The sequence below is a fragment of the Cygnus olor genome, chromosome 8 (assembly GCF_009769625.2).
Source record: "Cygnus olor isolate bCygOlo1 chromosome 8, bCygOlo1.pri.v2, whole genome shotgun sequence".
Taxonomy (NCBI): Eukaryota; Metazoa; Chordata; class Aves; order Anseriformes; family Anatidae; genus Cygnus; species Cygnus olor.
Window position 1 is genome coordinate 617,578 of NC_049176.1, and position 144,179 is coordinate 761,756.

At 39.2% G+C, this 144,179-nt stretch overlaps 1 protein-coding gene across 3 annotated transcripts; it reads right to left on the reverse strand.

Annotated features, from left to right (window-relative positions):
* Positions 1-1,277: 1,277 nt before the first annotated feature.
* TGFBR3 (transforming growth factor beta receptor 3) lies at positions 1,278-120,496 on the reverse strand. Of its 3 annotated transcripts, none has more exons than XM_040566226.1 (17): positions 120,292-120,496; positions 105,947-106,120; positions 71,594-71,778; positions 50,197-50,334; positions 38,059-38,242; positions 32,113-32,281; positions 29,469-29,616; positions 25,021-25,210; positions 23,494-23,801; positions 22,580-22,729; positions 20,710-20,841; positions 20,259-20,435; positions 17,091-17,390; positions 15,903-16,023; positions 11,493-11,528; positions 9,300-9,407; positions 1,278-2,794 (listed from the first exon to the last, which is right to left on the reverse strand). In XM_040566226.1, the coding sequence occupies exons 2-17, from the start codon at positions 106,005-106,007 to the stop codon at positions 2,676-2,678; spliced, it is 2,526 nt and encodes an 841-aa protein (XP_040422160.1). In that variant the 5' UTR covers positions 106,008-106,120; positions 120,292-120,496; the 3' UTR covers positions 1,278-2,675. The 3 variants fall into 3 exon arrangements, with proteins under 3 accessions (XP_040422160.1, XP_040422158.1, XP_040422159.1); XM_040566224.1 differs by having other exon boundaries at positions 23,494-23,804; positions 120,292-120,491; XM_040566225.1 differs by lacking the exon at positions 120,292-120,496 and adding an exon at positions 118,557-118,963 and having other exon boundaries at positions 23,494-23,804.
* Positions 120,497-144,179: the final 23,683 nt, after the last annotated feature.

Below are 144,179 nucleotides of genomic sequence, written 5' to 3' on the forward strand. Positions count from 1 at the left end.
ATGAATGACTGTTATAAAAGTAGAGCTTAAAGGTGTATCAGTACTCTGAATCACAGCAACTTAACAGCTGCTAGAAAGTACTATATGTTTTTGTAATAAAGCTATTAACTGGGAATGCCCTTTTTAGTTCTCTCTCTCACACACATCAGAAATACTCTTCCAACTGCTAAATAATCACGTGTATTTTTGGTAACCTCCAAATAATTCAGATTGATTACAATTTCTGAATTAAATAGCTGAGTACACCAAGTTCAGTTAGTTAAACTATTTGAAATAGAAGCCAATAAATTGAATCTTTGATCTTTATATATTTTTGGTTTATCCAACAGTAAATATAAATCTCTAAATTATTTTAAAATTAGAGTAAATTTTTGATAAAACCATTGATAATACAGCTTGTTTCTCTCAAAAATATAGTTATCTATTTTACATAAAAGTTTTCAACCTGTTCATCCCAACAACCACATCTAATAACTTCCTATGAGAAACTGCTTAATAAAATATCTGAGGAAGGAAAGGGTTAAAACAGGGAAAAGAATTTACAGAGTATGTAAATTTCACAGTAATTGAAATTAAACATTTCATATAGAGTAACTTACATTTATCTAAAACATTTAAATATATCTTTTATACACAAATTTAATGTAGTAAAATATAGCTATGATTGAACTTAAAGACTCTAGTCTTCTTTGAAGACATCTTTAAAGACTTTACACATAGAATATGCTTATACAATACATTCTGCTGAAGGTTAGGCAAAGCGCTTTCTTTTCAGCCACACAGGTAGCACATTCATCCTCCTGACACCTCATAACAGAGCCAATCCTGCATACTCTTACGCATGGGGATAACTACACTTACATGACAATTCCTGTCGATGCTAATCGGGACTAGTCATTGGCCTGGTAATATAAAACACTTTTCACATGTGTACTATGCACACTGTACATCTCCACTGATTCTGAGAATACCCATAACTGTAGAACTGAGCATGTACTTGTACTAGTAAGATGATGCATGTAGTTACTCATATGCATAAATGTTTGCAGGATTAGTAACAAATTTGATTCAAACTGAGTAATATTCTTCTACCTGATTCTGGGCACTTACATCCATTGCATATCTTGCACTTTGACCACCCTGGCATCAGCAAGGCACAAGTGTAGAAACAGCAAATCTGCAGCTCAGACTTCAGAGCAGGCTATCACTCTAGTGTAATGAATTCCCTTCTCCTCTTGTAGAACGCGGGTAACCTTTACTAAAATTAATTAATTAATTTTAAGAGGAAAACAATGCTCGTTTTTCCTTAAAGGAGAAGGATCAGTAGGACACATTACAAAGTGGCAACATAACAGTCAAGGAATCACACATTCGAAATTACACATTTTTTCTTTTCATTTGGCATCTAGTCAAAGGTCAAGATACGGCAATAACACTAAAAAAAAATACTGTGAAAACTAGTACCTTTTTGCCCTTTCCATATTCCAACACTACTTTGGAACTATCCAATTGCAATGTTCATACAACACTTTGGCACAAACAACTGCACAGCTATCTCAAGAGAATAGCTTTGTTTTATAGGTGGTATTTTACAAAAATGATAGGCTTTACTGTACATTCTTTGTGCCCTCAAAACCATCTCTTATTTCAAAGGGAGTTTGGGGGAACTAAAAGAGTAGAACTCTGTCACCTTTTTATTCTCTCTTCTATCTACCAATTATAAACCAAAGAGCCAGTTGTTTTATATATCTGCATTATACATTTTATGTATGGAAGGAACACTGAGCACATTTCCCAGTTGCTGAAGGAAAACGCTTGGCTCCATATACTTAGGTATACATCTATTTGCATAAGAGCGTTGCCATTAAATGTACACACACATTTATGCTAGTGCACAAGAACATTATTATTTATCTTAATGTTTGTGTGTGCCTTTATTTGTTATAGTAAATTAAAAAAAAATCTCTTATGAAAGAGCTTTGGCCTGGAAAACTGGAAAGGGAGTGTTAGAGTGTGCTCTTCTCCACTTACCAACTCAATGTGCATTAAAACAGAAATACCTGGAACAAACCTGAAGCTGCAAACACAACAGAAAAGCAAATGAGATGCTGTAGCTGTAAGCTTAACAAAATAAAGGTTACTCAAAAGTGGCTAACATAGCTGAAGTAATAAAATGTTATTAACCACAGAGATCTGACCTTGAGATTTTCTTGCTTAGACAAATAGAAATCCTTTGACCTAATATCATCTTTGTTCTGCTTATCTTGTTAAACTCCCTCAATGAATACCTTGTGTCAATGAGAAGGCTTAGGGAAAGAAAAAGTCATATAGACAAAGCAGCATTTTTCCAAACTGGCATAGATTTCACATTGAGGGCCCACAGACCCCTAAAACAGGTTGCAGTACTGTAAAATTAGTAGCTTTGTCACATGTAGCATAACACGCTATAGAAGATCCAAAAGACTGTGCTTACCCATGCACTGTGTGCACATACACACACACACACACACACACAGTGGCTTCCCCAGAAAAACAGTCTTTTCATAGAATAATCTCTCCTCAGTTTTTCAAAAGGAACTGAACTAATTCTTTTAGCTTTAAAAAGCTGATGTCAACACACAATCCTTTGAACCTCTGCACTCCTATGCTGCTCCTCAACTTTGCTCTCCCTGGAGTTAGGTCGCACTGCTGCTGGAACAGGGGGTACTCTGGGTGCTGCCAATGCTGTGTGCTGCACTGCTGTTTTCAGAGGCTGGTGGGGATGTAGGGACCTGCTGTCTTCCAGCTGTTTCGCCTGAGGAAAAGGGGAGAGTAAAAAGGGGTTGAGAGAAAAGAGAAGTAGAAAATGTTAGTTGTCATAGAAAATAAACTATTCATTCCCAGTCTTCCTCTTCTGGTGGGATTTATTTCCATATAATTAATTTCTTGGGTGATAGACCTCAAAGAGTACTGTTGAGAATGCTACTTTTCTTTGTCACCTTAGCATTGCTGTGCACATTGGAAAAGTAACATTACTGTTTTCTTAATCACTATAAAAACACCAAACAGAAACGGCCAAGATGGACACCATCCATCTTCTGTTGTCAGCTGTCACTCAAGCACGTCTTGCTACATGATTCAGACCACTTCATAGCTTTTCCTGTTTCATGGAGAAAGGCCAGAGAAATGCAGACTTTTGTTTCAATGCCAGTTTATAGAGCAACATATTTATCATAAGTGTGAAGCTGGATCTAAAGACATTCTTCAGTCAATTGGATACCACGTATCCTAAGACATGATCAGTTTTTTAGTGTAAGAAAGACAACAGGCTACCCTGCAAGCTTGACTTGATGTACTCTGAAGATAACGTGTAGGAAGCTTCCTTACAGCTGCCACAGAACGTGTAACACTTATAACCTGTAGTGAGAACAAATGTCGCCATTTCTTGTAAGTTGGTTATTGACAATAAATTAAAAGCCCTTTGTTATTTGGATTGCCAAATCAAGCAATTCAGGAGTTAAAGACTGATTTATGACTCCTGGTAAAATCTAGATTTTGTCGTCTTTCTCCACGTCCTGCACACACGGCAGGAATCTTATGGAAAAAATCCAGCTCTTACTAGAATGGAAGTAAAAATAGTGTCACAATGTGAATGTCCAAAAGATCACACTGAGGCCACATAGAAAATCATAACTGGGATTTTTTTTCCTTTTTTTTTTTTAATTAAAGTTTCAGTGCTCAAATCTGCAACCTTAGTATTATTACAAAATAGCCTCTTCAGGACAAATAAAAAAATGAAGTTTATATAATGTGCACTGCAGCTGCCCCCTGCCGTGAGATCACCAGGATGTGAACCTGCGATTTCAGCATGGTGACACAGAAACCACTGCTGCTTGAGGCCACAGAACTAACCATGGCAGCCAGCAGCATCACAGCTGCTCTCCCAGCAAAGCTGAAGAAGGAAATCTTTTCCCTGACCATGGGCAAGAATGACAAGGAAGAATCAGAAGCTGGTAGATCTCCTGCTTCATGAGTTTAGGAGGCCATGGATTTCCTGCTTCGTGTGTTGCCTGAATTGGTCTGACCCCATGGGCCACATCTACCAGTAACTCAAGAAAGGTAGAGTCCATTTTTTCTTCCCTGCTCAGAGAGATTGCTGCAGTGACAGGCTGATGGCTGGAAGCACAGGCTGCCTTCAGAGAGCTGCTGAGCAGGGACAAGCCTGTTTCCTCCCGCAGGAGCTCTCTGGCACATCCCCATGCACCGGTGCTGCAGCCCAGCTGCCAGCACCCTGTGCTCCTCAGCAACAGACCCACAGAGGAAGTGTGTGTTTAATGCTTTGTATCTCAGGTTAAAGCCAACAGACCCACCAGATGAAGAAAACTTACTTCTGCCAGCTGTGGAGTCTGCAAAGGTCTGCTCTAAACAAGGGAGGATTGAGGATTTCTCACAGCAGAGGCTGCAAGTGTTCTTTGTAGTGGGAACTGCCAGGGTCACTGTAAGCTTGCACTGTAGCCACAACTGTAAGCAGATGCATGGCCCCACAGCATTCAGCATCTGCCTTGCACCCCAGTGGTCTTGGGACAGGGAGGGAAGAAGGAATGGGACAAGACAGGGGGAAGAAAAAAAAAAAAAAGGCAACCAAACCACTAGAAATAGATTGCCCAGGAGGCCAATGAAATGTTGGAAAAGAGGGCCAGAATCTCATTCTTGCAGTCAGCACCAAGTCCAGCCTTTACTATTGTGCACAGATTTTTCTAAGTCTGCTTTTTACAGTGTAAGAAATAACCATGTAGCCATCAATAAGCTGCAGATTTCTGCTTACAAGAGACAGGTTAGAACTTAACCCCAGTCATACACACATAAACTGTGTCTCAGCTCTAACTTGCATTCAAATCAATGCTTTTTGTTATCATACTGTAAAGGCTTTCATAAACCTTGTTTGGATATTCTCCCCTCCTAACTTGCTCCCTTCTCCTCCAGTTGTTTGTGTACAAGCCTTCCTTCCTTCGTACAGAAGGATATATTTACAGAGGCCACGATAAACAAACTCCCTTTCGCTAAAACAAAACAAGAAAACCAAAAACATCAGAGGAGAGCGAAGTGGCTAGCCCCCGCCCGGCAGCATGGCAGCATCAGAAGGCACTGCTCCGGCCTGGGCGCAGGCTCCCCCCGCGGAGCCCCCACAGGCCTGCCAGCACGGCCCTGCAGGCCCCGCCAGCCTGCGCGCGCCTCCCTCTGCTCTCCTCTCTGTCACCCATTTTATGAACCTCACGGTTACACACAGCTCTGCGTCAACCACAGCATGTCACAGTGCCATCTGGGTGTATTTAACTAGAGATTCTTTTATAAGCAAATTAAAAGCTAAACATGTGGTGTTTTATTTACAGAAGAGCGACAGGCACAGTCACGGTCTCTCTGTGCAAGCCCAATGGTGCTGCCTGCTTCTCTCAGCTGTCTTGAAAGTGTCCTAGGAGGCATCTCCCCTTCAGTTTGGGATGACAGCCCCTTTCCCTCAGTAGCACCCCCCCCCCGCCCCGGAATTCAATTTCCTCTTCAGTATCTCATTTCTAAAGCATTATCAGCAGCTCTTATATACCCCAGTCAGCTGTGGAACAAAGACAAAATTTCAAAGTCCTCAATAAAAGACCCTAAATCACTGTGATGTTATGAACACAGTCAAGCAATTGTATTTAGACCGGCTAATTTTTTCCTACACCTTATTTCCTAAATGCCCAGAAAATCTGCAGCACATAATTTTTAAAGAATATTCATGAAAAGAACTTCAAGAAATGTAAATTATTGCTAACGAGGCAATCCCCATCTGTCTTCTTCATGTAAACAGCTTCATGTAACCAATGTTATTGAACCAGAACTACTCAAAATGGACATGTCTATTGACAGTAAACAAGCCTTTACCCATCTGAACATGACAACATGCACTTTATTATTCACACTCAGGAAAGCTGCCAGTTGTACTCCCTGTCCAGGAAGTCTGAATGTTTGCTTTTCTATCTCCATTTGCCAAATATAATTGGTTGCTATGTCAGTTTATTTTAAATCAGATCCCATAAAGAAAAGAGAAGTGGGGGAGGAGGGATGCTTTTAAATTCTCAGATTTTGGAACATTTTATCCTGCTAACTTGCAACACTGTCTGATAAGAAAAAAGCACACTTCCTAAGAGAATGAAGCAACTGATATTCCGGATAGCAGCTTTCAGTTTACATGGTCAGAGATAGGTTTAGCAGCCTCAGTAACTTATCAGACTTGTGCACGTCCTTTCCTAAATATAGCCAATTATTCCTGTTAAGACAGATATGAAAGTGACAGTTAATTCTGAAGGGTTTCTGCGTCCACGTACACTTCAAAATTTTTGCTCCTTCATAAGACACCCAGGTAAATTGGGTTAATTTTAGCAAATCTCTGCTACTTTCTGTTTGTTCTTGAGTCCTTTCCACTCAGAAATAACACTGCCATGGAAAGCTTTCAGCCACTTTTCAAGTCGTTTAACCAACTGGACAAAGGATCAAAAGTAGTGAGTCCCTTTGCAGAAAGGTAGGCTAAAATTCCTCCTCTAAAGTCATAATTATAGCTTCCCTTTTCTCCTTCCCTACTACCTGTGTATCTTAGGATGTCTGTACTCCATGTTGAATTGTTTCATTGAATCTAGAGTACTTTGAAGCACAATTTTGATGCTTTGGCAGAGATCCCTTATTTTTGCATCACTAAAAACAGCAAAAGCCCTACATGAAACAAAACCAAAACAACAACCTCTGCTTAATATTTTAAGATTAAATTCTACTTTTTTTTTTTTTAGTTCTTCTCTTCTATCAATTATTTGAGGTTTTAATGCTAACAGCCTATCAAACTAAACAAAGGAGCTCATTCACGTAAAGCTTTCTCTGTACTAGAATGAGTCTGCCAATAGAGCCAATACTGATAAAATTGCATCAGCAAACTTTCTAACTACTGGCAAAAAGGTGTCTTTTTGCTGTGTTGCATATAGCATCACATTAGAAAAATAGCTTACTTCACACACCCCAAGCTGACATTCTACACCAGCAGTAGCTTTTGTCCATGATCTGAGTATCCATCCCTAAAACACAATTTTAGAGTTAACTTGTATTTTCCAACTTTTGGGCTAAATCAATGGGCTATAAACTCAGTGTTACATAAAACAAAATATGAGATTTCAGAGCACAAGTCAACGATGGATGAATTCTCTAACGACAAAAGACAGCCACTCTGTAGATGATATTTAGATTACCTTTTTTCCTCCTTACTTTAATAAAGTCTGCAGCTGACTCTAAAATGTTTCCACTGCAGCTGGATTATCTTGTCTGTCACAGCAGTTGTCCTCTAAGAGGCCGTCCCTGCCAGAGCCTTCATTGCACTCTGCTGCAAGTTCTGCTTCGTAGATATAAGTTGTTATGCATGGAAAAATTATGGGCACAGAAACATAGGTCCACTTTCAAAATCTGACCCAGATAACTTCCTAGATATTTTTCTTATATCTTTTCTGTGATTCTCTGATCTGATGTGTTACAGTGTCCCCTTCCTTTCTTTTCTTCCAAGTTCTTTTTGTCTGGCCTTTGTCTTTAAGAGATGAAAATAAATGGAGAAAAAAGTCAGAGCAGCTGTCCTCTTCACTACTCATACATGGTAACTACGACTGATGTACTTTGTTAATGTAATTCTTTTAATGGGATTGGTCCAAGTCTTGCTGAGGCTGAAGGATTTATCATGTTGGCTTCCAAGTGTTCCTTTATTACTGACACACAACATGTGGCTATAGATGGTCATGTATATGAACTGAATTTCAACTTTCACAAATGCAGGACCAACAATATTAATTTAACAATTGTTTTAATGTTTCTGTTAATAAAGGCTGCTTATTTGGAAGTTACCTTCTATTTACCTATTGAAATTACACTTACATTACTTCCATAATGCTTTATTAGTAATATGAAGCAGAATTATGCTGCTTATGTATAGGACCCCTACATTTAAAGCTTCCATATTTGCTCTGAATTCTAAACAAGCTTCATACACAGCCTATGCATTAAGTATTAAAGTGCTTATACGAAGCTGCTGTACTGCCACTTGGGAAAAAAAGTATTTTTGTTCCATCTTAACATAAGCTCCTAGGTTATAATATCTAAAGTAGCTCTGACCTGACAGGGACAGATTGTCTCTCCTACATGGCTTCCATGAGGTTTTAGATGCTATAAAACAAAAACAAAAAACCCACCCTGTAATGCGCTATGGGAAAATTCAAGGGCTCCAGAGCTGCATAGGTTTGGAGTAATTAGCTTCACATTCTCCCCACCTCCCAGAGATCTTGGCAGGGTCTTGCAAGGTCAAAAGTAGAAGCAGCTGGAGTCCAGCATGCTGCAGGGATCCTGAAATACCCAGTAATCCACAAGCAGCCAAGGTCACATGCTCCAAATCAAGGCCTTATCAACGTCCACTCTTTGTCCATTCCAAACTGCAGACTACATGCAGCAGAAAGCTCCCTAAACAAACTCTGCTTCCTACAGTGTTATATGTCTGCTAACTTATTTTAGTATGGAAAAAAAGTGTGAGAAGGAGATACTGAAAAATTATCTATGCATTAAGACTGGACCAATTCACGCACATTCCTGGTTATTTGCATGGGCTCAATTAAACGAGATTACACATGAGTTCTACCATCTAGTCCAATAGTTGAAGAATGAAGAGATAAATAGTAGAGGCAAAATTTCAGTATGATCAACTTTTTCAAATTTAGTTATATTCAGAAAATGTCAGTGCAAGTAAGGCATTCTCTTAGCCATTTGGCCTGCTTGAACTGATCACATCATATCCCAAGTCGCATAAGCCTAATTTAGTAAGTTAAAAAAAAAAAGAAAAAGAAAAAAAAAGAAAAATTAAAGAAGAGTAGTATGTGAACCAAAATGGATCCATTAACTGACACGTTAACTGAATTTGAAACAGAGATGCTATTAATGATAATGCAACATGCCAGGAAAATTCAGTTTTACTCTCAGTTGAGTTTTGAAGAGTCGTGTTTAAAATTATTTTAGCAAATTTTAAATCACACACATAAGGCATAACACCTCCCTTTAGGGAAGGGCAGGTATCAATCTGCTCATGAATACCAACAGGCTCATGTGAGGAGTTGCTGGAAAACACTATTAAGAACAGAGAGCAAGAAACAAGGGCAGGATGGCTATTGATAGCTCCCCTTCCCTTTCCTCCCTCTGTGCAAGGACACAGACCACACTGCATTTCCTGCTGCACAATCTACACTGAGGTCTGTAAGAGCCCTTACACTTACCTGTGTGAGAGTAGATAAACCACAGTGCTCCTGTTAGCAGGGCTCCAATTACAAATGCTGCAAAGGCAATGCCCACAACAGTCAGAGTGTCCAGTCCATAGAACACAGCTAAAAGGTAAACATACACAATAAGAGCTCTTCATTGTCAGTGACAAAGTGTTCTACAACAATTACACTTTCATGGAAAAGTGTTGTGTGTTTTTTTTTTGTTGTTTTGTGTTAAGTTAATAGTTAATTAAGCACCACTTTAAGGAAAAGATTAGCAGACTTTCATCAAGGAAATAAAAATGCTTTCAGAGACTGGTTTCAGTCCAACCAACTGTTCCACATCACAAAGCAAAACCCGAGCTCTGCACACCCAAATCTGGAAAACATTGCAAAAATTAAGCATTTTCAGTTGGCCCTTAATAACTTGCATTCAGTTAAATATCCATTCATCTTAAAGATGTGTTTTTAAAAAGACGGAGATTTTTGTCAAGAGATGCTTTTCATTTAAATGCCTTAACATTCAAGCAAACTTTCCCCTACATCTCCTGCACGTTCAGTCTGAAATCTAGGTGGAGAACGGAACTGCTGTTAAGAGAAAAACGATGCCAGCAAACAGTCAGCGAAAACATAAATAGAAACAATTGTTTTCCACATTTGGCAATCTTTTCAATAACTGAAATTAATTCCAGAACACAAAAATAGAACCACACACACAAAATCACTTTCTAGGGGAGAGGCCCTTCTGCACTACCATTTCAAGGGTAACAGCATCTGGTTCCTGGATGCATTGCCCCAAAAGTTAACCATCCAAAGAGAGAAACTTCCAGCTTTTCTGTTTTCCTTTTTCATCATTAGAAGCATTTCAAAAATCACTCTTTCATCAATCATTTGGGGGAAAACTCTTCTTAGAAAATTGAATTCTAGTTTCAGTATTTTTAATATCTCCCAGTACACAAAATGGCTTAGGCCAGCAAATAACATTTTACTGACTAAACTGGCTGGGAAATGAGATGACTGGATCTTCTCAATAGTATCCTTCAGTAGAATTCCAGTTCTCAAAACACAATCAACATTCTCACTTTAGAAGTAATTACACATGTTCCTGCATTCAACAGATATCCCTGTAGACATCTCCCAGCCCACCAGCTCCTGAGATCCTCAGGGCCTTTCCCCTTTTAAAAATATCCTCTCCAGCAGTTCCTGTTGGCAAGGGCCTTCAGGACCCAGACTGGGTGCCTGTGACCAAGTCTGCGTGTGCAAAAACAGATGGACTGTGACTTGAGATTTTTCTCCCATTTCTTATGTGGGACTAATTCTTGTTCCTTTGGTCATGCTTGGTCATTCTAAATGCAAAGCAGAAAAGAATCTCCTAAACTCAGTTTTGTTTTGTTTTTTTTTCCACAACATACCAGCCTAATATCCTCTCCTCTGAGAAGGCTTACTGAAGAGGAGAAAGTCAACTGGAGGCTAAAGCATCAGAAGCATAATTTTTCATTCCCTTTGTTATTTTGAGCAAATTCAGTCCCAAAGTCATAAGGTCAGGAATAGAGGAAAAAACCTTCTTTGCACTTCCTCTTCTAATTTTCCTTTTTCTCCATTCATTCTTGGTTTTCGCTACAAATCACCATCACTCTCCTGTTTATTGTTGCCTTCTAGTGCTGCTTCTCTTCTTTTCTCCCCCTCCAGGGTCAGTCACTGATGACCCCGGTTAAAAATAAAATTAACTTTGTCAAGACAACAGAAGAAAAAACCCACCACTACCACCAAAAAAAAACACAAATTAATCCACATCAATTCAGTGCTCTCATCTGCAGCATGACCAGCGTGCTGGTGCCAGAGTAACTGAGGATGTGACTAGCTGCAGTGCAGGATATGTGTAAGGCTTAGAATAGGATACAGGAGCTCCTTAAGATGGCATTGCTGCTGCAAACCTTATACTGGGAAGTGGTGGCCTTGGCAGAGGAAGGGGAAATAACTTACATCCATTAGCACTCACACTGAGATTATCAGCGGTATTTTCCCAAGTTCAGTTTTCACATACACGTATGATCACAGCTCTTCTCTTTAAAGGTCAATGGGAACGTCTCTAGCAGCACTAATCAGAACTTTCAGAATTTAACACACACACTCACTATAATTCAGAAAGCTTGAAGATAATTTTCTTCACTTACTTAATACTAAAGTTAGGGTTTAAAAGTTACTTACGTGACTGTCTCACGTTTGACTTTGGAAGGGAAGGATCTGTTTTAAAACAAAAAAGAATTAATCAGAATTCCACAAAGAACCTACAAACTATGCAAGAAACCTTCAGGATCTGATCTGGCAGAAAGACATGAATTGTAATCCTTGAAAACCAGGAACTTCAGGAAAAACAGTTCATATTCAGTAATCTTGCTCAGCTTAGAAAAAGTCCATTCATATATTGATCATTCCTCAGAGGAACATATCTACAGTATAAGTTCATGCATCATGTATTTTGCTGGCAAGTGCATTGCAGCCTTCCACACCCAGATATCACCAGTTCTGACCTGCAATAGCTCTTGTAATCCATACAAGGAGCTCTTTAAGGGCACAGATAGCCAGAGTTATTTCAAGGTGACTACATTCATCTGACTACTCACCAATCACAAACATGATACCAGCATGCTAAAACACCAAACAAAAACACAAAGCAAAACAAAACCTCAAAAATATGGCTATCAACTCTAAAGAAAGGTCAGAATTATGGCACAATACATGCTGCTTTGTCCAAATTACATGAGTATATATTGATTCATGCATTTTCCTACATCCTAATTGGTATTCTGCTTTGGATGTTGGCTTTTTATTTTGTTCTGTTTTTAAAAATATATATATAGGAAATCAAAGATCATCTATTACACCAAGCTTATTTTTCTTGGCATTATCATCATCACTATCAGCATGTAGCAGAAAGTAAATACGTGTCAAGAATTGAAGAATTTTCCCTTCTTTTGCTTAACTGTTCCTCTTATCTTTCTCCAAGAATGCCACCTCAAGCAGAAAAGCTAGAGATTCTGGCTTCAGACCCAACGCCCTGTTTGGTTAGCTGGAGTTTACTTATGTGCTGCCCAGTAACCTAGGGATCTTGTTTAAATTCTGGCATATTTGAGTATGTTCACTACAATAGCTGTAAAAGACTTGATAAGACAGTATCCCAATACTTGTTTTTGTATCTTTAGGGACTGGAAAAAAAAAGTTTGGGAAAAAACAAGTTTGTTTGCAGTGCAAACACAGTGGTACTAAAGTACTGAAAACAAGTATGTTATTTAGAGTATTCTTAAACCAAGACTGTGCTTCTCACTTCTAAAACTCTTGTGGGAGCACTAAACTGCCATCTGTATCCTGTATGATCATTATACTCTCAGACAGGTGCCTACAATATCCAAAAAAGCACTTTATTCTTAAACTGCATTACTGTCAGTTACTCTAACACCTAATTATCTCCTCCAGATCACTCTTGGCAGGATAGTAGGAAACAGGTGGAACAGCACTAGGAAACAGGTGAGAACAGAGGGTTTTGCGTGTACTTGTGCGCATGTGCACACAATACACTGGAAAGGCATCAAGCACACATAACAGCAAGAGTATAACTGAAGGTAAGAGTTGTTAGGAAGGCTGGACTGAAACAAGGGAACATTAAACAGTACAAACATGGGTAAAGGCACCAACAGATTGTCCAAATGCTCTACTAGCATATCCCAAGTGCCAGCAACATCGCTTCTGAGATGAGGGGAGAGAGAATTTTCCGTGCTTATTCTGTCACTGGCCTCTGTACAGAGAATATAAGTCTGCTAATTAATGATAGGCTCTGTAGCCCGTTATAAATTCTCCCCACTGATTCAGTTCTTCTTTTAATGTGGGTGACTCTGAACAACACAGGAACAGTAGGAATCCTTGAAGTCCAGGGAAAGCATCTAACTTAAAAATGGCAGCAGCTGGCCTTTAAAAATTATCATGATGCTTTAAGCTTTTTCAGGACAGAGTAACCCATTAGCTGCTCAACTTGACCTCCTTTCTATGACTTGTCCCCTTTGCTGAAATAATGATGCTTGCCAAAAATTCAAAAACTGAAATTAGTAGACTATTTCAACAGAAGAGCAAATATTTCCTAGCATTTAAAAGGCTAGCTATATGCCTTTCACTGACTTGGAGCTGGGGCGTTAAAATGCCACAGTGCATAGGAAAAGTGCATGACATGAAGCTTTTATACACTTCCATTGGGATCTATTGCAATAATGTTAGTAACTGAGCTCATATAAAACTAACAAAATTAGTACGGAAGGAAGAATTAGTCTCATATAGATTCATATAATCACATGCAATTACATTATAATTCATGTAATACTTCATATAATCTCATATAATCACAGTTGGGATTTCTTCTAGAGTTGATGACAAGTCATAAGCTTATGTCAGAAGAAAAGATCACACCATTGCAATGATCATGTTAAGACTTTTTAAATTTCAAGCACATGACTTTGGCTTACAGAGCAGCTCCAATAGCAGTAACTCAAATAATATGACTTACAACAATGGAAGAAAATGATAAACACAACCTCTGAAATGTAAATTCTCCTGTTCAGTAATGCAATATGATTTCTTCTTCAAATCTTAGGTTCATGGACAACAATGGCATTTAGCTTTTAGAAAGGGGTCATTTGATTCACTGCTGAATAACTGCATACCAACAAAGCTACGTTGTTAATGTGCCACTTCATATTATGTCTGAAAGCTGTGATATGCTGGTGGAGATTTCCATCAAACATCCCACAATTAGACCAAATCACCCACAATGCAACAAAATACTCTATCACACTGTTGTCTTGTAACTGATCTTTATAAATTTAGCTCGTCTTTGCACACTAAGACCTTGTGCCTCTCACAAAGACAACATTCTGAGTGCAGTCCTAGATGGGAGCTGCACACAATGCTCTACACATCAGAAGGGCAAGAGAGCTCAGAGTATAAGTCTGTTTATTGAAAGATGAACTTCAGTTGCAGGATTTACTCATTCCCAATAGAATAGCAAATGAGAAAGTGGGAGTTCTATTAAAAAGAAAGCACAGAATCAGGCCCCAAATACAGTTTTAGTTGTATCAGACAGATCAAATACTTACTTTAATTCGTATTGGATTTGATCTGTATTAACAAGAAATTTGTAAAGCAAATAATACACACTTTTGCAGAATTAAACAGAAACAGTTGTTGCTTATGTCCCCTAGCAATGCTGTATGGTACTATAAATTGTTTGAAGACTAAAAAGCATGCACTGTACAACTGAGTTTAAAGGATTTCTCATGCCCATCCATTGATGTTCCCTGAAAAGCATTCCAAAATTTCAAGCAGCCTTTGTACACAAATTTAAGATTATGATGTGCATGTGAAACCACTGAAGCTTCTAATTAAACTGCCATGCTAATACAAAAGGAAAAGATAATGCACACACACTTTCTACTTTAACGGATGCATCAAAACATGACTGATGCTGTTATCAGAGGGATTCACCAAGAAGAACTTTCAAACTACATGAAACTGTGGAAATAGTTCTCAGTTCCCATCACTCAATAAACACACAGGGCATATCTTAAGTTGGAGCATATTCTCATCATGCCATTTTCTTCAATGTAGGACTAGGACAACTAGCAGGACTACCCCAGAGGTTCAAAATTGCCTTTAAATAGATTTAGCTACCACTAATGTGAATTAGAGAACTACTCTATTAGACATGGGTGCAGAAATGAGCATATTTCACTTACATTTGCTATCTTTCAAATGAAAGCAAATCTTAATAGTAAGGTACTAAAAACACACTCTTTGTTTTTAATGCCAAAAATATGTATCATACTAGAGACCCATGCTGCTTGGGGCTATGTAGGTTTAAGATGAGAAAATTATCTTTCACCATCTCCTTATACCTGTATGAGACATTAAAGATAAGCAATAGCACATTGTTACATTGACTGAACTAAAAACAGTAATAAAATTACTCTGCAAAAGATGTGAATAAGGTGTTTATTAAAAACCTCCACAGAAATAAATGTCCTACACTGTAGCAAACAGGAGTTGCATAAAAGCTCATCTTTTTTCTTAGTAGCCTAACAATCTAATGAGTTTCTTTCTGGTGGCCATTGCTTTGCTTTACAAACTTACTGGGCTTTAGCATTCTCAATACTTTGTAATTCTATTGCTGTCATTCCTAAATAAATATTTACAACCACAATATAGAAGTGATATAGCAGGGAACAGAGCACTGTCTTTGATCTCTGGGCAACAAGAAGCTGCTGGAAGTAGCAGTGCTATAATTATGCTTATGAAACCCGTATTTGTTGCACAGTACGGTATTCCTTTCTTAATGCCTTGCAAAACCACATTTCCAGGGATCAATAAAGCCCATTAAAAAATGGCAACAAACTACCATGATGACTGCTGCCAGGGACAAGCCTAAACAAATAACATCTTACAAACACAGTATTACCACGATTTTACACGATGACACATACTTGGAGTACACTTGTTTTACCCCATTTTAAGTCGCTATATGTACACAATATAATATATATAGCTTTATTAAACAAGTCAAGCCCATTTTCATACCTTCTGGTTTTCCTTCATGAGTTACTACAACAAGGGGCTTGGTGAAGGTTTTTTTGTTGTGCATCATGGCCAAGATCATATCCACATTCAGAGAGGTGCAAGCTTCATCAGGAGGAATACACTGCAGGTGGAAAGAACAGCAAGTGAGGTCGGAGTTACTCAAAATAAAACACCTGCAGTGTCTGCCAGCATAGCTCTGCCAGCTGCACAGTTGTCTCACTATCAGTTTTATCAAAATTGCTTACCACAAAAAAAAAAACAAAAACAAAAAAAAAAAAAACAGGAGTACCTCCAAACAACACACGTAATGTACTGGCAAAGGTAACTCTTAGCTGTGCTTCAGGATGCAACCTTTGCCTTCATTAAGGATCCTCTAACCTTTATGAGAGTGTTAGTATAGAGCTTAAATTGTAGTAATTACTTTACTGCAGAATAACAAAACAGTCGCTAGTTTTTAAAAACCCAGTGGCCAGTATTGTAGCCGCAAGTACATGCTGATCAGTATGACAAGTCGTCTTCAAAAAAAAAAAAAAAAAACACACTTTGAGGGCCACTTACAGAAGTCACCAAAAGTAATAATAAATTCAAAATTCTTACAATATATTCTCTGGCAATGAATTTAAGCCATTTTCATTAGTCATAAAGGAAAATTTGGTGATTGTCTTTTGTAACAATCAGATAGAAATTATGAATTTTATTTAGAAACATCAGAGCACTTCAGGACTGTTTGCTGTAAAAACACACGAGATGATATGGTACCAAAGTGTAGCAAACATGCCAGCATTTACTTATTTTCTACCCAAGTTCTAGTGAGACATGCTAATCTCAATTCCTAAAAGAAGGGTCAAACACACTTGCAATATTATCCAGTATTATGCATGTCTTTGGAAGTTAAAACTAACATTATTTGTAATACTGTTATGTGATATTGATAGCAAAGATATATCTGAACCATGTGCATAATGAAAAGCAATTTCTATTTATCCCATACAATAAGATTTAAATAGAAATAGTAAATGTTGCAGTCAAAATGCATAGCATCATGACTCTTATCCATTGAAATCTTGTGTCTAGATCTATCATATTCATTACATCAATCCAACAGCAAAACATTTAGTCATTTCAGATTTTAAAAATAAATCTTATTTTCTCTTAAATCAGAAATTTAGACTTTAAAAAATTACTGACCTTAGGCAGTCCTTCAGTATCTTTGTCTTTATTTGTACACAAAGTCAACTCACAATGAAGAAAGAGCAATGAGATGTTGAATATTGGTTTAAACACAAAGCTAAATCTTTTTTTGTCCTTCTGTGCATGTGCTATTGGGAAGTTCACCTTCTCAGTACTGTAGAATTTAACAGATTCATCCTTAGGACAAATATTTTCTATAATGGTGTAATCAGACATTCTATCTGGATTTGAAAATGGGGAAACAAAGCATGTTTGAATGGCAAAGCCCAAGGATCTGTCAGCTTTGGTCACAGACACCTGCATTAAAAAGAAAAAAAACATAGTAAGATCTCAGAAATGACATTTTTAGTTCAAGTTTCATTCACATTTTCAACATTTATTTAAAGCAGTGATCCATTGACACTTCCATGTTGAACTGTTTTGAAGGCTAAATGTTAAGGGCAGGCTGTCAGACAGAGAAAATCTATGGTTTCAGAAGTAGCAGCAGCTTAATGGCATAAACATGCAAAATACAGCAATCCCTTATCTTTTCAAAATCATATGAAAAATCCAGACTAGATATGTAATTAATGAAAGCAACTACTGAGATGGAGCTGCTTCCCTTACAGCCAAACAGCTCATGAGATTTCTATGAAAGGTGATTTCTAAATCCATGTCTATTTGAAACTTTAACAAAAAATAAAAAAAATTAAAAAGGAAATGAAAAAAAGCAATACACAACAGAGAAATCACCCCCAGCCAAGAGTGGAATGCAGAGGCAGAGTGGAGGTCATGGTCTGATGTGTGGGTGGCATTCCTGGACTGGGGGTGGGGGAGAAGTCTACTAAAAAGCCCTAATTTTTTATGAAATTTGAGTCTGAAATTCATATTCAAAAAATGAAAAATAACTAAGACTGCAAACTTGCAGGGCACTAATGTTGTTCACCTGAATTTGAAGACAGACAATAAATGCTACAGAATAATTATGAAAAAAATGGAATTTGTAACAAATGAAGCATGCTACTTCTAATAAATAACAGGAATGCTATGCCTAACCATTAACACTACGTGATGAAAACAGTTCCACAAGAAATAATTTTCTGCTTAGAAAGAAGAAACATGCCTTAAGTGTGTACCTAATCTTTACGTGCTGCATGTATATTTAAGTGAAAGCCTGCCTAATTTTCCTGTGGTCTATACAGAAAAATGTTTGGATGCTCTGAGTTCTGCAGTGAATAATGGCATTTCTCATTTTTCTCTATGTGAGCAGTAATCAAATTAAAGATGAAAGGATGGGCTGAAACATCTAAGCAAGAGATACCATCTTATAAAAAGAACAAACAGGGGCGAATAAAAATGAAGCCACTGATATTGATAGGTAAACAAGCTGACTGTGTAAACTAGTTTAAAACAGAGATTATGACAAGGACAAGTATACTACAGCATCATGAAACTATCATGTAAACAAAAGGATGAATGATATCTCGAGGAAACAAAAAGAACTATAGCGAAGGTGAGACCAGAATTATGGTAAGAATATGAAAGCCAGGAATGAGGAAAAAAAGAGCCAAAATATAAAATACTGAACACATTTTTTAGCAGAGAAGGAAAAGGCAGATAGAGTTCTTACAGATTATGACCTAAGTAATTTACTGATCAAAATTTATATTTATATATATATATATACACACACACACATGTATATATAATATATATATATTAGCCACAAAAGGAAAACAAACAAATGCAAAAAAAATCTGTCAGATAAAAATGAAATCACAGAAGTCCAAAACTGATATAGATTTTCCACTGTGCAAGAAAAAGAAACAGAAAAAAAAAAAAAGGCCTGTGCCAGGACAGGTGAAGAAATCAGAACACTTGTTTGAATTAGCAGCTCCAGAATCAGACCAATCCAGAGAGCTAGGAGCCAAAGGAATTATTCTGAGATTGCCTGAAGGAAGCAGCAGGTTTTATCCAAATGAAAAAAAAATGTGTCTTTTATAAACATTCTTGAATGATGGTGACATACTTTCTTTTTGCTTCAACTGTCTTAAGTACTTTTCACTATAGCATTGTTTAAAGTCTTTTAGGCAGAAAACAAACAAAAGTGTTAGAGATAAGTAGATCTGTTTAGATCTGTTCACTGATGTAATGGGTTTAATTTTAGCTCTGAGGATATGGCAAAGCTCCTGTGGTACTCTTATCATTGTTTAGTCAGTATTTTAGTCTCAAAAAAGCAAGAGAAAATGAACAAAAAACAAAACCAAGGACCTTCACAGATTATCTGCTATCTAACAGCCCTGAAATGAATGCAATAATTTTTAAAGTAAGGAAGTAGAAAAGGCTATAGTAGCAGATCCTATAGTGTAGCAGGAGCAGGGGAAAAACAAAAACCTGGAGCTCTGGCACCACTTTCGTGCTTCTGTTTCCATCACACAGTGTCTTCGTGCTGTATAATACTACAAAGACCAAGAGAAACTCCTTTAAAATTACTATACACAATAAATTTTCAAGATGAATCTTTAGTCTTTTATTCTCCAAAGAAGTGGAAACCTCTTCACTAGAGAGAGAATGAGAAAGTGTCACAACACACTGAAACAGCAATGAAAACTGTTCTAATGTCAAACAAGCCACTAAGCGCATGGCTGCTGACTTTGCTGGGCTTATTTACCTTCTACCCTTAGATCTCGCGTGATGAGCACAAGACCTGTAACTGGAGTTTGTAAGTGGATCAGAGAGAGAACAGAATCTGTATTAACTTTACAACCTAAGAACACTACCGTGTGAAAGACAGACACTTGTAACCATTTTTTCATGCCTACATTGTTCAGATGAGGTTCAGCTGTATTACCCAATAACATGAACCCTGACGTCTTCACCAGAAAATGACAGTTCAGAGCAAGAACTCAGAGACCACCGTAAGTTCTGCACAGTAAAGCAGATATAATAAGAATGACTTATCTACCTTGTACTGAAGTTCATCCATTCTGCAGGAATCCTTTGATTTTGACCAAAAGCATTGTCCCGCTTCTTAACCCACATTTTGTCTTCTCCATAGCCCCAAAACCTCATACCTGTCTGTTTAAAGCAACTGCATAAGGAGGCCTTTCTACCGACAAGCATAAATTTGGCTCAGTTGCATGACCTTGTTTTTTGGCTAGTTTGAAAGCCTTTATCATTTGTTACCTCTACGTATATTGGCCCATTCTCAGCAACAGAGAAGAGTCCTTGGGACGGAGCAAGGAACAGATCTGTTTTGTACAGCTCCATGTTGAAGGTCACATTGGTGACATGTGGTTCAGGAGGCCAGAACATGGCAGGATTAAAAAAATTCTTCTCTGGCTGGTGCAGTGTGCAATTAAACTGAAAAATAAATAAATAAATAAATACGCCAGTACAAATACATCCTGAGTCAGGGATGGTAGCTAGATAAGGACAAGTTTGGAGTGTATAATATTGGCCCACCCACATTCCTTCCATTTAGTGCCACTCTGCAGCAGGGTTACAAGAAACGGAAGTGGGAGGAAAAGTGGTAAAAGACAAATTAATTGCTGTTATTATTAATGCAATTTTTGTGAGCTGCCTATTACAACAGGTTTCTCCTCTATTGTCAGGTACAAAACCGAGAGTAACATACCGCTATTTCAGGCCAGCTTGAGAAAGTAACATCTCCCTCATCAGCATCCCCTGGAAATCCATTATCACCTGATTCCATGTCATCATCATCAAAGCCGCTGCTTTCAGCTGGTGATGACAGCTGAATGACAATCTGCACAGAAGGTATTGCAAATGCATAAAATTAGATGATAACTGAGCACTCTGTGGTTATTATTTTCTTCTCTCTTCAGAGCAATGTGAAGGCCAAAAGAAGCGCACCAGCTAATCAGATGGTGAAAGAACATCTTAAATGCTTGGCACAAAAGCTGTTTCAGATACGTAGGTTACGTTTTGTGAACACCCTTTAGTTTGTTTCCAGAATTCAGAAACAGAAAAAACAATAAAAATGCTAGTCTGGGTGTTGGTATCTAAATGAGCATTCCAGCATTTCCATTTTGTTTCTGGTATTTGTATAACCAACACTGATTTTAAAAATGGCTTTCTAAAGTGATTTTTCACGATTTACAGTTTTCCTTAATGCACTCACGGAATATCATTGAAAGTATTAGGGTCATTAAGGATTTTTTCTTCTGTCATTTCCATTTATATTTTTAGAGATGTAGACCCCAAAACATGTCTCTTTCTTCATTTTTCCCTTTTTTTCCTCGGAATTTCTACTTAACATCCCCTCGTTTTTCTTCCTCCTTTCCACACTTCTCCATTTCTTCACTTGACAGTTCCTTTTATCTCTTAGCTATCTATGTCCTGCAGTTCCTCAGCTAGACCCCTCCCTTGTAAGACTTTCATATTTGTTTTCTTGAACATAAAGCAAACAGTAAGAAGTGACATATACTCTCTTTGAGACTCCATTCATACTATCCATACATGATTCTCAGTTTAAGTGAGTAACCAGACTCGTAAAGACATGGTGGAGAAAGGAGAGAAGCAATAGCAAATACCCATTTTGGTTTCGACCATAATAGAACATAATACAGGGACAATGACAGTATTTAGCTCCAGACATGTGCTATTCTGTAGTTTGGAGATGTTTCTATCCACAGCCTGGGTTTGAGATTGTTTCTAAAGTTAGGTGCTACAGACTTGCCAATACAGAACAGTTTTAGCCAGGCAAGGTCAGATGAAATTGCCTTAGCTGTGTTTGGGTTGGACCACAGGCCTTCCATCATTTGCCAAGGTTATGTACTGGAAAGCTCAGCAAAAGAAACCTGTCATTACTTTCCAACCCAGATTAGTCACAATGTATTTAAGGTCATAAGCTGAGCCAGTGTGGAAGCAGTCTCTAGAACCTATGCAGGCTTCTTAACATCATCACTCACATAAAAGTACTCAGATTCCCTTCATCACATACATCCACTGATAGCAAATATGAATCAAAAATACAAGAGAAGCATGCACAGATAATCTCTTTTCCTCATTTTTTGAAAGACTTTCACCCACTAATCAGAAAGAAAAAAATCACCTTAAATAATTCAGCATGTGAATTAAATGGTATTCCTCTCTGCAATCACAGAACTTCATTCCTATCCCTCCTTATAGCTATGTAGTATTGCTTATGTGTGGGCACATTAAAGCTGCACAGGGAAAGCACGTGCAAACTCTCTGAGGCTGGTACAGATGGTCCCCAAACTTCAGCCCTGTAGTTTTGTAAAAGCACATAACTTCAACTCGTCGTTTTCCCTTTGGGATACTATCTGACCACAGCGGTACACTGAATGTATGGCCTTCATACATCCTTGAATACAGGGACTGTAGCTGCAACTAGGTTTGAGTTCTACAGGAAAAATATGAGGATTCCTCCTTTCTGCTAAGTCTAAAGCTAACTACAATGGCTTCCTTGTACCACTATGACGTGCAGCAGAGAAGACGGCTCCTCTTTCTAAAATACTCACAGAGTTAAAATAAACAATCTTGTCCAAGATATATGCTGTCCGTGTCCCGCATTTATTCGGTAAAGACTCCAAAATGAAATGGGTACCATTCATCCTGGCCTTGCAAGAATGATCCAGCAGTGAGAGCTCTGTCCTTGTGTAGCCGCTAGCCTAAAACAAAGATGCTTTGTAAATGGCTGAAACCTCTGCTGAAATACAATTGTGTTAGACTCTTGCTTAAAGTGCAGCTCAGAATACGGTTCATGACCACTGATAAGAGGAAGTGAAGTTCATTGTACTGACATCCAGGGAAGGTCAATCTCAAAATGCTGTTATACATGACAGACAGGGAATGAACGTAACATGGAACAAAGGAAACAACAGGTTCATTATTAATCTGCTGACACAAACTCTGTTTGGTCTAAAATGAGCTAAAAATGCTTTAGTCTGTATCAGGCTCTTTTCCACAATGCAAATGGGCACAAGCAACCTTTCAGCTGCTAAATGGTCAAGACAGAATAAAATACCACATAATGGGGAACAGTGGACTACACAGTTTCACCCTCTAACTTTCCATCCCCTTAGCTGCTGCTTCACAGACCTATTCAGGTCTTATACAGCTATCAAAAGCAGCTTCTTTGTATTTTGGAGATTAAAAATTCTGACTGATGGTTGAATACAGTAGTTTTTGACAGAATCAACTTGGCAAATCTTTAACCAGAAATCCCTCTACAAACTACTGTATTGCTGTGAAGAGGAAACAAGACCCAGCATTATGGCAAAGGATATCCACAGTATAGTTTCCTCAAACAATTTTTTTTCAGGAGGTGAGGGTGGTAATATTCCTAGAATATTTATTTTTAAAATCAAAATACAAACAAAATGGCCTGCCCAAAATAGTTTGCCCAAATTTGACACTATGAGATCACACATACCTGTAGAGAGTCTTTTTCTACAGCCACTGTCATGACTTTGTCATCACACTTTATTGACAGGGCTACATCAGCACTGCCCTGAACCTCTTCAGGTTCTTTGTGCTTTGGGAGGGAATGCTCGAAGTCATGGTTTATTAATGTGTCCACTGAATCCCTGGATGGGAAAATTCCTTCTCCCACTGTGTCATGCCTCCCTCTGTTAATGTGAAAAGGAAAAGTCAGGCCATCATTTAATGCAGGATTCTTTGGGGCAGGCAGCAGTTCTGTCAGCTCTGGAGGAAGAGAATGGTCTTCTTCATCATTCATCTCTTCTAAAAGAAAAAAAAAAAAAAGTAAATCAGGTTAGTAAATATTTTTTTCACAGAAGAATTCATAACTGAGTAATTTTCATGCCAAAAAAAATATTATCCAGAAAGGAAGCCCCTGAAAGACATCCGAAGTAGCATCTTTCTACTTTACAGGTAACCAGCCACAATTCCTCTGCTAAGGGTTTAGTTGCTACTGAGGCATTTAATCTTGGTATATTTAATCCCTTCTAGAAATACGCCTCACTAAGAGTTAACAACGGACTTTGAGGAGTGGGCGTCACTGTATACGAAAGGCAACCACAAACATAAAGGAAACACCATAGCCCAGAAATACACTATTTTAATGCTGTTGAAATATCATCTGTTCAAATCACTGACTGAAATTCTTCTATTACCTGATGGCACAACTTCCACTGTTGTGGAAGTACTTATATAACCAAAGTGAAGTTAAATGAGAGTTAACTTTATGATGAGTAAATGAGGACACTATGTATCTCCTGGCTTATAGGCAGTACTGCTCAGGACCAAAATCTCAACATCTGACCCAAGAAGATAATTATCTGGACACCATGAGAGTGCAGCTGATAAAATCTGTGTAAATATAAGTGTTTATCAAAACAACTAAACAAAATTTATAGGGACTTAAATTCAGAACTAGTGCAAAAGCAGATGCAAATCTACTACCTTCGATGGACCAGGATATATTTGCATCAGCAATGACTTTGGCCAAGTAAATTTTTTTAATGGTTGTATTTATTCCATTTGCTCATACTTTTCTGATAAGCCAGTTTTGTCTGTAAACAATTTAAAAGTTCATTTAACTGTCTCAAGGAAACATGTTCATATTTTTGATAAAAATCAAAACTGAATTTATTAACTAACAAAATATCCAGTCACTAAAGTCCTCTCATTCCAGCAAGCACTGATCATGGTCAAGCTTCTGAATTGAACAAACTATAAGCATTTAATTCCACCAACACTTCAGGACATAATACAATTTCCCTGGAATTTTCTGATCAAGAAGCCACAGATTTTTTGTTGTTGTTTTTAAACCAGCAGTTAGATGTATGCCCAGTACAATTAATAATGAGCGGTGAAGGGAGTACAACAGCCAACAACAAAGCTTTAAGACTGAGAAAGGAGATTTCAAAGCATCATACACCTGGCAATACAGCAAATGTTTTTTTTCTATATAATAAAAGTCCATCCTTAAGCTTACCTGTATCTTCAAGTTGCAGGTGAAATCTGTTAGCAACAGGGGCTTTTGTGTAGGAAGTAACTGGACTATATTTATGCTCGTAAGCCCACTTGATCAAACTCTCATGAGATGAAGGAATATCAGGTATTACTGATTTACTCATAATCATGGATCGTTCTGTTTCCTTTCCAAAACCAATACTGTTTGATGTCTGCAAACAAAGAAAAACATGGCTCATGATCTACCATTTAAGGATACTTGACATGAAATATCGACACTGATTTCACATTTTGGTGAGAAATTTTACTTTATCAATTAACAGAGCAGTTTGCAAATGGAGATCACCTGGGAAATAAAATAAATCGCCATCTTAAACACAGAACTGCTGTACACCCAGAGAAAAGCTCTGCCTTCCTCCCAGCCTCTGACTGGTTCAGGCTGTATTGGAGTAAAGCCAATCAAGTTGGTCAGATGTAGTTAATCCCTAAACAAGAGGGGTGTATTTATAGCCATTTGTTTAATGCTGCATTTTCTTCAAAACTGAGAAATGCTGAACAGTGAGGTGAGAATATGCACCTTTATGACAGACCAAACTAATTAAAAGACAACATATACTTTCTATACCCAAATAAAATTTAAAATTTAATGAGCTACAATATAAGTTTTACACAACTACATTGCTACAGCAAACCCACAGAAATACACTTGCCAGCCTCTTAGTTGTACTGGTAATTACAAATAATGGCCATGGAATACAGACGAGTGCCACAGTAATTTAGCTTTCATTTTACTGTAAAAGTGTGGCAAAATTTCAAATTTTCTTGTCCAAAGAGGCAAGTCAAGAGGATACAACAAGCATCTCTAGCTGTCAGGGGCAGATAGAAAATATTCACTGATATTACATTTTAACTTGTGTTAAGTGCTTAAATGTAAATATGTATTCCCACAATGTTAAGCCCTTATATATTTATGGTATTACTGTTATCACTATAACAATCACATTAAGAACTACAGAACAAGCTAAACACGCATAGCAGTAAAGGGCACAATGACCCACTTATCAATGATTCCTGCAATGTGACTGAACTGAACTTTCTATACGCAGATTACACCATTTAATGCTGTACAGCACACACTTTCATTTCCATTCCTGATTATATTCTCCATCATACAGGCTGCATTTTATTTATTTTAAATCCCCATTAGTTTCCTTCAACATGAAAACAGTGTTTTTTTTCTCTTGCTCTAGAACTTCAAAAGATTTACTGGGCTTCTGCCCAGCCTGTTTTTAGACAGTGGTCATATGGTCGTACTGCACAGGGTCACGGAGGTGGGTTATACTCCTCTACTTGACTTCAGAAACAGAGCCTTTGAACAAAGCAGTGATTAAAGCTCATGAGTTCTGACAGAATAATATAATTTAGCTTGATCTCTCTCTCATTTCTTCCTAATGCAATTTTGCATTCTTTAAGCACTCAAATGTTCACAACTGAAGTTAAAGGGAGTTTTAGGTGCCAAGTGTCTGGTTTGAAGATGCTGTTAGCAGTACAGTTATCAATGACCAGCAAAGGCCACTGAAGAACAGAAATATAAAGGAAGCAATGGGTATCCTAATTTTAGTGCTTTATTACTGTTTTGGATCAAATAATATTTTATTCTTCAACAGATACAAATCTGGATACAATTTATCACACGCAGCTTTGACTGGCTGGAATTATTATGCTATCCCAATTCCGCTGATCTCCCTCTCTGCTTTCCTTTTCTTTTTTGTCAAGATTAGACAGCTGAATAAATATTATCCCAGAACTTTATTGTCTTAGCTGGCATCTGACCATTTTCAGGGCTTGTTTATACCTCTCCATGCCACAGTGAGCCTGTAAATGTTCAGTCCTGCATTGCCTCAATGAAACAAAGCCAAGCACAAGGGCTTGCAGAAATAGGCACACCTTCCTTCACTTGCTTGTTCTGTCAACGCCCTCACACGTAGTGCGGGCAATCAACAGAGCCACCCAACAAACTATTCAGAATAAAGAGAGATGATTTCAGAAATTGGTAGGCACTTCTCCTCATTTAAAGATCAGTTCCTCCAAGCTTCTGAAATCTTCAGATTTCTTCTGTGCATTTCACCTCTTTCACTCTTTGCCCCTCAGCACACTCGTTTCTTTTAAATAAATGGAAGCTAATGCAATTTATCAAATCTTTTTGACATGTCACTTCTTTGTGCACTATACTATCTATAGTTTTGTAAAAAGACACCCACTCTGAAGGAAGCAATGTGAAGTGTAGATAATCCAATAAGCACAGAAACTGAAATTTATGTAAGGACATACGACTGCAAACACAGCCTGTGAGAAAAGCACTACACATATTTTGTGTAATTCTTTTACCTAAACTACTCACCTTTTACTCAATTTTGTGTCCATCAATGTTCAAGAAGCATACCAAGCTGGGAGATGAGCTATATGACCCAAAAAGTTTTTTTGTTTTGTTTTGTTTGTTTGTTGTTTCCACTTCTTGTCTAAGAACCTGGACCTTAACTCACAGTGCTGGGTTCGAGGCAGCGCAGCATTAACCTTTCACTCTCAATCTGACAATCCCCTCAAGACAATCCTGACTTGTGTTGAGGGCAAGAGGTTAGGAAAATTGAAGTGCATGGAATCAATTCAACTAATAAAAAAGAACATTGTGAAACATTACCTAATTGTTTAGTAATGTTTTTACGCATTGTCTAAATTTGGGCTTGGAAAGACCTTCAGCTTAATAGAGATATGAACAGATCCTAAATCCTGGATGTATATGCTTTTTTAACGGCAAGCGGGTGTTTAGTTCCCTCCCCTACTCCCCTATAAATAAAGTAGAACAAACATACATTCAGACAATGGGACATCTATATGAATGAAGCAGTAAACACCCACAAATCCTAACATAAATATACAGCCTAACATACTGACATTTCCATATATAGTATTACTTTCTTTTTGCTAAATAAAACGTTGCCTTTTGCCACCCATTACAGAAAGAATTTTTACTTATACTGGCAATAATTACTAAATAACATTTTAAAATCCCCTAGAAATCCTCGCTTGGAAAATTCATCATCTACAAAGAGGTAGCTTCATAGATATGCAATGCGTTACCTTTGGGTATCTGCAAGCATGAAGTGAACTAATGCACAATTGTCTGTCCTGTTAAAGCAGGCCCACACAGCACTGGCTAAGAGGTCTAAATATACAGGGGTGATTTTTGTGCAATAATCCAGAATGAAATTTTAAAGTCCAATGTTTTTAGGGCTGGTTAGTTAGGACCAGAATGTCCCTTCCTGTCCATAAGATAAAGATGCACCAGGGATCAGAAGGGAATTTCATCATCAACTCTAGAAAATATTTTCAGACAATTTTCTAAGCAACACCACCGTTTGTTTCCTTTTAAATCCCTCACTCTCAAAATCAAGTGTCAAATTATAAGAGAACAGAGTGGTATGCAAAAGATTTAGATCAAACAGCCTTTGGATCCTATCAGTATTGCCCTGCATGCATTGAATGGATAAAGCTACTAAGCAAAGTGAAATTCTTATAAATATAGGTATACTTTCAAACTCTGGCTATCTTAGTTATTAAAGAAACTGTTAATCAGTAGGACACTGGCTGGTCCTGAACCAACATTAAGATCAATTTTACAACGCAATCAATTGATCACTTAAGAGAGAAATAAGCCATGCATTTATAGGCCATGAGATCAATCTATTTTTTATTGTTTTCTTTCTTTTTTCTCTTTCAAAAAAGGGAAAATGCATTTTCTTAGTAGAAACAGTGTTGAGCCACAGAGTCTGTGCCAAAAATCATTCTGAATCTGAGCTTCCAATTATGCATAAGTATGGTTTCAAAGGCTTAGCTTTATGGACCCTGGTTTTATTTTTTTTTAAAAACTGTTATTTGTGGTCTGAGCAGAGGTGAGGTCAATTTGACCAAACACTTGCTGGGGACAGAAATATTGGTAGGGGAGAAGGCTGGAGACCACTAGAATCACAAGGAAGAAACAAAGCAGTTTCCACGTCTAAAGCAACATGGGTGTATGACTTGTATCTAGAATTATCCATTCTCAATTCACAGGCATCTTTCCAACTTCTGAGATAAACCTGTAGATCCTCTCACCAAAGTAACAGCAAGAAGGGAGATGAAGATCCAGCTCAATGTTTAGGGTACTTCAACAGAAGTCAGGAAGGCATAGACCCTAAATCCTTGCACTAATATCCTGACTTCTGTGATGTGTTGGTCAGTACGTAAAGGAGAAAAAAGTACATATAGTTTCTGAATTTACTCCTTGAAATGTAGTAATAATCCAAAAAAAAAAAAAAGACAACTAAGAACACATTCAAAAATCAATATAGGACAGTACTACATCATGTTCAAATAGATTCTATACTGCTGCAGCACGGTATATCTCAAAAAATAAAAGGTGCCTTAACTTACAATCACTTCCAGCTTTCCCTGGATGTCGTGTGACTTGATAACCCAATTGACAGATTTTTTACACTTGAGGATAAGTACGACGTCTCTGACGAGCTTGGTGCCTGGTTGAGATGGTTTAATGTCAACGATTATATCCACCTGGAAAGCACTGTGTGTGGAAAACAGAGAGAAAGTAAGACCAGAATGCCAGAAATTTTCAGCTATCAACCTTCTTCCAATCCATCATGTTTCCACTGTCTGGCCAGCTGATTAAAATGCTGGAGATTATCCCAGACAACACAACATGTGCAAAACAGATTGTTATTCCACATACTCTTAAATGATTTTACATAACAATAGACACAACTACTCTTCAACTACTCTTTAGACAAATAATATTTTTTGTTTCTTTGTTTATGAGAAGTGTGCTACTCATTTCAGTTATTGTTTGGAGCAGGGTAGTTTTATGAGTACCATTTTTGTTTTATACAGTAAATACTGTTTTCTTATTTCACTGCAGTGGTGCCTAAATACAGCTGTTTGAGCTTCTTCTGGGTATAACCATATTAAAACTCAAAACAATACCTTAAATAAGCAAAAATACAAATTAAGCAAGTTAATACCAAAAAATGTACAAATACTGTATTAGCCAATGTCTCTGCCTTTGCAGTTAAATTGTGGAAATTACTTTGCATAGGATCTTGTGTGTGTTGAGGAATTAAGCCGTCGTATTTAGTTTCCAATACTTCTGGATATATACTCACTTCATAACGAAAACAGATGTACAGCCTACTGATTGCTGGAAAATAGATGAACACTATCCAGATTTTCAAGACTTCAGTAAAAATAAGGAGGCAATAATATCTCATCATGCAAAATATTAACTCAGAAGAAAAACCTTTACTTCCAAATCATCTTATAGGGACACGTCATAAGAATGTGCTCATCACCAAATACCATGTTTCAACTAATCTTCTGCATGAAGACTTTATATCTTGGGACCTTTTGTTTCATCTCCTGTAGTTTTACACATATTCAGCTCAGCTTCTGTACATTTCTACATGGATAAACTTTGTTAAGATAGTTGTGGATAATATTTATAACCAAGAATGAAGCAAGAAGAAACTTAACACCCTTAAAGTCTTTTTTAAATTTTAATATTGTAACAATTAAACACTTTGCAGCATTATCATCTGAAAAACAAATTCCTATCATGCATTCTCAGCCAAAGTCAAAAGCCAAGAGGGATGAAGACATGGCTGTCATCATTGCATAACGCTACAAGGGACTTATTGTGACAGTAACGTTGATGCCAACCATCAGCTCTATCGAAGATGGGGCCGCTGCCCACTGCCATATACAGGCAAATGCTTTGGACTTAGCTACTCACCTTCCAACACACCTCAGCACATTCTTACTCTCCCAAGGTTGCTACACAAGAGAGCATTTTCAGGCTCTGGGTTTAGCATCTTGCAATGAGATAATTACCCTTCTTGCAAAGACCCCTCCTCCCACCTCCGACTCCCTGTGTGATTTCCTGATTAGAAATGGGATGTGCTCAAATGTAATGCATGAGGAGCAGAAGTGGACAATGCTGGAAAGCCAGTGCCTGCAGTAAGCAGACAGGATTTTAATTGTATCTCATCTCTGATGAAATTGTACTTTTCTTCTTATAAGAAACAAAACCATGCAAGTTTCATGGCAAATTTCTGTTCTAGCAACTCAGCACTTATGAAAGGCTTTTTCAGGTGTGATCATCTGAAAGCAAACTCTAGGTCGTGTGCTCCCACTAAGACCTAGGAGAGACAGGCAAAGGCTGAATGTTTTAAGTCATAACTCTGAAGTTTACAATACCTTTGACAATTCAGATAACCCTAATAACACATACAGAGTTAAATAATTTCCCCTAACCACTACACTTCACTATGGTGCTCAAGACCAGGTTGGACGAGACCCTGGGCAACCTGATCTAGCAGGTGGGATCCCCACCTGCAGGGGCATTGGGAACTAGATGGTCCTTAAGGTCCATTCTAACCCAAGCCATTTTATGATATAATTCTGTGCTTATATTCATAAACTCAACCCTTTTTCTTACAGATTTTCATACAGACTATCAAGATACCCCTTAAACTCAAATGGAAATGTTACAGAAAATCCTGGTATGATTCTGCGGACTAACTGTGGATCATTTACCACAGATCACTTGTGACCTCTGGATCTCTGTTTGGGAACCAGTGCCCTTGGCTTTGCTACCAGTCATCATTAGCTGTGACAGGACAAGATTACTTTTAACCCTTCTCTTACCTCCTCATATAGTGGGCTCATCTTAATCCCTGTCTGTAAGATTCTGTCCTTATTCATATTCCCTTATACACCTTAGCCTTGGAAAACTTCAGTCAACTGAGCAAAATTTCAGTCTGAGGGAAGGCAGGATATAGTCCATGAAAACTGTGCTCTACAGTCTTGTCCAGAAAAATACTGGAATCATGAAGCAGAATCCAAAATCTTTACATGCTGAAGAACTAGTTTCTACTTAAGGTAAAGTACTAAAGGCCAAGCTCTTCTTGTAATGATGAAATGACTACCTCCATTTGATTTCCAACAGACAGATGGAATCCTTAGATGTGATTTCAGACAGATTTAGTCAACTTAGAGGATACTTTACCTGTATGGATTGGAATTTGGAGTAATTAGCTCAATGATATGAACTTCCCTTTCTTGGACTAAGTTAGACATAAGGCACCCCTCTGCCGTTTTTGGTTGTAGGTATCCCGCAAGGTAATTTAAAGAGAGAAAATTCTTTTCTATGTTGCACGAGGGAGGAAACACTTGATCTGGAGAAAAAGAAAAAAAAAAAAAGAAAGAAAAGCTTCATACATAAATATCAATTTACATTCATGTATGTATAGCATCTACTTCAGTGCAGCACTGTATTTTATGGCATAGATCTGTAGGCCAAAAGGTATATTTATTACCTATTATAAGTACTTAAGAGAAATCAACATAATGTTGAAAGGGAGATCACCATTGCAAAAACATAGCACACCTTTGATGTAACTTCTGTTAAATATTTAAATCTGTAGTTTAGAAGTACTCTGTCCCCCCCCAAGAAATCTGAAAAAAATACTCAAGAATGTAAGCATTTTTCAAAATAAATAAAATATACTTAATTTGTTCTTCGCATATTTAATTCCAAAAGAAATATTTTTTATCTCATAGAAAACACCTATGTTCAACTCCTCCCTTTAGAAAATTTTTTTTTTCTTATTATAAACTTGCTGTTTTTAAAAGATCACAGAAAGTGAATGTTCCAATTCCATTTCCTTGCTCTGTATATTTTCCTACATTTCGTGCAGTCAAGAGCTGGTGTAGAAATACTACAGTTCTTTAGTGCAAGGAAAACTGAATGTAGCAAGATAATGATGACAAATTATTGATATAAAGGAATTCTAATCATTACACCCACAACTGAAATGGGCAAGTTCTATTGTATATAATCTCTTTTGGTTTTAACTACCTAGCTGATCACAAGCATTAATTACTATACAAAACAAAAAAAAAATAGTCATTTGGTATGAAGTTCTCAAGCACAGCCTATATTACTGCACCTCAAGAAGCAGTATATCCACTGAAAAATAAGAATACTTTGTATTTCTGAGATACCTTTACATATGAATTATCACAATACACAGAAAGACTACGTATCATGCTCAAGACAAAGTTTTTTGAGAACAGAATTTCAAACAGTTGTGTCTTTGACCTTTGCTTGATAAAGGCGGCCTTCCTATTAAGAACAGTAGCAAGGTAAAACAAAATTACAACAAACATAATACGTCGTGTATGTAAAGCTGTGGATGAACTCCTAGAAACTGAGCTGAGACCACTGTTTGCATTTGCTCTGTAAATTAGAGCTGAAACATCATTCCTGAAGTGCATTTACATGTGGTACACAACTTTTCAGAGAGACCTGGGACTTCTGTGACCCCAGCTACAATGGAAACAACTAGGAGAGTTTCTTCTCATCTTACACAGCGCAGTCTTTGAATATTAACCTTGCTGTCTTTTGTACAGAACCTGTGAAAGATGTATGGGACTGTAACAATTCCTACTGCGCAAGGAAAGCACTCCTCTAACATCTGGTGTGTGCCCTGTCAGATTAGCCTCGAATGCAGCTGCAGTTCTGCCAACTCCTCCCACAACAGCAGAGAATGGAAAGTAATCCCAAATGATCTATACTGAACTTGAATTTATATCTATCTACAGAGTTATACATACATAGATAATATGTATTTGCTTCTCAGTTGCTATGCTACAACACAGGTCAAGCCATAAAATACTAGCCTCTAAGTAGTTTGGGGATAATTACCACAGGTGCTATCATTAGCCATTGCAAAGAGCTTGACTCCAGCTCCCGGCACTTCCACGCAATGCCCCTGCAGCTCTCAAGGAACCCCTGCTTTCAACACCACCAGCACTGAGACACCCCAGCCTGGCCCAGCCTGGGCCCCTGCTCAATAGCACCCTTTTCTTCTGCAGCTCATTTTAACTGTCACTGGCTACTTGACGTACACACTTAGGTCCTCCCCACACACCTTTAACTAAATGTATTTAGTCTTGTGTCAGCTAGTTACCAAGATCTGGGTTGTAACAGAAAAGAAAAGGAGATCCATTTCTATTTTCTTTGGTCACTACATTTTTTTTCTTCTTCTCTTTCTTCACTTCATATTTGTTTACTTACTTAAAAAAGGTACTGGAAGTGTCTGCAATCCATTAAAAAGCTTATTAAAGCAGTCAAACAGCCAATTCGTGGGCCCTACACCTCTCTACTCTCAAATGACTACCAATAAGTAGTAGTAACTGGAGTAACATCAGGCAAGGCCCTGGCAAGCAGGCGCAGAAGCTGGGGAGCCCCACCGGCCAGAAGGCAGGCGCTGCAGTTGTGTGCAGCTGCCAGCCCCTGCCTTTCCCTCCAGCGCTCACAGGCTGCTCCAATTAAGACTGTATTGAACACTGGGAGCTGTAGTTTCTGTGGGTAGCACTTCCATTTTAAAGAGGAGGACAGACACTGTCTGCTGTCTTCTGTACAAATTATGTGTCGCCCACGGGCTCTTGGCTAAATTGGGTAAAGCTTGAGTATCCCAGCTTAAAAGATTTTGGTGCAAATGAGAGCTGCTAATCAGGTGTCACTCTCCAAGACAGGTGCCCTTGGCAACAACAGCTTAATTCAACATTAAAAATCTCATCCAAGCAGAGCTTGGCTTTCAGAAGTGTAAGCTGGGGATGAGCAAGATGTCTGGGATTTTCCACTGCCACTCAAATGGCAGGGCTTTTTCATAGGCATTTTGCAGTTTACTGGCCCTTAGCACTAAGGAGATCAGCATCTCAACCTTAAAATGGCACTGTGTTAAAAAAGGGAAGGTGTCTGCAGTCTTTGTAGGGAGGTTGGAAGCTCCTACCAGTCAGTACTCACCCTAGAGCAGCGAGCTGTACCAAGGAAGGACAGAACAAACCGCCAAAGCACAGCACAAAGCACTCACCTACAAGTATTAAACCCAGCAAGTCTGTGTGCAGGACATGTGCAGTAGCGTGCACAGGGTGCAAATTCAGAGTCAGGACTGAAGCTTTAGCTTCTGCCAGGACAGGAGCACAGCGCTACAGTTTGTAAACAGATTGCACATGGAGTATTTTTCAGCTTGTTATTGTGATGGTTGACTTTTTTCTTATTTAGAAATGTGTTGAAAATAATCTCCCTCCAGGCTAGCACAGCTGCCCTGGACTTAGATTGGTGGTACTGGATGCATTAGGTAACGTTTAGCTAACTGATAAGTCTTCCTGACCTGTATAATCATATCTTATTGAGGCATGAGGAATGAACTGACTTTTTCTGAAAAATGTGTACTTATATGACTTTCACTGTGAGCAGTCCAGCTTTGTAGAATCTAATAGCAATTACCGTGGCTATCACTTAGCCACCTCCTTTACTACACAGATCAAAGCAAGAATGAGACCCTCACTTCATATGCCTACTGGCTCAAACCCCTCTTTCCAGCCTGTTGGTTTTCATTGTGCTCACCATCCCTGCGCAGTGTTTGACCAGCCACGCTCATGCTCTTGATGGACACTATCAACAAGATTCAGATGCATCTGGCTCTGATTCAGTTTTTATAGGCTTCCACCACATACTCAGCTCCCTTTCAGTTGTAGCTTCAAAACTGATTTCAGGGACTCAGAGCATCAGAAGCAGTTTTATTCTATGAAATATCACCCTTCTTCAGATTTTTCTTTGTCCTCTGTCTTGCATTTTCTTTTTGCTTTATTCAGCTAAAGCCTGAGCATATGAAATGTTAGATCTTCCAGTTTCAGATTTTTCTAACTTGAGTAAAGACAAAATGTAGATAATTAAATGAATACTGCCATTAAAATCTGTATCAGTCATATGTATCAGCAGGGAATGATTTCATGCAACCTCCTATAAATTACAAGTACCACTAGTTGTGATTCACGGACTAGCAGCTGAGGGTACCTGACTGAAGCACTTGAGTGGTGTGATTTTTGTAGGAAAGGCTTGAAGTGTCCATCAGCATACACTGTTGTTTGTGTAATTCTATTGTTTATTCTGCAGAGAAGAACAGGTCCACGTCCCCTGTGTTTTTCATAGAACTTCTTGCACGACTGCTGCAATTCAAGAATTGACCCTCTCCCCACCCCTGAACACATGCGTAATTCCCCCACATGCAAACACTCATATTAATTCTTCTGCCAAGAATTTAAATCAAAATCAAATATGGTTACAGTTGAGCTAGTTTGTAGGAGTCTTCTCAGAAACTGTCTATTTTGGTTGCTTGCCAAGTTCAATTTTGTGTACTTACTCGTAATTAAATTGTGTGTTAATACATTCTAAAGATAATGCAAAACTCACAGATATTCAGCTACTTTGACTGGAGATGTGCAAATCAACAAACTATTTAATCTGTTTTTTGACACATCTAATTAAACGTTCATCCCTGTAACACAGAGACCACTACTCCCATATAAATGTTCCAAGAGCACTTTAATAAGCTAATAAATGTATTTCTGAATGATCTTCTGGCATTAAAATACAAGATTGGTGCCAAGTAGAACAAAAACCACACGGGGGAATCCTGTACAAATTTGGTAGGTTTTTGGACAAAACCAACACAGCCACGTTCCAATTTTGGGGGGCAAGCCTCATGCTTCATAAAATCAAATGATTACATGCAGGTAGTTAAAAATAAAGTTCTCTCTACAGAAGGTTTTTTGGTTGCTTGCTTGCTTGCTTTGTTGTTGTTGGTTTTGTTTGTTTGTTTTGGTAGCCAATTAGTTCAGCTATGCAGGAGTCTCTCTATAAAAATTGCTGAAGGGCTACTAAATTAGACTAGGCCACTGGCGCTAGTAAATGCTGAGCTCCCCAGTATTTGTTGGGTGTTGCCAAAACGTTCTACTCATTTCTACTATTTCAAAATAGCTGGTCCCCTAGTTGCAAAACAGTTCAGAACAGTTCTACTTCACTTCTACCAGTCTTTACTCCTGAAGATAACATCTTCAGAGGTCTAAAAAGATCACTGAAACAGGCCATTAAGTACCAATCACTAAAATCTTAAAACATGCCATACCTGCAATAAAGCAAAGTTCAACCCTCATCATCCTGTGCTATAAGGAAAGTCTGCTCTCCCTGATATATTCCTTTTGCTAACTATGTATTTTCCAGAAAACAAACTTGAATAGAGATATGTATAAAACTCTCCTGAACTGACACTCTTGCTCCAAGACCATAGCGAAGAGAAGAGCCATATGTTAGTTATCCATGGCTTAAGAACAGCTCAGGTGCAAGTCCCCTGCAGACAATATGCTTTGTGACCAGCAGCCAGATGAGGGTAAGCATGAGCCAGAAGGTAATGCACGGACCCATACTTTATATTGCTCAGCTACACAGCTACAGCCAAAGCCCTACCCTAATATGGGCCTGTGAATCCCTGAGGAGTTGGAGTCCTCTCCCAGCTCCCCTTAGCCATCTGATGAATTTGGCATGCAGCTCACAGGGACAGGAAACCTTGCTCCTTGGGGTGAAAATACACAGGGACATCAGAATGGGGCAACTTACCTTCATGAGGAAGACAGTAATTCTTTGCTCAAAATACTCTGGATCCTTATACAAGGGTATACTGAAAAAAATTTAGCTCAGGTCTTTCTAGAAATAGCCCCCTACCTCAGGTTCTCCACTTCAGTTCTTTACGTGAAGGCACACAAACAATCACCATGAGTAGTTTATTCCTTTTAAAAGGTGAAGATTAGATTCCTGTAAGATTCTAGCTAATGATTTTGCATCTGTATTTATGAACATACAATTATGACACCAGAATCCATTAAAAGCTATCTAAATCCAAGGTCTGGTCTTTAGACTTGCTGATATTTCTCTGCCTTTCCCTTTCATAACATATCTTTTGGGAAGTGAGAGGTATGCTTAATGATCAGAATATTAAAAAAAAAAAGCTAAATACTACTACAATGAGACATTCTGAACATTTAAAAGTATCAATTGATGCTGTTGTTCGTTTGTGCTGTTTTGTTGTTGTTTTTGTTTTGTTTTTACCTTCTCCTACTTTAATATAGATGTTTCTTGATATTTTGAGTTCGGTGAAAGATGTAACTGCTCCATATTCCTTCTGGGCCCACTGTAGCAGATATTCATTTTTCTCAGGAAAAAGCTTTTCTTCTGTTTCTGCCGACAAAGAGAAATTTCCCTTCTCAAACTGAACAACAGAACCTAAAGACACCTGATGGGAATAAAAACATATTTTTAATATGGTATATTTATCTGTACAGACAGGTAGCCTGTTAAAGCAATGTAATCTGGCACACCCACATGTATTTACTGCAATTACAGCTTGCTTCCAACACTGCCTAAACTTCATATGTTTTAACATCTGCATAATGATTCTTTTTTGGATTTTTTTTTTTTTTTTAAGTGGCTGTTTTAAACAGCAGTGTTCCCAACCTATCGGCCTGGCTGGGTTGCACAAGGCAGCTGAATAAACGGGGGCTCTGAACTGCTCAGATGTTGTGCTGCTGACAAAAGTGGTGCAACAATGCTGCAAGAGAGAGGGCTGGAAGACAATAGGGAAAACAGGAGGGAGTAAGATCAACATGGTCCAAGTAACTGAAGGGAGAGATGTGAAGCTCAATAAACCTAGGAACTACTGAAGTAAGTCACTCCCAAATCAGAAAGAATGAGTTCAAGCTCAGCAAAAAGACCAATGGAGAGAGAGAAAGAAAAGAGAAAGGCCATGAAAAGGAAATATTTACTGTTGTTTTACTTACAGTAAGAGAAAAATACACTTTGAGCTAGCACAAAGCAAATGACTTGCATCTTTAGAAAAATCATTATAAATAGATCATATTAACTTAGGTCTTGACCAGAAGTACTAAAATATTGCTTTTGATATATTAGGTCTTGCACCAGAGTACAAGTGAGAAAGAAACCTGGAGCAAGAGAATATACTCACTCTAATACATACTGCTGCAATATCAGGTGTTTTTACTGGATCCCAGACTACTTTTCTACTAAACCAGATTTCTTTGGTGGAAAATCATATTTTTTCCTTTAACTGAAAATCCAAAACTACAAATGGTAATGATTGGAAGAGTGAAAAATACATCATAGCAATTTCCAACCCATTCTGAGAACTATTTACAAGCTATAGCAGCATAATGGTAATAAGTAAAAACCTTGTAAAAACCACAATATATCAACAACATTTATTTAAACAGATTATCTGGAGTCAGGTTCCAATTAGATAAAATTAACTAACATCAATCAACCATTATCTTCCCTGGAGCTACTGTTTACTTCACAGCACCATTTCCTTATGTCCTCTATCAGTTTGTTTAGTACATACAAATATTTGTCAAAGTAGACATATAAATTACGCCCTTTGGCACGTAGAATTTCAGAAGTTCTTCTCCATGCCTCCAGCTATTATGTTAGCATTTATAATGCACATATCACATACTCTCTCCTCTAAGAGAAGACCCATGTAATTCAGAGTCCGATTTGATCAAGCCTGTCATAAAAAAACAGCTCAGGAATCCTTTATGCTTTTGCCAGAATAGTTTTCAAAGTTTAAACTAACATCTTTTCAAATTCTGAATGATCTTCCTTAATTGTTGTTTTTCATATGACTACCAGAAAATATTTCTTTTAAATTAAAAAAAAAAAAAGGTCTTTATTCAGTGTAACACAGAATATACCACATTACTATACTTCCCAAATAAGAAATAAAACTCTGCTATAAAAGAAAATCCAGAATTTTTTAGGAAACCTTCCTACAACATCAGGAAAATATAGAAACACATTTATCTTTAAAAAGTAGTATTTAGCAAATAGCGTTCACTTTGTAATTCCACTACGTAGAAGCAGATACACCATGGATTGATTTTGTGGGGCATCTCTATAATGCTCCTAACATCAGATTTTATAGTGTGCACAGCCTTGTAGGATGAAGAATATTCTAACAGCACAAGACAGGTCATGCAGACAGCGCTTACACAGCACCTCTTAGCTATGCCATCTTTTGTATCTAAGACAAATGGACACCTTTGTAGACCCCTAGCCTATCAAGAAAAAAAAAATACCGTGCATAAAGATTGGAGGATTTAAGGGGCTTAATCGGTTATTATTTTGGAAGGATACTGAATAAATGCTGGCAATCCACTCTCAGGAACCAAAACTCCTTAACTACCTCAAAATAGTACAGTGCATCTAAGAACTACAGCAATTGCTTATCATTTATACTATTTCATAACGTCTCTAGTATTTTTTATGATCAGTATCAGAGAAAAGAATTATCAGCATAACCTTTTAAGACACTTGAGAAAAACCGAGAGAAAATATTAATACTTCTAAATATTGATTAAAAATTATTGATTATTTGCTTGCAATAACACATTTTCACTGCAATTTCTATTTAGTACTTAAATGCCTGTTAACAACAGGTTTATTCCTCAGAAAACACTTGGTTTTCCATTTATTATTAATTAAAACTTGAAATCATTTTGCATCCTTCTGTTGCATGACAAATGTCTTCCTGTAGGACAGGTTCTATCAATGTACCCCAAAGTTTTTGAGTCTTACTAGGGAGGAACTGACAGACAGAAAGCAGAATCATCAAAAAGTCTGGCACAAATATCCTCAACTAATGATCATACAGTAAAATCTTTAAGTAAACACAAACCTTATCATCATTCATTTTTTAATCACATACTGAAGTCTATTAGAAATGGTGGTTCCACTACCATGTTTTTAAAAGGAGTGCCGAGTTCTGCTGTTCCTGCCAATGTTAGGATTTTTACTACATGGACCTAAGGCAAGGTTAAGTGAGCCAAGGACGTTATTTTTTCTGGAAAGAATTCAACAGACTCTTCCAAAAAAGGCAACCGTCACTGTTTCAACACCTGCCTTGAACATTAACTACTTACTCTTCAGAACAAACCAAAAGCTGCTCTCTTTGAAGTACTTAGGACATGTCAGTCTGAGGATTCAAACCAAAGAATGTTTTATATATTTAGGAATATGTCAACAAATTTTATATGAACACTCACTACACAGCCTACCGGGTAATTAAGAAACTGCTGCCACAGGCACTCTGTCTCCTTACTTCATCTTCTTCAGTGGTTACTTTCAGAGGTTGCAGAGTGGAAAATGTGCCCCAGCTCTATTTCTTCCTGTTGTTGTGAGGACATTAAAGATGACAGCACCAGAAACATCCCCTGCTGCTGAGGTCATCTACATGCCTTGCCACATTTCTGAGGCTAAATTTCCAGGCCTGACAGGGAAAATCAGTTTGCAGGCCCAAAAGATACCAACCACAGATAGCAACCACAGTGAGGAATGCAGTTCAAAAGGCCCTGCAGTCAGAGGGACCATGGATCAAGTGCAGTATCGTGCAAATCTGTAACCAAAATCTGAGAGTTCCACCAAGGAACAAAACATTGTTTAGGAACATATTTTGATTACATACACTACTACCCACTGCTGACCACTGGAGGAAACAGGGGTTGCAATTTTCTTTGCACGGTACAGAAACAAGGAAACTTATATCCCCATCCTGAGGAAAAACAAACAAAAAACCTTTATACATCTCTTAGGAAAACTTTCTGGTCTCACAAAAATTTCTCTTGCAATTCTGCCATGGTACTTCAGGACATCAGCTACCTGGCATAAGTGCTAAATTGTGCAAGTTTCTGTTCCTTAGAAGGATCATGTCTCAGAAGCAACCCTAAGTCACCTCAAATATATACACTGGTGCGCATGAGCACTGCACACACTCAAAATAGCGTCTTCTGTTTCTTATTTCACCTATTTCCTTCTCTCTTTTTAAAGCTTTATTGCTTTCTTTTTTTTTTCTTTGAACCTGATCCATTGGGGATATTTATTTTGTTTGCTTTATGACATTTTAAGCATTTAATGTAGCTGTAATTCAGAACACCCAAGTAGGAAGCAAGCTCGTAATTTAGCCTTAAGAGACAGGTAGGCACCTTTGGGAGATGACTCAGAATACAAAGTTTAGTCTGCAGCATGAATCAATCCCTCCCCTCACAGAAACAGCCCCTCCAGCCCAAGTGACAAAGCCATCATAATGTAGAGAATGAGAGAAACAAATCAGAAGGAAAGCAGCACACTTCTTATTTTTATATAGTGTCAGACCTGTGACAGAACAAGTAGGAAAGGAGTAAATCTGCTCAGAATAAAATTAAAAAACTTGAACCAACTTTCAGAGCACCCCACATAGAGTTTAGACTCAGCCAGTGGTTTTTGATAACATATTTTGATGGGCTTTGGTCCCCTTATAGAAAAAAAGTGAAGCCATGAACAGAGAAATACCAGGTACTCTGAAACTCAAAAATACTTCCTTTATTGTTCAAAAATTCGCATGCAGCATAATCACCAAGAGAACAATTCTCTTTGGTAACAGGCTAAGAGACATGCTGCTTTTGAAATAAGATGCAACAAACATGCTGCACATTTGTGAATCATCTATCAGCTTTCATATTCCCTACCAGCCACAAAAATAAGATGCTTTCAGGTAGTAGTATATTTTTTCATTTTCAGTTTAGTGTTCACTTTTCATTTTCAGTTCAGTGTTCTCAAGACCACTTACAGTCATCACAAAATTCCGTTTTGATTTTTCAAATTTTTTAAAACATACATGTTAAAGAATCAGCAGTTTCTTATCTACATATTTTAATTCTGCTTCCTAGGAGATGCTGACTTCACCAACTACCACAGATCTTGACAGGAATTAAGGCTGCTCAGCTCTTTCTCGGGATGAACACAGAACCTTGTGGGATCACTCATGCACATTTATATGCATCTAGAAAGAAAATCCTGGGATTTTCCATCGAAGTTGAAACCATGTCAAAGCAAGTACAACTTTCAAAACCCCCATGGGAACAGTTACTAGAATGATAAAAAAGGAAAAAAAAAAACACATGAAGGGGAAATCTATCTGCAAAATTTAGGGCTCAGCAGGAGTTTATTAATCGTACACAGATAATTGTTCACTCACCTGACATTAACCTGACATCTAACATCATCTTAATAGATGCAATTCACTGAGTTGGTCTGAACAAAATAAGGCAGCAGAAGCTTTTTCAAGAATTCTGTTTCAAGTTAGCCTCAATTTAGTGGAAGGAGAGGAGGGGAGAATTAAAGCATATCTATGCAACTGCAGCTATAGTTTCCAGTGGAATCAATGACTCAGTAACATGACCTGTTGTGATTTATCTCCTCCACATCACTAACACCAGCAGTCTGCCAAAATCTCCTGCTTGCTTCTGTAAACTTCCACTAGCTAAAGCCCCCATTTACTGAAGCAAGTGAAGACAGGATGGTGCCATGACAGTACAGAAGAGACAAGACCAGCACAGATACCTGCTCCAGACACTTCAGCCTGGGTCTCGGAACACACTCCGGTCTCTAAATGCCAGAATATTATTTCTTTCCTTACTCTTGCAACTTGGTTTAACATAAAGTGATGAAGCCTAACTTTTGAAAGATGGCTTAAATCACCTGGGACAGGAGAGGATCTAACATGAGCTATGTGATATACTCAGCAAACCAAGCTCCAAAAAAAAGTGCAGGGCTTAAGCATCCTGTGAAAGGAGAAACTAAGGCACACAGACCCGTCTTGCTTCTGAAATTTACCAGCAAATTGGGAATTTTGAAATACTTCTGCCCAAATAAAAGTGCTTTGCACTGAAAGCAGAAGACAGTTCTGTATCATGAAAGTTCCCCGTTCTGGGACATCACACTACCACCTATAGACTTTTTTGCCTTTAACTACGTATCACTTCACAAGCAAAAAATACCGTTTCTATTCTGTAACACCTTCATGAAGCAAGCTTTGAATAAAAAAATAAAAAAAAAATCTAAGTATTAAAAAAATGCCTTACTAGGGTTACTGTGCTCTTCAAATTTGTTTTTACTGAATGCAGCCAAAGCATCACTTTTGAACATGTATTTACCACCCTGTCATTTCCTGCCATCCCTGCTGACAAAATTCTTCCAATCAATTGCGAAGAACAGAAGAACCACCACATGTAGCCTGAGGTCCCCCTGATGTATCTGGGAGTTAACCAGTTACACAGACTAGAAAAGCAGCATTCTGTAAGGGGGTGAATCAGGCCACATGACAAAGTCTCTAGGGAAAGTTACTATTATGAAAAGCACAATAACATTTACTGTTAACTAAATACTGTTTTTAATTAGACAAATAACGTTATTTTCCCATTCTTTCAAAAGGCAAGGAAACGGTGTGAAGAAGAGAAGGGGGAATATGAGCTCTGCCAAATGGAAAAGGGCAACTATGGGATTATTTCCAGCTTCCAAGTAGAAGAATGATGAAGATTTAAGCAAAAAAACAAACCCAAGATTCTACAGAAATGTAAATGTCGTTTTAAATTCCTCTTCACACTGTTACACAACACTGAAAATCTACAGCACTTTACTTTGAATAGTGAAAGGTCACTATTTATACCAAATTTATCACTAGTCATGCATCTCCTATCCTCCCTCACTCTTCTCCTAGCAGAGCGCTCTGTTCACATCTGGGTCTGTTTAACAAGTGATTGGAAATTTAGCCTCCTGATTTCCCGTTAAATACTAGGCACGGAAAAACAAATAGCACTTGTTTTTCAGTGAGTTTTGTCAGTCATCCAAAATCTAGTGCAAACCATAGAACAGCCTGTGGTTTGGTGGCAAAGACCCAAAATATGTGAACCATATTTTAATGAAGTAAAAGGAATAAACCAGCTATTGGATGAAATAATAAGAACATAGCTTTTTTCTTCTTAGAAATACACAAATGACTAATAATTAAGGTCTTAATTCTATCACTTATTTTTCCTTACAGCTTTTCTTCTCTCTTTTCAAATCTCAAGACAAGAGCCCATGATCTGGTTTTGTATTTATTATCACTACTGTTGTTTCCCCCCCATTTTACAAACTTAACACATATTCAGTCCTTTTAAAGGGGATCTTCTGAGTAAGGTTATTTGCTTGCTAAGTATTTTTGCATCTGTAACTTACTCATTCAATTGCCTGAGTAACCAACACAGAGAAAGAGCTGAAGCATCACATTTGTAAGCAAACACTATAAACAATCACGTGTGTACATATATATATTTTTATATATATATAATCTATTGTAAAAGTGATTTCTATCGGGAAATCAAAAAGGATTGGGTCCATTTTTTCATTGATTTAATTCTCACTAGTTTCACTTGCCCAGCAAAGATATTCCTAGGCTATAAAAACAATCGAGAAAGTTACCAAATCTAAAGAAAGAAAACACTAGTGAGCAGCATCTGTAAAACCCTCTTTCTGGGCAGCTCCATAAACCTTTTGGTTTTCTGCCAAGACATGTTCTCAATGAACTGCTTTTAGGGAAGGAAAGAAGTAAGGACTTGAGGGGAAGAAAGGAAATTATTTTGTTATACAGAAATTTAAAAGTGTGGTGATGGCAGAGGTCTAGTAAGGTTTTTCTCCAAGATTGACCCGTAAGAGGATCACAGGTAAAAGTACTTTCTGCAGGTGTTGCCTAGCTTATGTAAAATTGAGAGCTGTTATAATCTAACCAAGCTAATCCCCATTGAGGACGTACTTCCCACTCCATCCCACTGACCCTTTCCGATATAGTTTTGGCATTTACTTCCTGCTGAGAAAAAGAATTATTTAGCACAGGTGCTAAATATTCCCCTTGCTGAACTGAGTAGACATTCCCATCTATGCGCTGCTCTTCCTTGAGTGGGCTGGTGGTCCAGCCCTGAAAATCTTCTGTTGAAGATTTTCTCTTCAATAGAAAATGCCCAATCCCCAAACTGTTGAGTTTTTGTGACATGTAAACAATAATCCAATCAGTAATATGACTAAATACAACATTAATTGAAGTGATGATTTTCAATTACTCATGTTGGGCAGAGTTCAAGCACTAAGCCAGTGCTTGAACCCAGTTTTAGGTGTTTTCAGATTGAAATACCATGATGCTTAGGTATGTTTATATTTTAACATGGTCAGAATAAACTCAGGACTTTCTGTACTAAAATCACAATAATTTTGCCAGCACCACCTACTTAACCCATCAAGATATATATATATAATTCACGTAGACTCTGAAAATAATCCTGTGTATGCTAGATGCAGCATTAACACCATACTGTGTAGTCACCATACATTTACTTTCTGTAACTCACATAGAAATTTGCCTTTTTTGACACTCCCACAACTTCAATAATTACTCTCCATCCTGCTGCTCTTTCCCGGTTAACCTCAGAGAACTCAGCTACAACAGTGGTCAAAGCTCAAGATACCTTTGCTTTACAAAAACACTTGTGCACTAAAACAGTGCCGTTAGAAGACACCTGACCTCCTTATCTTGCACAGCACTGAAACGGCATTATGTACACCAGGCAAATACAGCATTACAAGTTCTGTAAACCTTACTGTATCACTTTTGACTTAAGGTTATAAAATATATGTAAATTTTACTTGTTTACTGCCACTCCCTTCTCTACATGAAGTAGTGCCTTTTGACTCTCAATATTGCAAATTAGTATGTCAGTAACTCAGCTGAATATAACCAAGGCAGTTCAGAGTGCATTCAAGAACTGCATTTATGTTACTAACACAGTAACTTATTTACTTTGCAGCAAAATAATTGTTATTTAGATCTTGTATGTCAGTTTTTAACAAGATGCCAACATTTTTTCTTAAGACCATTTACTAATGCTTTCTCTGCTTTATAGGTGGGAAAGAAGCACAATGACAACACAGTAAGGCAATGGACAAGTAAACAACTCCCTTTAGCACCTCTGCACTGTTCCAGAGAGCTTCCTCCAAAGTACCATAAGCATCACTCTCGGAGTATTTTCCTTATCACCCGTAAGTTCCAGAAGTTAACAATTAAACTTCTTCACTTACCTAACTAGGGATCAATCAATAAAACTGCACAATTCATACTTTACATACAGTATAGTAATAAAATTGTGAATGATTGTATTGTATGAGAAGCCTGAAAAAGGGGCTGGAAAGTCAATGGTTATCCTGCCTAAGGCTTCCATAGAGACAGACACAATAGTTATGATACTCCTATGGTATGCGTGACACAGATTTCTGTTTTGAGCATACAATTCACGGACATCAAAAAAGTGTTGTTGTTTTTTTAATTTGAAATCCTTTATGATTCAAAATATTCCATTTTCTGTCTTGGCTATACATTTAATGAGAATGAACAAGACAGAGCTGCAGAAGTACTCTTATAAGCCAAGTATTTTCAAACAAGGGCCAATGAAGTGCAGCAGTTCTGCACTCTGCACCCCTTGCAGCTGTGATTTACACTCTTAAGCTTAATTCTCTGAAATTTGCTCAGGGCTCTGGCAAGGAGGTATGGAATCTTTCCACTACTAGAGCTGAAGCAGTATGTCCATCTGCTCCACGACTCACCTGGAAATCAGAACCCTTGGTTCTGCAAAGGGGCAGGCAGCTTCTTCAGGCCAGAGGTAGTCCTAGTGACTGCAACCTGGCATGGCCTGGCACAGACAAGCAGCCGTGCTGCAAAACTAGAGCCGATCTATTCCTCTTTGGAGTGTTGCACTTGTCCACGGGTGCTGTGGTTAGGACTTACTCAGCATTTCCCATAGTTTTCTGTGATGCATGATTCTGTGCTCTTTTTTCAGAAACTGGTTGGGAAAGCAGTGCATTTGGCTTTGTGAGCAGGGCAGAACTGTGAAAAGGCAATGGACAACCATCACAGGTCAAGCCTATTAACCCAACTGTAACAACTACTGAGAACAAGATGTGGGAAGGCTTATGAGACCCTGAGAAGACATTTAAGTTCATTTATGTTTGCTGCAAAAAATACTGTCTTAGACAACACATAAGATGAAAATGCCAGTGTGAGAGGGACTCCGAGGACTAAACTTGGGGCAGTACCCCAGTGGTGTTTTTTTTGTTTTTTTTTTTTTTCCCCAGGAATCTTGTTCTTCAAGCTCCTTACAGAAAACAGAAACCAGAATGTGGTGGAAGGAAGACTATAAATTATTTACATGGCACTTGAGATCCCAAATTGTCAAGGAGAGCTCTTCAGATGTTTAAACATGATTAGGGACAGGTCAGCACTGAGAATTTGTTCACTCCTTGCAATGGAAAGGCCGTATCTCCTATCTGAACAGCTTACTGTGAGCAGTGTTACCCCTGTACCACCGCTGTGTGGTGAAAGGACAGTGTGAGGCACCACAACTTCCAGCCCTTACCATCACCAGTGGAGCTGAGGAGGCTAGAATACGGAGGAGGAGGTGGCTCAGCCCCACCAGGGGGGAAACAAATCTGCAGCATCTATCAGGTCCTTCTGCCTCACCTGAGAAACCACCCAGCCCTTCTTGCAGCATCAGTGGCCATGCTTGCTGTGGTGATGCTTGAGGTCAGACAACTTTTTTGGCGTGAATTACAACAGCTGATGCTCAGCTCACATTTTCGCATCTTTTTTGTTTTCAAGCCTGTTTCAAGCCAGAAGAGCTTGAAACAGTTTTCTGAAGCAAACACTTAGCTAATCATATGGTTTTGGCAGCTGAGGCCTTAGGCACATTCCTATTGTTCCTATGCCTTACTGCAGCCCACTGAAGCCCTGCTGAGCCAAGCCAAGCAAGCCCAGTACAACCACAGTCTGAACGCTGGCACGATCTGCTGAGCGGAAACAGATGGCTCTCAACAGAAAGCCTCTTCACTTCCAAAGCCAAGGCAAGGCAAAGGAAGAAGGAAAATCTGAAGTGGAGGAAAAGAGATAGCTGAAAACAAATTAGCTGATATGAAATGGGAGTGATGATGTCAAAAGTAAACTGAAAATATGACCAAGTCTTGATTAACTGGTAAAATGTGCTGATTCTTTTGATCAGAAGAGGAGTGAGGACTCTTATCATCATCTTGTTCCTCAGTCATTTTCTGAGCAGACCTGAATTGTACTGGTTGCATTAAGGGCATATACCAGGAACGGTCAACAAGAAGATAATAGTTAAGAGTCTCTAACAGATTGAGAAAAACTGAGATTGTGAACACCTCAGAATACAAGCCAACCCATGTTCTTTACACCAGTCAGTAACAAATTGCACTGGAAACAGGATGGAGTCCTTCGCAGTTCGAAGTACCAAAGGTACTCCTACTCTTGTACTCTGATGACAGGAAAAAGAAATCTATCCCTGTGAGCAATAGGTCTCTTGGTGCACTTAATGGCGTCACCATCGTATCAGGTCAACAAAGAGAAGTATCCCTTCCCAGTGTGCTAACTGCTGCAGTCCTGACCATCCTCCCCTCCTGCAGATGTGCAGTGACCCCATTAAGCTCCCTTCAGGTACTGCAGAAGCAGTCACTGCCTACCACAGTCAGCTGTGCTGGAAGAGCAAAGTTAAACCCTATAAGGATATAGCTAAAAATAATCGAGATTAGTTCTGCAATTAGAGTTGAATACAGTAAAAGCTGCAACTGTAATAAAGACGACTCATGATTAGACATGATGTCACGCATTAAAAATGTAATCCAAACAACTTGTCTGTTTCACTACAAATAGCAAACTTGAATGTCCTGGCAAACTGTATGGACATGATTTACAAATACTAGGTAATATTTGGATCCTACATTACAAGCAGTGCTCCAGTCTTTCTGAGAAATAAAAATGACTTCATTCTGGGCTTAGCTTGGTCATTTCAATAGACCAAGCTTCATTAGAGACATAAACCGTAATTGTACATATTGAGCTCAATACATGCAAATTCGTGTTTGGTCACAGACCCTACAACTGGCATTCACCTGTAATATTTCTCATTGCTTTGAGGCTTTTTGCATTATATTATCAAACTTCTAATTAGGATTGGCAACCTTTTATAACCTCACAACTTTGTGAACTGGAATTACTGCTGGTGTTAAAAAAAAAAAAAAAAAAAAAAGGTAATTTTGGTTCCTTTTTCTTGAATTCACATAACAGGTAATTAGGTACTTTTTCCCCAACTGCTTTGCCCTGCCACCTAACTATACCCCAGAACCCTACACTGAAACTTGACCTTGTGTTAACTTTTCTTTTCTAAATGTATGTTTAAAAACTTTCCAAATTAATGCCACGAACTCAGTGTCTTGTAAGACGAATAGCTATGAAACAGAGCAGGCCGGAGGACTGTGTATACTTACAAGGAAAACTCTTCGGATTCCAGGTGCCAGTCTTTCTGTTTTTAGCTTCCAGTGCAGAGGCAAAGGAGAGTTGAGAAGAAACACCAGAGGCTTCTGGTGAATATGCACGGATGAAATTGGATTCAAGTGTAATGTGACCTACAGAGAAATACAGAAATACATGATTACTTCCTTACAAGTTTCAAAATCAAAGTGGAATTTGAAACGATGAATCAGAGGTCATTTTTATATATATTATGGCTTCCAGCACTAAGACCTCCTGACCCGAGATTATGGACTAAACTACTTCCCAAAAAATCAGTCAACAGAGCACAGATAAAGAATGAAACGGTTAACATTCGTGCTTTATGCTTGCAAAGCACTGCTAAAGTGTTTAAGAAAACCTTGGCAAATGCTGATGAAAAATAGCTTATGCAAAAGGTCAAACCACTAAGCTGAGAGCTGGAGAACAAGGAGATAAAAAGAATTGCAAAGAAAACTCTGATTTCTGATGGTAGCCTACAAAGCTGGCTTAGAGCAGAAACCTCATCTGCTAATGCTATTAGGGCATAAATCTAACCTGCAAAATATATAAAACTAAACAAACAAAACAGAAGAAATAAATCCAGAAAAACAAGCTAGAAGTACACTAGCTTATGGAAGGTATTCCAACAGAAATTTGAACATACTCAGGAAAGAAATTGCTCATCTTCAGTGACAGAAAAGTGTACATGGAGAATATGGTCCCATGGCATCACAAAACTGAGAAAGGCTGAAGAGATGACTCTTTAAACACCCAGTTTGTTCTTCTGGAAGCCCTTCCTGCCCCATTCTGCATGTCACCAATGCTGCCCCTAGAGAAAGGGACCAAGGCTGGGCAAAACTCAGCACATGAAAAAGAACAACAGTGTCAGTTTTTAGAATACCACAACTTGCAATTGAAATCACACCATCTTTAAAATTTCTAAAATGTTTTTTAAGCAGCCAGTACTTGGCTTGATAGTTCATCCTGCTTTATAGAAGAAAAGCATTAGGAATACAAGTGAGGGGTCATACAGCACGGACACCAAGAAGGCGAGTCTGTCTCACAACAGCGGGTTGCCGCTAAGTTCACTGACGGAGAGCCACAACTCTTTGAAAAGAGTAGAAAAGGAACAGAGGGAGCAAACATGAACACAACCACAAGTTTCAGTGGTTGCTCACAAAATTGAGCATACAGGTAATTCAGAATGAATTTTGCCTCCTGCTAGAAAATCTGAGAGGAAACCTGAGACACAGCAACCACTCCGTATTGATTACTGTTTTATTCTTATATAGTGGTAGTGTCGGTTCATTTACAATTAAAATAAATGCAGATTCATCTAATTAGATGAAAGCTAGAGACCAAACTGAACATTAGCTATCCTCGATTGTTTAAAATCTTTCCAAAAGGGGGAAGAAAAAAAAAAAAAAAAGCCTTTTTTTCCCCCCTCTACTTCCTTTACTGAAAAGCTCACTTTCAGTGCAAAGTGAAAGTCAAATCTAGGTCTCAGGTCTGACAAGCACCTGGAGGGCAGAAGAAAATCAAAAACTTTTTCTGCTACTTAAAAACTTACAAAGAAATGACAAGCAGTTGGCTACGTGCACCATGCCTATCGGTTAGCCTATGATTCCATGCAGAATTTACCTGACTCTTAAGACACACTGAATGAATTATCTTAAGTAACCACAGTGGAACAAGGTGTCAATCCCCACTGAACACACCTCTAGGAGCAATTCCATATTTATAGTAAAAACAAACCCAAACCCAAACTATAACTCAATTCCAAGATCCATTGCCAGCATCTCCTTTTCCTGCCTCCTGTGGCTATGGCTTTTTCCATACCAAGCAGCCACTCCTGATACCAAGTTAGAGAGGACCCAGTGAAGGCTGGAAGGGTTATCGGGATGCCTGGGAGAAAGGAGGCAGGAGTGCCCCTCCATGGTGCTGCCATGCTGTGGGGGGCTGGAATGGAACCCTCCAAATAAAACAAGTCCCAGTAAGCAGTGTCTGAGCCTCTGCTGCACCAAGGTTTTCTTCCAGCATGGGCTGCGAAAGGCACCTGCTCCCAGACACTAACCTCTCATTTCTTTAAATTTTTATTCCCCCCAATCCACCTTTTTCTCTTTGAATGAATCCAGAAACGTATAAGGTTTCCCCATGCACTTTCTCTAAATGAAATTTTACCATCAACTGGCTGAACCTGCACATCCGTTCTAAAGAAATAACATCTTGTCTTTTCAGAAGCAAGCACACACTGGCTAACGCTCACTCTGACTTGAGAAAGGCTGAGCACCTCCATTTTCCAAGTAAAGGTAGTCAGATCTCCAAGTGCTTGATCTCTCTCAGCAGGAGGCCTGTTTGTATTTATGTATTTCCAAAAGAAAACATTAAGTACCACAGATTACCATGTCTTCCGGGGACTGCCTTTCTTTCCATTTTCTGCCTCAAAGGAATAAAATATCTCCCTTTAGGAAACTGCATGATATTAGCTCTCTGAATGCTAACAGGATGACAGAGACTTCATATGCCAAACAGTCATGATCTTAGTTATAGCCTGATGCTTTAAAGCAGGTTTTATAAAGCCAAAGTAATTCTTTTAGCTGAAAAAAAAAAAAAAAAGTTTTGTTATTTTTCCCCCCCAAGGCTCCCCCACTTTGTTGTTCTGTCTAGAAATGGAAAGAGCTGAAAGTAGAAAGGAAAAGGTGTTTAGACCTGTTATTAAATTCACTGCCAAAAAAAGCTTTCATTAATTCTTGTGTTTTTTCAGGTGTAATCACAGCTAATCAGTAATGAGCTGTTTAAACTATTAAATATAATTACCTTGTTCTGGGGTTATGTAATATAGTTTTCTTACAAAGCAATAAAAATTTTGTAATCTAAATTTACCAAAGAAGCCAAGTTAGCCAAGTTTTATCTTTTGTAGTCCTTATCCAGCAAATATGAGTTCAAATTTTTTTCAATTTTTTTCAACTGCAAATGGCAGGAAGTACATTTAACTGTAAACTCTCCAAACTGTCAATGAGAAAATCTGCTGTGCTAAATGCGGTGAACATTACATATGTCCACTCTTATAACGTGAATTCATTGCCACATTTTCACAACCAAAGGAAAATTGGTTTCTTCTGATCCCAAAGCAAGTAAAGGCTAACGTAAATGTTTACAAAGTGAGCTATAATAAGTTTATGTATTTAAATAACCAAGAATAGAGAAACAGTAACAGCATCCTGATATTGGCCAGTAGGTGCACTTAGTTTGGGTTTGCACTCTGCTTGTGCTTTTATCAGAATGTCAAGTTAATTCAAAGAAGATGCTCCTACTAGAAATTTTAAAAATTCTTGCTCTTTCAAACCTCTGGTATTTATTAAAAACAGAAATGATGACAAGAAATATAACACACTTCATCTCAGAAATAGTTAGGCCAAGTCCTTCGGGTAATTAGAAAATGGAGAAGTATCTCTGTTTCAACTGATCTCAGACAGGTTTATTCAAAGCCAACTTCTCATCAGACAACACAGATGTTTTAGACTTCATGAAGATTTCTGCCTGTTATTTTGGTCACATGAGAGCATAAAACGAAATCATACCACCTTAGTGAGAAAATCAGACTCTTTGCGACTGCATCTCCTATTACATTTCCTAGTCGCTATTCCTTTAGGCTTCAGAAATTAAATATGCATATAATGTACACATATGGTTATTTCCATACAAAGTTTGAGTCTTGCTCAGAAATAGTGGTATATCTATGCATGCCTTTGGCTGGAATTGTAGCATAAATTATATCACATAATGGAATTTTCCTACACTTCTGAATGAAAAATGCAGGCTGATCTTTAAGAAAAGTGCAGGACTTGAATCCAAAATCAATTAAGTTTTCATAAATAAATTTAAGCGTTCTTGTAAAATTTTTCAGAATAAATGTGATTTTGCATTCCTGCACTCATTTTGATCACGAGCAAGACAGCAAATCACATTATGTGGAATTCATATCCCTAGTCCCGGACTTGCTAAATAATACAGTTCACATGCACACGCTGCTGCAGCAACCTCTGTCACTACACTCCTTGGCAAATACATTCCCTGTCACTATACTTCTCAGAGTCCTTAGCACCAGCTAGGCATTTTCTGGTTAAGAAATCCCACAGAGCTGCTCAACAACTGCTCAGCACCATCTTGGTCACATTCTTTCATAATTCATTTTTGCTTCAGAGCTAGCTCTGATGATGAGCACCTGGCCAGCTTAGCCTGAATGCAACTGTTCCCCCTGGGAAGGCCTATCAAAGGAAGTCTGACAGTGTAACTGCATCCACACCTAGTATTTAGAATTGCCCCATCATCACCTGTGCTTGATGATACACAACAGTGTCACCTATTATGGGAGACTTTTTCCTGGTCCCAGGAGAGATTTTCTGGGAAACCGCTGGGAATGCCTCTCCCACTCCTACCTTAGAGACTGAAAAACTTAATAGGACTTTAAGTTGTTATGAGCTCATGACATTGACACAACGGAAGTACCAAGCTTAAGCTATAACCAGCACATCCAGCACAACACTGCCCCTCTGCCCTCTTAAGCTTTCTGTTGCCGCACCAATGCTCCCACCTTACGCCTGTGTGACCATCCAGCACGGCCTCCACCGCTGCAAGGGGTGGACAGGCAACAGAAGACCCTCATCCCTACTCTCCAGCAATATCTGTCACCAAAAAGTCATGTCTGTTAGAGTGTCTAGGAAACCGTATATTTGCTGAATCCTACACGGTGCTCTCTTTTCCCAGCCACGTTTTCCTCCTGTCTCATCTTAGTTTGTGAGCTCTTCGAGGCACGTCCTTTCTCAAATGTCTAGACGGTTCATAGCACCTTCTAAACACCGCATAAATTAATAGAAAGGTACTGGATCATTTCAAACCACCAAACAAAATGTTTCTAATTAATAGCATAAGAGCTAACTAGAAATTTTCCCTTTCTTTTTGTATTTTCACTGGCAGATTTCATATTATTAAGTACGTATGTTAAGCACTGCCCAGAAACCCCGGTGGAAACCAGTCCTCCATGTGTGCGGCTCTGTACAGCCAGATACAGAGACCTGGTGCAAAATCCTGAACCCACTGAACTCAGTGGTAAATTCACTACTTCTCTGAACCTCCCAGTGCAGCCTTTCTACTTTTTTAAATGATGTATCTAAAAAGAGATATTCTCCACCCATTCTTGGAAATTCACACAAACCTACAATACATGCATTTTGTGCTCCTCAGCAACGCACCACCACAGCCAAATCTTCTGCATCTCAGAAAGCTCTCTCTATATGAGCAGTTTGGTCAAACAATAACAAGAGAAAATTAAACCAGAGTCATTAAATGTACTAAAGTGCTTTTAGGTCACCTAGTGCATTTAACAACCAGCTGCTATGGCTCTGTCCACATTATTTTTAAAACATATAAAGGAACAGCACGTTAACCAAGCAGACAGCAGCATAACAACTGTATGGGAAAATAAGACCATGTGGTCCAACACATCTCTCACTCCTTGCGAAGGGCTCATTTGATTACCAAGCTGATGTGTAGCCAGCATTTTTGTTGTGCAATCGGTATTAGGCCAGACCTTCTGGACACGTGTGTCAGCACTGGCTCTTTCAGGAAGACTCAGCCTCGGGAGTTGTTTGTCAGAGCAAGCTGCTCTTCCAGGCTCAGGTCTGCCCCTCCCAGTCTCCTTTGGCACACACTCGCTCCTCCAAATAAGTGACTAATTTGTGAGGAATATGACAACTTGGTCATAAGTAAATATTAAATATTAAGGCTATACTAAAAATCTGTAAAACAAAACGTACAAATTCACAAAAAAGTGCGTTACAGCAAGAAAGGATGTAACTATGAATAGGAAATTAACCACAGAGAAGTTTTGCCATTTTTTATTGAATGAATCTTTCAATATGTTTTAAAACTGAAAAAAAGAAGACTTCAGGAAGACACCACGTTTTATAGGTGCCATGCCTTTTCGACACAAGCCAGACATGTCTGCCTGTGCACATGCCCATCACTACTGCCTGCACTTTGCAAAAGTTCCTTTAAGGTTTCTCGCAGATGCATGTGACAGCAACAAGGTTAAGGCGGCTGCAGAGGTTTCTGTTTCCCTGGAGATGGCAGTTTCATGGACGGCTAAGTATCACCACAGCAACCAACTGCAAAAACAGTCTACGGGCTCCTGCCCCATTACTCTGCTAAAGCAATTTGTACTACGTGAAAGGCAAGGGCATAAAAGCTGAAAACGGATCAAAGTAAACACTGCTGCTAAAAAGTACCATTTTGTTTTGCTGACTTCAAGGCATCAAATCACAGACTCTGTGTTTTGTTCTAAAAGATGAAAGTCAAGTGCCAAGGATTTGCGAGGTTGAATTAACTATTCCAGCATGAAGTCCTTGAGATAAATTCATAGCACATTTTCCAAAACAACCACTACAAATTTGTACAAATAAACCAGGGTAAAATATGCTGTGCTGTACTGAATTACACTGCCCAGGCTAGGACAACTGTTTCATAAGACAGAAGAGGAAAATTAATTTTAACCCTCAGATCATATAAACGGATTTTCTGACTTACAAATGATGCACTGAATATGGATTTATGACTTCTTATTTACTGCTCAGCTGCAAAGATGAAGTTAATTAGTACCACGCAGACAGAAAATTGAAAATATTTATCACTGCCCTCTATAACCGTTTCCAATCTAACATTATATTTATATATAAGTTATTCTGAATTGCAACAAAAACTAGTATGAATATTATCTTTACAGATCATTGGTGCATACTATTCAGTATAAGAGGTTTAGAATTTTTACTGAAACTCACTTGAAAAAATTTAATTCCAATACATTGGCTGTAAAAGAGTTCAGTCAAAGATTAATCCACGAATCCACCTCGAAGGGTGGGACCTAGTACTCTATCACTTCTCAAAAAGTGTTTAGCAATTGCTTTGGGAAAAATCTCTAGGTTATTTTTTTGATTTTTAAGACAAAAGTAAAGAAAAGGTGTATTCTTTAGGCAGAGACTGGGAATTCAAAATGGAACACGTATTTTATCCATTTTTTGGTATTTTTGCTATGCTCTTTAAATATTGTGTTACAGACTCGATACCACGTCAGCTATAGTAGATTGCAATGTACAGTTTTCAGGAGCCAACAGCTTCTGGGAGAGAGTTTGCTGATTTTTCCAAGAAAGGCAAAATATGTTCTTATGGTATTACCTCTGAAGGTAATTTTGCCATCCATGCAGCCTTTGCCACAGACACACCAAGCTTTCTTCTCTGTCAGGCCAGCACTAAAGGACACTGCTGCCCAAGTAGCATGCCTGAGCCACACTATCACACAGTGAGCAACGCAGCAATCCCCCCACAACTGCAGGGAGCAACATGGCAATGCCAGGAGAGAGTGGGTTGCTCATTTTACCATAAATACACAGCTGTAAGTGGACTGGCGTTGCCTGGACCTTCTGACCCATGTTCTACAGATCAACTGAACTGCAATTATAGTTCAGTTGTGAAAATCATGGGAAAGATTCACCCTGGCATAATTCCATTGAAGCTCATGGCATTAAGCCAAATCCCATAAGTTATCTAATAAAAACCGAATGCTGTTGTGCAATATTCTGACCCTTATGAGGTACCCCCCAAACTGGAATACTGGGCCCACCAAAGAGAAGGTATGAGAACAGAAAGGTTGATAAGGGCAACCCAACTGTGGTCTAGGGCCCATTGCGCGCTCTTCGGTAAGAAGCACTACCAGAAACCTTTGACCATAAGGTGCTTGAAATCTCTCTTTTCTAATTTGTCCTGCAACAGAAGCTAAAGGTCAGGGTGTGCTGTGCTAGACACAGTACAAGCACAACACACAGCTCCATCCTCAAAGAGCTTACAAATCAAGACATTCAAGTCCTGCACCACGTGTGTGCCAACATCCCCTAACAAACTATCCTGAAGCATGCGTGACGTCCCCAGAGGGCGACCTTAATGCGAAGATGCACTATTAACATCTAAGGAAAAATGGCAACCCCAATGTTTGTCTCTTCAAGAAGAATAACAGAGCAAAGCTCCCTTTGCCTTGAGTGAGGACAGAGCATAACCCCTAACCTTTGGTACCTGCTGCGCTTAGAGCAAAGGAATATATTCTAATGGGCACACAGACTTTAAAAAGGAGATCTAAGGTCTACCCTCAGAACTAGCTTGAAAGCTAACCTGCCCACCCACTGACACAGTAGGTATACTCATAGCCTGAAGAAAGATTTGTCCATCCAAAACAAAAGCCGGGGAGCTTACAGCATATTTAATTGTTATCTGTAGTCTCTCTTCTCCCTCCAGCCTAAGTTCTGGTACCTTTCAAGCCCCAGACATTCAATGACCAAGCTGAGGATTTGTGTAACAGGACGGAATTACAGTGCATTTAGGTCTCCTCATAAGGATTTGTAATTCAACTGGTCCGGCTAATTGACTGAAAAAAATTACAAGTAAAATTAGTGCTAAAACATTACCAAAAACATCACAACAAGAGTATGTGGCACGCTGTATGGCACTAAACAAACTGCTCAATACCTGGCAACAGCGTCATTTGTATCTGCTTCAGAACTGATGTTTTACTGCACCAGTGATCTTTCTCCTCAGAACTGCAAGGGTAAGCAACTGCACTGTAAGTTTTTACTGGAAACGCAGTCACTGAAGAGCCCATTCAGAAAGCACAACAGCTCGTACAGCATCAGAAAGTTCTGACAGAGACGTTGCAAAATAGTGCTTCTAATTTTCTGAAAACGTTGGATCATTTCTGCCCACAGCTCAGCCACATAATTTATCTTTAGACAAAAATGCAGCCTGCTCATTTCTAGTGTTCCAAAGATGTTATTTTAAGCAGGAGCTGCCAAATGTAATCACATTATGTTAGATGTTAACCATTTATGCAAATACCTTAGTAATGCAAAAACTAGGACCAAAGCTATCCCACAAAAAAAAACAAAAAGACTTGGCAAACAGGCAGGACAGTTACTGAAGTCCTATTTGCACTAGCAAATGATACTACTTCCACAGTGCAGGAGTAACAAAAGTGGAAAAAGGAAAGCTAGTTTATATAAGGAAAGGTATTTGAGAAGACAAAGGGTAGCAAGTCATACTTGCATTAATACAACTATTTCTGCAATGATTTCAAAATTATAACCCTAAGAGTTTATCACAGATTTCACGTACAGACTGTACATGTGTGAACTGCCTACTTTAACTTCCTTTACCTGCATAACACAACATCCAGCTTTCCCTGTGTGTATGTATCTCAAACCAGTTTTTGTCTTCAATGTTATCTCATCTCTTTATATAGTTTGGAGAACCAGAGAGCTGAAAAAATGTAAGTTTCAAAAACTTCTGGCTGCAACGAATAGAGCAGACAGTCAGTCTCTGTGCAAACATCTCTACTTTGCTCTCTACTTTTTTGAAGTTAATCTTCAGATGCTATCCCTGTTGTCTTGGGCACCTGCAGAGCAAGGGCTGCTCACAGCAACCAGCCCTCCACTGTTGGTGCAATGGAAAACCTGTGCCCACCACCATGAGGCTGGGACCCCTGTGCCCATTCCTGCTCTGACCCTAAGTAGATGCTTGGGCTCCTAAAGATTAAGTGAAACCATTTGTGCCATCTGCCCTTCCACAAAGCAGTCAGGCTTCCCAGAACTTGAGACCTAAAAACACAACATCTCGCTCAGCTTTGCATAAATCAGTAGATGTCAATACTGTTCACATGCTGTATAATGAATCCCAAGAGGAAAGTCCTCCTTTTATACATTTTGTGGGAAAATTTCTTGTCTTTAGATCTGTCTAAGGACACAGGATCCAATCCTGCAAGCCTGAAGTACAGCATCTGCCCTAATGTTGTCCTATTCACAAAACGCTATCACATCAGACTTGCAAGTTTAACAATTAAGGTACAAAGCGCATAGAAATAGGAAATGTTTCCCCAGATTATATTCTGCTCTGTACCTACTTGTACATAAATAGTTTTTCTGAGCTTTTCTTTGGTAATTTACCTGGGCTGAAAAGTGAAATCTGATTTCCTACTCCTCTCCCTTTCCCCATCCCCCAACTATTATTGAGTACTTGCATCTCTGCATTAATGTTGCCTAACACCATAAAAAAAAAAAAGGGGGGGGGGGGGGGGCATGTGTGGCTGCCATGTTGGAGGCTCTATGAGCCTCTAAAACCCAGCTCCTGTCCCAGAGAAAATGCTTCTTACATGAATAAGAGATCAAAATTCAGACAGGACCTTTTTCCTTAAAGGCATTTGGGGCATTCTGAGCAAATCTACACAGATTTTTCCAGGTAGACAGAAGATCCTGTAGCCTGTAATTTTAGCAACTTAGATGTGTGCTAGGCACCCACCTAGATGCTACACAGTACTACAGTGATGCATTAACGCAGCTGATACACCTTGCCTCTCACAGGGTCTCATTAGTTATAGTATCAAATTAATCCAGGTACAAAGACTCGGTGTCAGTGTTCTCTCATCTCTTACAAGCTCTGCCTGTAGACACAGCAAGTTTACCTCAATTGGAAAACACCATGCAGACTTCACATTGCACACAGTGTTCTAAGAACATCATGGCAAAACTGGAATCTGAATACTGAATTTCCAAATCTGAGTGGAAATCCTGAACAGCTGAATGCCTGATTTTCTGCTATTTCAAAAGCTGCAGGTGGAGAAGGGGAAGATGCTACGACACGAAGGCTTCACAAAACAGGAAAAGATCACTTGCAACATATATGATATAGATGATGGAAGACTGCAGGATTTCATCTGCAGTGGGTTTCACCACTCTGCGTGTAACACACCTTGCTCTTCAAAGGTTTTGCAGCCAGACCACACATAGGTGCAGATAACTGGAAAACAGAAATGCCATTCTGCAGGTGTCTTTTGGAGAGGCCCAGTCAAATAGAGAAGTGTAAAATATGGAGCTCACATTTTTATTGGACATATAAAACCAAATTCTTGCTTTCCAAGCCAGGGTAAAGAAGAGCATGTGTGCGCACGAATCATAAAAAAGTGAAAACTTAAGCAGCAACACCAGATTTAAGAAACAACTTTGTTTACTTTATTGTCAGTAACCCACCAGCCTGAGAGGTGATGCAAGCGTTTCTGTGAGGCACACACTCACAAGTGGTAACAGAAGATAAATACAAAGGAAACTGCTCTCAAAAGTTTAAACAACTGTAACCAATATATTGTCTTTCTACTCCCCTACCATCGGGTAGGTCTTCATTCTTTCCAAATTAGTTTTCATCCTCAAAAAAAAAAATCAGAACTTTTAGTCTGTGCAAACAAAACAGTATTCTGGGAATATTTTAGAGAATGAAATTAATTTCTCTAAATAATTATATAATTAATTTCATAATTAATTAAATTACTACTTTAAAAAGCTCTAAGAAACCAAATTTTCTCAGTTTATCAGCACTACCTATGTAGGTAGATTTAGTATACACTTGCAGAATCAAAGTCATGAAAACCTGACAAAATCCTCCAGAAGATGTAAATGAGGCTGTCATGCAAGTATTTTCATGAACAGTGATGGCATTCTAAGCACTTCTTATCTGCACAGTCTTGCTGATTCTTGCTTGAAAAGAGATTTAATGAAGAAAACACTGGCTTGCTTTCCAGCTAACAGTGTAATAATAGAGTGCACCTTCCTGTTTGCAATGTTTTTCCATAAAGCTTCAGGTGCATTCTCCGTGTCTATTTTACCCCAGTCTAAGTATCACTTGAAACCCAAATAAGCAGTGGAGGAAAGAAGACGTGTTCCAAGACATGTTCTGAAAAAAAAATCAAAAAAATTAAAAAGCAAGTGCCACTGTGCTTCTCCGCTAAGCAATGGCATACGGAGTAACGTCCAAAAAGGCCTCAAACTTTCACTTCAGCACCTGCATGCACTAACAGACTGTGTCCATGCAGAACAAATGAAAAAACTGCTTCGTTTCAATTCAATTACAGAAGAGTAAGCTAGACTTCAGCTAATCTTCAGGACTAGAGAACACTGGTCGTTTTCAGAAAAGTATTAGGTTTTAGTACTTTTCCTCACTGATGAGATTTGGATCATCACTAAAAATTACCTCTCCTCCTGGAGATGCTACCACTACTGTCATGCTTAATCATATCTATGACATGAACTCCAACCACAATAAAAACATTTCTGTATTTTACACTGCCAAGGCAACTGTTAAAGACACACTGTCCACTATAAACTACCTATAATTCCTTCAAACTTTTTAAAACAACCTAAATTTCATCTATTTGTACCTCATGGTGGTGCTATTTTTGCATCTTCTCCTTTAAATAAGTTTTACCACTGTGGATGCATTCTGTTTTTGTTTCACAGGGAAAATGAGAAACTTCTCTAGAGAAACAAACTTAGGTACATAAAAAGCATTAGCAAAAGCACAATTTACATATGCTTAAAAAAAAAAAAAAGTAAATGTTTCTTCCTCATATCTTCCCACTGCAAGATTTTACTTTCTCAGCTGATACAGGAGAATGACTGAAGTGACGACCCAGCACAGCAAGCTCCACACAATTTATGTTGGAAATTTTCCCTGCTACTGGGAGGTTGGAGAACAATTCCAACTTTTGGTTCAAACAGACACTCCAGAGAACAACATAAACATGGCCACTCAGGACAAGTGTTGCTTCAACATCTCCCTCACACACACAAGCCCAAAGCTAGACTGGAACCTGCCAATCAAGCTTGTGATATAAATGGACTCCTGGAAATGCCATCACTTCCTTAATTATCTTTTCTTGGGAAAGTAACTATAGACAAAGCAGTGATTTATAAATACTCGAAGCCATGTCAGCCACTCCAAGCTTTAAGGAGGGAAGGGGAGAACAAGAATGTGAATCACAGCTTATGATCTAAATCAAAACATGTGCATCTGCCTGAAAGAACGTGTGCGCGCATGTGCACAGTGTGCTTATACACGACTAATAGAGAGGGAGGAAGAAAGCAAAGACTTGTAAGTCTTCTAGTAAAGACTGTGGCAGCTGCCCAGCTCTCTTTACGATCCTGCAAGAGCAAATCAGTATCTGTGGGCACACGCAGTAGAGGAAAACAAATGTTAGTAAATGTTAGACGCTCCAACTTTCAGCTTCCAACAGGTCATTTTAATAAGTCAGCAAAACCAAGCAATTCAAGCAATCAGAAAAGTCATTCTGACATTTTTTTCTTTTGAACCCTTTAGCCTCTTGTGGTGGGCCTTGGCATTGCTTCACTCACAGTTCCAAGCAGCTCTGTGAAGCTAAGAATAAGTCTGGTTTTCTGCGTGCAGTAAACGTTCCCATTTTTAAAAACAGAAGGGTTTGCTCAGTGCTTTCCAAGTCATGAGAAGTCACTGTTGCCTCTTTAAGAGTAGACAGGCTTCAAACAATCCTTCTGCAGGACACCAGGCTCTGCACAAACAAGCTCTTCCAGCTGACACATGACTTCCTCTGGCACTTCTGGTGGGCAGAACTGGAAACGATTGCCAAATTCAATGACCAGCAATTCCTGAGCTGACTGAAAACAACCCACAAAGACTGCAGTCCAGAGCAAACATGAAAAACCCACAGAATCACAGAATTGTCTAGGTTGGAAGAGACCTTCAAGATCACCGAGTCCAACCTCTGACCTAACACTAACAAGTCCTTCACTAAACCATATCACTAAGCTCAACATCTAAACGTCTCTTAAAGACCTCCAGGGATGGCGACTCAACCACTTCCCTGGGCAGTCCATTCCAATGCCTAACAACCCTTTCAGTAAAGAAGTTCTTCCTAATATCCAATCTAAACCTCCCCTGGTGCAACTTTAGCCCATTCCCCCTCGTCCTGTCACCAGGCACGTGGGAGAATAGACCAACCCCTACCTCACTACAGCCTCCTTTAAGGTATCTATAGAGAGTGATAAGGTCGCCCCTGAGCCTCCTCTTCTCCAGGCTGAACAACCCCAGCTCCCTCAGCAGCTCCTCGTAAGACTTGTTCTCCAGACCCCTCACCAGCCTTGTCGCCCTTCTCTGGACTCTCTCGAGCACCTCCATGTCCTTCTTGTAGCGAGGGGCCCAGAACTGAACACAGTACTCGAGGTGCGGCCTCACCAAAGCCGAGTACAGGGGGACAATCAATTCCCTAGACCTGCTGGCCACGCTACTTCTTATACAAGCCAGGATGCTGTTGGCCTTCTTGGCCACCTGAGCACACTGCTGGCTCATATTCAGCCGACTATCAACCAGTACTCCCAGGTCCTTCTCGGCCAGGCAGCTTTCCAACCACTCATCTCCCAGCCTGTAGCGCTGGTTGGGGTTGTTACGCCTCAGGTGCAGGACCCGGCACTTGGCCTTGTTGAACTTCATACAGTTGACCTCAGCCCATCGGTCCAGCCTATCCAGATCCTCCTGCAGAGCCTTCCTACCCTCAAGCAGATCGACACATGCACCTAACTTGGTGTCATCTGCAAACTTACTGAGGGTGCACTCAATCCCCTCATCCAGGTCATCGATAAAGATATTAAAGAGGACTGGCCCCAGTACTGAGCCCTGGGAGACTCCACTAGTGACCGGCCTCCAACTGGATTTGACTCCATTCACCACAACTCTTTGGGCCCGGCCATCCAGCCAGTTTTTAACCCAACAAAGTGTACGCCAGTCCAAGCCATGAGCAGCCAGTTTCTGGAGGAGAATGTTGTGGGAAACGGTGTCAAAAGCCTTACTGAAATCAAGGTAGACCACATCCACAGCCTTTCCTTCATCCACTAAGCATGTCACTTTGTCATAGAAGGAAGATCAGGTTCGTCAAGCAGGACCTGCCTTTCATAAACCCATGCTGACTGGGCCTGATCGCCTGGTTGCCCTGTAAGTGCCGCGTGATGACACTCAAGATAATCTGCTCCATGAGTTTCCCTGGCACTGAGGTCAAAACTGGATTTTATGCAAGACTGGGTTTTATGCAAGCACAGATGCTTCAAACTGCTAACGAAGAGAAAAGACAGGAAGAGGGTTGTGAGAGATCCTTAAATGAAGGCTGAGGTGGCTTTTTTGTTTTGTTTTTTAAGAGACATGGCAATGCAGTGTCCATCAATTAAGGCAATTAAGTTACCAGTTTCACTAATCTATTAGTTGCATGGGAGTTGCAGCTTTCAGTAGGCATGGCACCCCCTGAGAAAGGCACTGAAAAATTAAAACTTGTGGGGAGCATACTGCAGTATTTTTAGGCTTTACGAGCTCTATCTTGGGCTTCACTTCTCAGTCAGCCAGCCCAGTTCCATGCTCACTGCCCTACCCAACACCTGCCTGGACCCCCTAACAGCACACTCCTGGCTCCTGCAACATGCTGCTCTCCTTGTACTCTCGCCCCCTTTCTGGACAGCAATATTGCCAGCTGCACCACTGCTCTCAAAACATCTCACTATAGGTACTTCATGCCATGCCTGGTTCAAAAACCCTGCATATACCAAACCCCGGCACATTCTTGCATTGCCACCTGCAAGTCTGCTGTCATAGCTAGCTATCCATTACCACGGCCAAGCAAAGGTCTTCAGAAAGTGGAGAGGCAAACTCAGCAAAATACCCTTGCAATGTTGAGATCCAGTCTGTACTTTGGCAGAGGCACAGTGCTTCATTTTTCTTTGAAAGCGTCTTCTAGAAAAGCAACTATTTTTTCTTCGAAACAAAGGTCTTTGGTCTACCAGAGCTACCAAATGTGCCCAAGTGCAGCAGCACTGGCTTCCCACTGTCCCACAGCTGATGAGCAGACGGCAGATGCAACAAATTCTGGCAATGCACTATCATACTAAAACAAGGGGCTTAGCAATGCATAGGATAATAGTCCAATTATTTTAATTTGGGAGAGGAAAGAATAATCAGATTAGCAAGTGGAGGTTGCCAAAAGGTTTTTAAGGCCATGCTGCAGGGTGCTTCAAAAATTCAAACCAAACTAGCCCGTCTTTCTGGCCAATTTGAAAGCATCTGGTCAAGCTGACATCAAGAGCTCAGCACTAAAAAGCAAGACTGGAAGAAGCAGCTGATCTTATTTTTACTGTATCTGAGATTATAAAGTCCTAGAAAACATTCCAAAGTGGACGTTTGATTGCCACTTAATTGAAACCTATTTTTAAAAAAAGCACTTTTAGAAGAAGAAATAAACAAAGTGGAATAAAACAAATGACTAGGTAACAAAAACCTCACTAAATACAGCCGTCAAATAACAAACCTTGAATTCTCTTCCTGCCTGCTGTTGCCAAGAACTTAAGGCCTTGGTGCAACAGGTCTGTGTGTTTAAACTGCACTCAGAAAGTGACCCCTTTATCAAAGCTTTATCTCAAGGCTGTTCTCAGATCTCTGGGTGCCTAAGCATGAAACAAGTATTTTCCTTGATACAGCCACAGTATGGCTGCTGCGGTGTAATTTGAGTAATTTAAGGCATCTAGTTCTGAAAACTGTAAATAAAAATAGAAATCTAGAACCCAAAGGACAGAAAGAGTCACAAGGTAATCACAAGATATTAATTACGCAGGGAGAATAAAGAAAGTTAACAGGTACAACCAAGAGGAAGTGCGAAAAAGGGAGCAAGGTAACTGTCTCGACATTTGAAGTTAGGAGAATTAGCATGGAAATTGAAGTGCCAAAATAATGCCTGCAATGCTGTTTCTCCAGAAACTTCTACTCTGGGAACACTTCCATTGTGCAGGCAATGGAATTCCACCTGGTTACGTACGTGCGTGCACCCTTCTGCAAGGTCGTCATCCCACAGAGAAGATGAAGAAATGAATTAATAATACCTACTGGGAAAGTAACAAAATGCCAAAGGCACACTTATTCTGACTCCACATGCATTGTACAAAGTAAGTGTCGATGTATGCCACTTGCTAGCATATCTGAAAGTATTTAAGACAGTTTAAAGCTTGGACACACAACTGTTAGGTAATTTTAGGTTCATACATTAGCACTTGTCCATAAAGTATGTAATAACTAGCATATGCAAAGGTACAACTCAAAGCTAAAACTGATTTCTTAACAGTATGTTAAGAATAATTTTTGAAACAAGCTTCTGAAAATAGTTAAAATTAACACACTGGGAAATATAGCAAACGTAGAAAAAAATAGGCAAAATGAACCAGGATTTTACACTCATTGTCCAGACCTTCAGAGTCCTAAAATACAAAAACATTTTGACAGAGAAGAACTATCCTGAACTCAGGATGCACAGCAAAGGTCCGGATGTAGAAATATGTTATCAGGGGACTGTTTCAGTGTCTTTTCCTGCCCCAGTTTTACAACTCACAAGCTTGTCAGAAAATACTTAAATATCGGATTTAAATGATTTTGCCCATCATTTTATGGTTATAAGCAGGTCAACTCAGGAATCTGAGGCTACTTCCCTAGTAAGTACCTGGCTATATAATTAGCCTGCTCTATAGAAACTAGCACACATTTTCATACCAAGTTTGCTCTCAAAGGAAAATAATCATCATGATTTTTTTTTTTCCAAGTAACACTGATTTAACAGTGAGAAGTCTGTGCAGTTATTACAGCCTCAGCAGTGTTGCTCAAAATTATAAAAATAAAGATGAGTCCTTGCTTTTCCTGCCTTCATTTCACATAACACATGTTAAACATCTGTATCAGGCATAACATCTTAAAACTATTGAGGATGAGGATGTCAACGAAAACAATAGTGAATCCATTGCCAGGAATTCTGATTCCGTGTAGTCACATGTATTCAGTCCTAAGTATTCACATGAGATTAATTTTATATTCCTTTCCCCCCCCCCCCCCCCCCCCCCTTTAACTATTTCAATCGTGGCTGCATGCCTGAAGCAGCTCAGGGAAACTCAAATGACATGTATCATAAAAGAATTCTTCATTATTTTAAGACTTGATAATACACCTAGTTAAGGAGTGACTTTCATCTCAAAATTTTTTTTTTTAAGTTTTTCTATACATGTTTTTCTGGTGCAAATCACTAGACATACAATTGTCTTCACAAACAACGATTCTTTCTCAGAACGAGCAGTTTCACAAGAAAGTAAGTTTTTCTAAAATCTGGGAAACTCAAGCAGTAAGGACACCCAAAGCCAAAGAGAAAGTCCCTGTAAATGTTCAGTAGTTCCTGGCTTTCAGCTAAGACCCAGATCAGTGCAGAACTGCACACATGCACTCACTTCCCCAGGAATATTTGATCAAACAAAACAAACAAAAAAGCTTGCATTCTTCATGCCAAGCTTAATAAAACCACTTGTGCCTATTACATGCACCCGTATTCTATTTCCTATGATAAAGCACGGCCAATATGAATTGCAATAAAAGACAGTTCTAAGAAATACTTCAAAAAGACTAGAATTTTGGGGGTCTTTCTTGAAGAAAATGTCTTGACAGTCTCAACAAACGAGATGTCATCCCAACAAAGATTAACATAGTAAAATACAAATAAATGATTAAAACATTTCATATGACCTTATATTTATGAGATTTCAGCCTTAACCTGAAAGTGATACATTACTGATTTAGTTTTTGCAAGGAAGTCAGAATACATAATACATTTCCAGTTTGGCTAAATTTTCCGTTTCCAGGGAAGAAAAAAGTACCCAAACCTTACTATATCGTTACAAAAAAGTCTACAAGCATTACAGGAGGAACACATGCCTCTGCCATGCCCTCCCTCAGCATTAGCCACCCCTCCTATGTTTGAATTTGCAAATGCTTGTCTGTATATAGTATAGAAGTGCCAAGTATTAAATTAATGCATACATGTATGTTGCATATTCAAGAGAACTGGGATAACTGCACAAATATGTTTAATGCATGAGTCCTCTAACGAATTTGCTATGGGAAGTTTACGCTCCTCTGAGCAAGTAAAGAATTCAGCATCATCTACACAGGGTAGGTTAAAAACAAAAGAAAACTCAACCTCCTCTTCTGCCCCAAAGCAAGCCCTTGCTTAAGAGATTTTCAGACCTCACATTCTATGTTATTAGAACTTCAACCAGCCTCTGAATTTATGATTTATTTTAAGCAGTTTCAATGTTACAGATTCTAGCTAGATTTGTACTGTCAAACAAAAATACTATTTTTATGCTGGAGTACATTGGCTATACTGTATGACATATCTCCACCTTTGCTATCAGCTTTGCAGGCAACACGAAATACCTCAGCTGGTAAATCAAACTAATTTAACTTGAGGTGATGGGTACCTTCTACTTTAAGACAAAAGGACATTTGGAGTTGATTTGTACAACAATGGAAAGAGATAACATTTGCTCTGCTTTGTTTTCTGACTGATCCTATAAGTAAAAACTGATCTTTCCAAGTTGTTTGTTCTCTCTTGCTCTACACTGTTGCCAGCAAACCTTGCTCTAGCTTCCTGTTCATTTTCAGAGTAGGCATCTCCAAGGACTGTAACTGGAAAACTGCTGGGAAAAGGAAGCTAAGGGCTACAAATTGTGAAATACATTCTATGCCCTACACTTTAGTACACCACAGAAGTATGCAGAAAAGACAGTTGGGGCAAACTGCTTTCATAATGTAAGCATGTTAGATGAGGCACAAGCAGCATCTTTCTCCTAGACAGCAACTATTTTTATTCAAAGCCAAATATTTAAATCTTCTATCATTCTGTCAAGACAATTAGACAGTACTGGCACAGTCTGCAACCTTGTGCACGCATGACTCTAGCTCACATTGTGCATGCATAACTGCAGTCAAACTACACTGTTACGCAAGTAGTGCTAAGAACATCAAAACAGGGCGAAATTTAGTTTTACGCAAATTTAAGCCCTGCATTTGATTCATTCTGGCCCCGTAGGAGGTACAAACTCCAGCTGTAGCTCGTTTCCCCCCCAAGCTCAGGCACCCTTTGGTAACGAAGAAGTTACAAACTGATGCTACATCGTGTCCCTACAGGGAGGGCACTCTTCTGCCCATTTTCAAAAGAACTTGTGATTACCTTGTGAGACCTACCCGTCAGACCTTTGTCTACCTTTGTCTAAGACTTGCCAATGGATTTAAAAGTTCTTGGGTGATGAGAGAGGCTCTGACAAATACATAGCAGAACTACACAAGGCCTTTAGTTTCCATAGGAAACTATATTGAAAAAAAAAAGTTCTAACTACAATGGGTTTTACATGCCCAAAGAAATTACTATACCTACCTTTTTTTTTCACTGACAATCTTGTGCCTTGCAAACTCCAAGACAACAACAAAATCTCTGTTACTCATTCTCAGCCCCACAAAAAATAAGTGTAATTTTTCAGTTCAACTGTCATGGAATGAATAGAAGTAAATCTGATGTTTTTGATTAAGGGCAGCCAATGAGATGCCTACTTAAAAAATAAATTAGATTTTCATCATACACTAGACATTTTAGTCAGTGTAAATAGTGAAGATGTATACAACAGCTGAAGTTCCATGGATGTATATGACAAACCCCACAGGGCTATCAAAGTTAGTGAAAGCTTTGATTATGGCGAAGAGTATCTGCCTGAATTTAACACACTATAAAAGATTCCACTTAAAAGTTCTTCCAGCAAAAATTTAGCTCTTTTTCTAAGCTTCCATCTGCTGGATCATCATCTTTTTCTCTCATTACTAACTCTACTAATTTTGTACATAGACATTGCTCTCACAGGAAGCAGTGCTCAGGATTTGTATGTATAATATTGTAAGAACACGAACTAAGAAACTCAGCTGTCATGGCATGCAATGTTTTCTTTTCACTTCGACACTGTTTTGATGTGTTTTGAGAGTAAACAACAGTACTGCACAAGTTAACATCAAATATTTTCTTCTCATGCTGTTGCTTCCAGAGCAGCTGAAGTTCTTGACAGCCCCTCCAAGTGCAACGTACATAAATAAGTAACTGGACTGTACTTAAGAACTACCGTAGTCAGCAACACTTGATTTCTGTTCAGCATTTCCCCCTCAGTGAAGCATTAAGGATGTATTACAGGGCTAAAAAAAATCTGAACTTAAATATTTGTTTATAGTGGTCATGGCAGGGATCCAAAGGTATTCATGTTAATTTACAACACATTTAGGTAAACAATCTAGCTTTGAAGACAGCCAATTCTGTAAAGGCCTCTTGTAGATCCAAATCTGTTTCTTATTTCCTTTGCCCAACCCACCAACTTTTTAAACCATACATCGTGGTTGTGAAAGGTGATGGAGAGAATGACTGGGTATGGAAGTGGTTTAGTCTTATGACACGCAAAGCACGTGTGGACAGTAACCATACAAATTGTGCAGGCTTCTTTGCAGTCTTGCTGTTCACAATTCAAAAATAACTTTGTTCAGCAAATAAACATGGAACAATCTCATTTTTAGACACACATAGCCAGGGATCTATAAGAAAAGCAACTACCCCATTACCTCTCTTTCATGGTGGCCAAGACCTTCCTCAGGATTTCTGAGATTGAGGACATGCACCTCTTGCGGCAGGCCTGTTGTGCCTCGGCTTGCACAGCCAGATAAGACGGTAAAACTCTCCAGTAAGGCATGGACTGGGTGCGAATTATTAACAGCTGATAAGACGCACTCGCTCCTAGGCACAGGACCTGCAGAAGATTATACAGATGTGCATCATTTAGAGAAAGAAAGCAATACATATGTTACATCTGTCAAATAATAAAGTCCCTTTTGGTCACAGAACAAACAGGAACACAAACAAGCTTTATGTTCCCTTTCCACATTACAAAAAAAATATTTTAATTGTCCTTTTAAGTTCTTCTGTATATGCTAAATTGTTAATTCATTTCTCTCTTTGAAAGTCTAAATTTAAAGTACATACTCCAAAATGGAAGGTAGTCTTGTCTTTACCAGAGAGAAAATGAAAGATTAAAAAAGAAAAGAAGCCCAAAAATACCCAAAGGAGAAAAACAACAGTGAGGGTGGTAGGAGGAATTGTTTAGTCTTAGATATAAATTATTTGTTTATGTCAAACATTGTTATCCCCAAACATTGAAAATTGCAACCACATATATAAAACAATGAAACATTAATCTCTAGTATAGAGTAATCACATCAGGAAGGATTTGGGCAAGTTGGATTTGTTGCTTTTGAAGCAGTGCTGATTTATAGTGAACATCGTTCAAATAAATTGGACAAAACAGTAGACATTTATCACATGATAAAATGAAATGTTTGTTTACTGAGTCTATTTTGTGCCTGACAGCAATTATCTACACTGATAACAGATATCTAGTCCAAAACAGAGTGTACACCCTTTCAAATAATCACCACAGCATGATGTAGTGCCATACTTTTATGTAGTATGTGAGACAGTATGATGTGATATAGCTAGCTAGCACAAAAGCTGAAACATACGGAGCAGTTTACATTTGAACTATATCTCAGGAAACTAAAGCAAGACAAATATTTATGAAAAGCAGCCCTGCTTTTCCAAAATGGCTCAAACCCACCCCTGACAGTAACAGATATGGTATGTTTTTGATTCAGAAGGTCACAAGAGAATGTCAATTGACTTAACCCCTAATTTGCACAAAAGTCAGTCAGATAAGAATTAGATGAACTGGTCAGTTCAAAGGCTGTGACATATAAAGGAGGACCATAAAGCTGATTTCTAATTTCTCTGGCTAGCATACATCTGCAACTAAAGTAAAATGGTTTTGTTTGTTTGTTTCTAAATAAAAGTTCATAGTTAAAGAAAATCCTCAAATGATCAAATAGCACAGCTCTTCCTGGTTTTGTGAAGTCTACATCCAGCTATCGTAGCACTAGAGATCATTTGACCTGGGTGTACATGTATGTTTAATTATATTAAGATTGACCTACACTTTGCTGGTTACAAATACAGTTCACTCAAGATACAGTTAGCAACTGGCCACTTAAAGTCAGAGAGCCCGTCTTAAAACAGAATTTATGTAGAAAAAGCAAAGCCACTGAGAACAGTGAGATTTCCGCAGTGCCTTGGGTCATGCATGCCTTGTCCTGCAAAAGGAGATGTTCCTGAAACCCACCGGTGCATAGTACATATCCTGCCAGATCCTACAGAACAGGAGTGTTTGTCAAAGGCAGTGCTCCAGGCATAGATTGCACATGCCTGTGCTTGGAGTGCAGAAGATAAACTTCGTACTCTGTACAACGAGTAGCACTGACCAGCAGCTTGGGGGACTGCAGACTTTGTTTTAGTTGTTTTCTTTTTATCCTCTTCTTAAAAGCACATATATAAGATGAAAGCAGCCTAAGCAATGAATGTTGCCCTTTGTAACACTTGATGAAACTATAGAATTAATAATATCACCAGTAGAAAGGGCTCCTTTTCCTGATTTGCAAATGCAGATCAGAGAACCTGCAGATCAATGAGCCCAACCACTGGTGTGCACGTCCTGTAGCAGAACGAGCTATTATACAATCAGCACAAAAAACATTTCTAAACATGTGCATCAATTGGGCTAGGGAATTGTTTTCTCTTGCAGACCAGAGCGGAGATGACATTTGTTAAGATGCCTCTCTCATACGGGATCAGAAAGTAAGGGAAATTGAACATTAAAACATTTACACACACATGTGAGCGCAAAAAAAAGAATACCAGGGTTTGGGGAGAGGAATGTACAGGGCAAGATAGCAGCCTCTATGTAAAGGACAGTTAGAAAGATAAGACAGTCTGGCACAGGAATAAAAAACTGTAAGACTTGGAACAAGATGGAAATGGAGCTGCTGACAAAGAACGTACACTTTTCTTAGCAAAGGTTGAAGAGAAAGAGCTAGTACCTCCCTTTTGGCAGAGGTAGTCAGGAGGGAATCCATGTTTCCGTGCAGTTCACCTACCAATCCTTCCCTCCAGTGTTCAGCTGGTCTTTACTTGTACAAGTCTGCCACACTAGTGGAGACTATGCGGATTTCTTCTCACTGCCTGCATGGACCCATCTACATCAAGATGGCAGTGAGCAGGACGTACAGGTGTGAACTGACACAGCAACAGGCTTTCTGTAGCGACCTTCCTGCCCAGCATCTGAAGCTCACGTCAGGAAAGCCCTCTCTGCAAGGCAGACTGCTCTATTAGTGAAATGGAAACATTCACAGAGGGAGTAGAAGTTCACATCCTGGATAACCATGTGCAGCCGAGCTTATCTACACAATGAAGGGCAGGCGGAGGCATGCCCATGCTGCCTGAGCTCCGTCCAAGCTGGAGGAGGGCCAGACCTCCTGTAGAAGCTGTGTAACCACGCTGGCAGCATGCCTGAGCAGCGGTACCAGCCCTGACAGGGCTCACTGCCGTAGGGCCCCGATGGCACCAGTGCAGCTCCACGACTTGTGCATGCAAGCTGGCTCCCAGCTGGCCAGCCTGGGGCACACCACGGCGTGTGACCAACCGAGCAGGTACGACAGCATTTCAAACTGCCCGTCACCACCACAGCCTGCCTCCAGCCCCCACATTAGCTCCTACCCTCACGTGTTCTCCCTTCCCCTCTGCCTCCTGAGCAACTACGCTCCAGATGTTGCCACTATGTGCATGCTTCAATGCTTTCTTTTGATTCCTTGAGATTTCTGTCAGCTCTGTGCACCACTTCCTTCAAATTGGAGTTGTTCTGAGCCGCTCAGTATAAGAAATCAACATTTTTGGGAAGGAGACAGGAAGAAGGGGAGTTTTTTCTTCTGGCAGAATTGTTTTCAGTCCAGACTCATTACTGACCAAGAAAAAGTCCTTGAAATTTGAACCAGAAATCAGAATAACTACTGGAGGCTAGCTCCACTGTATTCAAACAACATCTGCTGTCAGATTACCCACATACAAAGATTTATTGTGGGGTAAGTACCAAAGAGGCTTACACTAGATGTTGCATTTCTGCAAAGTTTTGCATAGGTGTTTGTGTAGTTATGTCCCAGGTCCACATTATGCTTCCTAAGAACTTAAGACTCATGAACGTTGTCTCATTAGCTTAGTGATATGGTTTAGTGGAGGACTTGTTAGTGTTAGGTCAGAGGTTGGACAAGGTGATCTTAGAGGTCTCTTCCAACCTAGATGATTCTGTGATTAAATGTGCTGGCAGTACCAAACAGTCATCATCTTCACATGCTGAAATTTGCGTATTTGCCCAACCATCAGCCTGGGCAGTAATGCCATGCTGAGCGTAATGTTTGCATGCCTGGAGCTAGTGCCAAGTGAAGGGAATCTGTATCACCAAGTCCATTGATGCTGGTCTGCACATGACGTAAGCCAGTTCCTTCTGCCACCTTCTCTCTTCTTCTGCTTTATTTTAGTCTATTCTTACATGACACACACACCAGCACTGCCTGAGCTATTCACTCACTACTTGTTAACGTTTCTTTCCAGCACTACCTACTACACCTACAGCACCTTTCCAGACAGCAGGGTGCCAATCCCACGTACTCTCACTCCAGCAAGGTCTCCTTTCTCCAAATTAACTGCTCTCGCTCTTTTTGGCTCCTCTCAGACTCCTCCTGCTCACCTTCCTTCCCTCCCTGACACCTTCCTGTGACTGGAGAGCTAGTTACTTCCTCTAGATAGTTGGAATCCTAGAGAGTGTGCATTTACAACTCTAAAGAAAAGAAGAAAAAAAAAAAACAGCCAGAAAGCCCTTTCTGTGACACTACTAATCTGATTGTTTATCACCTCCACTCTGCCAGCTTGAGTTTGAAAGCCAAGATGAAACCACAGCTTCATCCTCCCTGGGCTTCACCATCCTGCTGCTTTGCCATACACAAGCGCTGAGATCAGCCTCTGTCAGCTGCTCACTGCAAGCCCACATCCTGTTCTTACCAACTTCACCTGCACTGGTGACACTACCATTATGCCAAAACTCAAAATGATTGCTGCTTAAGAGCCAGTTTGTTCAGCTGATTCATCAAGATCACCCCTTCAGCTGCAGACACGTACAGATACTCTCTTGCACCTCATCCCTACAGTTCACAGATTTGTAACCTCCAGCGTGTACATCCTAGTGTGGCTACAAGCCTTTGGAATTCAGTCCTTCCTCTACTGAGGATATAAATGCGTTCACACAGACATTATTTGGCTTTTGTTTAAATATCACTGCTTTGGACTATATATTCATTCAATCCTGTTAGCAAATCCTGGTTCTTACTGCAATTAAAGATTAATTCTGTAACACCCGCAAAGCCTTTTGAAGAAGGTAAGCAGGTTAGGTAGTTTTATAAGAACCACTTAGTGCAAACGTGTTTTCTGATGGCAAATGTTTATTGAATTTAGAATTTTAACTAACTGATCAGCAATGAATTATTTTTCCATTCCCAATTACTATGAATATTTAAAAGAAAATCTTCACGCAGATCCAACTTTGTTTGATATGAACATCTGGAAGGTATTCAATACAATTTCAACATTCTTGTTTCCCATATCATCCATGCTACTAATGAGTAGCATGTGTTCTAACAAAGTAGCAGAAAAGGGAGTGAATACAACAGTGGAGTATACCACAAGTAGCAGCCGAAGACCAGCTCAGAACTATGATGGATTTTATTCAAATAGTAAAGGCTAATATACTTTGTTATATTTCCATAGAGATTTCTAGTGTTGTCAGCTGAAAAGTGTGACCAGCTCCTGCAAACTGCACAAATCTGTGCTGTGGGTTCCACAGCACGTTAGCATAGTTTCCACACACCATGCAGGAAGATTTGAGCCACGCCAACGGGATATAACACTCCTTAGAAGGACAGATTTATCCTAATTGATTTTTAAATGAGGGAATGACATACACAGTCATTATACATAAAGACAAAAATTCCAAATCCAGACTTGAGAAACACTAGGGATTTTCTGTGTTGTCAGGTACAAAGCAATATACACTACAGCACATCCTGCTAGAATTCATCATTTTGAACACTGAAGAGCAAGTCGTAGAGGAGGATAGCTATCAGAGCAGAGATTTCAGTATGCCCAAATGGCAGACTCACAAAAGTTGTTTTCAAGAAGGTTAATTTAAGGGCATTTTTTATATAAACTAGTGACAGTGAAAACTGGAACAAGAAGGAAAGAGGCAGGATCCTCAAAGCTAGTTTTGAATAGCAAAAAAGGTTCTGAAAAGCAAGAGGAGAAAAAGTCATTTTCTCTTGAACTGAAGAGCTTAAGATTCATTGCAGAGCACCTAAGCAGACTTAGTAATAACTTTGTCTTAAAACATTCACCACTCATTTCTAAAAAATACAATTGCATGGGTGAAGAGCCACTATTCTACGTGGAATAATTTTTAACACCTACACAACCTTCTCATAAAGGATTTCTCACTGATGGAATAATTTATACCAGAAATGCTATAAACAAGGATTGAGGCAAACAAGAATTTACAAGTGAGAAGTTATGCCTGTTACTCAAAGAGAAAACAAGACATTCTTACTTACCTTGTGTGGGTGGTTCTTTAACAACTACTGAATTCCTTCTCGTGTGCTCCTTCACAAAAGACTACCTGGGATGCCAAATTCCTGGTGTTTCAAGGGCTATAGAGAACAATGGACTTCTTCCTCCAACTTTAACACCATAAGCAATTTTTACTACATATGACCATGAAAAAGCAGCTTCACACTCCTAAGCAAGCAGGACTTCAGTAAGGAATCCCTGCTCAGGATCAGTCATTCTGGCATTCAGTCTTAAGTCTTGAGGGATGGAAAAGGGAAGATGAGATGGTAGGAGACATCACAGCTACTTTGCGATGAGAGACAGCAGCATGAAGGAAACTGCAGTGTTTCTTATCATGGAAGTAAAGAAGCATTTCCACTACCATCGAGGAGCTGGACTGTCCAAGACTATTCCCGATTTTCCTCCTTGAATAACATGATCGCAGTAAGATACATGGGAGAGAAACAAGATACTGAAAGGGTGATGCATACACTATACATTCCCACTGGCAGTAAGAAAATGAAAAGACTACTGTCCAAAGTGTTTTATATTTTATTTGTATAAATCCAGTGCTGATTTATTTTTGTCTTATGGACTATTTGGCTCTAGAGGGGAACAGAGAGCTATGGTTTTCTCATTCTATACAGCTTGTGGCAGCAGCTTTAACTCTGACAAAACCTAGCACATGTACTCAAACAGAAAAGTACCACTTACTCAAGAAGTGTTTTATTTCTCACGCGTGTCTAGAGCCCTCAGATTTAATCAATAGCCTTAGGAGGAACTCCTAGGTATTTTTGGGTATCACCAATACACAGCAGAAGACATCCAATTTCAGGACAAATCAGTCTAGGAAGCTACAGTCTTTGGGGATTTTGGTTACATACAAAATTACACCCAGGTAGATTAAAGAAAACTCACAAGCAGTTAAGCAGGAGGAATGAGAAACAGGAAGGAGGTGATGAGGAACATGTAGAAGGAAATAAGGAGTGTAAACATAATCTTAATCTCCCATACACAACCACAGATCTTCTCTTGAGAGTCCAAGATTACTGCGTTTCCATACCACTACAGGTTAAGGACTAAGGAACCACTAGAAAAATCCCATCATTCACCCAAAAATGTTTCAGCAAAATTAGGACAATATATAGAATTTCAAAAACAATTCACTACTGGCAAGTTTAAGAATTGCAACACTAATACCAATAAGAGTCCCATTTCGATAAGTGATATCTCTCTGATGATCTGTAGAATTACTGGTCATAGAGGTGGCACTGTTTCCACTGTCTCATTTGCTAAATACCCTAATAAGGCCTAATAAGGCCAGCTGCCCAAAGAGTAAAAGTGAAAGGAACTGACATAAAAACTACATGAAGAGTTACTGTTTTCAGCATAGTGAGTGAAGGTGGAACAACAGCAAGAGGGTGATAATGCAACTTGGAAAAAAAAAAAAAACGAAGTGTAATATTAAGTTAGCAAATGTGCTCAAATATTTTAGATAACTAGGAATACAGGTTTATGTAGCTTGTAAATTTTAGCAGTATGTATTACTAAATTTATTAGACAAGATGTATCTTTGCTTCCATTCATAATGCATACCAATACCCACATTAATCTTGCATTCCCAAAGTGGAGGGAAACTCCAGTAAAGCTTCTTTTATAAGACAAGGCTGTTATTTTTCTGTTTACTTAATACCAGAAAAAAATTACACTACCATTTCCTTAGTATGTCCCAACACTTACTTATATACATATTTTAATAATGCTGCTGGGGATTAGGTCTTATAAGACTTTCTTCATGCAACTATAGATTGTTTTGAAATGTAACAGGTATCTTCCTTCTTTAAGGCAACTCACGTATACCACAAATTCCCTAGAAAAAGTATTTTTAAACTTCTTAATCCCCACCTGATGAGAGCTTGATCAATCACTGCACCATAAACACTGGCTGGTATCAAGGAATTTAGAGCAAGTTCTAAATTAACAGAAGGAAGAACAGACAACTTGTGAATTTCAACATAGGCAAAACCTGAAGTGAGTTAATGTTCACTGAATGTCCTTGAATGCATTTGAAGGCTTCAGCAGAAAGGGACAAAAAGAGAAAAAAAGCCCACGAAGGAAAAAAGTACACACAGAAAATCAGATAGGGGAATATGAAAAAACAAGATTGAGGCATTGTACTGAAAACACAAAGCCAGTATAGCTGTTCTATACAAGGCTAGGTAAGTTCCCCTTCATACCCTTAGTTGTCAGGGAGTTCTTTTACTGCCGCATCTGGCTTCTTGTCAGAAAAAAAAAAAAAGTGTGTTTTTGATGGTGGTACTACTTTTGACTGAATTACCGTAGGGGCAAATGGGAGAGGTTTAAAATTACAGGGGAAAGATTCACGGACAAATTGTGGCAATTTTGGAAAGAAAAAAAAAATCAAAAGAAAACAAAAACAACAAATGGGTTAGTAGGGGGTCTCAAAAACCTCATATTCCACATGTATTTATTTAAAATCAGTAAACTATAAAACTTAAACTAAGAAGACAAAAAATATATCCCCAAGAAATATTCAATACATATGGCAACATTTGGTTGTAGATGAAGTTAAAAAGTACAAGCAATATTAAAAACATGTGCTCATACAAAAACACATCAGAGGTTTCCCATTCCAACGCTCAAAGCCCACTAATCTCCAGTAACTCCATTTCATGACACCACCCTTGTTCTTTCCCTCTTTCTCCAAGGGGAGAAAAAATGATATTCTGCAACTATGCAATAGCCTACATGCTTCAACACAATGCTCACTTCTAATGTAAAAGCTGCACACAACCAGGGCCTTGCTCTAGTGCTCTCAATCCACAATTATCATCCCAGAATTAATTCCCATTCCACTATCATCAACTGTGTTACAGATACATTCCCCATACGGACCCAACTACTCTGCCATTTCAATATATCAACATATTAGATTACGCTATCTGCAAAGCATCTTGATCCTTTATTTTCCTGCAGTCTTTCTAGACATTTCTGTTATGCATAGCAAAATCTATCTAGCGTCTTCTGCCTGCCCATTTTGAGTTATTCATATCCATAAATGACACCCCCCATACCTTCTTTGGATTGCAGTTTTGTTTGGAACAAACTCCTGCAGCTGGTTTTCCTTTTAACAATCTTTCATGCCTCCCTGGAGGATGTGTTGCAAAATCTCCGTTCCCACTGCTCCTAGTCCCTGGTAAAGGCATGAGGCTCATGTGCTCTGTTGCAGCTGAGGTGACTGAACCTCACGTGTCACCTGCATGGATCTCACATTTTTCTCTTGAGGGAAAAAAAAAAAAAATCAAATTGCATCTTGAAAGCAGAAATGCTTTCTTTCACTTTCTTAAGAAAAAAAAAAAAAAAAAAAAAAGCATCTACCAACATTTTGTCCTTATCTAGGACAATTTAAATTGGAAAACCTAACCATCAAATAAAACTCGACTTCTGTAGCAACGTACTGCTACTTAAGAAAGTAGAATTATACCCAATCTACCAATTTTAAGAAGAATGTAGATAGCAGCCAAATTCATTCATGATAAAACTCATTGCAAATCCTGTGCAAGCAAGACAGGGTTAGTCAATGTCAATGTGTCAGTATCTTGTTCAACACATGGAACTCCAGGTGCCTTGTGTAGACACCTATTAAGCTAATTAAACAGAAAATGCAGAGACTGAAAAATCTGTTTAGTTTAACATCTGCTGAGCACAATTTTAAGACATTCCGATACATGAGGCATAATCTTAGAAAACAAACATCTGCACCTAGAAAACAAAGACATCTTTCAAAGCAGATGTACTGCAACATATAAAGTATTGCTCTATCAAAGAGCTGCATTTTATGTAACCTCTGCTGCACCTCTTTCTGACCAAAAGCACTGTCAGAGCCCTAACTTCTCGAGATTTGCCACAAAATTCTGCTTACAGAAACTCTTTTCTAGTATTTTTCCATTTTTAAGGCATGCACACTCATGCATACATGCTCTCCCTCTCTTTCATCCTTTCTCCCAAGTATTTGAAAACACTCTACAAACATAAGAGCATCTTTTTAGTCTGTATAAACAGAACAGCATGAATGTGTTGACTTTCATTTAAATAAACCCTGAAAGTACATCTTCTGTTTTCCATGCCAAAGAACTGAAGACAAAGTAGTCCATCGCTGTTTCAGATAGGGTTGCTGAGTTTTTCATGTTATCCTGAAGTAGTAGAAAAGAGACAAATTTCCAGCAATTGGTCTAAAATACAAATGTAGGCGATTCTCCTGCATAAACGGTAGGTCCTGTGAAGCACCTATCCTCTTCCCAACAGTAGCCAACATTAATCAGGGCTTCCCCTCCAGACATGTCTGCATTTCAGAAAACTCTGAATTCCATCTCAAAACTTTTATCAAGACTGTAAAAGATACTGAACCTAAAATGCAAGTAATCATTATGCCTTAACAGGCTGAATGGAAGAGCCAAATGTAGCATTCAGTTTTATCCCTGTTAATTGATCAAGTTGTCTCCAGAACCATGATGGTACAAAGAGGAAGAAATGAACAAACACAACCATTTCTAACATTCCTTGTTCATTTGTCCAAACAACATTTAAGCGTTTTGTTGTGAAAGTCTCTTTCCCCAGAGATAGCCCATAAATTGTCTCAGATTTATCCCTCTTTACTGTAGAAAGGATAGGAAGTTGCATGGAAACAATGAATGGAAGTGCACTTTTTATCAGGCAACGACAGGAAGCATTTGGCTTGGTTTACATTAGAGCTCTGTATTGGAGCCAAAAGGAAAGAAAAGTAAAAACTAAATGCCTACTTAGAGCACAAACAGGTTTCAAAACCATTATATTTTTTAATTAATTGGTAATGAAACTCCTCAAACCATCCTACTCACACTACTGCTGTTATTGTATTCCTGAAAATGAGTAAATTGAAGATGACGGTGAAGGAAATTCCAGACTTCATAAAATCAGTTTCAGGAGCCAAAGAAAGATTTGTACTTACCTTCATGACCAGCCACACAGGAATTCATGCATCATCAAATACCATGCACAAACACACGTGTAAACCTAGATCAGACCTCAGCAGTCTGTGCTTATCCAAGAAAACAAGTCTTCCGAGTCTCTCTTCTCAGCAAAATGTTACTTATTTAAATTGCAAATGTATACTTCAGTTCTTTTTACGCTCTTGGGTGCTCTTGAAAGTGCTGACACAAGTTCTAATGATTCTCAAACCAACACAGGAAGTGCAGAATTATGCAAGGAACTGATGACAAAAAACTCAAGCTACTACCACGGGCCGTGGTCTTGCTTTGATACTATCCCCTGAAGAGGAACAGAGGAATTACCCTTTTGCAATGAACCAGTGACCTATGTAATTTGGTATCCCACCTCAGGCAGCATCAATAGGTATAGACAAAGGTACCAAAATAATACTAGTAAGATTATAGAAAACATTCACTAGATTGGAGGTGGAGGAAGGACTTCGGTTTAGGGAGTTGGGTTGGTTTTCTTCTTCTTCTTTATGGTCAGATCAGAACGACTGAAAATACATATATATACACATATATTTGTGATGTGTGTGTGTAATAGCTTTTCCAAAAAAAAAATTGTAGTCACTTATAGCAGCAGCTCTATCTGTGCCCTTTCTACAGCTCTCTCAAACCTCCTTGTCATTTGTTCTCTTTTCTATCCAACTCTTATTAATCCATTAAACTGTTCCTACACAGCCTGCTCAGCTTCACTGGCACTTGTCATTCACCTACATAAAAAAGGGCTCTTTCAATGAAACATCTTGCTTTTATCTCTGTCAACTGGAGTATTGACCTTGGTTTTCAGAGAGGAAATAATGAATTTTGGCTGTTTCAATGCATGCACATCTGGAGGGAGAGTGGTGGCTTCCTTTTAGACATCTTTTTGACAGAGGTGCAGGGTATGAGACAGTACAGCTCCCAGCTCAACAGCAACTTGCATGCAATCTTCTTTCCTTTCAACTCCGCCACCACCCTGAGGACACATGGGAGACTTGCCATTCACATCTAGCCCATGTGAAGAAGAGGCGAGCAGTCACCATTTCTAATCCTTGGCCAGTTCTGAAGCATCTCGACCCTATTTCCAACCACAGGCATTTAGCAAAAAGCTGCTGGAGCTGTTTTTTCCCCTTCCTTGGTCTTTTCTGTTAGAAGTTCTCCTGTGCTGACATCTAGGTGCTCCAGGCAAGCAGGAAGCTTTTAGCCTTCCCCTCCCTGTTCTCAGTTGGCACTTGAGGAAGATAACTTTAAATTAAAAAATGGTATTCTGCTCAGTGCTGAACATCAGGAAGATCTGATGAACACACCATGGGCTGTGGAGACAGAACAAGCAGGACAGGCTTTGAAATGAGCAATTTGCTTCTAGCCAGGAAGGGACAAGCTGAGGCTGTCTTTCCTACCTCCTCAGGTGGACTCAGGTTGAAAACACTTATTGATGGACGAGCCCCTTTGTTAGATGAAGAAACATTGCTCTTTCTCAGGCTTCCAGATGCAGCAGTTGGCAACACCTTGCCCCAGAGGCCCACTGCTGGTGTGGGGAAGACAAACACAGTGGACCTCAGAAACAGCAAAAACCAAAGGGAAAGAAATAGGATTGTGGAAAAAGGGCTCCACAACTTAAAGAGCACCAGCCCTTTTCTAATTAAAAGAAAAAAAAAAAAAGATCATGAGTTCAGCCGAAGGCTGAATTCCTGTAACTGACCCTTTAAGGATGAGTTCAGTATCACTAAATGTCTCACTGCACAAACCTTGAAAACCGATTCATGTCAAGAGCCTAAGAAAAACAAATCCTCCCCTCCCCGAAACACTTAAAATTTCATTCTTCTATTGGGGAAAAAACAAAACAAAACTAAAACACAAAAGCACAAGTACTATACTCTTCTCCAGCTCTCACTCAGTTAACCAACTCAGCTCAACCTCTGTGTTAGGATCAGCCAATAAAGCAGTTATGGAATATGCCCCGCTACACTTAGATTTGTGGATTTGATTTTATTTTCTAGTTTGTTTTTAATTAAGAAAGACTCTATGCCTGAACTTGTGCAAGACTGTGCATAAAGGAGAAGAGCATACGAGTCTTCCCCAGCGCTGAGAACACTTATAAGCCTTGCTCTGTCCTGAACTTGAGAACGGTGTCACCTTGGCAAGGGAACAGCGTCCACACTCTCCTATTTGAATGCCAAAAAACTAAATACCAGCACACGTATCTCTGAGTTCCACAAGACGCTTCAGACAAGGTGGCTGGACCAAGCCTATGCTGTTTTACACTGGTGGATGGCTCAAGCCACAGCTGAACCTCCAGTGAAGGCTATAAACATAACTGAGCAGTGGTCCTAGAGCTATCGTCCACAGGTCACTGATGGCTCAGAAGCTGCTAAGTGGTCTGTGCAGCTACATTTTCTTTGTGCCATTTTCAATTAAAGTTTGCTGGATAAGGTCAGTGGTGGTCCTTGCAAAATTCTGAGACTCGGTTTCTCCATATTCTAAAAACCTTTGAAACCACCCCCCGGGATACACACCCAGATATTGCTGCAAGAGACAAAAAACCTCACACTGAGTAGTGAAGTAGGCTTTTGTGTCATACCTTCTTTCAGGGTTTTTTTCCCCAACTATATAACCTGAAATTTTTTTACTTCAGTATCTGATACCCTCACCCTTTTTTTCTAAACTTACAAGGGTCACCAAAATTCCATAAATGCAGGAAAAGCTTAGAACAAAGAAAATACAAGCAGACACATTCTAGAGTATGGTGAGCAGCAAACCTAACTTAGGTTTTTGGAAGTATTTATCTTCTGTCAGGTTTTCCTCAAAAATCTCTCTCATTGACATTTTTGTTTAAAATAATTTTTAAAAATCCTTTGCTTCCCTAGTTCCAAGCTCCTTGGTAAAAGGCATGCATTATACTATAAATCATATACAGACCTAATTATCTTAAGTCAAATAATAAGCTTATATGTTGCCTGCAGAACTTTATTATCTGGATATGTTTATAAAGAACAGTATCAGATAACACCTTGGAGAACAAGAGGAAAAAGTTTTCTGAAGTGCACATGCTAGAACCTTTAAAACAGGATTTTAAATACTTATTACCAAAAATGAGATTCAATTTCCTGCTGTGAGGCAAGGTCAGCTACAAAAAGATTTTAACCCTCAAGATAGGCCAATTATTGCAAAGACAAAAAAGCAAGGCCTGCTGAAACTTGCAGCTGCATTTTCTGTTTAAAACAGAAGCATCATTAAAGCAGAGATACAAACTGTCTTAAAGTCACCACAGCAATAGTTCCTACCTATGCAGTTTACTATTGCAAGCTAATCCTCAGCCATAATTTTTAACCATGTGAGCACCAGCAGTGTTGGCTCACTGCAGCCACGATGGCTCACACAGACCAGCTGAACCACGAAAACAAAGTCAGCAAACAGCAAGGATTTGACTTAGTATATTCAAAACCACACAGAACAGCAAACGTAAGATGGCCTCTTAAAGGATGACCCGCAAATTTAGTGGTGAAAAACAGGGAATTTAGTGTTTGCAACACTACAATTATAATCTCCATCTTTCATATCTCCCCTCAATTTGTACTTGAGATTCAAAAATTCAGTCTATTAGATTAGAATTGCCTTTGAGGTGAAAAAATCAGAAGACAGCCACTGGAATAAATGAAACTGTGTCTGCAGAAACTGCAATGTTTCTTCATGCCCAGGACATGGGAGCCCCTGCACAGGACCACATGGGCAGATGAGGGTAGAAGTGCAGCAGCTTGGCTGCGCACCAGGGTGAAGCCAGAGGCCAAGGCAGCAGCTGGGCACTAGGAATGGGCACACAAGTGTTATCTGAACCTTGCTGAGAAGCACAAGCTCGGTGCAGGACAGCTGGCTGGCGGGTGACAAACGCTGTGCTTGGCATCTGGATGTTGGTACAGGAGGAAGGCTCCATGCCTCACGTACGCAGGATGCTGCTTCATCTGCACAGGATTAGGAGGATGGTCTCAAATAAGCAAGTCTTTCATGGGAGGACAAATCTGACAGATCTACACATACACAGATAGTTCTACAGACATAGGAATGAAAACCCACTGAAACTTAATGCTGCAGGTTTACCAGACAGGATGACTCATCCAATATCTCACCACAGCCAAAACCAGGGTGTCTCATTCCCTCCATCTCTTTTCTTCCCACCAAGACTTCCCAGCTACCTTTCATGCCTGTTTTGATGCTCATCAGACCCACTCTCCCCAAGAGCTGATTCAACTCACTAATGTTACAGGAAACTAACCCAGCAATAAAGAGACTAAACAGGTTTTGGTCAGGCTTTAGTGCACTTAGTGACAGGAAGGAAGGCCTGAAGAGCATGTAGGCTGGCTCCCACCAAGGGCAGCAGACTAGTCTGCAACCCTGGGGCAGAAGGAACCAGACCTATCTCCCTTTGGGCAGCCAGGAGCCATTACATTTGGTCGTGCTCAGGAAACCACAGACTGAATGCAAAAAGGCCTTCTTAGAAAGGATTATGGTTCATTTCAGAAAATCTGCTGACTATGCAAATACATTTTCCTCCTAGTCCATGATTAGCACAAGTGACACAAAATACCACTTTCAAAAGACTCCTGTGCATTTTCACTTTGCAATTTTGACTAAATCATTTCAGTGGAGAATATGATAAAGACAGCTCAGCAAGTGCTTTGACTACTAAACAGGCTTCATGCAACAGTTCCAACATATATGTTCTCCAAAGCTATTTGACCTATATGTTGACTAAAAATTTAGTGGAAATGAGAATCAAACTAAGTCAACTTTTAAAGAGCATAGAGGAGACTCTTGGTTTTGAGCATGAAAGCTTTTCCTAAAGCAATGTCACGTACTTTCTTCAGCATTATTAAACTCACTATTTAGAGTGAGAGGACGTTGTAGTCATGACACAAGACCTCTGAGAATTGCTTCCCTGACCAGCTTTCCTGTGAGCCCACTATAAATACCTGAGATAGACAGCAAGACTGGGGCTACCATCTCCTTAGGTGGTAACCAAACCACATTTCAGTATGGCCTTCTCCTCCTCTTCATTTTCTGTGTTAAGCTCCTGGAAACTGATTTTACAACTACACTGCAAAGATCATCTTAGATTAGACCTGACATGGGAGAAATCTGAGGTTTGAATGGTTTTAATAATTTAATAAATGGATAGACTGTAGCCTTGATTCATTTACATATCTGGGATCCCATGGCATGGTCCTTTAGATACCATAAAAATTACTTACTCGTATTGAATTAACCTATTGCATTATATCCAGACGGAACCATCTTTCAAGGAGGTTGAAGGAACTGTGAGATACTTTCATCCGATCAGCATTCAGTTGAAGTTAGTTCTACCTGCAGCTTTCAGGGGGGCAGGAAGGGGGTGGGGTGCTATTAAAAATAAGCTCAAATATGTCTAGGGATAGATTTACAAGAATATAGGAAAGGCCAATATTAAAAGATAAAGTACAAAGTCTTCTGGCCATTCAAGAAGAGGTTACTTCAATACAAATGCCCTACAGTAGAAGAGCTTGGAATGAACTATAATTTTTTAATCAGTGTGAAACAAACAAAAAATCCTTAGAAGATATGATATGCGAAGTCCAATTTTTCCTTCAAAAAGGGAAACATTCTAATTACAATTGAAGGTTCCCAGTGGCTATACAGGTACGTAGCACATGCATTCAGCATGTCCATGCATCTTAGCCAGTTGCCCAGGGCTTCCAAACACCTGGCTGCACTTCCAGAACAGTAGCCCCGATAAAGCTGCTAGATCTCAAAGTCCTGAACAAACAAACTCCTGTTATTCTATCCAGAAGAAATTCTGAGGCAGAAAAAGATGTCATGGCGAAACGAGCAAGCAGAGCAGACTAATTTCCAATGGTCTTAGGCATCCTGGAACAGGTGGGCAGTGTCTAACTCAGAGGTAGCTACACTTACAGAGATTGAACATTAAACATGGACAAAAGCCCAAACAGTTCATAGAAAAATACCTCAAAGGAGGGTTACAACACATTGTTCCCGGGAATCACGTGTGTTTCAATGTCTGTATACATGCTGCCTGAGTGGCTGTTAGGATCACGTCAAAATGACCAGTGGCTGCCAGGTATCTGCAGTAAAGACACCGGCCTCTCCAGTACACAAAAGCAGTCAGTCATATCCAGAAAGCCTGGATCATCAACACAGAATTCAAATGACAAAATTCAAATCCATTTCCATTATTATTTTTTATTGTGCAGGATGACTTGATACAGTTTGATGCCTCAAAGTAGGTGGAAGCCTTCTAAAGGAGAAAAAGCACCTCTGATTTGGACTAGTACTGAAAGCATCTAATCATAAACAGCAGATTTATGGTCTTTAACCATATGCCCCTTTTTCTCTTAGTCTTTAATAGAAACCTTCTCATCAAAATATACAAAGTTTTGTTTGCTTGGCATAATATCTATCTAAGTTAAGTGTATATTTTTTTCTGATATTCTTCTGCTCCTTCTATAAAACTGTCAATATTCAGACAATTAAATAAATAGATCTGCTCTTCAGGCCAACTGCTTTTGGATTACAGCTATGAAAAGTAAAAACTGTCTTTGTTTTTTCCTTCCAAAACTGGAAGAAACTGAACTTTATTCTCTAATAAGGCTGACTCAACAGGATGAGTGGAATACAAGTGCAGAGGTCAAGTGGCCTAAGAAATCCCTGTTTTGAACCTCCACACAAAGGGGCTGACGAGCCACAGAAACAATCAACAAGCTCAGTGCTTTCCACTCTCTGGAAACAGGTTCTGTTTAAAATGTGATGTTACATATTAAACAAAGTTGCTAGGCTAATACTGAAGTGTGAAAAGCAATCAGCCAACCCTCCTCTACTCCACCCTCCACTACTCCACAAGTCGTTTCACCAGAATTCAGCATTGCCATCACTACAGTGAAGTTATCTTGAAACAAGATGCCCTAAATCAAAAATGCAAAACATGCTCCTTCTTCCAAGCTTCTCACTTCTTTTCTCCCCACTCAAATCCCACTATTTACTTCCTTGAGCCACTACAATAAGAGTTAAATGAACACAAATTTATTGGTTCATATCATCTTATACACCTTGCTGCATGTTCAAGAACCTCTTTGCCAGTTTTTGTTTTGTACTTCTTTTCCAAAATAATTTCTTTGGGGCAGGCATCACTTGGACCTTAATGAAACAATATCCATTCTGTCTCTTGATTTACAAGGATCCAAGTTCAGCTGTTCCTATCCACATAAACCTCATGTGTCACTAGGTCATCACAACAGAAGTCCACGTTTCAGGAAGATAACAAGCACAGCATGTTTGAACATCCAAGTATTACCTTGTTTGAGCAGATACTACCATGTGTCTGATCACTGTAACCAAGCACCATCAATGTCACTCATATGAAACCAATCATGGGATTTAAAAAAAAAAATGCACGAAAAAATGCTTTTATAAAAATAGAAATGCCAGTACTAGAAGGCTTGAAGAGCTTTACCACCAAAAAACTACCTAGTTTATGTCACCTACTTCAGGTGACATAAATACACCTACATTTTAAATGCATGTTGCTTTAATACTACCTACGTTTGTGCTTTGCTTTTCAATACAGAGATATTCTTGAAAGGCATCCTGTAACTACGCTGTAGCCTTCAACTCAAGAAACTTCTGTCTTAAAGGTTAGCCTTTCATCCTAAAATTGAGTTTCAGCCCCCTTTTAATGGCTAGTGAAGTATCAGAGAGGAAACTGTGAGTGATACTACAACATTAAAGAATAACTTTTTATTACAGCAGAAATTATCTGCAAGTTAAACTGTATCATACAAAAAATAATTTGGGGATTGTGTGAGAATCCCAACATTTCTTTCCCACTTCTGAACTGTGAGAGTCTGTGGGAGCTTCACTGTTTTATTTTTCTTTTTTAAATGAGAAGTCTTTTAGTCTGTTCTATTAAAAATAAATAGTCTAAAGGGTATTACCTACACAAACAGCTGAAGGTCACTACCCAATTTTGCTCATTATCTCACTATATAGCCTAATTCTCTAATGTGTTTTCTTCCGGGGTGTGATAAATAGCTTTGTGTTTCTTTGTTTTTAACAAAAACTTGGAGATACCGGAATCTTTTAAGGAAACGGTGAATCATTTTGGAAGGCTGTGTGCAGTAAGAGTTGAAGTTACAACCCTTCCTAGATCTTAAAATTTAATGGCCTCAACTTCACAAAGGAAATCTGCTCTCCTGCATCCCTGCATTTAAGAAAACAGCTCCAAATGAATGATACTAATAAACTGGAATTTTCTGGTGAGGAACATCTCAATATACACATTCACAAAATGAAAATTCATTCTAAATAAGCCACAAAATCCACAGAAAGACCATGTGTTTTCCTTTCCACAGAGGATTTATCATGGTAATATACTTGCAGCTTAATCAAGTTAGGGCCAGCAAGTACATATACTGTAACACAGCCAAGTACTGAAATCATTACCTTAAACCCAGTATGTATGCTGAACACTTTAACAGCACATACTGCCTTCAACTCCTGTTGAAATCTGTAGATCCTTGTGGGGAAGCTGTTTTTTTGTTTTTAATCATTATTTCACAGGGTCAAGCTCTTAGTCCTTAATCAGGCAAGAATCCAGATGAGGTCCACAGGAGATTTGACAAAGAATGGACTAAATGGAGAGTGAGAAAGGATGACTCTAAACAACTTGGGAGCAGATCTTTACACAGAACAGAGAGCACGCATATTGTACGCCTGATTCATAGGGAGTAATTTGGCTCACGCAGATGACAGCCACATGTAAAAAGATTTGACCGTATATATCCTATAATTGTGCCTCTTCCTTGCTGAAGAGGAGACAGCATCATCACTGGACAAGCATTATTTTCATCAGCTAAAACATAATGCTGATGGAATATGTGAACTTTCCCAGTGCTAGGGTTCTCAAAATTGCTAAAATAACCATAAAAGACCATAAATTAAATTGTAAAATAAAACATTTCATAATTGTCATCTCTGATGTTCTTCTCCACTCTCCACCAGATATTAAATAAACCCTAAACCAAAACAACTTGACCCTTGAAGTAAAGTTTTATTTAGGAAGTTTCTTACTAAATACTACCCCTCACTTATCTTCTTTGCACCTAGGGAAAAATTCAATCCCTGCTACTTGCACCCCCCTTCTTCCCTTCTAAAATACAAGAAGATTTTATTTTCCTTCTGCTTATTCCTTCCTTTATTAAGTACAAGTCCACTGCTTCACACTACCTGGTTTTCCCCTGTACAGTTCTGACAAGGACATTTACAGAAATGCAGAGATGTGGTTCTGCAAGAGTTAACAGGAACCACATTTTGTTAATGTACCGACCAGCTGCTTGTTAACTGTAACCAAAAAGAGCATGCACATCAGCAGTTCACTGTTAAATGCATTTTCAAACCTATTAATAAGCTGAAAACAATTCAAGCCCAGGACACGAGTACAGTGAATGCTCCCAGGCCAGCATCAGATATAAAAGAAGAACTGAGATAGCCTCCACATGAAATCACAATGGCTCTTCTCCTCATATAATCTTTCACTGACTTTTTTTTTAAAAAAAGGAAGTTGGGGAAAGGAGTTTTGATTCAGGAAATAAGTCAATTGTGCCCAACACTCACACAGCCTTTATAAGGCATGTATCTTAATGTTGCTGCTGCCTGAGAAAAAGTACCACAGCACCTCAGTGCTGATTCAAGTTTCACAAAAATATAAATGTTCACAGGCACATCTATAATGCTTCCCTTCAAGAGACCCCACAGATGCCAAAATACACCTCCCTACAAGGTAAAAGTTGAACACATGTTTTAGGGCTCAGTTGAAGGAGGACCCTTGACACTGCCAGCTGCAGGGAGTCACAAGGGGAGCGCCATTACTGGTGGTGGGGTGCAATTCAGTCTTCTTTTCCAGAACAAAACAAATCCAGACACTTCCAGCATAGTCAAAAAGCAAGGCTCCAGCAAAACAAAATGCAGGTAGATTCTGTCATACTGTCCACAAAATAATAGCTAACTTTAAAAGAGTAAGAACGCTTATACGGCAAGATCACAGGAACTTTCTTGCCACCTTACTTAACTGGAACTAGATACCTCTGTGAGCAGTGTCTTTTCCCTTTCAACAAGACACACCAGCAGCCCTACATGGGGTGTGAGTAGTGAGAAACCTTACAGTGAGACTTTCAAAGTGACTCAGCAACACTTACGATGCTAACTTTTCTTTTCAAGTACAGTTAGTGAAGTATAGCGTTATTTAGAAAACAGACACTATCTTGGAACTTACGAGATGTAAAATAACTTTGCAGTGGAGTCAGCAGTCTGTGGAGCCTCATACATACTTTGTATGCTTTGAAACAGCCCCCAAGAAAGGGCATTCAACAAAATGAGTAATATATCTTCCTGCTAGACCTGAGATGCACGTAAAAGCTTTCACTGAGTCAGCACATGGCAGTGGCAGTTTGTATCATAAAATCTGTTTTGCCGGAATTTGTAGCAAAAGGTAACCGTTGCTATGCATCTCACATATCTAGATTTTTTTTCCCAATTATTACTATTATTTTTACAGAAGTAACATTTAAACAACCCATTTCAATGTATCCATAAGCAGGGAGAAGTATCCGTTTTTAATCTGGGAAAGAAATGAGAGCTACAGACTGTCTTTCTAAACTGAAAAAAGTTGGACATTAAAATTAAGGGCATTTTAATACAAATGAGTACAAGCAGAGAAAGGATCTAATATAGGGCCCAGTGAATTAACTAAATTTTTTCATATTGTTCAGCAGGGTTGAGATGAGCTCAGACGTTTTAGGCTTTCACTTGCTAACACTGTAGCACAACACACTATGTTTGAAGGATTCCAGCTCAGAGTCCTGACAAGAACTGCTGCCTCCCAGTAATTTAGTCATTTTAATAGGAAAAAGTATGCAAGTTTCAATGCCATTGGTGGTACAACAGTGCATTTCCTTTCCATGATGCATTGTAAATCAGTTCTGGAAACTATGCTAAGTTGGTAAATCCCTCTTATGGATACAATTACATTGGTTACGTGCAGAAAAAAATAGCTTTGGTCAGCTTTTCTTGTATTTTGGGGACAGCTTCCTTGTACTTTTTTCTCCCCGTGTTTGCTCTAACAATTATGGTAGCGTAGGGAAACACTCTTCTAGGGCTTCAAAAGCTCTCACATTAGCACATGTGAGCCAGGCTGAAACTTGTTCTTCCTATTAGTGGACCAATGGTAAACTTCCATCCACTTCAATGAAGTTAAGATCCATTATTTAACTAAAATCTCATAAGATTCATGGTAATTTACTGCTCATACAATATACAAACAGGCTTAACGTCACATTACAAGAGAAATTATTTGGTCCAGTGTAGGATTGATTGCATACCTGCTTCAAAAAATACAAAACTATCTTCTACTGATCAACTGAGGAGAGTTATCAATATTTTCTTATGACCAATGACAGCAATGGAACACCATTTTCTAATGGGATACAAACAACTGCAAAAACAGTCATCACAATATGCAATTTCAGTGGGGTCAACACAGACCTGATCCATAAGAGAGAGACAAGGCAGTCCAGTTTAGTAGCCCCACTCCTCTCAACCCTACTACAAGCATCACAAGCTTGGCTCAAAAAGAACAAAGCTCTTCTTGCACACAAATTACATTTTCTCTGAATAACAAGGCTATAGTCACAAATTAAATATTCTCAAAGTATGAAAATATACTCTCATTCACCAGTTCTTATATGCACTTAATGTAATAACTCACGGTATAGTCAATCATCTAGGACAGTCAACTACAGTTTTCATTCACAACAAATGCAGAGAGACCATATATAACCCACAAAAAATTACTAAGCTGTTATATGAAAAAATGCGTTTATAGTAAAAGCTTTTAATGTAACTATACTGCTGTATCTAAATATTCTTTGAGATTATCCAGGAGATTATAGGGATGGTTGTTTAAAAAGTCTGTGTCAGCTGCCGTATGTATATATTAGGAGTATTACAAAGACATCAAATACTTGGTAGTGGTGGAATCACAGTAACTGAGAAAACATATACATCTTGGATACAGACAGGTACAGTCAGGTGTTAGACTCAGAAGAAAGCACATACCCCAAGAAAAGAGAGGAGCAGTGAGCATCACACATGGTAGTGTTCCACCGAAAGCAAGTAATAATGTGAGTCACCTCATTGGCACTACAGCCCTTGCACAGCATGTTTCCACTAAATCTCTATATATAATTGTACCAGTCATGGTCTATTTCACAAAATACAGCATGGAAAACCTAACTAGATGTGGGTACGTTTGTTTGCTTTTTCTCCCTATGCATCACAAAAAGAAGAAGAATATCAAAAGACTTCTGTCCAAGACAACTGTGCTGTTACCACTTCAGGACACAAACTATAGGATTAATTCCATTAAGGAAGATAGAGTTGTGCTACACTGCTTGAAACTTTCTGCCGTATCATTGTTCTAGACACATAATGTTATAGGGCCATATCAGAAGCCAAAACCTACTGGCTGGTTTAGAACAGGATTAAAGGGCAGATGTAGCAACTGCCTGGGAAATTATGATCTGAATATGAACACTTCCCAGTTGCAGTGGCTTGTAGCCTGTGAAGAAATAACCTGAATCCCCACAGAAGTATTCCAGCAAGGGGCACCACCAATGAGCGCTGGGATATCAACATACAGGCTGGCACTGAAGAGTACTAGAGAAAAATCACATCCCTTCTACTGGAATGAAGCCTCTCTTCTTTCAAAAAAATTAAAGAAAGCAACTGCAACAGGGAGAGAAAGTAGGTATCAGAATTGAATTGACTGAATTAATTCAGTCAAGTAAAACAAAAAGTGTTTTATCTATTGCTCTAATTAAATTAATCCAGTCCACTAGGCCAAAAAGCATTGATTCCTTGTTCTGAACTCCTCCCTTACAAATGCCGATTTCACTCTACTTTTACATTGAGCAATCTTGTCAAATAATAGACAGATACACGAGCACTTGACCTATAAAACCATCTCAAGTGCATTATTATTTCTCTAGAGAGAGGGAAACTATACATTCTAAGACTCCTCGAGGCAGGGAAAAAAGATTCTTTGTTAGCAGCCTCTTTACTTGAAGTCTTAGACAACTTTTTTGCTGAATACTTTTGTGTAGTCATTCTGCAATGTTGAAACAAACAGAAGAATTAGCTGGCTAGGGTTTTTTTTCCTGCATACAGGAAGATTTTAACAACACCATTATGCAGCTCAATACTCAGAACAGTTTCATTAGAATTCTTTTCTCCTGAATCACATCAATAAAGTTGAAGTTCAGTCTGGTATTCATAAGTGCTGACTTACTCACAGGCTTCTTGCTGAAAATGTAGTTTTGAGATCCCAGAAATGTAACAAAGAAAGTAATTTTAGTTTTTAAAATGATTTTATTCCAAATCACCCTTCACAGACAGCCTTAAACATTGTTTTACTTCGTGCATGAAACTGCTTAAAAAGACTTAACTTTGCTAATTTCAAAAAACAGAACAGGAATTTCAAGATAATTCATCAGTAATGGAGAAGGGTGTTTTTCAGGACAGCTTTTGTTTTTCTGCCACTGATATGAAACATTCCTTATTCTGAGTATTTTATTTTCTGTAACAGGGGAAAAAATCATGTCTATTACTAAAGTCATCTAGCTGGCTTTTTAACAAGAGACACTTGAGATGCATTTATTTGGTGTTACAGGCAATTGTAATCTGTTCTTTTAAAAAAATCCTCACTCTCCTTCCTATGATGCATATTTCAGATTTCTTCCATCTGTGAAGATACATGTTATCAGAGAGATCAAGAACTAGCACTGAGAGAAGGAAAGCAAATGCAGGAACAATGTGGCCACAAGCACTATTTCAGGAAAAAAAAAAAAAAAAAAAAACACTACTGGCCTATTTCCAGAAAGCAATTGAGAAAAGTAATATCCAATGTAATCTCTGAAGAGTTTTCTTGCCAATTTTCTCAAATACTCATTACTTTTTCAGCTTGAAGGTGAAAACATCCAATAGAACACTTAATTTCAGCTTTGAATTCATTAGTGCTTTAAAATGAAATTTTGCCACTGAACTAACATTTCAAAGGCAGAAAACTGGCAACCTTTTGGGAAGTACATAGCTAACAAATCATCTCCAAAGATGAAGTCCACCCTAACGCAAGAAACTGAGGTCACATATTACATTTCTAAAATGTAGCTCAAACTATGCATGGATGTAATGTAGTCCTACCTGCTGTTGCAAGCTTTCTTCTAATGATACAAGGAAAGAGTCGCATTTCACCTGAAAATCCTTTTGCCTTCAGCAAATTAAGAGTGGTCTCACATTTCCACACAGCACCCTCCGTTTGATTCAAGTGTGACTAGTTCTTCCTCGCATAAAAATAATGTGTTTTTTCTTTTCTTTTTTTTTTTTTTAATAAGGGTTTGGATAGCAGAAGAGAAAAGAAAAAAGCAGCAGCTCTATCAGTTAAGACACTCCTCAGGATATAATAACTTATTTATGGCTTGCCAAAACTTCAACCAGCTTGCTCCTTATCTGAGATCAGAGAGAACTTCTGTAGTTCAGCATCCAGTAGTCTAAACACAAGCAAAGAAGGCAAAAAGTTTGACAGAACTTTAAATAAAGCCTTTGCCATTTTCATGCCTCCAAAAAAGGGCATGGGGAGGTTTTGAAGAATTAATAAGGTAACTGCAGTTAGGACCGATGCTATCCAAGTACTTTAAAGTTATTACATTAGCCCTTCAAACAGTCCTGCGTGGAAGACGACAGGACAGAATGCATCTGTTTTACATATCAAGAGACCAAGACTAAGAGATGAAATAACTCATGGCAAGATCAGAGAGAATGTCACTAATCCAAATACAAGTCTTTCATCTTCAGTCAAGAGCCAAGGCTTGTAGATTAGTCTTATGCATTCAATCCACCTGTGGATCAATCCACCACCATCAGAACTAGGGGCTCCAGAAAAATAACAGCCCAGCCAGCGCTGCGCTCTTCTCCAGTCCCTGCCCACAGCCAAGGGCAGGCCGCAGCTGGGGAGAATCGCTCCAACCGCCATAATTCACTGCACATCCCTCGTCCCTCCCTCTCCCAAGGGCCCTTCAGACACAGGCATTTGCATTTAGTCACCACGCAAGATGAGCACACACACACACACACCAGCCCACACAGGGCAGCTGTGTGTTGGCTACACAAAAAGTACACTGTGGTCCGAGGGCAGAAAAGCCCCCCTCAGCCACAGCTAGAGCAGGCAGCATGCCTGCCCGGCACTGCCCTGAGGTACAGGCATTAAACCAAGTCACCAAGCAAGTCAAAAAGTGCTGGTACATCTCTGCTGGCCAGTCACATTCCCACAACTTCACCACAGAAACCTCGAGTGAACTACGCAGCCTCCACACTGCAATGCCTTTTCCTATACACCCTGTGAGGAAGTGCAGTTACCACAAGAAACATTGCTTGTCTCAACTCTGAGAGCAACCAGGCGGCCTGCACATCAACAGTACATTACACCTACAGCAGGACCGTGCCTCTAACTGCAGAGGGGCAGCAGTGAGGATGCGTTCAGAGACCAAAGGGCATTTAGCAGAGGAGCACTAGACGGAAAGAGAACCTACCAAAACGCTCACAGCAGGGCTCACGTGGTCAGCTTTACACACGGCCTCAGCCATACCTGCCTGCTGCCCAGAAGCCAGAAATTCAACAAGCAGTTTTCTGCTCTGTGCTACTTGAGTAGCAGCTTCTTTGGAGACGGTAAAGCTATTTCATAATCACATCAATGCAACTGAAAGCAAAGCAGACCTCCCATAGATAACTGTGAAAACTGTTGGGGGGAGTTTCTCCCCTTCAGTGAAGCCACAGTGGGTACAGCATCCTAGCCTACACGTCAGGTTGCCAAGATTTGACAAGAAGTGAAGATAATCACAGAATCAATTCTTCACCCACTTTAGTCAACAAGTGCTAAATGAAAATGTGTTAAATGAAAAAAAATGAAATAAAACCTGTTCCAGAGGAAAGAAATTTTTCCTGAAGATGTAAAAACAACAACAAACCTTGCAAATGTTTCCATTGCTTACTGCTAAATTTCTTTGTGTGTTCCTCTACGCACTGCTTCCAATAATGAAGAAATAAGTACATTCTCAGTTTAGTTCTTTCCATCCATGACAGGTAAAATCCCTTTTTTATTAACTGCCTATTAGTAAGTCTCACAGTACAGTAGTTGCCAAATAAGGGAACAATAGCTCCATCTTTTATAAAGTACACTGAAAAACACAAGGAAAAGCACACTCTGCTTGAAGCAGCTGCACTTCATGAAACTATTAAAAACCTTTGCTTTTGTCACCTGGGGTCAAAATTTATCCCTGGTGAGATTCCATTGACTTAGAACAAGCTTACACCAAAGAGGAATCCAACCCAATGCCTCCAGGTAGTGAAAAACTGCACAGACTCTTTGTGCTAAATATTTTTTTTCCCCACTTCAAATTCATCTCTCCTATGACTTACAGCCTGAGGAATTACAGTTTCTTCTATTGTCATTAGCTCCAGAGAATGCATGTATTTCTCTTTTTTGAAAATTAGTATATCTGGTCCCTATATTCTCTCTACACTACGTGAAATCAGTAATGAAACAACCATGTTGACACATGCAAATATATTTCAGTGGAAAAGCTTATCAAAGAAAAAGGCTTCCAGAAACTCAATACATTTTTCATGTGAAGTAACAACTGTTTCTCTAATAGCGGATACTCTATTTCTTGTCAAGACTGAGACACCCAGGATCACATTTGGGAATTCTGGGTTTTGGGATACGACAGCCCTTGAAGCTTAATTCTTCCTGTCATGTGGTGACAGGTAAAACTGTGGTTTAATGCTTGCACATGCCCTGCTTAGTACAAATTACAGAAGATATATTGTTCTGCAGCAAAAGAAACAACCAACCACAAATAAAGTTATTCTATAGAGAATGTAAGCAGGTTCACATATCTATGGTGTGAATTCTGTAAAGCCAGCTGAGGTCATTTGATAGGAGAATAATTTTAAAACAGATACAGAAAAAAAAATAAAGGGCAAACACATACTAGTTAGAAGTTTGCTTGTTTTTTCAGGTATGTCCTAAAGTACCTACAACTTCACTCTGCAGACCAGTGGGTTCAAGAGGTTTTGTAACCCTCCTTGATATTAGATGAGACCAAAAAATGTTTTTTAGTTAACAAATATGCCCTTTTCCTTTTTTTTTTTTTTTTATTGAAGAGATTAAGGGCTTGGGTGTTTTTTTATGTTTATCTTTTAAAACAAATGGAGAAGCTAACACAGCATTAATAAGGGCCTACAGAAGAGAAAGGATATTAAAAGATCTACAAGCAAAATCCCAAATCCCGATTCCCTTCAGAAAACAAAAATTATTTTTAGCATGGTATTTATAAAATAATTACATGATGCTTAAACTTGTTAAAGACTAGTTTCTCTTAAAAAAAAAAAAAACTTTGATAAATTTCTTTCGAAAGATAAGAATTACTGCCATTCATCATACCATGCCATAAAATTTTCTGCACAATTATCTTTCAGTGTCAGTTGAACACTACCCTCCAGAGATATTCAGTAATGCTGCCATTTGCCTGCATCTATACAATTCAAGTACTGCAGTAGGGGCTTAGTATTTCTTAGAATTCCTTTGGCACCGTCCAGAGTCAGTTTTAATCAAAGAACCAGACTTTCATGTTTACTCATTTGCTCCAGTTCAGCAAAGCACTTAGACATATGCTCAGTTGTTTTGCTGAATCAGGACCCACAATCCCTCCGTGTGGGTGCAGAGTTCTGAAATTCAATTATTTATAGCTTCAGACCCTTGCTGATAAAGGAAAAATGCAGTCTGCTGAGTTCAAGCCATTCTAAGGCTGTGATACAATTCTCCTAATATATATAACCTTTCTCTGTATCCAAACATTCAAAGTTCTTCAGAATTTTGTGCTTTCTGAAGATAAAAATACTATTTATGCATAAGCCACACAGAACTGACACAGGATCTGACTCAGATGGGAGACAGACAGAAGATCAGATTAAGAAACTAATGTACACAGGAGAAGATGACCAAATGGTAGAGCTGAACAAACATTAATTTTGAGGGCCTACACTGTAGCCTACCTTCCTAGCTTCCCAATTTTCATCCGTTTTTGTATTTAAATTGCTCATTTAACAAACACGACTTACTGACTGAAAGGTATTACTTCTTTGTATGAAATCAAGTTTAACTACCTGTTTTTTTCTAATGGATCTTTTGACATCCCAAAGTTTTCTTACCAAGCTTACTAACACAAAGGTAGGAACTCATCATGTGCTTCCCTATTAGATGACCATCTGACAGTAAGATACTTAAAAATCACCATCCGGATACTGGAAGGATTTTAAAAAATTCAAAACAATTTCCACCCCTAAAAGCCAGTCAGTGTCACCTAATTAGAATTTCTCAGAATGAGCGAGCAATGGCCTCTCATTAAAAGAGTACAGCCACTCCCTTACGGCCTGGACTCAAGAGATCCCAGCCTTTCCAGCCTCTCGGATCCAGTGTAGCAGTGGCATAGGTACAACATGAGCCAAGCACAGCACACAACCAGCCTGCTGCTCCCTCAACTCCTCTCTGAGTTTGCAAGCCTATAAATGCTCTCAGTCAATCTTCCCGGAAAGACTCACTTGTCCAGACACTTGAGGGACAGAAGGTACTGGGTGGTTTTTCAAGGAAGGTAAAGGTTGGTTGGTTGTGATAATGAAGTTAAAGAAGAGAGAAGTGGAGAGTAAACTCTTTATGGATTTGAAAGTTAAAACCAGTCTGTGCTTTATTTCAGTTACAATAATTCAAGAGCCAACCTCTGTCCCTTGGTTCTCATCCTCTAACCACAATTTAAACAAACAAAACACCCCACACCTCTGGCAACAAATATTTTGAGGAAAAATAAGACCAGCACTTCAATTACATCTGGGAAACACCCAGCAAATACTGTCTAAAAGGGAAGGAAATTTGTGCGAGTGACTCCCAACGTATAATTTTTTTCTTTCAATCACATACTTCACGTGACAGTGGAAGGACTTTCTATTATACTTTGTAAAATCCTATATTGCTTTTGGAAACACAGTGTTCAAGGTCGAGGCAAATTCCTCCTAAAAAAAACAGACGTCATGACAAGGCCTGTTTCTTCCTATTGTTACGCTTATTAATATGGCACCCATCACCACTGTGTCTAGGGGCACAGATCCAAAAGATACATTAGTGTACAAGCAAATAGGCTTATTGAAAATGAAGCACACATGCTCTGAGCACTACATGATTACTCATAAGAACAAGTATGCAGAAAGAAAAAAATGCCAGGGTAACAGTATAGTAGAGAAACAGGGAACAGAGCTGTTGAAAGAAAACTATAAAGGCAGATCTAATGCGAGTAGAAAAGACAGTAAGTTTTATATAATAGAAACTGGATAAGTTCAACATATCCACTTATAATCCAACTCTTACAGTCTCTCCAGCAGCCTGACCACAACTGTGAATCTCTGTCACAAGGAGAGACATATCTACAGGGTAAGCATAGGCTGCACCAAATATCACAGGGACTGAGGGAGAGAACGTAGCTGCACGCGCAGATTTTGGTCAGCTACAGATGCCATGGCTGCACCGCTTTGTCCGCAGCAGGGACAATTTATGCTACCTGAGGATCCACCAAGGACAAGAAAAGTCCAAGTTAACTATATGTTTCCCACTCCTTCAGGGGGGAACCTATCTTGTTAAAGGTCTGGCCCCAGGGTCTAGGACAGGTACGCACTTCAGCTGTCCTCCAAGACATTTTATCAAGACATCTATCATGCACCCAGTGGCACAGATTTGCAAGCAAGGAAAATAAATGTTTCGGCCTTTGATTTAAGCTACATTAAGACAAAATATTTTTGCTCTGAAGACTACAAAGCCAGACTTGCTTTTGAGGTTATCCACAGCTGTAGCATGCACTGTGCTAATAGATTAGGTGAAGTTTCTACTGCAGGTTGCCTCATCTTAGTTTAAGCCTACTTCAAAACCCTAATCCCTTCAGACAGCCAAGCAGTTTGCCAGCAGTTCCTCTCACCATCTTCCTTTGGACTTCCCATAGGGAAGAAACAATCTCATAGCAATCCAGGTTTTCCTTGCATTTTTTTTTTTTTCTGTACAATCAAAGCAGCGCAAATATAAACCTACAAGAAATTTGTGTGCAGAAGTAAAACAGATTCAGATGAGAATTTAGACATATACATACCAGCAGTAATAGGAGGTAAAGAAAGAGAGAAATATTCTTTGATTATCTATATAGCCCACTTTCAATGTAAAATCAGTGAAGAGTATGCCTTAATCTACTACCATGAAAAACATGCAGTCTTGTGGCTCAGGTTTGAATATGCATCTGTGTGCATCATGACATCTAACTGGATTTTTTGGAGAGATATTTAACACACTAATATTTTAAAAAGAATGGAAAAAAAAATAGAGATTCTGTCTAGAAGATCACCTGTATTTGAAAAGGTAACAATGCTGAAAATACTAGAAAGTCAGCAACAAAATCTACACCTACAATAGGAATGTCAGTGCACAACTGACTAACAAAAGAAAGGTCTGTTCTCCCGCATCAGCCTCGCTATTTCAGAAACAAAGAGTAGGCTAGAATAAGGCTCAACATATAAAAAATCAGCACCCCAGGGAGGTGGCATGCTGCCCCCTGCCTCCCCCAGGCTTCACCACAGGCACACTGGGATTTTATTCATACTTCTTAGTGTTATTTATATTTCTTAGTTTTCTTTATACTATGGGAAGTACTAGTTTGTTAATTGTACAAGCCTGAAAAAGTGAGAGTTCTGTGCTCCAGCGATGAAGAGCCTGCGGAACCCTGGCCATCAGGCTGACAACAGCTCAGTCACCCGCCACTGCGTTTTCCATGCTTATGACTGGAACACATCGCTTGCTCCCATCTGTATTTCACCGATAGACACAAACTCCCACATTTACTTCTGAGATTGTAAAGCATAATTGTTTATGTTAACAGGACTTGGTGACTACTAACACAAAAGTGTTGCAAAAACTCTTTAAATAACCTTCAAAGAGCTGTCCTTCCTCAGTTGTAATTGTGTGTGTTTGATCTTGATCTCTCCCCCTTCCTCTGCACAGCCCTTAGTCCTTATTGCCTGTATCTTACTGTAATCATGACATACTGTAAATGGCACGAAGCATTCTCATTAGGAATTCATTGCAAAAATAAAAAGCACTAAACAAAACCAAAACCCACCAGGCAGGCACAGCCAGAAACCACAACAGTAGTATTCCCTATCCTCACCCTAACTGACTGCAAACTTCACTACTACTCCCTTTTGCTCTCTTCTTCGCATGCAGACAGTGGGAAGGATCAGTCTCCAAGAGAGAAGTAACTTTGAAGCTAGCCTGTCTCTGGGCTGGAGGCTGGACTGAGTTCCAGAGGTCCCTTCCAATCAAGGTCATTCTGTGACTATTTTTGAATAAGCACCTAATCAAATCCACAGCCATAGTGATTTTCAAGGGTTTGCATCAAGAATATCTGTCAAGAAAGGAATACACAGAACTAGGAAGTAAAACCAAAAAGAAACATAACATTTCCAAAGAAAAATGCTAAGGTTTCTGAACACTGAATAACTGTAACAGTACTGTATTTGATAACACTACTTTAAAAGTGTTTTTAATTAAAGATGGCATTAGGAAGTAAGCAAACTTCCTTAGGTGAGCAACAACAAAAAGGAACTGTGGTTGCAATCAACTAGAACACAGTTTTTATTTTCTACACTGGTACTTTCTTTTAAAGTAGATTTTTAGTGAATTTACAATGATTCAGATTCACTCTAAGTAATCCTTCTTCTCAGCCAAGACCAGCATTCATATCCTCAGCTCAAGCCACAGACACACTCAGACACACCCTGCATTGCTAAAAGTTCATCTGCAATGAAGCTATTGCAAAATGTTAACATCACGTACTATTAAATAATCGAAGTTACTAATGTTGGAGGAATGCCTTCAGGAGGTCAGCTCCAGAGAAAGTCCCACATGGTCTGAGGGCTTGAAACAACATAATTTTCCATGCTGATGGTGAAAGGAAGCCAAATTGTGACATATTTAATTGCTCAGCCACGTCTCCTCCGAAGCTGGTCATCTTTTCCACAATGAGGACATCTCAGATTTAAGCAAGACATCTGTCCACTTTTCCCACTACCTCATTTTGACTGACTATATATCCACTTGGCCTCCTCTCCAATGACCCATGCTTGTATGCAAACTGGACACATAAGAGGCTCCCCCCTGTAACCACAGGAAGAACTCTGACAAACAAACATACTCAGAAGAATCACTTCAACACTTGAAGAAACTTGAATATAAGCATGGTACTTGAAGTCTACAGATCTTTTTCATTTCTCTGTCACAAGTTATTGCAAAACACTCTTTTAAAAATCCCTGTTGTAGACAAGATGTGAGGCAGGTACAATCCCCATAAAAGGTAATGTATTTTCCTAACATATGAGACCTCCAGTAACACTGTCAACGTTCAAGAAAACGCCTTCATCACCACCGCTGACAGTTAACTTTGAAACAGATTTGATAGCTGTCAGGAATGACATAGGTAAAGCTTGTCCCAGCAGAAGATGAAGGATGGACTCAGGGCCCTATTACAATACTCTTCATACTTATTTTTCTGGAATTTTTGTTATCAATTTTATAAACTAAGTAATCGTAATTTAATTACAGATTAGAGACCTTGAAGGAAGAGCTGAGCTGGTACATACGTTCAGTACTACAGAGACTCTAGCTCAGGTTCTGAAGAGACACAGCTTCACCAGCACAACCCCGCACCCAGAGTAATAAATGTAGCCTCTCAATATGGTGAACCGTTCAGCCTTGGTATCACGCTAGCAAAGCCACCCTGCTTCCAGTCCCAAAGGCTTCCTTGGCAACCTACCTTAATAACATGCATGCACCATGCAATTCAATTTTATAAATTAACAAAGTAATTTACATTACTACTGAAGTTCTTTAATGATTTTAAGAGGGAACACACCTGAAAAAAAAACTTATAGAAAACAGCATCATTTATCACATCACCATACTAGTGGTTATGATCACAATAGTTTTATATTTACATCTAGGTTTTATACAAACTTCAGGCGGCATACGTTTTTCCAACATGAAAAACCATTTCATCAATAATTCTGAATACATACAGTAAGTTACACTGAATGCACGATTTACATAATGCCACCTACCTGCAGCTGCAAAACACAAAATCATCAAAGCAAACACTGGAGTCACACAACTTGAAGACATTTTTGCAAACACTATCTTCTCAAGTCAGCTCCCTTTGTAGCTTTTCATGTAGATTTACTTGCTCTGAAAAATGTGGTGTGCTTTGAAATCAAATCTTCCAGACTCTTAATTGCCTACAAAAAGACATAAAAATAAATTTTAATATAAATATAACTTACAGAAATGTTACTAGCTATTTACAATTATCTCTCTCATAACAAGAGAAATAGAATTCTCTTTCTTAAAGGGCTATTACAGGAGTGCACTTTATATTGCCAGACTGCCCAGGTAGTGATGGCCTACTACTCTTTCTCTTCTGTACTTCAGCACTTCTTTGTGGCCCTTGCTCTTTCATATCATCCATTGTGCAAGTTGTGATCTTCTTGAAAGTGAAAACCCAGAGTCCTTTCTGTCAACTAATACTGAAGTCCTGCTGAAGCCTGGAAATGGTACTCAGCCTCAGAAAAGTTTATTTTAACTATTCAAACTCTCCCTGGGACACTTTGACATTCATTTATTTATTTATCTGCTGCCACCTTTATTATACCACAAAGAGACGTTTCATATGTGCCCTAGCTGGTTTACACGTAACAAGATAAGTTTAACTCATTCCTCATTATAACAACTTGGGAAATCTTTTCAAGATCACTTGACACTAAATATAAAGCTGCTCAGATATTTTAAGAGATTTCAAGACTTGATATTCCAGGTCAATAAAACAAATAAACAAAAAAAACCTTAAATGTGCTGTACAAACAAATGACAATACAATGGATACCTGCAAGAATTCGAAAAGAGTGAAAAATTCTGAATCCACAATGCATGCCACAGATTTCTAAGGGGAAGCGCATAACACGCCCAATATCCTATTCCACTTCTTTATTTATTTATTTTTTTTAATCTATTGTCAGCTATTAGGTGTCCAGAATGAAATCATGGGCCATGTAGATAAGGAACTGGAATGTTGATATCACATTCAATCAAATAAAAATCTCATCTATTTCACTCCCTTACCAGCAGCAGCAGATGACAGATGGTGCCTCAGCAAGCACTAACATTGCAAACAACCATCATGGAGCCACATAACAGAAAATCACTGAGTAAGGACCACATTCTAAAACTGTGACAACATGAACATCATTTAAAAGGTTCTTGCTGACATTAAATGGAATGAAATACACAGTCAGACCAAACCAGGATTACACAGTGTGTGCCATGCTGTGGATGACCAGAAGTCCACACAAGGAAAACGTGTGCCTACATCAGCACTTGAAGATACCCACTGGTAGCACTCCTACAGCTACGAGGAAAACACCAGAAACCACTCTGCAGATTTTCTCCAGGGGTTACCCTGCAGGGACAGCCCTGTCCTGTGCAGAGGGAGCTGCAGCTACCCACCAAGAAAGAACAAACCGTCAGCACCCATGGCCAGGAGCAAGGCCTCAGGCAGATCTTTAGCTCAGCACCCAGCTCCTGGCACACCCGGCCCGTCTCAGGGGTGCCCCAGGAGCAGCTCTGCAGGCTGCCAGGACAGCTGGGCACCACGCTTCGCAGGATGGAAACACGGCAGCAAGGAAGGAGCTGAGCATCTACCACAATGTGGGGTTTCACGCAGTCCACTTCCAAGCTCTGTGTCCCCTAGGATTCACTTGTTTCCTACCAGATTTTAGCACACGGTATTTTAGGTTGAAATTTCAGAAGTGATACTCGCTCCTCCTCACCACATCTCTTCCAGCAGCTTAGCAACACTGTCTAGATAGCAGCAGTAGAGGAAGGAAGCCCCTAGACAAATGGTAACACCTGTAATTCTACCTAACAGTCTTTATTTTCTACCAATCAGAGCTCATTTCGAGAAGAACAAGTTTACTCATGACTTTGAAGAGGGACATTTATTACTTTGCATAACAAAAACAAGATCTGGGACTCTTAAGGAAAAAACCTGCAGAAGGACAAACACACACACACACACACACACACTCAATGCTTGCGTGACTGAAGACAGCCCAAAACAGAAAAACCTCAGAAAATGATGGCTTCCTTGGACAATTTACAGGGCTTGTAAAAATTATTCATCCTGAACCTACTGGAAACATTCTGTGAGTTCCCAGATACCTCTCATTACACACACACACACCAAGAATGTAAGGTTATATAGCTAAACATAGCGATCCACGAGGGACCCTGAATTTTGTGGTAAATTAAGGCCAACCTTTATTAAGCGGAAATAATAAATTGTTGACAAGAGTGTTGGACAATCCTTTAACACAGAAGTTTTGAACACGAAGATCCAAATCAAATACATTTAATGCCAAAATGCCAAGCTATAAGGAATTTATGGCAGATATTGAACATCATTTGGGAAGTCAAATGTGAGCTGGAATCATTTGTTGCTACTTCTCTAGATGAAGAGAAGCCTAAATCTACTCAGTGAGAGTATTTGGTTGCTAACTCAACCTTTAATGATGCCATAAAGACAAAATGATAAATACAGCAAATCATAAGGTTTCTAGCTAACATTAGCTATAAAAGATCATTATAACATGCTGTAAGATGACATAAGTGCAAACAGGCAATGAATGAGCATTCTCAAACTTGATGAAATGGTTATACATCAGCAGCTCGACAATAATTAACAAAAGAGAAACCAGAAAAAAGAGCAAATGGAGCACATATACTCAGTAATATACTAAACAGGAAAATGCAAGATGTTACTTAGATCACACTGCCACGAGCATAAACCTCTCTTTCTTCAGTGACATTTTTGTAAGGCACACAGCTGTGCAGAAATGGGAAGCACAGGGAAAGAACTGAAGATAAAGCTACATTGCTAAGAACAGTTCAGCATCCCATATTGTATTGGCCACCTACCCAAGCATGTTAAAATGCCAAGTTTCAATTCAGCTTTGATTTTGGAAGAATGATTTAAAAGGGGGAGAGAATGCATACACATTTCCGTCCCCAAGCAAAAACAAAAGAGTGATTTTTATCCCTACCGCAACTCACTGACCAAACCATTTTCAAGGTTTAACCTAGAGCTGACAGATACAATCCAAAAGCCCTAGGCTTCTCTTCAATTCTGCCAGCTCACAAAGGCTGAATAATAAAAACTTAAATGAAAATTAGTAACAGCTTTCTGAAGAAAGGGCTCACTAGCTTGAAGATAAGTGTTCACAGAATTTAAAAAGGAGAGCAAATGTCAGACACTGAGACACAATGTGAAAGGGTGACAAACTGACAGCAATTTTCATGAATTTAGGAACTCCCAGCTACACAGACTTCTGAAATAAAACAGTTTAAATCAAAAAGCACAGAATGTGATAATTTAAGAATAAAGCTACCAAGTGCACAATTTGCAGAATTTTGGAAAACCTGATCATCTTCACCTGTGACTGGAAAGGTGCTCAACAGCTAGGTCTGCAGTTTCAGTGACGGTATCTAAAAGCAAAAAAGACACTAAAGAAGAAGACAAGGGCATCAGTTTGCCTTGCACGTTTGATATTTGGGAGCAGTCCTTTTCTATTTGGCCACCTGCAATCCACAGAATGCAGGTGTTTCATCCAGTGTCAGTCCTTCAGAAGTCACCTACGAAGCTGCTATTATCTGACAGGACCAAAGAGAAACAAAGAAAATGGGTGATAAAAAACATTTCTGGTGCAAAACGCCATATTTTGCTTCAGTGTGAAACCTATTGTAACCAGAAGAATATGTGAAACCTGCAAATTAAGAAAAATTGAAGCGGTACACAGAACAGGGGGACGTTTCCTTTGAAATAAGAGAAGAAAGCTGTGCAAAAGCATTGGAAACCTAAACTATTTATCCAAGAAATAAATGTAACTGTTAGTCAATTTGAGATTCAAAAGAAATTTCCAAGAGAATCATCTTTTCCTTTGGGGTATATCTGGGTAGCTATTTTTGCAGCTGAGGTCATGAAAGGGCATATTAAAAGTATAACCAAAAAATCTTGACGAGGAAGAGGAAGAGATGTCATGAGAGCTTCAGGATTACTAACACACTGTTTTAATCCCAATGTTTTATATTACTGCAGGCTGTAAGAAAAGCGGATAAAAAAGGGCATCTGGAGTCACTGAAGAATCGTAGTCCAAGAGGCATAGCCTGGTGGGATCGTTTTTACTGAAGTTTGCTGTGGTGGAGGCCACTCGTCCTGATGAAAACAAGGGGCCTAAACACCACAAAAAAGACTGCTTCACTTCAAAGTATCACTTTGCAAACAGGAATAAATGCAACTGAGAAAATTAGGAAAAGCCTTAATAGGAGATTTTCTTAGGGGCAGAAGACTTGGGAGGATGTAGAGGGGAAAACATACAATGAAGCACATGACAGAAAGGACAGGAAGAGGAGGAAGCATGAGTGAGGTTTTAATTAGGTTTAAAGTATGTCCATCAGAATTTTGATGCACTTAAGCCTTGCTAGAAACCAAGGAAAAATAATATGCTTTTGCAGGACACTGGGACACGCTGACTGGCCTGCGAACTTGACTAACTACAAAAGGACAGATCTCATAGCTTTTTTATACTAGACGATAACAAATGCTCCTTAATTCATCAGTGGTATTTAAAAGAATCTGACTGTTAAGCCAGCAACAGCAAGCACAAAACACAAATCACTTCACTACACTACCGTCATTGCTCTACCTTTCATTAGCTGAAATATTTTTCTTTGTACAAATCTGCTGTCTTCCTCAGAACTCAGTCTTTTGTGAATTTTTTTAAAGCTATCCTTTGAACTAGAAAGTCACCTTTAATGCTACAACACGACCCAAGAATTCAAAAGTTGAAAGCATGCTATAACCTCTAAAAAAACACCATTCCACTAAGGATTTCCCAGTTCTCAATGGCAGATGCTGCCAGGACCTAAGGCTCTGGGGATGGCTTGTTACTAAGAAAACATTCTGTGCTGTTTTGCCACTAGCAGAACTGTATCTATTCCTACGCCTGTTTAACATCCTCCAAAAAAACAGGACAGGATTCAGCTTTAGAAGTGCTTGAAGGGCTACACATGAAAATGAGAAAGTATAAGCCCTACAATATCACTATGATTAAGCAGTGTCTGCAGAACATTTGAGAACTTTTCTACTCAGCCTCTTTCTGTACTTCTAGCAAAATAACTATTACTCGTGGCTCCCCTTGAGATCAGCGGTCTCTTTAGCTTCAATTTTTACACACTTTTCTTCTCCCATTAAATTTATTTTTGCCTACAAGGACACTGAGAGAAAGTGAAGTCCAACCTGACAATACAGATGCCTGCAGGATGCCACAGCCACAGATTTAGGGATGTTTGTTTCCTATTATAGGCTTCTATAGTGCAGAAATTCACCACAGTCATTGCCAAATTGGGTTCTCAATGCTTTGTTTTTCCCCCCTTTTTTCTCCTGTTCCTTTAAACCTTTTCCCCAGTAGTCACCATCTCTTTCTCTAATCACCACCTACCCTTCCCATACAAGTTCTTCCCTTGCCTTAACTCTATCATACTCCTTGTCCAACCTTTTCCTTTACTGCCTGAAGAATAACTTCCATTTCCCCTCCTCCTTATCAACATGGACTCTGGTAATTCTCTCTTCTTTCCATGCACGATGCCAGAGGTTACAGAGCTCTCTACAACACTGCTAACAAACACTTCTGTGCCAAAGCGAGCTGAGAAATCTTCCTCCACTAAACCACGTCAGAAGTCCAACCAAAGTGAATGGGGATACTTGAGTGAAGCCAGCAGGATCTGTCCCTTTGTGTTGTTTTGCCATAGCAACACGAACCCAAGTTTCTAGGCTATCCAAGAAGGCCTTCACAGCCAAAGCTTTTTCACTTTTTGTTTGTTTGTTTTACACATGGCAACCATTTTGCTTATTTAACCAGTTTTTCTCCCACTTGTCCACGTTGGCTCCCCATGTGAATGCAGTAAATACATACATTGCTTCCATCAGTAATAAAAGACAATCATTTGTAATGAAGCGCACCCATGCTCAACAAAAATCTCACAGATGGTTAACTGTACAAGCAGTTCTATAAACTTGGAACAGTTTTGGAAGAGTTTATATATAACTTCAGTCATTAAATTTGCATTTCAGTAGATTTCCTTTTTTATTAGATGACATTTATCCTCTCTCGATTTTGCGTGATTTACACACGCGCAAGTCGGAAGCTGACTGATAAGGTTAGCAAATATTAATGTGGGACTGAAAATGTGTGTAAATTTTTAATGCCTATGTCCAAGGCACATACATAAAGTTCCACCATTCAGAACTCAAAACAGTACTTATGCATAAACTATTAAGGGGATAGATTCTGTTTTAGAAACATCAAAGTAGTTTCATTTTCAGAGAATACATGAATAGTAATAAAACTAAAAATCCTGACATATCAAAAGCCCAGGGAAAAAGTAATTCTGATATCCAGCAGTTCACATGCTGCTGTGCTTGTAATGGGACATTTCAACAAGTCACAGTTAAAGGCTATGGGAACTGGGCAAGTGCCAAGGGAAGATGTTTTATGCCATTTAGCAATTTTGCCCCTCTATTCCATTCGACTCTTGTAACATTTTGTTTATTTATTTTCATATTAATGTATTACAATGTAGCTTGCCAAATTACAGGAAGCCACAAAATACACACACATTAGTCCACAAAATATGCAAAACCATTTCACCTTTTTAACAACATGTTACTGAACTTGGTTTTGTTACCTGGTACATATTTTGCCCACTGCTGGCATGAACATCCACTTTGGATGGTGGTGTCTATTCCCAGTATCATTTCATGACCATTTTCCCTTCAGCTTCCCAACACTTTTTTAATCAGCTGACCTGAATTGCTGTGAGTTTAGACCAGAAAAGTAAATTCATGAAACCAGACACCATGGAAGTTTTAGCTGAATAATCATTGCACAATATAGCACAAAAGTGAAAGACAGTTTACAGAAACAGGATAAAAATCTTTCTTTTGTATATTCCCAGGACTTCCCTTCCCCCAAACACAGTGAGGTATGCTGCTGAATCTTTACAGGCTCAGGGGCAAGGTTTCACTCAAAGTGTAAACAAGAGAATAGCCTCTTACAGGATCAGGATGTAGGAGGGTTTCAATAGGTGGAAGGGAAGGAAGTGCATTCAGGAGTCTTTTAGTGGAAGGAGTACACAAGATTCTTCCTGAAGAAGGAGACTTGCAGCACAGATTCCCTTTTGACAAAAGCAGAAATTCCTAGAGATTACTGAATCTACGGAAGGGAATGCACATGGCATATGAGACAGAGCTTAACAACAAGGCAAACATCCTATGTGTAACTCAAGCATGGAATCAGAGCTCTTCTATTTTTACACAGGGCCTTCAGGGACATCCTACAACAGAGCATCCCTAAAGGGAGTAGAGAAAATAAAATGTTGTGATGCTGTACAGCTCGAGCTATAGTAGCTCAAGCAACCTGGAATCCCGTACCAGCTTCAGTCACATATTTTCTGTGCAACTCACAGTTAGTCTAGTGCCCACACGCAAATGAGTCATAACAGGACCTGTAGATGGCCACAGCCCCCCCACACACACCACCACCATTATCTACCTAGAAAGATAGAAAGATAATCTCATTTCAGGCAGTTCTGACAGAAATCTCACTGCTCTCATCAGAGAGAACTGGTGGAAATATTATATACTGTTTTCCTGATGTTCTGTTACCTTTTCGGGTAGCAGAAGCAGCAAAAAAGCAGTGAAATCCAGAATCTGTATATACATAAAGATGGGATTCAAGTTTTCATTGCAGCACAAGAAATCCAAGTCCAAAATATACACCTAAATAAAACTCAAGTTCCTGAGGAACTCAACAAGTAATATCTCACCACAACTAACAAGAACCAGGCTCACATTTTTTAAACTGGGTTTGCTGCTTCTGAAAAGTTTACCCTGAAACAAAAACATCACCGCTGTACAGGAATCTTCTGAATGGACAAGAAGATCATAAACCACATGAAACAGATCTCTACAACTTTCTCTTCTCATAGTTAAATTTCTTTGGCCTAATTACTTTTTTTTTTTTTTATGGTTTCTAATTGGAAACAGAATAGGTTTCCTGGACCGGACTATCTTACTCTTCACGAACACAGTAGCAGCCAACAACCTCACACAAATTTCATTATCCCAAGGTTTTTTTTGGCTCAGTTTCTAAATTGTACACCTAAACTAAATAGATAACAGCTCTAATGCACCTATCCAGAGCAACAGAACCCTAGGGAAGCATCTCCTGTCGGCTATACATAGGAAAGGAGCCACAGCAGGATGGAAAGTAACCAACTCAGCAAGGCTTCTTCCACGCGGGGTGAGAGATTTCAGCAAATTCTTCTCTCAAGGAGTGCCTGATACAGTTATTTTTTCGAGACCAAACTGCAAAACCTTAGAACTTTATCTAGAACTAGTGGTAGGTGGAACCTCCCTACCAGCTAAAATGCTAAATCAATCTCCATTGGATCTCAAATCTTGAAATTATCTCTATACGCTTAGAAAAGTGGTTTTGAAACCATGGCCTACATTAAATTATATTAACTACATTAAGATACATGTCATTGTCTGAATTAATTGTGGAGAGCCTGCAAGGGGTAATAACAAAAAATAAAAAAAGACTATGGCATTAAGCATAAATTTGCTATAAAAGGATGCAGGCCTCTTGAGGAAAAAGAATGGTGGTCAAACTGAAGAAGACTGAAAACCAGCATTTCCCAGATCAGAGAAATTGGATTGAGTGTTACAAATCAGCCTTCCCCACTACCATCGGTTATAAGATGCTACAAGACATAAATGAACAGCTTAAAATATTAACTACTAGGTGCTTTGAAACTAACCTCATTCATCATCAAAACCACATTTTGGAGGAAAAAAAAAAAAATCAAGAGAAGCATGTTTTGAAGTTTGCTCTCTAGAATAAGACATAATTTAGAAAGCAGGTAGGTTAAAAGATTATTTCGTCAGGTTGCTAAACAAGAACAAAAGTTAAACACATTTTTCAAAAGCTAGCTGTCAGCCACTAAATTTGCAGATGTACATCTGTAAGATAGGAAACTTCTCCCACACAAATAGGGAAGACCTCAAACTGCCATACAGTTAAAAGAATGAGTCAAAAGGAGCTTCCCTTTATGTAGGAGTAACCCCTCACTGTCTGCCAAATAACCAGTGTAATTTAATTTATTTGGCAGAGAAACATTCAGGTTGAGACAAAACTTTTTTCATAAAAATTATCATTTATTAACACTGTTAGGAGGATTTGTTTCAATGAGGATATGTATCGCTGGCATACTCTGCTCAGAAAGCGCATATACTCCCAGATAATTTTTATTGTACAGAATTCCCTGCCTCTCATCATTTATTACATCTTTATATAAAGACTGCAAAAAGCTTTGAACACAAAGTTAGGGAAATAGAAGGCCACAATGAATTCCTAAGTTCATATAAATAATTTGTGCATCTTGTATGCACAAAGAAAATCACTGCACCTTATCTCAGAGTGAACCAAATCACTGATCTACAAGAATTCAGGAACACTGGTCATTTCAAATAGCAGAGGGGGGAACTCATCCATCGCATAACACAAGCTGCATAGACTGGAGGACAGACTTGGTCCACTAATGTAATAGTTTTCATATGAGAAAAAGCCTATCCATCTTTTCAAATGCTGCAACAGCTGTTCTGTAAATCAGAACACAATTTTGCTTCACTCAAGTCATTGTCAAAAACCAAAACAAATACACCACTGTCAATATAATACTACCACAGTTCTCAATCACTTTGCATCAAATATAGCTATAGCCTAATGAATTACTTCTATAAATCTAAGACAAAAGAGGATATATAGTTCTACAATCCACCTCCAGCTTCTTGGCAAGGAAACACATGTATTCAGCAGATCTATACTACACAGTAAGCTCCCTTGATACACTGAGATTTTTTTATTTATTCTTAACTGTCCCTGTCATACAATGAACCTATAAAGATTTCCAACAGAAATGCCTACACTTACTAATCAAATCAGAATGTAATTGAATTTCCATTCTTTTTCAAAATCATTAACGTTACATCTCACAATCCCTACTGCCTTCTGTGTAGAACAACAGCCTATATGTGAACTCTATAATTAAGCTGTTTCAGACCCATGACCTACAGATAAGCTGTTCTACCAGAATCTAAACAGGTCTCTTGCAAGGTCAGAACTAAGCTTATTTGAAACAGACGCCCTTTCCAGCTGACTCCCAAAATTTTACAACATGCTGCAACAGCAAGATAAAAATCTGAAGTTGGCCAACTACTCTGTTAAAATTAGAAAAAACATTAAAAAGAATTATTAAATATAATGCAATTCAATTTGTTAACAATAAGCAGCTACAGCTAAATTTAAAGTACTATTCATAGAATGGATATGGACTAATGACTTTCACGTTTTCCCCAGTAAATTCATTATTTCACCATAAATACATCATAAACTATGATATTTTGCCAAACAATTATTTGTAAGCCAAACAATTCATCAATATAGCATACACTATGTAAAATACAAAATGTTCTCTGCTGAACTTGACTAATTTGACCATTTGGGTACTTAGGGTCATAAAGGATGTTTTGTTTTTTTTTTCAAAAATGTACTTTGGCAGAGAGGAAATAAAAAGATAGGGGATATATACTGACAAAGTAGTAGTTTTAAAGTCCCTCTTTCAATAATATCTCAAGTTGTGTAAATCTGTTTCATTTTGGCTATTGGAGAGTTAATCGTTGCTGTCATAGTGCAAGAAATGCTGCTCTACTGGATTACTGCCAGCACATGAAAATAAGAATCCACAGTTACGAACAGAGCAATTGCACTGCTTCTTTGCTAGTACGTTTTTATGGCAAAACATGCTTCTGCTCATGAAGTGGCTAGAAACTAGCATACCACTGTTCATCACCACAAATATTACTACTCTCAAACTAATGTCTACTTATAATACACAAATATTTTGTGGAATTAGATCAAAAGTACTGTGATTCCAAAGATATTTGCAAGCTGTATCCTACAGAGTATTTTCTAATATAAACTGCCTATGACTTCATAATTCATGTCTTAAATGTCAACAGAATGTTATTGTAGGTATCAGACAAAAGAACTGTAATACAGATTTGGAAAAGCTTTAGCACTATTTCCAAATAAAATTAAAGCAGAAGTCTCACACTGACTTTACGAACTACGTACTTCGGCATCTCAGAGAAACGTACAGGGGATAAAAGCTTTGTGATTCTCTATGGATATAATCAGAATGAAAACGATGGAAGAGGGAGACTGCCAATGGAAATTAACATGGACCTTTTAGTACCTTCAATGTCTGGCAACATCAGATAATGCTCCTAGAGAAGAATATGTGGCCATTAGAATATGCACATACCTGGTCGCTGAAACAACATAGCCATTTAATGAGTATACAACCAGAGGAGCTTACCCCCTCCTGTAAATATGATCTGGGACTGTTCATTTCAATGAAACTATACTGTCTCCACTTGCTCTAAGACCTAGGGCTACAAGAATACACAATTGTTATCAGTCACTAGTGGTCTTGGGGCAAATCTGCTGCTCCACGGCAAATGCCTCCAGGCATGTTTTTACCCTGTCATCAGTAAAAGACTGCTTACCCTCAAAGTATGAGCAGCAAGGTATCTCACATTTACTGCAGGGTAAGAGCCTGTTCTTTGGCTCTTACCAGGAAAGAGCTGACATGCTGCAAATTCCCATCTTTACTTAGCATTCAGCAATCAGTTTGTATATCCATACATTAAGTATTTCTCATTTGGGTACATCAGGCTTCAGAGACTGAAAAGCAATATGGATCAATGTCAGTCATGAAGATAATCTTTGATTATCAACCTTTATTTTGAGAACAAAAGAAGTAATCAATTGTTACGCCAATATAAACCAAAAGGAAAAATCATTACTGATCCACGCTAGGAGTGTCAATTGACCTTTACAAAAATAAGCTGGTCGTGACTTCTTAAAACCTAAGAGAATAACCAAAAGCACTCTCTCTTATGGAAACCCTAAATACTGGGAATAGTTTCTTGTGAGAATACAACTTTTTTGACACTCAACTTTAGTTCTACTTTCAAAATATTCTAGCTAGCTCATTGTCTAAAGCTTTACAGGATTACTCAAAATATAATTTTCAAAAATAAACGTTTTCAAAGAAAAATTTCACTTAAATAAACGTATCACATTTTATCAAGTTCTGTTCTGGCTAGTATGACAAAATTCCATTCAGAAGAATGGGAAACATGCCTATTAGAGCAAACTAATAGGCATGTATACAAAAATAATGCATTTATTCTAACGTATATATTTTTTTTCAATTAAATGATACTCATCTTTTAAACAAATACTGTCCAAAGTACAGGCCCGAAGTTTTAACAAACTGCAGCTGTGGTATGAAGAGAGACTTCAGAGACAATGTTTTGTGTTCCCCCTGCTGGTTAGCAATTAACTTCAAAACACTGCTCCTAGAGCTAGGCATCAAGATGCTATGGTACTAAGAGATGTTTTGCATACTAGAGAAATAAAAATTGGAACTTACTTTTTAAAAGGAATCACATCCACTGGAATCACATCATTACACACTGTGACTAGATGAGGCTCTGGACACATACCCAAAGTTGAAACGCGTCAGAATCAAACAAGTCCTCCCCAGAGAGAGAGAAAGCAGGACAGAAGAGGAAAAATTTTGAAGTGTCACTTTAAGCTTAACAAGGTTGGAGTACAGCAAACAATTGGGGGAAGCAAGTCGCAGAATAAAGGACTCTTCACTGAAGGAAGCCAACAGCCTGCCCCCTCCAACACGGCCCTCCCTTCCTCCCTCAGCCAGGCAGGGAACCCGAGCACAGCTGCAGCACCCGGCGCGGGCTCAGGTCCGTGTCCTGGGCAGCCGTGCTCCTCCTCGACTGGGATTCCAACCCTGTGAGCTTCCTTGAGTTAAGCTGGAGCTCTTCGAAGGAATATGCATCTGCCAAGAAGGTTTTGCTAACACTCTCGGAAATGCTTTGGCAGGACACCTGTGCGGTGCTAATTAAAATCCACCTACCAACTTATGTTGTCTCTGGGGTTCATGGAAAAACTGTGTGGACTGCAAGGAAACAAAGTATTCCTGGCAAAAAGCAGTAAACAGACAGATACATGGCTTTAGAATTAGTTGTATTCACACACACAGTCTTAAGGTCTTCCCTGTCCAAGACTGCAGGTCCCTGTGAGCAGAACCCAGCTGGTGCCACAAGTCCTGTGCAAGAGCAGGAGGCTCCCCCATCCACTGCGGGATCCATCCCCAGCAGGGGTCTGGTATCAGCCTGGTGGGCATCATCCAAAATACTTAGTTTGGTATAGAAAGAGACTCAACCAAGAAAATTTCTGTCTCAGAACAAAATCATGGCACTTAATCATCCAAGTCTTTCTCCTCCAAACTCAATGCAAAGTTTTACAAACCCATTTAAGAGGTTGCTATTAAAACTGAACTGGGATGATGATAATGCATTTGAGAAGAAAATAGTAAGTGACAGCAGCTGAACTATAACAGCTACAGCTTCATAGAACTGAAGTAAGTAGATTTACACCTGGTTACATCCCCAGCATGTGGAAAAGGCGTAACCATACACCACACCTGGAATTTTACAAGGACAAGACTCATCATCTTCAACACTGCCTGTCTTCAATGACAGTAACTTTGGACTTACAAGTACGGCTGACACTGAGGAAAGTTCAAGAAGTTACTTGATGTCCCCCTGACTCGAACGCCGCAGGGCTGCTAAGAGAGGCGTGCTCAAAAGGCCGCAGTCAACCGACTCCAGCACATCCACTGCGAAGCACGCGGCGTAAATCCCGCTGGGCAGCGGCTTCTCAGTGAAGTTGTAGAGAAGCAGCACAGTACCAGCCTGTGTTACCTCCACAAACACCGACTTCACACAACACTCCTACAGTAATAATCTCACCGTGTGGCCTCACAGCGGGTACGGTGACCCCAAATCGCACAGCGGCACTGACACCTGCGGAGCACTGCGCTTGGCACCCTTCTGTCACTGCCGCGGCCCGTCGCCCAGCACACGCTGATGCCCCAGTTACCTCGGGACACCTGCAGCTTGCCTGCTCCAGACCTCCCGCGTGCCTCCTCACAGGCCTGACCGCCGTCACCGGGCACGCTGCCGGCTGGCGACGGGCGCTGTCAGCCCTCGCCCCCCGCCGCCCCGGCTCCGAGGGGTGACAGGCACCGAGGTTCCCCTCGGCGGCACCTCCGCCCGGCCCGGGGTAGCAGCGGCCGTACGTACCTGGCAGTGGCTCTGTCCGCGCCGCGTCCCGCGGGGGCAGGCGCGCGGCAGCGCGGCTACGCCATGGGCGGCACGGCACGGCACGGCACGGCACGGGAGGGCAGCCCTCGCCGAGGCCGCTACTGCCCGGCCCGCGGTGCGCGGGAGGAGGCGGCGAGGAGGAGGAGGAGGCAGCTCCCGGCCGGCCCCCAGCCCGCCAGTAACCCCATGGCGGCAGCGCGGCGCACACGGCGGGGCCCGGCCGGGCCGGGCCGGCTGAGGCGGGGCCGCGCCACCATTGGGCGCGGGGCGGGGACGGGGACGGCGCCGTCACGGCCCCGCCGTTGCCTCCGCCCGCCGCGGCCCTGCCGCCCTGCGGCCCGTGTGGTACCTGGGCGCGCCGGCAACCTCCCCTCGCCGCCGCAGCGATTTGGTCCTGCAGCAAGGGCGACGGGAGAAGTGCGCCCCAGGGGGGCTCCCGGGGCCCCCACGGCCGGGCGGCGCTGCCCCGCTGGCCTGGTGCCCCTCACGGCCTGTCACAGCGGTGCTAACGCTTGGCACCGCTGGTGCTTCGCGATCCTTACTCAGCTCCCCTCACAAAATTGAGCCCTGATCATATTATTACCTGAACAAACAAATGTTCTTGTATTTCTATGGAGAACATGCAGGGATAGACTAGTTTAATCGTTTTGTGGTGTTTTTTTGTTTGTTTTTTATAGTGCTATATGAGTTCATCAAGAAGTGCACTAAGAGTTCCAACAATGCCCACTCTTGAAAATGCCAATTTGCAACCTACAAAGATTCATTGCCACCTACACTTAATTTTGATTTCTCGACCTTTGGATGGGTCGCGCACAGCTCTGCACATAAGAGGCTCAGTAAACAGCTTAGTCTTGGGAAGTGCCGGGCGCCTCACAAAGACTGGGCCTCAGAACGTTGACATTATCTGTGCATAAGACCTTTTGCAAGTAAATCAATGGTTGCTATAACAAGCATTCAGTTTGCATTAAATATTTCAGTGAATAGGCTTATAAAACTTGCAGAAACAAGTAAAATACAAGTTCAGGCTGCTTGTTGGCAGCCTAAACCCACTTATACATTTTTTTGATTTATTTTTAAGCGTTTGAAAAGTTGTGCATGTTGGAACATGATATAATCCTCTCTTATCATTCTAAGTCTATATGTAGGATGCGAAATTTTTGCAAGAGATGTTGAGGTGGGGGAAGTCACTTCAACAAAGAAGAAAATTAATATTCTACAGCACCAAAAGCAACACATATATTTCAAGGCATATTGTGTCTACTTTGCCTCCGCTACCTGAAATTCCAGAGTGCTGATTAAAAATGGGATTGAAACTTTTAAGCAGACCAGTGATTTTTATTATTTTAAAAACTCACAGAATCACAGAATCGTCTAGGTTGGAAGAGACCTCCAAGATCATCTAGTCCAACCTCTGTCCTAACACTAACAAGACCTCCACTAAACCATATCACTAAGCTCAACATCTAAACGTCTCTTAAAGACCTCCAGGGATGGTGACTCAACCACTTCCCTGGGCAGTCCATTCCAACGCCTAACAATTCTTTCAGTAAAGAAGTTCTTCCTAATATCCAATCTAAACCTCCCCTGGTGCAACTTTAGCCCATTCCCCCTCGTCCTGTCACCAGGCACGTGGGAGAATAGACCAACCCCCACCTCGCTACAGCCTCCTTTAAGGTATCTATAGAGAGCGATGAGGTCTCCCCTGAGCCTCCTCTTCTCCAGGCTAAACAACCCCAGCTCCCTCAGCCGCTCCTCGTAAGACTTGTTCTCCAGACCCCTCACCAGCTTCGTTGCCCTTCTCTGGACTCTCTCGAGCACCTCCATGTCCTTCTTGTAGCGAGGGGCCCAGAACTGAACACAGTACTCGAGGTGCGGCCTCACCAAAGCCGAGTACAGGGGGACAATCACCTCCCTAGACCTGCTGGCCACACTGCTTCTTATACAAGCCAGGATGCTGTTGGCCTTCTTGGCCACCTGAGCACACTGCTGGCTCATATTCAGCTGCCTATCAACCAGTATTCCCAGGTCCTTCTCGGCCAGGCAGCTTCCCAACCACTCATCTCCCAGCCTGTAGCGCTGCTTGGGGTTGTTGCGCCCCAGATGCAGGACCCGGCACTTGGCCTTGTTGAACTTCATACAGTTGGCCTCAGCCCATCGGTCCAGCCTATCCAGATCCTCCTGCAGAGCCTTCCTACCCTCAAGCAGATCGACATGCACCTAACTTGGTGTCATCTGCAAACTTACTGAGGGTGCACTCAATCCCCTCATCCAGGTCATCGATAAAGATATTAAAGAGGACTGGCCGCAGCACTGAGCCCTGGGGGATTCCACTAGTAACCGGCCTCCAACTGGATTTGACTCCATTCACCACAACTCTTTGGGCCCGGCCATCCAGCCAGTTTTTAACCCAACAAAGAGTACGCCAGTCCAAGCCATGAGCAGCCAGTTTCTGGAGGAGAATGTTGTGGGAAACGGTGTCAAAAGCCTTACTGAAGTCAAGGTAGATCACATCCACAGCCTTCCCCTCATCCACCACTTAGGTCCCAATTCTGCAAAGATTAAACTAAACAGGTTACACTCATTCAAATGAGCAGCCATCAGAAATGTTCAAGTGTATGAAATGTATGCACAAGTCTTGGTAAAATCAAATTCTTTGTACACAGCCAAATTGTTTTCACCGTTATCAGTGATGATGGTTAAGAACTGTTAGTTAAGAATTGCTGATTGAGAAGCACCATCAATGCACTAAAATGACAACCAATCTAACTAATCAATCCTTTTCAGGGACAGGCTTTATTAAAGTGGATACAATTCCGTATTATTTTGTTTGAATCTTTACAGTTCTAAACTGCGTAGATATCCCAGCCTTGGTCAGCCCAAACTCAAAGATCACAGTTATAACGTACAGATGCATCCCACATTACTCTGGATTTGCAGAAGCCTAACAGCCTTGCCATCAGCCACATTCTTGAGTGCTCAACACATTGGCTACCCAGCAAGGAGCTCAGCTTTGCAAGATGCTTTGCACATTTACCACTGATTCAGCAAATAACTTGAAGCACATAATTTTAAGCAGAAACTATTGATGATCATTGTGTTATCTATAGTAAGCCAATGCTTATTTTTTGAACTAAAGCCACGCTGGTCAACTTCCTGTGAAATCAAATTTCACATAAACTAACATTTTTTAGTACACTGGAGTTTAACAACAGAATTGGAGCTAGTTTGTTCTCAAAACGTTGCCATACAAAAAACATCATTGCCTGGGTAATCTCCACAATTCTGTGGAACTCACAATCATCTCTGGCTTCAGTAATGATGCTAGACTGGGGCTTTGGAATTAAACGTGGAGTTAGGGACTACGTGCTGTAGTTAGTACAACAGTGAATATGATTCCTGCTAATGAACATATTCTTATGATGAATCCATTGCCACAAGCAGAAGTATACTCAAAATAGTTACTGCAGTATGTAGGCATTTGATGGTCACTTGGCCTATTTATAGCACTATTTAAAACCGCTTCACCCACCAAAAGAAATAGAGGGTATACAGCTTTACAAAATATTAATTTCCATATTGACTTAGATATTCTAATTCTGAAAGCACATTATTTCCATAAATGAGCAGCTTAGTATGAAAATATTTTCCTACCAAAGTATTTCAAGATCACAGAAATGATTCTCAGACATTAGTAAGGACTACCTCTAACTTACAGGTAGTTTTATGACTTTGTCTATACAGCCTTTAATTTGAAGGTTCAATTACCAAAATTAAGCCATCAAAAGCCTCTTAGGAAATAACTCATTAATACAAATGAATGAGGTAAAATTCTGCATTCCTTACTGAATGATTCTGCATTCCTTGAACACCTGAAACTTTTGCCAAAGTTAAGTAAATGTTAGTGCTGAACTGTTAGGCCTGTCTACACTTGAAAGTTACTTTGGATTAAGACAGGGAATGAATTTCAAGTGCTGCAGCAAATCTGGAAAACTTCCAAGTATAGTCAAGTCATATACAACCCTATTCTGGAAGGTACCATAGGCTTTGAGCTCAAAATTGATGCTACATATCTAAATTTAAATAACACATTCCCAAAGATTCCAGAACAAAAAAGGGAGAAAAAAAAATCACAAGAAAACTCCAGCATGACTAACCATCCCCTTTGTGCCTCCTACTCTTACCTGCATGCCTTGCACAGACTCCCCTATACCCAGCACTCCACTTTGACCGGATCTGATATGCCCCTTACCCTCCTTCCAACATTTTTCTGATAAGATATTTATAGGCCCTCAACCTAACAAGCGCAAACACAACCGACCAGAAGAGGGAGGAAAGAAAGAGATTGTATGAGAGAAGGGAAAAATCAACAAAAGACCAAACAAGAAAAATGTGAAACTAGCATACCTTCACTGTTCAATCACTTCTTTCTGGCTGGATCCCACACCGCATGTTGTCTGTTTAGAGCCAAAACCAAAAAACTAATCAAATAGGCAGAAGTCAATAGGTGACTTTAAACTTTTTAGTTCTGGACAATTCTCTTTAGATTTGATCATAAAACACCTAGAATTTAATAGAGGTCGTAAAAAATATTAAATGACATATACACAAACTTTCACATTAAAGCCCACATATTAAATAACTCATATTCACCCCTGTGAATACTTAAACTATGAAAGCATACATACGACTAAAATTGCACATGTGGTCTGCAGTATTGGGTCCCAAATTGCTGTATTCTGTTTTCAACTTTAAAAGCATACTGCATGTTTGTGGTTTTGGGACCATATTATGGATGGAATTCTTTGCAGCCAAGATGTAAATACCACAAGCTAAAATCTTCTAATGTATACAAAGGTCTAATTACTTTATTATTTTTTATTTATATAATATCTACATGGTGCCAAAGGTTATACTGAAAAACATCAAGACAAAACTGTTGCCTAGAGAGCTAACAACTTACATTAGCTAAGGTAACAGAAAGAAAAGAATGCACAAAATAATTGAGCGCTGAAGCTTGACACATTGTATTAATTTTGTGGCCTGGATATTTTCTTTTAGCTCTTTTGATCTTTTGTTGATTTGTTTCTCTTTTTTTCTTATCTTCCCAATCTGACTTGACTGCAAGTCATAGTCCACTGGGTCATGACATAGAAATGGAAGGAGATTCAAGTACAGACAGCCTCACAAATGAAGCAGAGAAAAATCAAGCAGGTACATATGCAGTCATGATCTTTTATAAATTAAATTTCATCCAGCACAGTAAAAATACCTGAAATAAGACTGCTTAAGCTGCAGTTCTGTCCTGAAATAAAACTGGCTAGATGTTCAGAATCTACCTATAAATCCCAATGAAATTAGAAAATATTTCCTCTGAATTTAAAAATAAAACAAGTCCTTGTTTTATTAAATAAAGCTAACACTTTGTTATCAGTCTGTTTGCAAAGGGGCTTGAGGATGAGGAGGTCATGAGATTGTTCATTTAAGATGTTTATAAGGTTATACATTAAGATATTTTGGGGACCAAAATAGGCATTGACAATTTAAAGTGGAACAAGCTAAGTATATTTTCAGTATATAATCTGCTTCCAAAACTGCTGCCCCATAATGAAAAGTCACCTAATTAAACACATTAGATAGGAACTTAAATACCAACCCATGGCAAAATTTCTGGATTTGGGAATCAGAGTAGTTTCTTATTTCTTGTTTGAGCTCCAAAACTTCAAGGAAGGAATTCTGTGCTGCTGATTCCTGGTTAGTTTTAGAATTGCTCCTACAGACTACTACAAAATAAATGTGTAAAAATGCTTAATTTTATACTTTCCTATGTAGCTTTCAGTTTAAATCTAGCTAGAATTACGAATTAATGTAAAAGTTGTTCTTTCACATATACTATACTTTCTTTTATATACTATTTCAGAAGACATATTCTTTTGTCTTTTTGTATGCATATAAGAATTATAGTCTTTTTTGCAAGTGTTGGGTCTCAATTTCTTCTTTCCAAGTGACCTATAGTACATTACATTCATTATTTTGCCTTAGACTGCTACTGATTAATGCCTTATGCTGGATATTTGTTTATTTTTTCCCATGTGCGAGTTCATCGTCCTTGGAATAAGAATAACAAATGTGCCAGGGAATGTGACCTATCAATCTTAGCAGTCCTTCATAGAGTCTGAGAGAAGATGTAAGACAAGTGCATACATATAATATCTGAAAGGTTTATACTTAAATTTGACACATCATTTTCTGCTGAAGACTTTCATGTCATACATTGATTCATAAAGTATCAATTATTTAGAGCAGATGTGAATGAACTGCTATCAAAATCCACTCTTCGTTCCTATTCACACATTAAAAAAAAGCCAAACACAAGCTTCTTTTTCCGTCTCATGCACACAAAAGATCAAGAGAGATCTCAAGAAAGAAAAAGACAAAAAACAACCCAGCCCCCTTCCTATCTACATCTTTACCAAACCTTAAGAGGAAAGAATGGTCTTACCAGAGCATTCAGATGCTTAGCAAAGCCAGACTAAGCAGACAACAGGGCAGGTTCTGCACCTGGGAGAAAGGCTGAGTTCTGGAGAAGGGAACCCTTGTGAGAAATTGGCGATCCAGGGCAATTGCATGGAAATAAGCATCGCTTCAAGCACATCTCTTGACTGCACTAGTGACAGTGGTGCTTGTGGAGAAAGACAATCTTGCAACACAGAAGTCTGCAGAGATAAATTGAAAGCAACTGAAAACAAATTAACCAATAACACCAATCACAGAACAGATGTGAAGACAAAGACATGAAGTATCAGTTCACAAACAGTCCCAAGTATTCTCAACTAGCTGTAGTTTCATTAGTATTCCTCACTAAGGGCCCAAACACAAGCCTTGGTAATTCGCACAGCTGCTTCCTGTAACCCACCAACATCCCCTGCCTTGCACAACTTAACATTGACAACCGTGTGGTATATTTCTGAATTATCTGTTCCACTGAACTGGCAATGTCAAATATGAAGGTGATAACAAGCTGAAGGAAGCTAAATACGTCAGAGCCAGAAGCCCCTCAGGAATCTTCCCAATGTTACCACATGGACATCGCTTAAGAGCAGGGACAATCCAGGCCCAGCTCTATCACAGAGAGAGAACCTTTTGTACAAAACAGGTTGCTTACAGTCAGCATGTCTGAGCTGTGCATCTATTGAATCATACGAAGTTTATCTGAGAGACAAAAAAAAAAAAAAAAAAAAAAGAAATCCACACATTGCTGTTGAAAGCCATGGTCAAAAAGAAAAAAAAATGGCAATCAAAGACAAGTTATACTTTTAGCAGAGATCATGAATTTATATATCTAGTAAATTTTCTATTCAAGCCTTTTGATTTTGCTGTTGCTTAAGGATTAGATTCATTCTGAGAACTGGGAGCTCCATCTGCACCAAAATCTTTTTTCTGAGGTGGAATGGTAGGTGTCCACCACTGCAATATAGACCTGCAAGAGGATTCTAAGCTCATACTGAAAAATTTATGCTTTTTTGAACTAATCAAAATGTATCTAAAATATTCAACATGCACAAGGTGTAAGAGACCAAGATTACTAAGCAACAACATGTGCTTGCATTTTCTTTTCAATACCTCATTTCTTTCACTTGCTATTTGCAAAAATAAACAAAAAATAATTATATGCAACATACTTTTTTAAAGCGTGGAAGGACAACATTTACCTACCCTAGAAAATATACTGATGCAGCCAAATAGACATACAGAGAATTCTAGAAACTGGTGAGGTCCTTGTTACACTATCAGCAAAGAGGACACATTTTTACATGATGTTTATATACCAGTATACCCAGATATCTATGTATGTTAATATCAAGAGTCAAAAGAAACAGAATAGTTAACTACACTAAAAGCTGTTCCTAATGAGTGAGCCACAGAACTATCACTATGAAGGTGAGAAAGGCCTCATGCTAAAGAATATTGGCTGGCCTCCATCTATCTCATCCTGTTTCTCACATGAAATAGACCAACCACTTTGTTAATGAGCAGTAATCAATTCCAGAAGGAACACGAGATACAACAACAAATTCCCATAATCATGTTTTTTGTTTGTTTGTTATTTTTAAAGCAAGATGTGTTAATGAACAGAGTATGGGTGTATCTCTGTTAAAAACTAGTGCAATACAATAGAAAGGGCTCAACAGAACAAAATCTATGTGTTGGGATCTGATACCTACACTACACACAGTTCAGGGAGACTTATTTCCAGTCATTTCCAGTGTGAACTGCACATCTGCTAGTTGCTGGAGCATGTTATGCGTGCTCCTGGGTCACAGTTTAATTTCACCCAGGAGTCATCCCATTTGTGTACTAAGACTGGCTCCATCACATAAACCAAACCCCATGGGTGGGAATGACCAGAAAGTTCAATTCCAAAGCCTGCTCCTGGTCCAACCTGAAAATGCTGAAGTAGACATACCCCATATACCTCATAGGATGCAATTTGAGTCTAACTGTTCTACAGTCATCCAAATGCACCAGAGAAAATTTAGGACAAGATACTGCAGGACACTGGCCCTGTCAGAAAGATGCTGCTAATACTGTTCCAAAATGTTCATGTTCAGAGTGAATTCAAACTCACAAAACATTTTAACATCTCTGCTTCATAGGGGTGAAACAACATGCACGTACTGCTCTGCCTCTCTCTGTTCCTATTTTGACTCCACGTGGTGTCTAGACTTTGTACTGGCCTTCTGCAAGGGAGAACTTCACTGACTGTCCACCAAGAAACTGTAGGATACCTTCTCCACAGTCCTTTTTCTCCTCTTGAAAAAAACACAAGCGACTCTTTCAGTACACCTAGAGCCTTACACATCCATACGTGTATGTGTGATGCAGATATACCAGAAGAGACAACGTCTTCTGTTTACATTTATTGCTAAAATGGTTTTAGTTCTTCAAGGTAAAAATATTCAACAGCACTCATATTTTATTGTATGAAATGGAATTTTGATCCCTGAAAACAACTGAATTCTTTGTGTCCAAAACTTCACAGTTAGAAATATAAAAGTTACCAAATTCTCTTTAATGCAGAAGGGATTACTAAGATCATTTCTTCTAAACAGTTGCATGATAAATACCACATACATTCATGATAAAACAAACTTATTCAGCATAGCTATTAGAACACTTTTTTTTTTTTTTTAAGTCAAAACCAAGAGTGGTTTCTCTGATACAACATATTTTCTTTTATAAAAAAGTGTGATGGCAACAAACTAAACCATCCTTACAGCAGAAAGGTTAACATAGCATCTGTTATTCCAAGTTAACAAAAGACAGACAAAAAATATGATTGGGCTGCTCTCTTTTCTAATTACAAGAAATACAGTTAATGTTTAAGAGCAATTCCCATCCTGAGTAGTAAAACTAAAGCCTCTGTTGGTTTTTGTGTATTTGTTCTATTTCTGTGGCTAAAAAAAAAAAAAAGTCCCAACCAACATATTCAGCAGTTTAGTAGAATTACCTCTTCCACTTGTTGTTTTTGAAATACAGGTTTGTTGTACTACTCAAAACTTTGTCCTTGGTAACTATTAGCATTTTATTAACTATGTCTATATGTACATTTTTTACTGTAACCATATACATTTCTCATAGAGGCATAAGCTGGGGAGCATTCTTAGCTCATACTTGTTTTCCCTGTGCAGCCACACATGTGGTGAACAGCTGTAGAAGTTGTAAAATTGTCTTTACACATTGCACATACTATTGAATATAACATGCATATACATGTAAAAGCAAGTCCTGAAGCAAAATAATGCACTGAATATTTCATTTTGCTTTTTTTTTCCCTAATTTCTTTAAATAAAGACAAATGTCTTCTGCTTAACTTCTGTCAACAAACTAATAGCAATTAATTATTCAGAATTGCAGATTTACCAGTTCTTAACATGAGCAAGCCTTTCAGCCACCTCCACTATGGCAAAGAATCAAATGCTGTCAAAACTGAATCTGAAGAGTAACTGTTACTACGGTATTGTGACCAGCTCCATTGCAATAAAATGTAGAAATGAAAAGGTAAATTGCTACATGTATATACATTTTTCTCCAGGGTGCTATAAGCAAAAATTGAAAACAGCTGAAATTGAGTCACCCTTCTAGAAAGTAAATATTGCTAATATGAATCTGATGTGTAAAAGGGTGGGAGAAGCTCCAGAGACTAACGCTCCCCTCGTTAATATTCTACCACCAAATTGAAAGAAAAGTGGGGTGATTTCCGCATCTCTGGTGAGAGCTTAGTTGTCTGAATGCAGCTAGGTCAATCCCCACAGAGATATCTTATCTGCAAGGCTCATGAAAAATATCTGAAGAGTAAATGGTTAGCATTTGGAATGGACCACACTGCATGAAGTAACAGTTATTTCATAAGAGATTTCCCATGGTAGATATTCCCAAACCCAACTATGAGGTCTTCACTCCCACGCCCACCACAAATGATATTAGTTGAAGGCTGTGCTATACTATTAATACAGTCAGGGAAATTTTAAATAACAAAGTATATATAGCTAAGTACAGTAAAAGGATACCTTCTTTCTTGGTTATTAAAAAAAAGGTCCATTTAAATGAGAAACACCTCCCTCTGCTCCCATCTTTCATCTTCCAACAAATGCAGATACTGCACATGGGGCTTATCACAGACTAGAAAGGAAAGCATTATACAAGCCCACTGATAAATTTAGCTATGTAAATTTGAGCAATGCTTTTTTTTTTCAGCTCATCTCTTTCTGCTTTCCTACAGTCCTTGTAACATTTACAAACATTCAAAAGAATGAACACTCTTTTGAAAACACTTCAAAACTACCTGTAATTTTTAATTACATTTTCATGAATTGTGTGATGTAGAAATGTGTTATCACTTGGATTTTAATGTTAGTAGGTACAAAGAAAGACACAATCAATCACACATAGAAATTGTCTGCAAGTCTTTCACAGTCATCTACCACACATTTTCTGCATACACTAAAATTGGTCAGATTAAACTTTTCCCTTCAATTTAATAAAATTAGCAAAATTCATTTTCATCTAATTTATGGGTCTGACAAGAAAGCTTACAAAAAACTATCAGCTAATTTGAGAAATTTCACAAAATGTTTTCATTGCAATATTTTATGATTGCATTCTTCTCTCCCTTTTCTGTATACACGTCCAAAAAAAATTACAAAGTGGCTTTACTTTCCTACTTTTAGTATTAACATGTGTTTGTTCTACATGCTAGAACATTGCATGGATTATTCTGATGCTCTGGTTTAGGGTACCACCTTACCCATCTTTGCCTGTCAAGTTTTTAGGGAACTTAATCAACAGTGCACATCTTCGTCAAGCCTCAGTTCAACAAATTACTGATGTGTTTACCAGTAAGTTTGTAAATTGTTCCACTCTGAGTTAATGAAATTGTTTGTATCGTGACTTCAGTTGTGTTGACTAAAGCCCTAATGAGGTCATCTACCTGGAGAGATGCAAGTTGGAACTGCTCACCATTTCAGTTTACATGAGCTCAAATCTCCTGTTGGTACTAGTAAACACATACTAGCCAAAGATCAACACTCAAACAAAGATGAGGATCGAGCCAAAATCAGCAAAGACAAGAAGTACATACTTTGTTGTAGGATGCTGCCTTTTGTTTCTTGTAGGACACCGCATTACTCAGCTGAGTGCCCAGCCCTGTTAGCTCTACTCATTGGGACAATTTGTACATGGACTTGAGTAAGAGTGGCTGAATCAGGCCACACCAGATTTAAAAGCCTGCGAACTTCAGCATTTAGACATATGTTCACTAGATAATTTTCTCTCACAAAAGTTGTTTTCATTTTTTTTCCATTTTTTTTTTTTTCCTCCCCTGTTATTACAGCAGTTGTCATGTAGACAAGCCACTGTTGATAGGAGAGAGATCAGACTTCTACCACCTGAGGATTATCCCTCTTAGCTGCTATAAGAGATATAGGAACATACAGGGGCTGGCTTTTTTTTTTTCCAGCAGAGATATGGGAGAAGGGGAGGAGGGGAAAGCTGGAGAGATCCTCAGACCAGGAATGTAACTTCTAATAATGACTTACAGATGTCAGGGTAACATTCTAGGATCTTCCTATTAGTCCAAAGCTATTATTTGTAACATATACAGAATAAAAGTCCCATGCATATGGCTGTAAACAAACTTCTCAACTAAACTAGTTGTGGCTCAGCCAACTTCAGCCCTGGAGGCAGGGAGGGGTGAAGGGTGTAAAAGGGGCCAAATTTTGCAGTACCACACTCCATTTTTCTTCTGATTTTACCATTATACTTTAAAGATGTCTTTATTTAGGTTCCAAATCACCACCATACAACTATTGGAAATGCCAATGATAAAGCAAGTAAAAACACACCCAATATTATAAGAGATACTTGAATTCAGATATACAACAGTAATGTGAAAAGATAGTTTAGAATATATAAAATCACTGCCAAAAAGAGAACGGAAATGCATCCAAGTTGGACAGCTCATATACGTCTAGGAGAGTTTAAGTGCATCCAGCTTTCACAGTAAATAGCATAATACGTAAATAGTCATATTTCAGCAGTAAATATTAAGATGCTGAATGTCTTATTTACTGTAAAACACTTTCAAGGCTTCAATTGCAGATAGTCTCATTCATAGAAGCTGTTAAATATAAATTATTTGTATAAATTAAAGTTAACATTTGATCTTCATGCTTGTTCTTAATTACCAGATAACTCTTAATAGTATCTTTGATGCAAGGGTACACTAGAGGTGACATATTTCCTTTACAAATGAAAATAAATTGTTCACAATGTGTGTCACCACAGAAGAGATCTGTTACCACATGTCACCAACAGAAGATAATTTGATTGCATCAGTTAGATTTTCATTAGGATGCCAGTCAGCATTTTTACCAGCAAAAAGACAGTAGAATGTGCCCAGAAACATCAATTTTGTCTGTCATCAAGGTTTGCTGTAAGGGAGCAGATAAGCAAAGAAAAGGCACACCTGGAGTCTCCCAGACACCCACAGAGGAGGCTAACAGAAGATGGTCTGCTACTCCCTTTCTCCAGTCCCAACCAACTATGCCAAGATCTACCTAGTAGTGCTCTCCTGGTTCTTTTACAAGCCAGTGCACTGTAGACAGTTGAACTGGACTTCTGTTACCTGGTACAAGCTAGGAAAACGCCTTCTTCATGCATGTGTCCATCCACAGGTTCCTATAGTGGTGTCAAGGCACCCCAAGGACCGTGGTCAACATCATGAGGGAATCATTGCCATGGGAATGGAGGAATAACAACTGTTGTACTGGACCAGGCCTGTGGTTCAGCTGGTGCAGAGCTCTGTCCTTGGCCATAGCTGTTGCATTAAAAGTTCAAGGACCTTTGCAAGCAGTAGTTGGGTCACATCTGTCCCAGATAAAGATTTTTCTAGTCTCCAAGAGTCTGAAGCAGAAGAATTTCTATCTTTTCTAAAATGTTTGATTATTTACTTAACAGTATGGCAAATTTGATTAAGCTTGGTTTTGTTTCTTTTTCTCACTGTTAACTCTTCTCTGGATCCCACTAAACTCTAGACAAGCAGTATCCCGAAATAATGATTTGCCCAAGGAAAATATTCATTGTATCAAAAAAAAAAAAAAAAAGCTTCCTTTCAATTTTGAATGCAAAACATTTCAGTTTCGTGATTATCTTCATCATATTCTGCAAGAAAAAGCAAATAGCTCTTCCTGCTCTGACTCATCTACATTTGTTATTATTTTGTAAAAGAATAGTTGCATCATGGCTCAGCTTATTTAGCTAATGTATGTAATTATCTCAACGAGAATTTTTCATCTCTCTCAGTTTGAAAGCTTTCCTGTACTTTTATCACTTTTTTGACTAAACTGATTATTCTGTGGCCTGCTGTAATTTGGGGTAAGAAAGATGTTGCAGGAGGTCTTACTGCCCTATGTGACAGTTACTCTGTCTTTTCCATTCCAGTTACTTTTACAGTACAGTGATGTGACGCAAGGAAAGCCACTTGCATGGATGGACATATAGGGAATTCAGGATGTCTAGCAAACAGCAGCTCTTGGGCTTTCTATGTTTGGAGATGTCAAGTAGACAAGTAACGATATCTCTGTAATTCTACTTCGGGGCAAAACATTTTGCCGAACAGTTACAGAGGACCATTTCCTTCTGTAATAACAAGAAACAGCAATGCAGAGAATTGAAATGTTTCCAGCACAGTTAATAATTTTAGGACAAGTCCAATTGCCCTTTTTGGAAACTTTGCACATGAGAGGACTGGCATTTGACAAAATTTTCAATCATAAGGGAACACTGAGAGAATTGAAAACTATTTTAAACTAATGCAAAGGGACGTGGCATGTTAAAAATTTAAAAGGATCTTTCTTCAAAAGAGCTTCAGCAACACCATTCAATTTAGGTTTCCCATGAGTCTCCACAAAAAGAAAGTATTGAGTAGGCCTTTATTCATATTTCATGAAGTATTAGAATTATTTATGTTCCTACCTAATTTTTGCTGAAAACTACAGCTGAGTACCACCTGTGAAATTTACATATTCTGTGTAAAGTCATACAGACAAGACAGGATTTCTTCAGGCTGTAAAATCTGCTTAAGTCCTTAGACCATCATTACAGGACAATATTACCTGAAGATAAGCAGATTTTGCATAAGAAACCAATCTGAGACTTCTCTCAGTGTTTCATTTTTCTTGACAGCACGGCTGATAAGAAGATGCTTATTCTGCAATATTTCCTTGGTTTCAGCTTCTGTACACTGTCATAACCCTCATACTCACAAACTGCTGCAGCAACCCTAATGAAGTCCATCCCAGCTCTGTTCACTGCATCCATCAACACCTAACACTTCTCAAAATTTACAATTGATGCAGGTAGTTCTGTCGCAGAATATCTTTAGTATCCTGTGAGACTCCACTTCAACTCCTCAATCTACTCAACTGTCTATAAAGTTGTTCAGAATTATTACTGCATTTTAATAGAATTTACAGCTACGCTTTAAAATTAATGAGATGCATTATGAAAAATTAAATAAGATTTTCATTTCTTCATTTTTCCTAGACCATAATTTCTAGTAAATAGTAACACAGAGGACAAGATAGGGACCTAAGTTACAGTTTACAATACAAATACTTCTATCAAGATCAGCAATTACATGAACATTATACATATAAATCAGTACACGTATAACATTTTTTCTTCATTCTAAACAATGCAATGTCTCAGTTATGTTAGGAACATGCAAACACAAAGCAAGAATACTTGCCATACTATGGAAATAACTGCTGTCTCTGTTCTGTGGACACAACAAAGGAAGAAAAATATCTGAAAATGCGAAAGATTTATTTCTATCTCCTTTTCAGCATTTTCTAAGTTGTGTTGCAAAATTTAGCAAAATATTATTCTAAAAGAGCAGTAAATTATTTATTATACTACTGTAAGTCTATTTACACTGTCAGCCTGAGATTTTAGCCCAATAATGATTGTTGCCTTCATCTCTGATTAGCTCTGCTTTCATTTTAGATAAAATGGTTTATATTCCTAAAACAACCTCTGACTCCACTTCATTACTTTTGTAAGAAGAAACAGTATAGAGGACCTGCAATAATGTAAGGTATTTGGTTGATTAAAAAAGATTTAATAAGGCAAGTTTTACCATGTTGAATCTACCCAGAAGTTATTTCTTTTTTAGTGAGTAGATATGGCTCATAATTATTCAATTTTAATTCTTGATTATTGAAGTCAAGAGCTGTGGTGTCCCATAAGTAATGCAAGAAATCTTAGGTTTGATCCAGGTCTTATTAAGAGTAGTTGAAGTGGGCTCTATTTTCCTCTTGATATCTCCACTGTACTACAAGCAGACAATTGTTTTTCATTTCTGTTCTTTTACCTTTTTCACAAATAATGTAATTGTTTATAATGAAGTTAAAAATAAAATATTTTTTTTCTGCTTAATACAGGGACATATTATCAAACACTTTTTGAGATTATTGATTCTTTTCAATAATTTTTGAACAGTTGATTAACTGGATAAATCAAATACTTGAAGAAATACTGAGCAGTCAGACCTTCCATTGAATTATGGAGTTTTACATGTATATTATGACTAAACTGTCCATACATAACATTATTCTACAATATGGCTTTCGTTTACCTACCAGTCATGCAGCACAAGAACCTACACAAATCACTGAAAATATACAAAGTACCTGAATGTATGTTTTTCCTCTGATACTGACATTGTACACATTGTATTCACAATACCTCCATAGAGTACAGCAGAATTTGTCACGCTGCATGCAGCAATTCTTACCAATAGAGAAAGCTGAAAAGTCACCCTGTTAATGAGTCTCACCATTGCTCCACATTTAGAATATTCCAGTGCTGGTTGGATACTACTGTGGATTTATGTTTACAGGAATCACCTGAGAAAGGGATAGGAAGAAATGAAAATAAGTTACAGTTTTTGTTACTCAGAGGCAGAAAAGCTGTCCAGAACAATTTGTTCTTAATGGCTGTTTTAGCTCAAAAGAGGCCCTGAAGTAAAGAATAAACAAACTGTCACAGGAACAGAGAGTAAGTCTCTTACAATCAGGGTTAAGGTTCATTGGTACAATTGCTCTAAGGCAAAACATTACCACATCTTGGATTAATCTTGGCATGTAGATAAATATAAAGGTACAGCAGTAATGCACATATAGTGCCTTTTCTCTAACCATTACACAGACACAGTACATCAAAATGCATAATACAAAATATAATGTCTTGTAAAAATGAAATATTAATTCTAAATATATTGAAGCAGAGGTTTAGAAATTCAGAAAAATAGATAGGAATAAACAAAAACTAAATAAATATGCTCTGGTGTCCCAGTCTTGCACAAACAGTATTACCCTTGTTTAAGCCAAACACAGGCTCCAGCCAGCAATCCATCTCAGAAAAACTGACAGTTTTTCCATCTACAGGCCTTCAGCTTCCTTCTCCCCCACAAAGCCTCAACATTTTATTTTTTGTTTTAAAAGATTATTTTAACATATCTTGACCCTCCCGTGAAGAAAAACAGACATGCACAGAGCAATTCCATGCTGGAAGAACAACTGCAAGATTCAGAGAACAATACAGAAGCCACTGCACACTCTCTGTGGAGGAGTTAGTCCATCCATATTTGTCTAAATGTTATTATATCACATTACTGAGCAAACATCTAACTTAGCATCAGTTAAAAGTTGTACCGAAGCCCTCTTCCCTTCTCTCTGCTTGTAATTCATTGTCCAAGTACCCTGGAGTCCAGGATTTAGCCACATCTCCCCCTCTCACACCCAGAAATATGCCTCTCCATACATCCCCTGCCATTTCCAGCTACAGAAATTCCCTCTCTTAGATTGGATCAGAAATATCAGCACACAGGCTGCAGTCCCAGCCCAAGTACTCTGATCCCCTTTGCCACCTTTGAAGTTGGCACTGCCTTAGCTTCAGAGAGCAGCCAAGGACACACGGAAGTTTGGACAGCATAGGGGCAGGAACAGGACTCGCAGCAAGGACCTTTCTTCTCCTGCATGAGGTTCCTCACACCCTCACTTCTGTCTGTGGTTTCAGTTAACAGGGCACCTCACCCCATGCAGAAGTCACACATCGCCACACTGATACAGTGAAAAATATTTCTGATCAGCCAAGGAATGTTATGAAGCAGCATGGATTACGAGAACAGGGCTGTGTACAGCTCTATGTCCACGTTGCTTATCCTTCCTCATTTATTTGCAGAGCTGAGCTAAGAGGGTGAAGGGGAACAAGACATTCTGCTAGCAAGCATCTGCATCCCAGGGCAGCACTGCGTTATCATTTCTCCTCTAATAAATACTCCACTTAATAAAGCAAGAGCAGTAACAGTCTATCAGATTTCTGGAGAGGGCGATCGCACGAGGACTGCGCTGGTCACTTACTAAGCCTCTCCATTTGCTGACACGCTGCTCACTTCACAGGCTCCTTGGCGCAGGGATGCGGAACATTCCCTCTGGCCTCAGATATTAGTTCTTTTTTTCCATTATGGTATTTTAGAAACAGTTATACTGTCCAGGCCTTCTCTGGCCTGAAGCAAAGTTAGAACCAGCACTGGTAACAGGCTCTCCTAGGCCAAATTCTAACGTTATTAAACTGCTGTTAGTGTAACATGCCTGTAGACACCACTAGCAAGGGCTGCTGTTGAAATGCACAGAGGGAGGAGGGTTCAGTGAAGGAGGAAGTTCTGCCAAGCAAAAGGAAGAGCTTTTCAGATAGCCATTACTGATTCTAGATATTTTGAGCACATAAACATATAGATCATTTTAATTCATGCCGCACAGGAGTTATTTTACCTGTATATGTACATGCAGCTAGTGACTTTAAAAGGGCTTGGCTCTGTTTAGTTAATTATTTGGTTTGTTTTTAAAATATATTGCTACCTGGATTCTGCACATGCAGAAAAGCCAATGAACAGATTACTAAGCTTTATTAAAGGTGCACAATACCATGATCACATAAAACCTAAAGCCATAATAAGCCTACAAGACACATGGTCACTTAACACCTGAAAATCTTACTAAGCTTATAATCCCACGAAGTCTGTAACAAATTAACTTATGGCTGTAAAGTAAAATCTAATTAAAAAATGATTAAAATTGTTCAAATCACGATAGCCTCCCTCAAAAATTCTAATCCTCTGTCACTAGTGTATGCAGGGTGTCTCTTAGTTCTCCCACCTGCCTTGATCAAAGTCCCAGTAATGAAGGGAGACTTTTTGGTTACCCCTATCGGCTCTGTAAAAAAGCTGACTCCTTACCGTACCCTGCAGGAAAACACCTCTGTGCCTACAGGTGCAGGGTTCTGTCAAGCCTCAGTCTAACTGGTGATCCTGACCACACTGGTATCCAAATTGAATTGTTTAATATTTTTTCTTCTTTTTCTAGCAAATAGGCACTTGGTCTCCTAAAAACATTGGTGCTGTGTGACTTTCCTCAATATAGTGTATTGGCATTCACAAATGGACATTGAGCTAGGCCACAGTCTACAAAAATAAGGAACTCCCTTGGAAAAAATATAATGAAGCTCTTTTGGAACTGATATACTTTTCTTTTTAGAGGGCCAAGTGGGAGCAGGTATGCCATCTGTACGGTACTTACCAGTTCAGGTCTAATCTCTGAAAACAATCTTTTATTTCTTATCTTCATATTTCTTATCTTCATGTCCCACTGTTGGTTCTGCAAAGCATATAAAACAACATGGCTTCCATCCATCTTGAATCCCCAGTCCATCCACAAACTGCACACTAACTGCAGTATTCATCACACCCACTGAGTCTGTGACCTCATCCTCCATGTTCTGTACCTTCTACATTGCAGGAAAAAAACTATTCTGAATGCCACTGATTTCACCAAACATCTGCTCCACAGCATAAGCAACTTGCCTGCAAGCAGGAGCAATCAATCCACTTATAAAACGCAGATTTGAACAGACAAAGCTCAGGAAAACACAGAATAGGAAAAGCCTTACTTAAATGTGACACCAGGCTAAAATCACTGCCTCAAAGGGCACAGCAAGCGCTCTCCCAGTGTACCACAGACCAACTCTCAGCATAGTTCCAGTTGCTGAGGCACTAAGATCTCTGGGGTATGCTTCCAGAAATCCTCAGGAGAAATAGCTACAGCAGTATTGAAAGTGTGGGAATATACCATTGGTATGCCTCTATCCCCAAAGAAGGAATTTCTGGATTTTAAGACTGACCGTCTTGTACATGCTGGCTCACAAAACACAGGAACACACTGAACATGTCCCAGAAGCACAGGAGTAAGACTTTATGCCTGGGAGAGCAAATGCTATAAGGCAAGCAGAGACAGCACTACGGCACCTGTCTCCACAATACGTAGAGAAATAAAATTCTGCCTGTTCCAGTTTGTAGATGCATGTACAGTGCCACACTACTCCAAAGACTGATAGTCATTTTTTTCCCTCTCAGATGATATTCCAGAGACATATACAAGCTGCAAGTAGCGCTATAATTCCAAGGGGGAAAAATCCCAACAGAGTGGTATAGAACAAGCATATCACCCTTTCACATTTTCTCACATAGGTGCCCAGTTTCCTGGGGCAGAGACTACTCCTAATGCCATGGTAATTCTGTTTCTGGCAGCACAGATGCTGTCACTAATTCCTCCCTCACTCTGCCTCTCAGTGGTTCCTACTGTCCTGGCTATTAACTTCATCTAGAAGTCTGGTGATTTGGAACTAGAATCTGATTTTGAAAATCTTTCCTTAAAGTTCATTAACACACAGAGTAACTAGTTTTCTCTTTTCAATCACACATTGTCTGAACTCTCTCTCTTGTTACAAATGTCACAAAGCATTCAAACATCACACTGGTCATATGTTGAATTTCTGAATACTGACATCTTGCTTTGCATGCTGAACAAGCAATGAGATATAAGTCAAGGTCCAAGCCAGTGAACCACTACTTTTAATTACCTTGAAACAAATGGAATAAACTTTCACCAGTTCCGAGCTGACATCTAATGGTAGAATATTGCAACAGCACAGGACACTGGGCACAGTAGCGAAACGCACAGTGAGCCATTTGCTAGGGGTCTCCAAGGGGTACCCGATGAAATGAGCTGGGACTGGAAAGGATAAGAGCTCAAAAATAAATATATTTATCTTCCTCCCCACCTGTACAAACCAGTGTCTCAGCTATCGGGGTAAGCGTCCTTCTGTGCAAGGAAGATGATAGAGTGGGTACACACCCCGTGCCACCCTATGGTTTTATCTACATGACCATGGAGAGGACATGAGAAAATGGAAGAATGGAAATGGTCGATGGAAAAATCGACTTCGACACTAAGAGGCATGGGTATGTGAGTTGAAAGGAAAAAAAAAGGGGGGGGGAAAGGGTTCTCTGAGAAAGTTGCTGCTCAACTTCCAGTGGGCAATCCTCTGTCCCAGATCTGTCCCAGCACAGGATAGCCCACAGATCCACGTACAGATACACCGTCAGTGCAGATTTCTGACACTACTGACATAACAGAACCAAGCTGGCCATTGGAAGTGAGGGCCTGACCACGCAGAAATGATTGAGATTGTAAGTGTAACCAGTGAGGGGAACAAGGGAAAAGGAAGAACTAGGAAGATATAAGGAGCAAGCAGACATCCCCTTACCAACCCAATGAACAGTAAAGCCAGGTGCGAAGCAAAGCAGCTGGATGGACACAATTGTTTTGGGTGAGAAGATGAAATGCCAAAAGAAATCTCAAGTCAAAAGAGGTTGCTCATCTGCAGGCTGGTAGAGAGAGACCAGCAGCAGGACTACAAGGAGCATCTCACTGGCTGAGTGTCAGAAGCAATTGACTCAACTGTAATGAAAGAGTTTAGAAATTAATTTTCAGGGAGAGAAAGAGAGAGTTGCCAGCTCCATCAGCTCATAATAGGTAATATGGTCCAAGTCAAGATCATTCTGCAATAACTCCTTGGTCGGACACTTACTGAAGGCTGAGTTAATGAAGTGTGAGATGCCTGTAGCAAGTGATGCCACTCTAAATGTCAAGAAAGCAGTAAGTGGGAACAGGGTTGCTTTCTAGAATGGATGAATTCTTTTTTTACAGTACTACAATTTTCATGGTATTGGGGTTTTGGCTGGGATAGAGTTATTTTCTTCCTAGTGGCTCACACAATGCTGTGTTTTGGATTTTTGATGAAAACAGTGGTGATAACACACCAGTGTTTTAGCTGTTGCAGAGCAGTGCTTACACAGAGCCCAGGACTTTTCTGCTCCTCTTGCTGCCCTGCCAGTGAGGAGGCTGGGGGTGCACAGGAAGCCACAAGGGGACACAGCCAGAACAGCGGATCCCAAAGGACCAAAGAGGTATTCCCTACCACATGCATCATGCTCAGCAATAACAGCTAGGGTAAAGGAGGAGGAAAGAGGGATGTTTGGGGTGATGGCCTTTGTCTTCCCAAGAAACTGTTACACATGATGAGCCCTGAATTCCTGAGGTGGCTGACACCTGCCTACCAATGGGATGTAGTGAAGGAATTCCTGGTTTTGCTTGGCTAAGATATGTGGATTTTGCTTTACCTAGTAAACTTGTTTAATCTCAACCCGTGAGTTGTTGCACTTTTACCTTTCTGCTTCTCTCCCCCGTCCCACCTGGGGAGAGCAAGCAGTGACTGAGTGGTGCTGAGCTGCCTGCTGGGGTCAAACCACTGGACATGGGCATGCTGGCATAGACTCTTGGATGAGTGTAGCTTTATAAATAACTGGCAAAAGTGATTCAATGAGAGAAACGAGGAGCACAGGGGAATGATCATTACAGCAAACTCACCTTAAATATTGTGTGCGGTTCTGGGCTCCACAATACAAAAAGGATATTAAGACACTTAAATGCATCCAAAGGAGGGCAACAAAGCTGGTGAAAGGGCTGGGGGGCACAGCCTCTGAGGGGAGGCTGAGGATATTTGGCTTGCCTAGTCTGAAGAGGAGGCTGAGAGGAGACCTCGTTGCTCTCTATAGCTCCTGAGGAAGGGAAGTCCAGAGGGAGGTGCTGGCCTCTGCTCCCTGGGAACCAATGACAGGACATGTGGGAACGGCACAAAGCTGCACCAGGGGAGACACTGAAACAGGCTTCCTAGAGAGGTGGTGGATGCCCCCTGCCTCTCAGCGTTCAAGAGGCATTTGGACAGTGTTCTCAGTAGCACGCTTTAACTTTTGGTTAGCCCTGAAGCAGTCAGGCAGTCAAACTTTGGTGTTTGCATGTCCCTTCCAACTGAACTATTCTATTCTAAATCTAAGACAATTCTATTGAAGTTAGTAGAGTTATTCCAAATTTACAGTGGTATCTAAGAGCCAAATTTGACCTATAAATTAAAGCACTAGTCATCAACTTCAGTGTTTATATCTTGCTATGATCCAGAGTTTACTATAATCACATTTAGCTTGTAGGGAGCTTCAGTCCCCTTTTCTCCATTTCCCACGGTTTCTGAAGTATTTGTTACTTGCATAATTATGTGTGTTGTCACAGCATTCACACTGTGAAGCGCAGTGCTTTAAATATTCACTAAGACAACAAAATTAACATGCTCTAAGTAAGTACTTTGGGGAAATACCATTTAATTGTAATAAATTAAGTCTTCATTCACAAGGCTTCAATTTTACAGGTTACAAAGCTGATTCAACAGTCTCAGAGTAACAGCCAGAAACACAAAGTAAGCATATATCAATGCAAGTGGAGAGGAAGGGGGAGAGAGAGAAGAAAGTAACAGTTAGGAATCTGATTTATAAGTGATCTTGTCTTAGTTATTCCCACAGTCCATGCAATTCTGCAAAGCACTTGCCCTTGTTCAACACTGTTCCAGAGACAATATTACTGAAATGCATTAAAACACAGCTTTTTTTTTTTTGGGGGGGTGTATTTTAATGCTACTGTAAAGAATAAGATCAAATTCTAAGAACTTAATTCTGACCCAAATGTATGACTTTCCTTATCAAAGGCTCCAATGTTTTAAATTGTTGCATTGCATTTCCACAGACTGCATAAAAACATGATAAACTCCATGACTCAAAATCAGACTAGTTCTTAAATAAAAAACTTCATCCACATACCATTACAATCACTATCCTACATCCACAAAGGCTGATTTCTTGACACTTTCTTCCTATTCAACTCTTCTTTAGCCAGTGACCTTTCCTTCTCAGTCTCAGGTTGGTTGCAGATTCAGTATCAAAACCATATAATGCATACACACAATAGATGTTTTGTTTAACCTCTTGCCGCTGGGTCTAGAAATAATAAGGAGCTGTGGCTATT

Bases quoted from the DNA above. Each gene is read 5' to 3' on its own strand.
- TGFBR3 (XM_040566224.1), bottom strand. From the start codon at position 106,007: ATGTCTTCAAGTTGTGTGACTCCAGTGTTTGCTTTGATGATTTTGTGT. The intron at 20,842-22,579 runs GTGAGTATTTTA...CCTTCTGTGCAG, and splicing joins AGATTGTTTATTTTAACTCT to ATTGTCATTCAGCTGTCATC. The intron at 16,024-17,090 runs GTCAGTAATTTT...TTCCACCTGCAG, and splicing joins ATACTGAAGGACTGCCTAAG to TGTATTCCTCCTGATGAAGC.